The sequence below is a fragment of the Tachyglossus aculeatus genome, chromosome 6 (assembly GCF_015852505.1).
Source record: "Tachyglossus aculeatus isolate mTacAcu1 chromosome 6, mTacAcu1.pri, whole genome shotgun sequence".
Taxonomy (NCBI): Eukaryota; Metazoa; Chordata; class Mammalia; order Monotremata; family Tachyglossidae; genus Tachyglossus; species Tachyglossus aculeatus.
Window position 1 is genome coordinate 37,099,833 of NC_052071.1, and position 144,179 is coordinate 37,244,011.

General features: G+C 44.6%; 3 protein-coding genes across 4 annotated transcripts in view; 1 reads left to right on the plus strand and 2 right to left on the minus strand.

The window, feature by feature from the left end:
* Nucleotides 1–4,514: 4,514 nt before the first annotated feature.
* Nucleotides 4,515–103,824, minus strand: WNK3 (WNK lysine deficient protein kinase 3). Its single transcript, XM_038748279.1, has 24 exons — nt 103,751–103,824; nt 91,417–92,073; nt 71,519–71,691; nt 67,957–68,177; nt 67,339–67,496; nt 64,819–64,907; nt 63,172–63,391; nt 62,039–62,333; nt 58,331–58,524; nt 53,580–55,853; nt 46,146–46,219; nt 44,626–44,773; nt 43,587–43,703; nt 42,605–42,760; nt 42,472–42,523; nt 41,192–41,326; nt 36,462–37,414; nt 32,153–32,384; nt 31,617–31,747; nt 28,370–28,995; nt 26,898–27,109; nt 23,105–23,206; nt 20,970–21,172; nt 4,515–10,068 (listed from the first exon to the last, which is right to left on the minus strand). The coding sequence occupies exons 2-24, from the start codon at nt 91,951–91,953 to the stop codon at nt 9,748–9,750; spliced, it is 7,623 nt and encodes a 2,540-aa protein (XP_038604207.1). The 5' UTR covers nt 91,954–92,073; nt 103,751–103,824; the 3' UTR covers nt 4,515–9,747.
* Nucleotides 103,825–124,644: 20,820 nt separating this feature from the next.
* On the plus strand, nt 124,645–136,872 carry TSR2 (TSR2 ribosome maturation factor). The gene is made up of 5 exons (XM_038747834.1): nt 124,645–124,725; nt 127,750–127,840; nt 132,201–132,292; nt 135,007–135,180; nt 136,166–136,872. Exons 1-5 carry the CDS (start codon nt 124,645–124,647, stop codon nt 136,301–136,303), a joined length of 576 nt encoding a protein of 191 aa, XP_038603762.1. The 3' UTR covers nt 136,304–136,872.
* A 104-nt stretch (nt 136,873–136,976) lies between these two features.
* Nucleotides 136,977–144,179, minus strand: part of FGD1 (FYVE, RhoGEF and PH domain containing 1) — a 126,494-nt gene continuing 119,291 nt past the window's right edge. For both annotated transcript variants that reach the window (XM_038747832.1, XM_038747833.1), the window contains exons 9-18: nt 142,454–142,512; nt 142,173–142,319; nt 141,994–142,086; nt 141,710–141,789; nt 141,478–141,508; nt 141,177–141,278; nt 138,957–139,082; nt 138,000–138,158; nt 137,734–137,877; nt 136,977–137,638 (exon numbers count right to left, since the gene is read on the minus strand). In XM_038747832.1, coding sequence (XP_038603760.1) covers nt 137,363–137,638; nt 137,734–137,877; nt 138,000–138,158; nt 138,957–139,082; nt 141,177–141,278; nt 141,478–141,508; nt 141,710–141,789; nt 141,994–142,086; nt 142,173–142,319; nt 142,454–142,512 — 1,217 coding nt within the window. In that variant the 3' untranslated portion in view covers nt 136,977–137,362. The remainder of the gene's footprint in view (nt 137,639–137,733; nt 137,878–137,999; nt 138,159–138,956; nt 139,083–141,176; nt 141,279–141,477; nt 141,509–141,709; nt 141,790–141,993; nt 142,087–142,172; nt 142,320–142,453; nt 142,513–144,179) is intronic.

Sequence of the window (144,179 nt, forward strand, 5' to 3'; positions counted from 1 at the left end):
ATTCCATTTGTTGCTTGTGCTTTTTTTTAACAATATATTTCTCATCTGAAGCATTCCATTTGTGGCATGTGCTTTTTTAAAATAATACGCTAGCAAATAAGCATAGGACTGTGTATATGGGCAGGGTGATTTTTCACTAATAAAATTTAGCCATGTGCTTAAATATTTTGAAACCACTGGAGCTGTGCTTATTCCATTGTCACTGTCCCAATTTTCAGGTACTTGGTGACCCAAGCAGCAGTGAAGAGCTTGTGGGCAAGAAATATATCTATCAACTCTGCTGAATAGTACTCTCCAAAGCACTTGGTTCAGTGCTCTGCACACAGTAAGCACTCAACAAATGATTATAGTCAATGGTCCATCTTACTCTGAACAAAGTGGAAGGCTTATATAGTGTTTGACTGGACAATAATCTAATTTGTATAAAATTTTTATTTTTCCCCCAACTGCTTTACACATTAATCATCTTAATAATATAATAGTCAATATAGTCATCTTACTCTGAACAAAGTGGAAGGCTTATATAGTGTTTGACTGGACAATAATCTCTTTAATTTGTATAAAATTTTTATTTTTCCCCCAACTGCTTTACACATTACTTAACTCATTTAGTCCCCACAACGTCCTTATGAGGAAGGGAAAAGTAATGCCTTCATTTTGCAGATAGCAAATTGAAGCAACTTGCCCAAAGTCATTCAGCAAGCCAGTGCAACACCTTTTTGTTGCTACTGATCGGGCACACGTCTTGGCCGTTAACCCTGCCTCTTCCTTGAAAGCAGAAGTTAAGATCCATTGGAGAGATTAATTTTCTTGAGAGGATGAATGCACTTTGAAAAGTTTTAGGTTCTCCAAAATGTAGATGGATTTGTAAATGGAGAAGCAGCGTGGCTCGGTGGAAGGAGCCCGGGCTTTAGAGTCAGAGGTCATGGGTTCAAACCCCGGCTCTGCCAATTGTCAGCTGTGTGACTTTGGGCAAGTCACTTCACTTCTCCGGGCCTCAGTTCCCTTATCTGTAAAATGGGGATTAAGACTGTGAGTCCCACGTGGGACAACCTGATTACCTAGTACCCCCTCCAGTGCGTAGAACAGTGCTTGGCACATAGTGCTTAACAAATGCCATCAATCAATCAATCAATCGTATTTATTGAGCGCTTACTGTGTGCAGAGCACTGGACTAAGCGCTTGGGAAGTACAAAGTTGGCAACATATAGAGACAGTCCCTACCCAACAGTGGGCTCACAGTCTAAAAGGGGGAGACAGAGAACAAAACCAAGGATACTAACAAAATAAAATAAATAGAATAGATATGTACAAGTAAAATAAAGAGTAATAAATACGTACAAACATATATCCATATATACAGGTGCATCATTATTACTATTATTAGGTTAGGTGTTAAGCTTTTTGTAAGCCTTTCCAAGGCCAAAGCCTTTGAGAAGCACCATGGCTTAGTGGAAAGAGCTTGGGCCTGAGTGTCACAGGACCTAGGTTTTAATCCTGCTTTGTGACCTCAACTTCACGTCACTTCACTGGACCTCAGTTACCGCATCTGTAACATGGAGATATAAGACTGTGAGCCCCAAGTGGGTCAGGGCCTGTGTCCAGTCTCATTATCTTATCTTGTATCTACCCCAGTACTTAATATAGTGCCTGGCACACACACAGTGCTTAATACCATTTTTTTTTTTTCCTGTCTCTCAGTTCCCTCATCTATACAGGGGGCTTAAGATTGTGAGCCCACTGTAGACTGTAAGCCCACTGTTGGGTAGGGACCGTCTCTATATGTTGCCAACTTGTACTTCCCAAGTGTTTAGTACAGTGCTCTGCACACAGTAAGCGCTCAATAAATATGATTGATTGATTGATTGAGCCCCCCCACCCCCATGTGGGGCAGGGACTGTAACCAAACTGACTACAGTGCTCTGCACACAGTAAGCGTTCAATACGATTGAATGAATATCTTCTATCTACCCCAGTGCTTAGTACAGTGCCTGGCACATAGTAAGCACTTAAATTCCAAGAAAAAAAAACCCTGAAAAATATATTATTGGCAGTTCTACTGTACACAAATTTTAATAAAATGCATTACCATGTGAAGTGATTCAATTAAAAAAAAACCCAACAAAACTCAGAGACTGACCCAGAGAGTTTGAGTGGCAGTTTCCATGTTTTAAGGTAGGGTGGCTAGAGAGGGAGACTTTTTGGGAGAGATGAAAGTAAGTCTCAGAAGAAAGATTTAAAGGAGGTAAGATTATTTCATCCACAAGGCTAAGGGATGCTTTATTCAAGTCTACGGGAGCCACTATCCAGAGGCTTGAGATCACCTATTTTTCATTCAGTCCTGGGGCTGAACTTGCAATGGATGGAATTGTAGTTAGTAATCATTTAGGGTGGGCACAGAATATTGATTCCAAAATTATTATTATTATTATTATTATATTATATATTATTCTTTTATTAGGGTAAAAGAATATTGATTCCAAAATTCTTACTGCTCAGATGCCTTCTGGAGAGGCAGGAGAGAGCGGCAACAAAAAAAAGTGTCCGTGAGGATTTTCTAGGGTCCCTTTTTTCGTTGTGGTCCGATAGCTTGTTTATCAACTCTTATATTGTACTCTCCCAAATGCTTAGTTCAATGTTCTGCACACAGTACGTGCTGAATACAACTGATTGACTGATTCAGCTCCCAGTTTGACCTACTGGCTGCACAGCTAGTTCATTCAATCGTGTTTATTGAGCACTTACTGGGTGCAGATCACTGTACTAAGCGCTTGGAAAGTACAATTTGGTAACAGACAGAGCTAGTGATGCACTATGTGACGCTGACCAAAAGGATGCTTGTCTTTACCTACTATGGGGGGGGAAAAATTAAAAAGCAAGAGTTGGAACACTGGGCTAAGGAGATCCAATGGTACACATACTAAATTAACCAAACACTTCTACGCATCCCTGAGGAGTCCATGTGAGCACATACACATCATTAAAACTGTACTGAAGAGAGTAGATGGTTCCACCCACGTTATCTGCAAACAGGAACTGTTACAGCCATAGCAATAACTCTTCATTGACCTTTTTCACACTTTCCACCATTAAGGATGAAGTAATCAGCCAATGTGTGAAGACATGCCTTTACAGCATAGGTTTTTAAACGTCTGCTGTAGATCAGGACAGATGCCATACTGGGAACATTCAATTCAAAATTCTGTTTCTAACAATGATAACACAGGATGAATATATGAAGCATGTGATGGTTTCTACTGAGAGCTCACCTCCTCCAGGAGGCCTTCCCCAGACTGAGCCCCCTCCTTCCTCTCCCCCTCGTCCCCCTCTCCATTCCCCCGTCTTACCTCCTTCCCTTCCCCACAGCACCTGTATATATGTATATATGTTTGTATATATTTATTACTCTATTCATTTTACATGTACATATATATTCTATTTTATTTTGTTAATATGTTTGGTTTTGTTCTCTGTTTCCCCCCTTCAAGACTGTGAGCCCACTGTTGGGTAGGGACTGTCTCTATATGTTGCCAACTTGTACTTCCCAAGCGCTTAGTACAGTGCTCTGCACACAGTAAGCGCTCAATAAATACGATTGATGATGATGATGTCTCTAGATGTTGCCAACTTGTACTTCCCAAGCGCTTAGTACAGTGCTCTGCACACAGTAAGCGCTCAGTAAATATGATTGATTGATTCTTTGATATCCAGCTTCTAGAAACCCATTACGGACTTCGCATCCATGAATTTACCCCAACCTCTTCTGGAAAAAAACTATACCTTCTGCCAGCACGTCGTCCTGTGGAAATAAATCTCCTTTGTTTTTTTCTCCTGTTTGGATTCTTCTATATTTAAACTTCTTATAGACCCTCCTCCCAGGGTTGAGGGATTTGGTGGAAAACAATTTCAGGTTCACATTCTTTCACGATTCAGTAAACTTCAATAACGTCCTCTCAGCCTTTGTCTTTCCCAGGCACCTTAACTGAAAACTGTTCCATTAGTATGACAGTCGTCCAGCTCTAAATCTTCTTCAGTTTTATTATGTCCTTCCCACAATGGACTGGCACACAGTATTCAAAGTATTCTACCACAATTCTATAAGAACGCACTACTATGCTTTTGTTCTGTTAAAAAATGACTACTGGGATTTAAAGTAAATCAGTGGTTATAAATTTCAAGGAAACCATGAAGTGCTGAAAAAGAGGAATTCTTCCCCTTACTACAGAATGTTTAGATCTGCATGCACAAAATAGGGTTTTTTGTTGGTTTGTTTTTTGGGTTTTTTTTTTAAATGAATCTGGCATGGCCCTGAACTTGCTAATACTTGATTAAGTACCGGGGCTTTGGATGGATAAAGCTAAGAATCAGTGGGCTGGCTTTTTAACTCACTCCAGGAAAAACTATAAGGCCGCATTTCAAAGCTGCTTAAATTTGATTTTTTTTTAACTTATAAAGCCCACTAATAAGTCACCCAGTTCCAGTAATTATAAAAGCCCAAGTAATAAGACAACATACTCATTTAACACAGCTTTTATTATCCTTTTCAAAAACAAAACAAAAAAACCCTGTAATGGCTGAATACAAATGAAATAAAAATCACAGTTTCAAAAAAACCAAAAATCAACCGACTGTCGAAAGGCAGACCAAACTGGTTTACCAAACAGGTTAATGTCAAAAGTTTTAAAAAATAAGCGTAACGACATTCTACGATGCTACATTCCCCAGTCAAGAAAAGGAGAGTTCACATATACAACTAACCGTTAAATGGGGAGAAGTGGCTGAACTTCTGCATACTTCAGAGTAAATTATGCGTGAAAGTTTATTAACTGCATAAACTTCCTGAGTGGCTCCCATGCTGCACTAGGTCTACATGCTTAATAGCATACCAAATACAATAGAGCTTAAAGTAATTTAGCATGGCAGACCTCAAACAATTGCACTTTCAGAATGGCCATTATGTCTGATGGGGGTAAACTCTGGACCACAGGCCTCAATCTCTGTATACTGGTTTTTGCTGAAAAGAGGAATCCATTCGGCTCTTACCAGGTCAAACTGGACGGATGACCAACAATGTACTCGTGGGAGATTGGTTTCGACCCTGGCTCAAAGGCAAGCACCGGTTCTTTTCTGGGCCATTCTACCCCCGCGCTTGCCTGACTGTTCGGTTCGGCCAGAAACCTTCTACGATGGGGGCCGCCGACTCCCTCGGTCTTCTAGCCATCTCATCTCCGTAGAACTTCAGAGTTGCCCGACTCCTCTTCCTAACCCATTCCCAAAGTCCACCAACTAATGGCATTTATCATCCTTCACATACACAGTAGATTTATTTCCGCGTAACTTGGGTTCGAATCCGGGGATTTAGCTAAGATCTGGATTCAAGACCAAGAGGAGTCGGCTGTAAAAGACTCCTATTAACACCACCCGCTGATAAATCCCTTGCAAAACTAAATGTTCCATCTGAAACATCTGTTTTCCTTTCCAAAAGTTTTAAAACTGGGCCTTACATTTACCAATCAATAGCCTGCTTTTCTCTGCGACTCATTTACTAGGGGGAAAGGGGAGACGTTTCCAATAAAGTAAAACAGCAAAAAATGGCAGAAACCTTTCCTGGAAATGACCTGCACATTTCTTTTGAACCAAATGGAAAATTTAACCACCACATCTTAGATAGATGGCAAATGTACTTCAGGAATGTATTTATGGTGATAGCTGAAATACAGTATTTTTTACCAACATCAACACACTACAGTGTTACTGAGAAAACATGTGACATACGATCTACAAACCTATTGCTGGGTTTTCAAAAACATGGAATGCATCATTTTAATCACCCGGAAAGAGAGAGCAAAGAGTAATTACAACAGCACTGCAAGTCTGGGGATTGGATGAACAATCAGTTATGTGGAACCGCTGCCACCAATTCCGATTCTACTTCCAAAATGACGACACGTGGGGAAATTGGTACGGTGACCCAAAATCATTCCAAACACCTAACGGGGGGCAATGTGACAATGCCATTTTTAATGGTTTGATGGTGGTACTGACAGCGTTTCAATCCATAGTTCAATGTGCATGCAGAAAACAACCACATCTCTTCTAAAATTCTGGGAGACAGCAGTGGATTGTCCAATTAGGTAACGCACCTAACATTTATTAGGCAAGTAAATGCCATATGGTTATTTGCCCACCAGTCCTGGATTGCAAACTTCCCTTCTCCCACCTCCCCATCCTCCCACCCCGTCCCACCCCATCACAAAAACCCCACAGCTTATTTCAACAGAGGTGCGCAAATTCGACCTCTTCATTTAAAGAGGCTGGTGGAGGGTTGAGTCCCTTTATTCCATAATGGGACATGGAAACGTGTCAGGTTTAAGACCTGAAAGAATACTGAAAATCAAGGCAAAAAAAAAGAAAAAAAGAAAAAAAAGAAGCACAAGTTCCACAGACAACGGGGTAGACTTGTGCACCCCAAAACAGCACTAAAAACGAGGTAGATAAACAAAAGTAACTGAACTGGACCTAAAGCTGGAGATACTAAAATGATACATTCCATCAGACTGTACAAACCAATCCACACTCAATCCAAAAAAAAAAAAAAATCACAGCAGAAAAGTGCCTTTTAAACTTTCACAGATATTTTGCTGTCAAATTAGTGGGATTCATGCTTGATATAAAATTGGCAAAGGAGGGATGAAAAACAAAACAGCTCGTTGTTATATTACAGTAAATTACCTTAAATACAGATTCAAGACTGCTACAAACATACAAAGTGTTATTTTCAACAGATTTACACTAAATACCTGTTTCATATTCTTAAATGGGATGTCACCTGACTTCACAGACACAGCGGCAGGAACTTCATGGTAAAAAGCTCACAGATACACATGAAGGTACAGTACTAATCATTGGACTTGCACTTTGAGAAGTAAACATGGCATTAAGACAATAGATTATTCTCGCCCAAAATTAACTCTTTTTCCCCCCAATAGGATGGCTCAGGATAACGTCTCACCTCCATTAGTCACAAAATAATCCTAAAAGAAAAGAGAGACATGTGTGTGCATAAATGAAGTAGAAGGCTCATCAGGAAAAAGTGAAAAGCAATTCCTTCATGGACCCTAAGAACTGACTTTAAGAAGCGAGTCACTTGGATATAATAGACTCTTTCCTTTTTTTGGAGAGAGGAATTTTTTTACAAGCTATATTTTTAAGAGTCCTAACGTTTTTGGGGAAAAAAAGTTTCTTGTACCTTAAGAATGAAAACGGCACTGGTATTTCTTTTTAGCAAAATTACGAAATAATGAAAAATCCCTAAGTAGAAAACTATCCAGTATTTACAGTCAAAGTGCCTATAATCTGAAGAAAATTTTTAAAGAATGAAAAAATGATTTAAATAAAAACAACAGTGGTGTGAATAACACTGTTTTCTTCATTTCTGCACAAACTCACTGCTTTTTTAATGTGCGTTTTGTTTTATTCTATATATATATAAAAGTTAACCCACTGCTGTTATCACCATGGAGACAGCAGGACACTATTCAACATCTTCAAACTTCAGAAGACTAAAACTAATTTCCTTTCCAGTAAAAACCTGAAAAGCTTCTAAATATCACAAGGCACTGCAAAAGTCTGCAGGCAAACAAAAATGATGAATTATACGTGAAACAGAGGTGGTAGAGAATGCAGGATGTATGTAAAACAGCCACAAATACTGTAATTGTGCAGGTCTTCCATAGACTTTTTTAGGCTTTAGAACAGTTCTGAAATACTGGAATTGGAAAGGGGGGGGATCTTCAACACGACATGCAGTTATTTTTACTTAGAGATTGCATATCGCAATACAATTACAAAAAAGCCAATTCTTAAACTAAAACCTGGGTCGTTATTTTAAAGAAGCATTCAGGATTCTCGAAAGAGCATTAATGTTGCACATTTGGAAAACATTTCAGCTTTGGCATTCACCATTATAAGGCCCCAATATTACAGCAACTTTTAAATCAATATTTTAGAAGATATTGTTAAGAATCTGTACATAAGCAAGACACTGTAAGAGTTCAATCAAATTCCACATCGGCAAAAAAGAAGAGCAGAGATTGCTACTCATATCCAATGCAGTGCCCAGAATGCAACAAAACCCCCAAACACGATGCTTGTGTACAAAACACAAACAATATTAAGAATGCTTAGAAAGGAGCGGACCCCGCGAAAGGAAACCAGTGGAATTTCTTGGTTACGCAATGAGGCACAATTCCCAGAGGTGCGATTCAGATAAAACCGGAAAAATTGGGGTTACCAAAGTGACTGGTGATCAGCTACCGAAAAGGGAAACACGGGTTTTTAGTGACAAAACTGCACGGGTTCATGAGTATTGAAAACATTTTTATAAGATTTGAAACACCCGGAATGGGAGGTAAATAAGCTGTCTGGTGATCAGTGAAGGCTTACTTTAAAAAAAAGAAAAAAACCAAAAAAACCCCACTCGGATAAAAACTCAGTAAAGTGCAACTTGACAGTGAACTCTCTCAGATTCCAGAGAGGTTGTCGATTCTAAAACAAATCCTTCCTGAAACATAGGACTCTAAGTCATCTACGACGTGACTATATAGTTACAGTGGCACAAACATAAAAGGAAATTATAACCAACAAAAGTAAAATGTAACAATAAAAAGTTGACAACCATTTAAATTAAGACCTCCTGAGGGGACTCTATCTGGATTCAGGACAGAGCGGTCAATCCCACAGCTTTTAGAACCTTGTAAAGCCAGTGTTTCACGTATAAGTCTCACAACCCACAGATGTGTGCCAAGTACATTTTGTGTCGGGCGAATGGATCGATGGAACTCACACTACCAACTGGGGCCGAAAACCTCTCTTTGAGAACACAAGAATCCACAAAATGTGACTCAGACTAGCTGCGGTACATCCCTTGCAAAGACTGCAAGCCAAACACCCTTCAGCTGCTTCAAAAGAATGCCATATGTGTAAGAGAAAACAAGGATAGCTGCCAGCTTTGTGCTGAGCCGCTTCGAATTACGAGAAAATTCTTTTAGCAGCTTCAGCAATTTCAAATTCAAGGAACTGGTACAGTTCTTTGCGATTCCCGCCCACCTACTCACCCTGACTTCGGCTCGGGTCGCACACCCATGGCGATGGGAAGAAAACCGCGATATAAAGTTGGTCCAAACGAAGGCACCGAACGGTGCCTAGGGCAAGTCGGTCGGTCTGCTTTGAAAGCTGAGCTTCAACCCAAGCTCCAGGTCACAACGCGATATATGAAGTCCTGTGTGGCTTGACTGGTTGGAAGGGCTCGTTTGTTCTTGTTTCAGATTCACGAATCGAATAACCGATGAGAAATTTAGAGAAAAGGTATTATCCTGCTGCAAGAGGCAGCAACAGGAGATAAGGGGGGGCTTTAGCAACGCACAGAAAATATCCTGGGGGTTGGGATGCACGAGCCAAGCTTATCAAAGCATTCCGACCAGCATTGAAAAAAATTAAAATCAAGTGTCAAAGGGGATTGGACTCGGAGTGAAAAATCATTCTCAAGTGCAGTGATCTATGTACAAACTGCACATCTCTACAGGTTGATGAGGTGTATCAAATACCACCACACTGGAACAGGGAAAAAAAAAATAAATCAAAGAGTCTAAGCATATCCAGGTGAAGGGAAAATCCCGCAGAACTCAGAAAGGAACATTTACTACCACAGATGACCCTGTAAGAAGATTTGCTATCACCCAATCCAACTCATTTGGGACCAGGGGTAGGATTCTGCACCGGAGCTGCTGGAAATGCCTGAATATTCATCCCAGGCTGGAATGATCCCACAGGTTGAGCAGGAATAACAACGGACTGTTGTGCGGTTCCTGAAATTCCTACCCACTGAACTGGATAACCTGTCCCCCCCATTGCATTGTACTGACACGCATGTGGCACTCCGTAAGACGATAACGCGCCAGGAAATGACGGAAGTGGTAATCCTTGAGGCAACGCAGCTGGGACCGTTCCACGGATCTGGGAAAGAGATGAAATCCACGTCGAGGTGTAGCCCACTGTCGATGAAGTACTCTAACAAGAAAACCCACAGAGAGGCCGGTTACTTTACTTTCATCATATTTAGACTAACATTCGTTTTTTTAAAAAAATGGCATTGATTAAGCGCTTACTATGTGCACTGTTCTAAGTGCTGGGGAGGCTACAAAGTGATCAGGTTGTCCCATGGGGGGCTCACAGTCAATCCCCATTTTGCAGATGAGGTAACAGGCACAGAGAAGTGACTCGCCCAAAGTCACACAGCTGACAACTGGCGGAGCCGGGATTTGAACCCATGACCACTGACTCCAAAGCCTTTGCTCTTTCCACTGAGCCACGCTGCTTTTTCCTACCTTGCTTTCATTCTCTTCCTCCTTCACCCCAGTATAACTCTAGTTGCGTCTTCCCTTCTCCTTCCCCTACTTGTCGCTTCGTGCCCTACTACTGTCCCTTCATATACCACCTAAAACTCACATCTCCCCAGGTGAGGCATAATATTTAGCCACTACGGTATTTATTTGTTAAGCAACAGTTACTAAGAGCAATGCACAGTGCTAAGCTTTATAAGGTTCACACAAGATGATCACGTCAGAGAGACCCTGACCCATACAGGGCACACAGAGGGCAGGTTTTTACCGATGAAGAAACTCTGGCACATATAATAATAATAATAATGGCATTTATTAAGCGCTTACTATGTACAAAGCACTGTTCTAAGTGCTGGGGAGATTACAAGGTGATCAGGTTGCCCACGGGGGGCTCACAATAATAATAATAATAATTTTGGTATTTGTTAAGTGCTTACTATGTGCAAAGCACTGTTCTAAGCGCTGGGGAGGATACAAGGTGATCAGGTTGCCCCATGTGGGGCTCACAATCTTAATCCCCATTTTACAGATGAGGTAACGGAGGCAGCCAAGTTGTGACTTGCCCAAAGTCACACAAGTGCTCAAGAAATACGACTGAATGAATGAGTGGGAGGCCCCTCATCTGTCTCCCCGCCCAAAGGGCCAAGATAAAACCCATCCTTCAATCTTAATCCCCATTTTACAGATGAGGTAACTGAGGCACAGAGAAGTGACTTGCCCGAGGTCACACAGTAGGTAGAACAATGGGTGAGCTTCTGGACAGGTGCAGTCTTCACCCACATTAGCCAGCTGCAGACAGAACCTGGGTCCCTCAATTCCCAGGCCCCAGCTCTTTCCACTTCCCCTGGACAGGAGAAGAGTCACAACAGTAGGGATTGGGAATACTTAACCATGCCTCTAGAACAGGTCAAGGAAGTCCCGATAAGGGAAAGATGAACGGAAATATCCTCGTGCTGGCCTTTGTTGCTTTTGAGGATCTAGTAAGCTCTTCATTCATTCATTCAATCGTATTTATTGAGCGCTTACTGTGTGTAGAGCACTGTACTAAGCACTTGGGAAGTACAAGTTGGCAACATATAGAGACGGTCCCTACTCAACAGGGGGCTCACAGTCTAGAAGATAATACGGGCATTTATTAAACACTATGTGCAAAGCCCTGTTCTAAGTGCTGGGGAGGTTACAAGGTGATCAGGTGGTCCCACAGGGGGCTCACAGTCTTAATCCCCATTTTCCAGATGAGGGAACTGAGGCACAGAGAAGTTAACTGACTTGTCCAAAGTCACACGGCTGACAAGTGGAGCTGGGACTTGAACCCATGACCTGTGACTCCAAAGCCCGGGCTCTTGCCACTGAGCCGTGCTGCTTCTCTGCTTCTCCACAGGACAGGTGGGGAATTAGACCAGTAGGAGCTCACAATCTAAAAACTGGGGTAGACATAATCAAAATTGCACATGATCCCTGTCCTAAACGAGGTGCAATAACTAAGTTGGTTGCCTTTCAATTTTTCTGATCTGTGAGAATTCTGCTATTTGAAGCACTGGAATATCAGGAGAAATAGTAGAAACAGTAGACAATGTAGAAACAACAGCCAAAAATCCCTACTCTTAACAGGGGGACACCTGTTCATCCCAGTAAGCACTAGTTCAAGTGGTCTGCTTGATGAGAAGCAATTAATTAGTACACAAAGAAAAAATGGCCCCAGACTAATGAAAAAATAAGACAGCCTCAAATCCATTCACTGCAAGAAATGTTTTCCTTCCAATTAGTGTTCAGCAAAATACTTCTTCACATGATTTGAAGGGTTCCGCTTCAGGTGTTATGGACATATTATCACTCCAAAATGGCCAACTTTAATGAATTTTTCAATCAGAAATTTTGAGGCTGCCTGGGCAGACCACAGTGCCTATCTCAGAAAGACACTATTTTGCACTGTGCCCAGGGCTACCATCTGACAATAAATGGCAAGTAAACTGGGATAATGCACCAGCCTGCATCAGGGAAACCCTCCACTCAACGACCTTCAGTGGTAACAAGTAACTAAATACTGTCATGGATTTATGCTACATACGCTACGTATCACACTGTCTGATGTTGGGCCAAAAGACAAGGAAATAGAAAATGAAATAAGGTTACCAAGGCCTTTGGGGAAACCATCAAGATTGTGGCAACAACTTTCGCACAAAATTAGGGGTCTACAGATCTGTGGTGCTCTCCAATCTTCTACAGGGGTTCTCTAATGCCACACTCTTTTTTTTTTTTTCCAATTTTTCATGATAATAAATGGCACATGGCCTAATGGAAAAAGCCTGGGCCTGTGAATCGGGACAGCTGGGTTCAAATCCCAGCTCTGCCCCCGGCCGGCTGGATGACCTTGGACAAGTCATATCCTCTCTGGGTCTGCTTCCTCTTCTGTAAAATGGACGCAAGATACCTGCTCCTACTTCTGATATAATGAGCCCCCGGTGGGAGATATAAACTCTCTCAGATCTGATCATGCGTTGTACTTTCCCAAGCACTTAGTACAGTGTTCTGCACATAAGCGCTCAATACCACTGATCCATCATCTTGTATCTACCTCAGGACTCGATACAGTGCTTGACAACCAGTAAGTGCATAATCATTTCCACAATAACAATGATAATCTTTTTCAGTACTTTCTGATTTTAAGATACTATTGTTGTTTTGTTTATGTAAGCTTACGCACCTCTTTGTGTACACCTTCCTCTCTACCTTTGAAGTACAGCCCCTGATTCGAATGAAGACACTGAAAACATTTAACAGCTCTCTTCCTCTGGACTTTCTTTGGACTCTGAGCTGCAAGGAGTCTGAAGCTCTTCCTCTAGCCACCCTAATGTTCTTTTTGTTTTTATCCTTGTCCCTGCCTTTTACATTGTTTTTTCCCTTTATCTTTCTTCACTTTCTGTCAACAATTCCCTCTCCCCACTTCCTTAGACTGTGAGCCCCTTGGGGCCAGGGGCCGTATCTAATTCTCAAACTTGTAAGTCTTCCTGGTGCTTACTACAGTGCTATGCCCACAATAATAACAATGGTAATATAATAGTCTGAGTAAGAAATAATAATATACCTTTTACTACGTGTCAAGCACTGTTCCAAGAGCTGGGGCAGAGACATGTCCATGTCCCGCAAGGGGCTTACCATCTAAGAGGTGTGGACAACAGGCACCGAATCCCTATTTTACAGCTGAAGGAACCGAGGCACAGAGAAGTTAAGTGACTTGCCCAAGGTCACACAGCAGGCAACTGGCAAAGACAGGATTAGAACCAGGTCCTCGGGCTCCGAGGCCCATACTCTTTCCGTGAAGCCTCGCTGCTTCTCAGTAGGCACTTACTACTATAGCTGCTACTGCCATGCTTACAATTAAATGAGAACTATCTAGTGTTAACACAAGATGCCTTATAATTGGTGTACACCTACATTGCTACTTGATCATATAACTAGATTGTGTTTTGTAATCATTGCTTTAACAGATTCAGATTACCACTGCTCCAGTAGAAAAAGCATGGCTGGGAGATCAATCTAGATCTTCTAGACTGTGAGCCCACTGTTGGGTAGGGACTGTCTCTATATGTTGCCAACTTGTACTTCCCAAGCACTTAGTACAGTGCTCTGCACACAGTAACTGCTCAATAAATACGATTGATTGATTGATTGATCAATCACTGGTATTTATTGAGTACCTACTGTGTCTACAGCACCGTATTAAGTACTTTGGAGAGTAAAACTGAGCCCAGACTGAGCCCCTTCCTTCCTCTCCCCCTCGTCCCCCTCTCCATCCCCCCCATCTTACCTCCTTACCTTCCCCACAGCACCTGTATACATGGATATATGTTTGTACATTTTTTTTACTCTATTTATTTATTTATTTTATTTGTACATATCTATTCTATTTATTTTATTTTATTAGTATGTTTGGTTTTGTTCTCTGTCTCCCCCTTTTAGACTGTGAGCCCACTGTTGGGTAGGGACTGTCTCTCTATGTTGCCAATTTGTACTTCCCAAGCGCTTAGTACAGTGCTCTGCACATAGTAAGCGCTCAATAAATACGATTGATGATGATGATGATGATAAAACAAAACAGAGTTCCCTGCCCAAAGGGAATCTCACTGGTATTTACTGAGTACCTACTGTGTCTACAGCACCATATTAAGTACTTTGGAGAGTAAAACAAAACAGAGTTAGTTCCCTGCCCAAAGGGAATCAGGAGAACTGCCTCCCCAGTAATGATCGTTTCTGACCAAAGAACCACCCATGGCATTCTAGGAGATGGATAGGTCCAGTAGGAATCCCCCGCAACCCAAATAGCTGGCTGATTTGCTGGTTTGCGGTGTTATGGAACCGCAATGGCACTGTGTTACAGGTCACTTGGGCTCTAAATGGTAATGCACACAAAAGACCGGTGTGCGCACTTCACAGTGTGTCCTACCCCTGCCCATCTACCTGCTTGTTGCACTCCATGCCCAAGTAAGAACACGAGTGGCAGGCGGTACCACACACAGCTTCGACAATGCAATTCTTTACATAGGATCTCGACCCTGAAGTCCCAGGAATGAGGACTGTTCGTTTTAGGCAAGAGATTCTATCCTGAGAATGTTTCGGGGGTATACATTCATGCACTTTACATTTATTTCTGTGACCAGGGGTCACTGGCATCCCTTAGACCAGCTACATAATACAAAAAAAGAAAAAAGGGCCTCTCTAAAGATTAAACAGCAAGATAGCCAAGGCTAAGGACAATTCTGTCACTCATTACAGAGTGAATTCTGGCTGAAATGCTGTCATTGCTAGGAGGGGAGTCTGATCACAAGAGCCTCTGGAAGCCGGCCTAATCACCAGCAGAACTTGCCGAGTTCATACATTCCAAAGGCGGGTGCAATCTAAGTAAATGCAGGCAACTTGGAACTGGGTCAGAGGGAGGAGGGATTTGAGGGCAGGAAGAAGGCATTGTTTGAGAAAGTAGACAGGAAAGGAAAATACATATATATGGGAGCAATGGAAGTCTGGTGCAGCCTCTCTGTGAGAACTAACCTATCCTGGTATGTGGGCTATTGTGCTTTCAAGTTCAGTTGTGCGTCTGGGGGATGGCGGCGGCGTCGCTCGGCCTGGTGATCGGCGTGATGTTGTTACAACGTACTGACTGGTGGCAATTGCCATCTGGGAAATGGTGGTGGTAATTTCCTATAGAAAAATGATACTCTGTTGGCCCTCTTTCACTTAACGCTATTTTCATGGAACCAATTAAGAGGGTTAATCAGGGGGTGTCAGTATATAATTTTCCAAATTATGCTCAAGTAAGCATAGCTTTGCTGAATGGCATGTGGGCAAAGATTAAAGGCCGCAGAATACCTAAACAGCACTATTAACAAGGGCTAAAATTGGGTGACTCAAAGTAGGGTTTACAGAGAAAACACTTGAAAGATTCAGGGAAGCTTAACCTCAGGCGGGGTGGCACATCAGTTCAATGCAGGGAGGCAACTGAGGTAGAAGAAAAGCCTAGAGGGCTTCAAGTAAGAAAGGGGTGGTTCCTTTTGGGGAAAAAGCGTGACAGGGTTGCAACACCTGACCCTGTTTTCCATTACTCTTAGACAGCTAATGTGTCTGCACAATGGAGGGCAATCATAATGGGTAAATAGTGGGTGTTGGGGGGCGGGAATAATCGAAAGCATTTACAGAGAGGAGGAAGTAATACAAACATAAAAGATATGCACAAAAGCACTCACACAACCCCATGTTTAGGTGAAGTGAAAGGGCCTGTGGGCCTTTTCACCCACACCTGGATAAAATTCAGAGCCAACTGCCCTACCTTCAAATAGGAAAACAATTAGATTCATGGCAGGTGGCATGGAACAAGTCTCTCGAGCATATATTCATCAATCGTATTTATTGAGCGCTTACTGCGTGCAGAGCACTGTACTAAGCGCTTGGGAAGTACAACTTGGCAACATGTAGAGACGGTCCCTACCCAACAGTGGGCTCACAGTCTAGAAATAATAATGATGGCATTTATTAAGCGCCTACTATGTGCCCAGCACTGTTTTAAGCGCTGGGGTGGATACAAGGTAATCAGGTCATCCCACACGGGGCTTACAGTCTTAATCCCCATTTTACAGATGAGGGAACTGAGGCACAGAGAAGTGAAGTGACTTGCCCACAGTCACACAACTGACAAGTGGCGGAGCCGGGATTAGAACCCATGACCTCTGACTTCCAAGGCCGTGCTCTTTTCCTCTGAGCCACGCTGCTTCTAAGTATGCTATATCCTATATATTTGGCAGGATACTCTCTGATGGCCATTCCAACCTGTTTAGAATAGGTATTATCGGTAGTTTTCAACTGCTGTGCCAATCCAAGCAGTACTGGAAGTGGGGACGATCTACGTCAGGTTCACTGTGCATGAGCCCACGGTTGGGTAGGGACTGTCTCTATATGTTGCCAATTTGTACTTCCCAAGCGCTTAGTACAGTGCTCTGCACATAGTAAGCGCTCAATAAATACGATTGATGATGATGTCACAGTCCCTTTACGGTCTGGGTCAGTGCTCCCGTCACCCAAGTGAAGGCAGAGTGCGAGATCAGTGTTTGGGCTCAAAAACTCTGGCCCCAATCAGAGCCGACGCAAGGATCTGAAGTAACCAAGTATGCCTGGGTCATCTCCTTGTACATATCCCTTTTATACTGTGAGCCCACTGTTGGGTAGGGACTGTCTCTATGTGTTGCCAATTTGTATTTCCCAAGCGCTTAGTACAGTGCTCTGCACATAGTAAGCGCTCAATAAATACGATTGATGATGATGATGATGATCTCAGGAGCGTGTTACTTTCTGCGGGAGAAAAAAAATAGAGTGGCCCGCCAAGCATTTGCACTGTAGGGCTATTGAGACTTAAAGTTCCAGTAATCAGTAGATGCTAGTACGTCACAAATGTGCCATACTATCATCATCATCATCATCAATCGTATATATTGAGCGCTTACTGTGCATACTACTACTACTACTACTAATAATGATAGTATAATAATAAGTGGTAGTTGTTACGTGCTTACTACGTGCAAGGACTGTACTAAGTGCTGGGGTAGCTATGAGATCATCAGGTCAGACACAGTCCCTGTCCCATGGGGGGCTCAAGGTTTAAATACGAGGGAGACTACTTTAGACTCTAGACTGTGAGCCCACTGTTGGGTAGGGACCGTCTCTATATGTTGCCAACTTGTACTTCCCAAGCGCTTAGTACAGTGCTCTGCACACAGTAAGCGCTCAATAAATACGATTGAATGAATGAATGAAGGGGCAAGGGGTGGCCTAATCTGGCCTGGTTACTGGGGCAGTCTTTGGTCTGCTCTCACCTAACTCACCAACATAAGACCTGCCAGTTCCACGCCATGTTCTACAAGAAGCAGTATGGCTCAGTGGAAAGAGCCCGGGCTTTGGAGTCAGAGGTCATGGGTTCAAATCCTGGCTCCGCCAATTGTCAGCTGTGTGACTTTGGGCAAGTCACAGCACCTGTATGTTTGTACATATTTATTACTCTATTTATTTATTTATTTTATGTGTACATATCTATTCTACTCATTTTATTTTGTTAGTATGTTTGGTTTTGTTCTCTGTCTCCCCCTTCTACACTGTGAGCCCACTGTTGGGTAGGGACTGTCTCTCTATGTTGCCAACTTGGACTTCCCAAGCGCTTAGTACACTGCTCTGCACACAGTAAGCGCTCAATAAATACGATTGATTGGTTGATTCTCTGTGCCTCAGTTACCTCATCTGTAAAATGGGGATTAAAATTATGAACCCCCCTCCCCCCGTGGGACAACCTGATCACCTTGTAACCGCCCCAGTGCTTAGAACAGTGCTTTGCACATGGTAAGCGCTTAATAAATGCCATCATTAGTATTAAGGATAGACTAAAGAGAGTAGTACAAAGCTGCAGTGGCAGCGACAGAACACACAATTGCCGCCAGGCAAGTCGCAAGGCCAATTTAGGTGCCCAAGCCGTAGCCAGAGGTTGATATGTTGAGCCAAGTGGGCTGGAGTGACACTCTGGCCTAACATGAAAGGGGTTGCCCATTCCTGATTTACAATTCACTCAATCGTATTTATTGAGCGCTTACTGTGCGCAGAGTACCGTACTAAGCGCTTGCATGATGATATTGTCTCAAATGAAATATATAGAGGATTTAACACACTACCTGTGCCAGTCATAAAAATGACTGTGTATTTTAATGCACTAGCAATTTGACACAAAGGACTAGACCCATAATTAGCTACAGAGTGGGTACACTTAACTATGTCTGTCTCCCTTTTTAGACTGGAAGTTCCTCATGAGCAAGTCACATCTACCAATTCTGTTGTATTTGCCCAAATGCTTAGTTCAGTGCTCTGTACATAATAAGTACTCAATCAATACCACTGATTTTTGTGATCTACAAAACAGGGGCTCTTTTCAAAGTCTTGGTCTAAGAAGAATTTCAGGAAGTACTTTTTATACTAAACACAGGCAAAATAATCCATTGCAACAAAATATGAATATGATGTGAAACTGCTTTTCTTCTCTCAACTTCTTTCACTGTTTTCTCTCCATGGAACCTACTTAACACAGGCAAAAATAATCCATTGCAACAAAATATGAATATGATGTGAAACTGCTTTTCTTCTCTCACTAACTACCTTCTTTCACTGTTTTCTCTCCATGGAACCTACTTTACACAGGCAAAATAATCCATTGCAACAAAATATGAATATGATGTGAAACTGCTTTTCTTCTCTCACTAACTCCTTTCACTGTTTTCTCTCCATGGAACCTACTAAACACAGGAAAATAATCCATTGCAACAAATATGAATATGATGTGAAACTGCTTTTCTTCTCTCACTACCTTCTTTCACTGTTTTCTCTCCATGGAACCTACTGAACACAGGCAAAATAATCCATTGCAACAAAATATGAATATGATGTGAAACTGCTTTTCTTCTCTCACTACCTTCTTTCACTGTTTTCTCTCCATGGAACCTACTAAACACAGGCAAAATAATCCATTGCAGCAAAATATGAATATGATGTGAAACTGCTTTTCTTCTCTCACTACCTTCTTTCACTGTTTTCTCTCCATGGAACCTACTGAACACAGGCAAAATAATCCATTGCAACAAAATATGAATATGATGTGAAACTGCTTTTCTTCTCTCACTACCTCCTTTCACTGTTTTCTCTCCATGGAACCTACTAAACACAGGCAAAATAATCCATTGCAACAAAATATGAATATGATGTGAAACTGCTTTTCTTCTCTCACTAACTTCTTTCACTGTTTTCTCTCCATGGAACCTACTTAACACAGGCAAAATAATCCATTGCAACAAAATATGAATATGATGTGAAACTGCTTTTCTTCTCTCACTAACTACCTTCTTTCACTGTTTTCTCTCCATGGAACCTACTTTACACAGGCAAAATAATCCATTGCAACAAAATATGAATATGATGTGAAACTGCTTTTCTTCTCTCACTAACTCCTTTCACTGTTTTCTCTCCATGGAACCTACTAAACACAGGAAAATAATCCATTGCAACAAATATGAATATGATGTGAAACTGCTTTTCTTCTCTCACTACCTTCTTTCACTGTTTTCTCTCCATGGAACCTACTGAACACAGGCAAAATAATCCATTGCAACAAAATATGAATATGATGTGAAACTGCTTTTCTTCTCTCACTACCTTCTTTCACTGTTTTCTCTCCATGGAACCTACTAAACACAGGCAAAATAATCCATTGCAACAAAATATGAATATGATGTGAAACTGCTTTTCTTCTCTCACTAACTTCTTTCACTGTTTTCTCTCCATGGAACCTACTGAACACAGGCAAAATAATCCATTGCAACAAAATATGAATATGATGTGAAACTGCTTTTCTTCTCTCACTAACTTCTTTCACTCTTTCCTCTCCACGGAACCTACTTAACACAGGCAAAACAATCCATTGCAACAAAATATGAATATGATGTGAAACTGCTTTTCTTCTCTCACTAACTTCTTTCACTGTTTTCTCTCCATGGAACCTACTGAACACAGGCAAAATAATCCATTGCAACAAATATGAATATGATGTGAAACTGCTTTTCTTCTCTCATTAACTCCTTTCACTGTTTTCTCTCCATGGAACCTATTAAACACAAGCAAAATAATCCATTGCAACTAAATATGAATATGATGTGAAACTGCTTTTCTTCTCTCACTAACTCCTTTCACTGTTTTCTCTCCATGGAACCTACTGAACAAAGGCAAAATAATCCATTGCAACAAAATATGAATATGATGTGAAACTGCTTTTCTTCTCTCACCAACTAACTTCTTTCACTGTTTTCTCTCCATGGAACCTACTAAGAGGTAAATGGCCCAAAGTCTTGGGGAAGATCCAGGCTAAGGTAGATGGGTGATCTTTAGATGACTGGGCTATGCCTATTTCCCTTAATCAAGACTACAGAACAGAACTGGATCCATATATCATGTCTCTAGAAATTCCAAAGTTCACTGGTTCAGAGAAGGGCACCTTACCTCGGAGACTTTGTTCCAGTTGTCCGTCTCTAGCTTCTGTTGGTTCTGTTTAAGCTGATTTAGACTTGGCTTGATAAGGGAATTTCCTACAGTCTCTTTTGTCCAATCATCCACCAGTTTGTGCAAATCATCCGTGAACATCCCTTTCTTGCTAGCTGGAGACTGCTGACAAGAAGCTGCATTGCTCATGATGCACAGTGGATCTGTGACCGAAGTCAGGGGAAAAAGAAAAGAATTTTGTTAATGATCTGCATCTAGCTTTATTTCTATTTCTTCTGATGACTTGACACCTGACCACATGTTTTGTTTTGTCGTCCGTCTCCCCGTTCCAGACTGTGAGCCCGTTGTTGGGTAGGGACCGTCTCTATACGTTGCCAACTTGTACTTCCCAAGCGCTTAGTGCTCTGCACACAGTAAGTGCTCAATAAATACGACTGAATCAATGAATGAATAAATGGGTACAAATTAAGAGTACATATTATAGCTTTTCAAGGGCAAGTAGTAGTGAAAGAGTCCAAAGAAAAGTTAAACAAAGCCAGAGGACCCTTTAAATTAGCTCCTCCCTGGCCCACCCTCATCTTTCCCTGACTCGACTATGGCTGCTTCCAGTCAGCATCCCTGGGACTCCAGGTAGCCTCTCCCCTGGGAATCAGAGGATCTGGGTTCTAATCCTGACTCCACCACTTGTCTGCCCTGTGATCTCGGGCAAGTCACAACTTCTCTGGGCCTCAGACTAGAAAATGGGGATTAAATCCCCCTCCCTCCTACTTAGTCTATGAGACCCATGTGAGACAGGGACCGTATCCAACCTGATTTCTTGTATCTACCCTGGTGCTTAGACCAGGGCTTGGCACATAGTAAGCAGCGTGGCTCAGTGGAAAGAGCCCGGGCTTTGGAGTCAGAGGTCATGGGTTCAAAACCCGGCTCCGCCAGCTGTCAGCTGTGTGACTTTGGGAAGGTCACTTAACTTCTCTTCTAGACTGTGAGCCCACTGTTGGGTAGGGACCGTCTCTATATGTTGCCAACTTGTACTTCCCAAGTGCTTAGTACAGTGCTCTGCACACAGTAAGCGCTCAATAAATACGATTGATTGATTGATTCTCTGTGCCTCAGTTACCTCATCTGCAAAATGGGGATTAAAACTGTGAGCCCCCCCCCATGGGACAACCCGATCACCTTGTAGCCTCCCCAGCGCTTAGAACAGTGCTTCGCCCATAGTAAGCGCTTAACAAATATTATTGAGAAGCAGCGTGGCTCAGTGGAAAGAGCACAGTCTTTGGAGTCAGAGGTCATGGGTTCAAGTTCCGGCTCCACCAATTGTCAGCTGTGGGACTTTGGGCAAGTCACTTCACTTCTCTGTGCCTCCGTTACCTCATCTGTAAAATGGGGATGAAGACTGTGAGCCCCCCGTGGGACAACCTGATCACCTTGTAACCTCCCCAGCGCTTAGAACAGTGCTTTGCACATAGTAAGTGCTTAATAAATGCCATTATTATTATTATTATTAAGCCCTGAACAGGTTCCAGTCAATAAATAAAACAAAAACAGCCAAGGGCCCGAGAGACTGGACCTAACAGGACATCTGGGGGAAAGAGGAGCGACAGGACCTGGAGAAACAGTCCAGCTATTGGAGGGAGAAGGAACAAGGGTAGGGATCTGGAGCAATATCAGGAATACTGACAGGGAGAGAAGCGGAAGTGGGGACTAGAGAAAGGGACTCCTGGGCCCAGACCAGGTATTTTGAATAGAATTTTTAAAGGAAAGCTCAAGTTAAAAGTAGGAGAGAGAAAACATTTCTGCATACTACCTCACAAAGCTCATTCACCCAACTCTCTCTACTCCAAGTAGAGACCAGGGAAAGAAAGCTGGGTAGCCTGAAGGATTCAGGGTTTCTCCTCTTTAGGACTGTAACAGTATCACAGAGAGAGGGGAAAGAGGGCAGGAGCCTAGGGGGAAAGGTATCTGCTGATGAGAAGCACCTTGACAGGAGTGTGCTGATGCCGTCGGTTTTCCCTAAAGTCGTGTTGCGTCAAATCCAGTCATTTCATCGTCAATAAGTGAAGATTTTTTAGCGGGGGGGGGGGGGTTCGGAAAGCTATTCATGTAGACCATTCTGTGTGACAAAGGAAACATACCTTGGCTGGACTCCTCCTGGGTACAGCTCTGGTGCAGAAGGTGAGCTTGAATACTCAGCTGGTAGTCAATCACGGATGCTGCGGTGGTGGTACAACAACACTCTGAAGAGTAAGGGTCAAAAGGAAGAGGGTGGAAAGAGTGAGAAAAGTCAAAAAAATGATTAAAACTTTTTGGAGATGGGTGAAATGATCCAAAAACCAAAAGGAAACATGATCTTAAAAAAAAAATCTGAAAGGTAATAAATATACGCATGAGGTAAAGGGAAAATCCTGTTGAGGCTTCTGACCCACATTTAATAGCACATAAATCCACCCACACTGGAATTTTGCAACCAGCCAGACAACTGAATCCGTGTACAGTACACTGAACCCAATTGTTCAAGGACGAGTCTATGCTTGCAATCACGTTCTTTAATAGGTTTACGTGGGAGTGGGAGAATGCCTTCCTCTCTATCCCTCTCCAATCCCTACATGAAAATAGAGAAGAGCAAGCCTACAATGTCAAGCACTATGGTATTTACTGAATGCTTACTGTGTGCAGGGCACTGTACTAAGTGCTTGGGAGAGTGCAGTATAACAGAGTTGGTAGACATTCGCTGAGATGCATGATTTGGGAAGGAGGTTAAGAGTAAAGGAGTGGGGTTGCACTCCTACCGCTTTGGAGAAGGAAATAGGAGTCTCTACTCTTCTATGTAGCCTCACAGCTTGCCTCAGTGGGGAACTTGGGGCTGGGGGGCATCATAGGTGCTTATGCTTATAGTGATCACCTAGAAAGTGAACCTCGGTTGAACTACTGCAGTTCTAGTTATTGGCACTCCCCGAAGTCAGAAGAAAGAGGATTCACCTCACTGAATGAAGCACTACCTAGTGTCTAGAGAGAGTTCAACTCGTTACTACAGCTTTCATTCAGATCGGAATTTTGCATTTCTGAAGAAAAATACACCTTTCCCCTGAAAACAGGATTTTGACCTAAACAGTATATATTGTACTAGCACAATTCTCCAAGGGGATAGTGGAATTTTTCATAGCCATCAATTTTATAGAATTGTACATTCAGTTTTCCTGTAGTGGAAGGGTTAGCATTCTTGTAGAACCTCACATATGATGACGATAACAGTAATAATAATAATAATAATAATAGTATTAAGCACTTACTATGTGCCAGGCACTGTACTAAGTGCCGGGATGGATATGAACATATCGGGTTGGACACAGTCCCTGTCCCACATGGGGCTCACAGTCTCAATCCCCATTCTACAGATGAGGGAACTGAGGCCCAGAGAAGTGAAATGACTTGCCCAAGGTCACATAGCAGACAAGTGGTGGAGCCAGGATTAGAACCCATGACCTCCTGACCCCCAGGCTTGGGGTCTATCCACTACACCATGCTGCTTTTCTAAGAAAACCTGTGATGCCATATTGACCCTGTAGCCATCACACTTTCTTTTATTGTTATTATTATTATTATTATTATTAATAATAATAATAATAATAATATTGGTATTTGTTAAGCACTAGAAAGATGTGTGAGCCCACTGTTGGGTAGGGACCATCTCTATATGTTGCCAACTTGTACTTCCCAAGCGCTTAGTACAGTGTTCTGCACACACTAAGCACTCAATAAATATGATTGAATGAATGAATGAATGGTGTCAGAAGAATATTCCCTAATTTTGCCATCATTTTCTATCCAAAAAGGCAGAATGGAAACACTGACAGAACTAGTATATTGCCTTGGTTTTGCAATGGAATACTGACTACTAGCAACAAGGGCTACCCACTAGTAGCCACAGATCTCTAAAAGTATGTGCCCACCCAAGTTTAATCACAGATTTTCTCTGTAAATATCCAAAGGACTGTGAGCTACAAAAGCTTCCAGGCTGTTTTTCGGATAAATATGTGTGTCCAGATGGCTAAGTGAGCCAGGGAGCACAGCCCTCTCTACTAGCAGTGTCCTGGAAATTCAGCCCTCTCCTCTCCAGTTTATGCTTCTGGTAAAGTAAGAGTTTTACTGAGGGAAAGAGAGCACAGTTTAATATAGATTAAAAGCCCGCTATTGGGTAGGGACTGTCTCTATATAATAATGGCATTTATTAAGCGCTTACTATGTGCAAAGCACTGTTCTAAGCGCTGGCACTGTTCTATATGTTACCAACTTGTACTTCCCAAGTGCTTAGAACAGTGCCCTGCACACAGTAAGCGCTCAGTAAATACGAATGAATGAATGAATGAATAAAAACCAACAGTGGTTAACTTCCTGGAAGCTAAATAATAATAATAATGGCATTTGTTAAGCACTTACTATGTGCCAAGCACTGTTCTAAGCGCTGGGGTAGATACAAGATAATCAGGTTGTCCCACGTGGGACTCCCAGTCAATCTCCATTTTACAGATGAGGGAACTGAGGCCCAGAGAAGTGAAGTGACCTGCCCAAGGTCAACAAATGGCCAAGCCGGAATTAGAACCCACGACCTCCGACTCCGAAGCCCGTGCTCTTTCCACTAAGCCACGCTGCTTCTTGTCAGAGAGGTCAGAGGGTAAGACATAAAGCTTACTTTTATATAATGTGTTATTTATATATTTATTTCTGCATTCCCAATTATTTGTTCAATTGTTTCATCCTTGATGTTTTAAAATTTGGTATTGCTTCCAACCTTATCCCTATTTTCCTCAAGCTGTAAATAACCTTTGTCTAGCCCTGCAATCCTGGGATTGCCAATGGATTTTTAATGCATCCCCTCTGCACCACCCGGACCCTCCATGCAATATGTGCTCATTCCCCTCATCCACCACCCCCTCTACTCCCCACTCAATGACCGCTCACCCCGGCAACAGCAGTAGCGACCGCTTTAAATGTCTGGCCGTTCTGGTAAGAAAATATTTGACTTTCCCCCCAGCTCATCACAAAGAAACAATACAGGAATTAAGAAAGGCATGACTATTTAAAACTGACATCTCAGCCATTTGCAGCTACTACTACTCGGCCGATCCAAACTGACAATCTTTTGGTAGCTGATTTTCTACTCTGAAAAAGAAAAATCAGGTCAAATTAGAGGCACAAGCTTTTTGCCTATTTTAATTTAGTCTAATTGCAAAATGGCATGACTGCCATTAATTGAAGACTAACTTGTATCCTTGAAGCTATCAACTGAAATACCATGCCGCTAGGAAACTGTAGCTACAAATTTATATTGGCTACATACACCATTTTATAATATATTTAATACATACTAATTTTCTTCAAGATAATATACTTTTCTTCCCTTTTTCTCAATTCTCTGCCCTCCCAAGTTCATAATGTCTCTAATGGCTGAGTTTGGACTGCTAGCTCCTTACAAAGCCCCTGAATATCTTCCTTATGCAGTAGGTTGTTAGAAAGTATGTAGTCAATTCCTAGCCTCTACACCTATGTAAAAGTATTTATATAGTCAAATGATTTATTCAGCTATTTCTTCCTGATTACATTTGTATTACTGTTCTATCCCTGCTCTTCTTGTTCCCATAGTCTGCCCATCCTATTAGATATTTCAGATTCTGGAGAGCATTGACTTTGGGACTTAGTTTCTGTTGTTTTCTAAGGACCATCTTAGTACAGTTCTTCACATTCAGTAGGCACTAAAATATCACTGACGATGATTGTTTTTTTAGCTTACATGTATTTTTTTAAAATAAAAATATGTGCTAAATCCAGGTACCTAAAGACGTCATTCATGTGTACTACCTTGCTAAAGAGAGAGGTCAATTTGCAAAAATGTAACCAAAAAACTCCATCCCGCCACCACCCATTTTCTACCTGTAGCAACTAGGCCATTGTCCACATGGGAGAGAGACTGAGGTCGGCTGCGCAGTTTGTTTTTAAAAGACCTTGGACGTCGCGGTGATGCAGGTTGCAGAGAAAGTTCGGATGATTCCATTTTGCCATCTTTAACGGATCGAAGGCGTTCATAAAGGTCATGCAGTTCTTTGTTTTGTTGAGCTTGAAGATTCATTACCTCTTTAATATGTCTGAACAAAAGATAGGTGGGAATCACTGTCTTAGCAATGGAATACTACGGGCAAGGAAAAATAGGAATGTGCAATGAAACTCAAATGGAACATTTCGGTCATTAACATCAAATTTGGCTCGACTTCTTTGCTTCTGGCTCGGTTGAAAAGCTTTGATGTCCAAAGCCTGGTACCCTTAAAGGTTAACACACACAAAAAATGAGCAGAGTGTGTTTGCGATTTTTCTTCCTTAAAAGAACTCATTTCCAAGGTTAAAAATAACATATCCATGCCTTCACATACCCCCATAAAATCACAAGTCTCAAGGCTAAGTACAAGGACATTTTATCTGTTAGTAAAAACTATGGAGTGCTGAGGTTGCAAATATAAACTATAATCTTATGATTCAAGACCTCACTAAGAGGAAATAATTGAAAAAAAGAGAAAGTTCCTATGAAAGCTTTAACTTCCATTTTCTAAATACTGTAGATTTATACTCATAGACTTCTCACCAACAGGCTCTGGATGTCCTATTTTTTCTTTAAAGGAAAAAATGAAACAGGTCAATATTTTAGTGCGATAAAGGGTTTAGGTTAAATCCTCTTTTCCTGATGCTAATATTTTGTAAAAGACCTTACGGGATTTCAGATAAAGTGAAGTCAATAAACACCAAAAGCTATTCTAGTTCTGTAAATTACAAATTGTCTGTCGATCTAAAAGAGAAAGTTGCAGCGAAATGGTTGCACTATGACTCCTCGGGAAACCAGTAGTTCTTAATTGACAATGACGTCAGTCAATGGGGCGGTGGGGGAAAGTCATTCTCTGAGACCATAGTTTTTATAGCACATCAGTCTCTGAGACTGTCTGACATGAAATATGCCCCAGGATGCTCTAGCCTGGGCTCTAGGTAATCAAACAGAAATCCAAGGAGGGAAATCTTGCAATAGAAAGGGCTATAAATACAATAAAAACCTTACAGGGTAAGAATTGAAAACTAAGATGAGCGAGAGGTGAGAAAGAGCTGATGGTTAAATAACAGGTGCTACAATTACATCCCCACCCATCCTATTCAACTGTTAAAGCATTTTTTCACAGGGGGCAACAGAATCACACACACAATTTCAACTGAACCTTCCTTAATACTTGAATAAACTCTAGATGATGATTTTATAGCTATCAGCACCCCTCCGCACCAATATCCTGAAGGCATTATTTCACGCCTATCAAATGCTGAGTTCTGCTATGCCAAGCAAAACGTAATTTTGACTAAACATTTCTTACTTTTCACGTAGTCGCTGAAGCTCCACTTTCAAATCCTCATCCTCGATCTCGGACTCATCATCACTACTCATCGGAGATGAGGGTGAGTAGAACAGGGAGCTCTGTGCTTGAACGTAGCCTGCATCTTCATGGGGCGATATGCCTTGTTCTTGCTCTTGAACAGCATTCTCTACGGATTCATCACAGTCACCGAGGGGAGCAGACAATTCACTATCGGAGCTTGGCTGTTTCCGAACTGATGCTCCCTTCCCTTCCGCAGGCCACGGCTCCTCTGCCAACCGTGTGACACTTTCTGTCGTCGAGGTTTCTTCCAGCTCCTTTTCAGGGGTAACTGAGGATGTGTCTGTCTCACATGCCACGCTGGCAGATATCAGTGTTTCGCCTTGTTTAGGAGTTCCTCCGCCTTCCTTTTGAGATTCTGAAAGGGACCTTAACATTTGAGAAGAACCAACCACTTGCGGATTGTTAACCACCGGCTCCATTTCCGCCATCGACTGAGGCTTTTCCATTCCAGTTATCCCTACGACGTCTTCACTGGAACTGCCTGTACTCTGTTCAACCGTTGGTGTATTTTCGATTGCACAGGAAGTCACTTTTTCTGACTGCTGCTGAGGCACTGTAATCACCTGGGACACAAAACAGAGGTAGGACTAGCTGGAGATGGCTCTCAAGCTGATAAAGAATTTCAACGTGAATCTACCAGACACCCTGATTTTCTGCTGTGACGGGCTAAAATGTGCAACAAATTACAACTGATGTCCTTGCTAAATTGTGGAAGTGAAAAAAGAGGCTATCACCCTGCTGACTCAGATTAAGTTTAGTGGAACTATTCTGGGCTCTACATCTTTAGTGGGCTGGATAAAAGACCCTCCCCGGACCGCCAACCCCTGCAAAAACGTTGATATTTATGGAGAAACTGAAGTGATTTTAATAAAGTATTGAAGGGGGGGAAGAGTCTATATGAATGAGTAGGGATTTCCAGGCCAGAGGACATAGGTAAGGGGGTGTAAATAAGTATATAAATGCTAGTGGTGGCTGATGGAACTCTAGGAAGGCATGTTGAAGGAGGTGAAGTTTCCAGAGAACTTTGAATGGTGGAAGGGCTATGGTCTGTCAGATTTGGTGGGGAATTGGGGGGGAGGAAGGGAGTTCAAAGCTGGGGAAGAGTGTGAGTGAGGGGACAGAGGTGTGATTGTTGAGAGTGAGGTACAGCTAAGAGGCTGGCTTGGGAAGAACAAGAAAGTGGGTTGGGGAGAAGTGGGTGAAATGAGCAGATATGGAAGGTGGGATGAGTTGGTAGAGAGCCTACAAGTCAATTGTGAGGATGTTTTATTTGATGCAGAGGGACACAGGGAACCAGCGGAGGGTTTTCAGGAGAGGAGAAGCAGCATAGACTAGTGGAAAGAGCACAGCCCTGGGTCAGAGGACCTGGGTTCTACTCCTGGCTCTGCCAATTGTTTGCTGAGTGTCCCTGGGCAGGTCACTTGACTTCCCTGTGCTTCAGTTTCAACTGTAAAATGGGGATTCAATACCTGTTCTCCCTCCTACTTAGATCAGATCTCTTAGATCTCCTTAGATCTTTTCCGGGCATCACTCTTTAGCAGCGATGCGTAAAAACATGAAATTCAACTTGTCCGACTGTCTCTTTAACCGAACTGACCTGTTTTTGGTTTCCCCTTCAGCCAGACGGTGAGGGTGCCCCTCCACCCCCTCTCCATCCCCCCCGCCCCCCGCCTTACCTCCTTCCCTTCCCCACAGCACCTGTATATATGTATACATGTTTGTACGTATTTATTACTCTATTTATTTTACTTGTACATATCTATTCTATTTATTTTATTTTGTTAATATGTTTTGTTCTCTGTCTCCCCCTTCTAGACTGTGAGCCCACTGTTGGGTAGGGACCGTCTATGTTGCCAACCTGTACTTCCCAAGCGCTTGGTACAGTGCTCTGCACACAGTAAGCGCTCAATAAATACGACTGATTGATTGATTTTATTTTGTTAATATGTTTTGTTTTGTTCTCTGTCTCCCCCTTCTAGACTGTGAGCCCACTGTTGGGTAGGGACCGTCTCTATATGTTGCCAACCTGTACTTCCCAAGCGCTTAGTACAGTGCTCTGCACACAGTAAGCGCTCAATAAATACGACTGATTGATTGATCAGGGTTTCATTGTAAGTGCTTAACAAATACCATAAAAAAAGCAGTCAAAACATGTACAGTTGTGACAATCCGGGTGAGCTGGTGCTTGTGAGCATTCTGCTGGCCTGAGTGTCTCATGGGAATTCCTTTCTTACCCTAGGAGTTCTGAGCCTTGTTGCTGCTTGAAGCTAGAGACAGGAGATCAGTGAGGCAGAAACAAAGGAATTTCCACTCTTCAAACAATTCTCATTCACCCCAGCTCTCAATTCTCTTACTAGAACTTCTTAAGAACAATTTCAAGTTAGTCCACCTCTAAGGAACCACCCAAATGAACTGTTCTGGGCCCCTGGCACCATTAATATAGACCTCACTCTGCCTAATCAAAACCTGTCTGATAAAGGCAGGCACTGGAGTTTTGATGGGTTTTGGGGTTAAGGGGAATGTTTCTCAAGGAGAGTTAGATCCTGTCCTCACAGTTTTGAAAGTGTTTTGAGGAGATTATGGCAGAGTGACAAAGCTCTGAACAGCTCTTTGTGTTTGATGGTGGAGGCAGAGAGGCTATTTTAGGCACAAGCTTCATCCCAAACTTCATTTTCCCTCTGCCCAACTCTCTCTTTTTACCCCATTTTCAACTCCCATTATCACCATCCCAAACCTCTCTAACTTTTCTCCTGCATAAAATAAAGATATTACTTTCCCTTCTCAAGCAGAGATCAGGCAACTTTTTCTCCTTTCTGTTGGTGAAGCAATGGAAGGCATGGGAGGTGTTCAAAGGGTTTATTTTTAAAAATAATAATAATAACCTCAGCGTTAGGGAAGAAAGGGATGCCAGCTGTACCTAGTCTCCCTCTCATTCAATCGATAGTATTTACTGAGTGCCCATGTGCCAAGCACAAACTAAGCACAATAGTTACGAGATACCTTCTGCCACTATTGTCCAGACTGCCCCGACCAGCAACTCCTTTATCTTTGCTAAGGTGCCAAGTTGTAAAATCCATTTAAATGGGAAAAACAACCAGCCTTGAAGAATTACTTGAAGATCCAAATCATGAAAACTGTTCTCTTTTATACACTCGTTTAAGCGTGTGCTGCCTAAAATACAAACCTGAAATCGGCCCCGCTGAAACGATCCAGTCATTGTTTTACATCTATTCATAATCCTATTCTCAGCTGCTGATTGCCCTGCTGGAGGAATTGGTTCGGGAGCAATTTCTGACCTCATGTCTTCTGTCTCGCCTGCAAGTTTTGTCCAAATTATAAAACACAAAAACAATGTGCTGGTCAAAATTAAATCTTAAAAAAAAAGCTTTTTTAAAGTAGAAAAAGAAAAAAAAAAAAAGCTTAACTCCTGCTACAGTTTAAAAGCATTAGCGTAATAAGCAACATTGCATTAGGCCCTAATTCTGTAATAGACATTTCAAGATTTAACCCACAGCCTAGCTTCTACATGAAATGAAAGAACTGGAAAAGAAATCAGTTACAAAAGATAAAAATAAAATGGCAATGGCATTAATGGGATATTTCACATACATGGGCTAAGTGTAAAAAAGTGGTAAGATTTGTGTATGAAAGAAATCAAATATACATAAATAAATTAAAAGGATGTTACCTATTCTATGTCCCTGACTGTAAGCACACTACCTTGACGGACTTTTGATCTCTTGAAAAAGCTGGTTGACTGCCGTAGCCTGTATGCCCAGCTTTTTAATTTGCGAGTCCAGGATTTCTTGCTAATAGGATTTTTGAGACTAGGACAAGTAAAGCTTAGGCCAAAATATCCACCTCCTGTCTGCAGATGAACGGCTCCACCGCTCGACACTGTGGCAGGATAAGCCTCAGGATCCCCTGGAAGTGAAGCAGCTGGGCACGTCTCCTGATGGAGACAAGAAAAACAGAAGGGGTAAAACTTATGTAGAATGGAAGCTAACTTAAAAATAGCAACACTCCATATGCAGACAACTTTCTTTAACCACTATAGTTGGTGGCCTGCAACGTCCACTCGACCGTCAGCTCTAATAAAAGGCTGCCTTTAGTGAAGATGAGGGCCCAATCTCGTACTAGGGGCTTAACTTCAAAATGATGCTCTTCGTGGCATTACCTCATGTAGACTTCAAGTGTCACAAAAACAATCCTAAAGACAAAACACGAATATAACTATGTTTTTTCTTAACCACCTTTCTACCTCTGAAAAGAAAACATTAGCCCTTAGGAGGGATAAGTGACAAACAACCTAATTCAATGAGCACATATAAAGCTCTTTTTTCAGTCACTAAGCTATTACTTCATTGACAAAAATCACGGAAATACCAAAAAAAAAAAAAAAGGAAATAAGTAGAAATGGATAGGAGTTTTTTGAGAGACATTACCTGGAAAAGTTTGAATTGTTCAACAATTCATTTCTGTTTTTCAATTTTAAAATAAAAACAAACCAAGCACCAGCTTAGGTAAAATCCCAGAAGAGTCAGCAATTTTCACTCTCTTTTACTTCGGAAAATGCGCTCAAACTTGTACACCATATGTAGAGAGATTTTAGTATGCATCTTAAAACATGAAGTGCCTCAAAAATTGGTTACACAACACCACTATATTTAAGAGCCCCCTCCCTCCGACCCCAGAACAAGGGGTAGGACACTCAGGTTTGTATGAGAAAAGCAAAGCAACCCAAATATAGTCAGGCTCTTAAATTTGGACTGATTTGATTCTTCGACCGTGCACCCTACTCGGGATAGAGATTTAATCAGGTCTGCTTCTCTTGCTATCTACACCAATGCTTGGCATATAATATGTGCCTGTTTGTTGTTATATTGTATGCTCCCAAGCATTTAGTACAGGGCTTTACATACAGTAAGCACTCAATAAATACTATTGAATGAATGTGCTTAAATACCACAATTACCATTATTATTACTGAAGCAGATTTAGACTTTGTATATATGAACTAGTAACTAGTACTGATTCACACAAGATATTGTCATCTATGTCTCCATCTCTGCTTAGCTTGGAGATGGTTCCCGGGAATCCCTGGCTCAGGCACTGAGAGGGCGGAGTGGAGGAAGAGGGGGAATGAAGAGAGGAAAGGAAGAGGAAGAGGCCTATATACCGCTTAAGTGACTGTTCACTCTTACACCTATGGAAGCAGTGGGCAAGGAGCAGAGAGGAAGAAGAGGTAACTGAGGCGAAAAGAGGACTCCAACATGAAGAGAAAAGTGGCAGGGCAGGCGGGGCTAGGGACAGGAACTGTTTCTCCAGCCGTGAAAGGAAGAGGAAGTATTACAAGGATACGACTGGGGAATCAATCCTATTTATTGAGCACTTACTGTGTTCAGGGCACTGAACTAAGCACTTGGGAGAGTACAACACAACAACAGAACAGAGACATTCCCTGCCCACAACAAGCATACAGTCGAGAGGGGGAGACAGACATTTATATAAATATATTACAGATATGTACATAAGTGCAGTGGGGCGTGGGTGTTGAATAAAAGGAGCAAGTCAGGGTGGCACAGAAGGGAGTGGGAAGAGAGGAAATGAAGGATTAATCAGGAAAGGGCTCTTGGGAGAGATGTGTCTTCAATAAGGCTTTGGCTCAGCGGGGCATGTAACTAGAGGAAGCAGGCAGAGTGTCAAGTGTGCGACTCAAATGGTCCTGATGGGTGACCATCACCGGCATCCCCTTTCCCAATCCATGCTCCTGTTTCCACTACAATCATTACTTTCACACTTGCTTCTGCTCCTTCTTCGCAAATACAACCCCTCTCCAGGGGCCAACTCCTCCCGAGCTATTCTCCAGCATTCAATCTTTCAAGCCCTAGCCCTTCTGAATCCTTCCACCTTGTTCTGGCAGGAGTAGAAAGTATGGCCCCCTGTCTTGCCCTGGGAGGAGTGAGAGGGGACGTGACGAAAATGAGGCTAGCTCTCCCCTATTCTTACCCTGAAATGCCAGCCCACCTACTGGAATATTTCGGTCTTCAGGCATCATCACCCGACCACCCCCCTTTCTACGGGGAGTTGCAGGTGCTCAATAAATGGAACAACTTGATGGTGGGAGAGTGAGTTCCTCTCCCTCAGTCTGTGTCAGCTTGAATGAGCAATTCTGGATCCAGCATGCTCCAGTATGTGTAAATGCAGAAAAGGCAGGAGATTTTTATTTTTGAAAAAGGAAAACAGTACTTAAAGAAAAGTATGAGGAGTGTAAAACCTGGGAGAAGACTGGTATTTCACTTAGTAGAGGAAATAACTAAAAGAAACATTTTATGTAGCTTCAAGTGTGACCTCTACTAACAGTCCTGGGCCCCCTTTCTCACCCCTGTAACCAACTGAGCCTCTGCTTGGGTAACTAAGCATAATATACTGGGGCAGTAAATTAGACAAGGCAGAGTAGAGTGGGCAGCCGCATAAATGCCACCGAAGCAGGCAGCCACGGGAGCTGAGACAGCTTCTAAGTGGTAGTCAAAAGCTACTGCTCAAAAAGGAGCAACAACTCTTCCTACTTAATCCATGGCGTTCCCACTGAGACGATCAATTAACCGATCAACACTATTTACAGAGAGCTGACTGTGTGCTGGGTGCTGTATTCAGCACTTGGGAATATACAATAGAGTTGGAAGACATGATCCCTGCCCACAAGGAGCTTACAGTCTACAGGGAGAGACAGACATAAAAATAAAGACAGGGGAAAGAGCAGAGTATAAGGATATGTACTTACATGCTGTGGGGCACACAGCCCAATGCATAGGTGATGCAGAGGAAACGAGGGCTAAGTCTGGGAAGGCCTCTTGGAAGAAAAGTGATTTTAGGAGGTTCTGGAAGGTGGGAAGAGTGGTGGATTGTTGGATAGGAAAGGGGAGGGAATTCCAGGCCAGAGGGAGGAGGTGTCAGCGGCGGGATAGACGAAATTGAGGTAAAGAGGGTAGGGGGTGTTACAGAAGCAAATCTGAGGACTGGCTGGTTGTAGGAGGTCAGAGAAGTAAGGTAGGAGGGACAGAGCTGAATTAAACAAAATGACTAAGGAAGTTGCTATTCCCAAAGCTATTCTGTCTGAGTCACAAACACGAAGAGGAGAAAGAGGGTGGGCCAGCAAATACTAACCCTAAGAGGGTTCTGAATTTTGAAATATTGCCTTACATCTGAGGTAGTGGTCCTATAACCTTTTCATTTTGGGACCCCATCCCCCACAAGAGCTCCCACATTTTTTCAGGCCCCACACCATCCCTCCAAACCAAAAACTGGGAATAAAGAGAAGTCCACAATCTGTCTCCTTTTTGATATCAAGTAGAACTTAATGCCTGAACGGAAGGGAGTGTCCATAATTTTCTGATACCTAGAAATAAGTTTTGGGCTCAGTGACCCCCTTGAAACAGCCCTATGCCATCTTTAGGGACACAACCCAAAGCTAGAGAATAATGCTGTAGAGTGTCCGAGCAGAAGACAGCAATTACTTTATCTAAAAATGATCAAGAGAAGGTACTTGGACTTGTTTAACCTTTTGTTAAGTCCCAAAGTAGGTCAGCTTTTGAAAAGTCAGTGTTACTTTTAAGTTTCTTATTTTATAAAATATTTTCCAATTTTGACCACCTGATTAATACTCTTAAAATATAAAAGTAGGGAAGTTAGTATATCAAGTAAACTTATAATCTACACATCCATCTTCCTTCCCACTAAAAAAACGCAAGCCTCATGTCTTTCCCAATCGTTGTACACTATTCCTTAACTGATCAAGAGAGGGATCTCTTAAAATAGCTGAGCATTTTCCTACTTCACAGGACCTGCGACCTTTCGCCCCAGTTGCCACACTCATGACTTGAACCTACGACCTCAGTGTCACCTGTGGTTTCCACATTTGCACCACCAGATACAAAGGTAAGCAAAGATTAAACTGATACCCAGGAGAGCACTGCCTTAAAATGGAATTAGCAGGGAACAAGGAACTGGGGGGAAAACCGATACTTACATGTAAACACAATTCGCTGGGTGCAGAAGTGATAACATCCGGATCCCCTTGGAGCATGGGTATATTAACAGGCGGACTCGCAGCCAGGTTAGGCGGAATTTCGCAGTCGGTCCGCGGAAACTCTGGGGATTCTACAGGACTCCCTTGAAATCCACAGTGACTGATGGCCACGACCTCGGGTGCTGGACAGGAGAGAGTATCCTCAGCAGAGGAGGAAAATGGAGACTCGATGCTCTGGGTGTCCTTTTGACTCTCCGGATAACCACCGGGTGTACTGTGCTCCTGGTATAGCAAGTTTCGCAATTTTTCGTCCAATGTTTTAATTCGGTTGTCTACAAATTCAATTTTTGGCGGTCTTTCACCATCCGACTCCAGAACAGAGGAGTGGTGAAGAGGGTTTGGGTCAAGGCCCGGGGTCTGGGCGGGGATGACCGTCTGTGACACGGAACTTGCTTCGCTGCTCGCTACGGCTTCTCCTTCTTGAGAAATAGACTCGGCATCCGCGGTGGGCACCTGCCCTGAAAAGGACTGAGCGCTTTGATCACAAACAAAAGCCGGTATATTAAGAGACTTATCTGTCATCTGTGGTGAATCTCCAGCATGTGCTGCAACCAAATCAACATGGCCTCCAGCTTGATGAGGTGGGCAAGAAGACATGACTGCATCGTTGGCATGGACAGTTGACTCTCCACACTCAATCTGAGCAGTATGAACTGAAGCAGCAGTATCATCTGAACTACTAGCCGCAGGTGCCAATGTCTCATTCTCATCTTCCGCTTGAGGAGGAAAAGCTGGCTTCTCGGTTTCTGCGCTAATACCTTCAGAATTCTTACCATCAACTAAATCCTTTGGGTCCGTTTTAGAAGTCAAGAGCCCACCCTGAGGGGGTTTGTTTTCTACAGTGAGGAGTATTTCCTGTGAGAAGATTTCCTTATTGCTTGTGTTTTCAGGATCTGCAACAACAAGAGCTGAACAAGTGAAGCTATCCTCAGACAAGCAAAACAAGGATGTGGGTTGATTCTGAGTTGAACCAGTCAAAACATCCCCTTTACAACTTCAGATTTTCCCTAAAGAAGCACACAGCCACAAAAGATGCAATTGTTTTCACTTCATCCATCATTAACCAAACATAAAGACTTTCTTGATGATCAGGGGCTCTAGTTCAACAATAATTCATTCGTTCAATCATATATATTGGGTGCTTACTGTGTGCAGAGCACTGTACGAAGCGCTTGGGAGAGTACAATACAATAAACAGATACGTTCCCTGCCCACAAGAGGGGGAGACAGACATTAATATAAATTAATACATTACGGATATGTACGTAAGTGCTGTGGGACTGGGAAGGGGATAACAATATTAATAATAATGTAACTTGCACTTCCCAAGCGCTTAGTACAGTGCTCTGCACACAGTAAGCGCTCAATACGATTGATGATGATGATATATGTATATACGTTTGTACATATTTATTACTCTATTTATTTTACTTGTACATATCTATTCTATTTATTTTATTTTGTTAGTATGTTTGGTTTTGTGCTCTGTCTCCCCCTTTTAGACTGTGAGCCCACTGTTGGGTAGGGACTGTCTCTATATGTTGCCAACTTGAACTTCCCAAGCGCTTAGTACAGTGCTCTGCACACAGTAAGCGCTCAATAAATACGATTGATGATGATGATTGATGATAATAATGCATTATATTACACAATTTGTTGTATCGTGTAATATTAGATATAAACCTAATTGTATCACATAAAAATTGTTTTTAAAAATGTTGTGGTATTTGTTAAATACTTACTACACGAGAGGCACTGTACTAAGCGCTATGGTAGATTCAAGGTAATCATGTCAGGCACAGTTCCTGTCCCACATGGGGCTCACAGTCTAAATGGAGGGCAAATAGGTATTGAAGCCCCATTATACAGATAAGAAAACCGAAGCACAGAAAGTGACTTGCCCAGGCAAGTGGCAGAGCTGGAATTGGAACTTAGGTCCTCTGACACCCAGACGCCTGCTCTTTCCCCTAGGCCTCACTGCTTCTCCAAGGGTGAGGGAGGCTACTGTCCCCATGGAATTGGCACTGTTGACTTTTTTGGGCAGGGTGAGCAGCCATAACTGATCCACCCTGCTGTCTGGAGCAGGAACGGGGCAGGAAATGGAGTTAAGAAGATGTCTTTTGCTGGCAGGCCACGTCTCTTCAGTCTGCCTCTGGCACTGTACATTTTTCCTCTTGCTCCGATCCCCAAAACCCATTGGAATTGAGCCAGGGCCTGTATACTGCCAGCCTGCCCTGAGAGCCGCTGGGTGCTCCAGAAACAACAGCTCCCTGGACTGATGAACTATTGCAATAAATATGTAAAGGCACAGCTGACATCTCTCTTAAAGGCCACACCTGCTTCCATCACCTAAGCCTCAGTGGCTCCAGTTCAGGCCTGACCAGAGCAAAGTTTCCACAGCCGTACCGCTTTGCAGCTCAAAGTGATGAGGATTCTCTCACCATTCTTTGCCTTTTGACTTTACCCTTCTCTCCTTCCCTTTGTTTCACCTTTTCTCCCTAGGCTTCAAAGCTGACTAGGAGTCTTTTAGACTGTGAGCCCACTGTTGGGTAGGGACTGTCTCTATATGTTGCCAATTTGTACTTCCCAAGCGCTTAGTACAGTGCTCTGCACATAGTAAGCGCTCAATAAATACGATTGATGATGATGATGATGACCCTTTTTGGTCCCTTTTGAGTCCCTGAACTAAGGTATGGGACTTTTTTCCTTCCCATCAGGACCCACTAGAAGTGTAGAAAGGAGGGGTTTCTGCCCCTGGAAGTCCTACCCCTTCCAAGCTTCACTCCAACTTCAATTAAGCGATGGTAATTAGCGAGTGCTCATTCTGCATGACACTGCAGACTCAAAGTTAAAAGCTGGCATTGTTGCATAAGTCGCATAATAAGCAGGAGTGAAGAGTTTGCAGAACCAGTTTTATAGAGCCTTTCCGTTCTTCAATAACCATGAAATAATAACTCAGTCATATTACTCTGAAGAGGTTATCTGTTCATTACCATTGCACTTTCAGAGCTAATCTTATAGCACTTCATTTTTAATTAGGAGACTGCTTCATACCTGAAAGGTGAAACTTATCTCAATGTCCCACAGATATTTTTGCCATTTAACTGACGGAGAAACTGAGGAAAATGGTTAAATGAACTCTCAATGGTTACAGAATCATTTTTAGAGCTGGAATAAGAAACTGGGGCACCAGAATGATTCCAGTATTACATCAACTTTTAGAATACGTGAACTTAAGACTCTACATCTATACACTACCAAAATGAACCAAACCAAAACGAAACATAGCAACAAATACGAATCTAGCAAAAACTCCTCCCTTTCGGCTTCAAGGCTGTCCATCACCTCGCCCCCTCCTACCTCACCTCCCTTCTCTCCTTCTCCAGCCCAGCCCGCACCCTCCGCTCCTCTGCCGCTAACCTCCTCACTGTGCCTCGTTCTCACCTGTCCCACCGTCGACCCCCGGCCCATGTCCTTCCCCTGGCCTGGAATGTCCTCCCTCGGCACATCCGCCAAGCTAACTCTCTTCCTCCCTTCAAAGCCCTACTGAGAGCTCACCTCCTCCAGGAGGCCTTCCCACACTGAGCCCCCTTTTTCCTCTCCTCCTCCCCAACCCCTCCGCCCTACCTCCTTCCCCTCCCCACAGCACTTGTATATATTTGTACAGATTTACTACTCTATTTTACTTGTACATATTTACTATTCTATTTATTTTGTTAATGATGTGCATATAGCCTTAATTCTATTTGTTTTGACGATGCTGACACCTGCTTACATGTTTTGTTTCGTTGTCTGTCTCCCCCTTCTAGACTTCTAGACTAGGGACCGTCTCTATATGTTGCCGATTTGTACTTTCCAAGAGCTTAGTAGAGTGCTCTGCATCATCATCATCAATTGTATTTATTGAGCACTTACTGTGTGCAGAGCACTGTACTAAGCGCTTAGCACTGCACACAGTAAGCGCTCAATAAATACGACTGACAATGAATGAATAACCAATTGGGAGTGATCTTTAACTTTGAAAGATCTCTCCTGACAGGAGGAACTAGGATTTAGAGGTAATGGGTAAGTTTAGAGCATATACCCAAACTCCACACTAAACTGCAATGAATCCTTGATAGCATAGTAATTTTGAGGTTCATTTAATCAAAGGTATTTATTGGATGCTTACTGGGTGCAGAGCACCGTACTAAGTATTTGTGAGAGTAAAATACAACAGAGTTGGAGGGTGACTCATACAAGTTGCTGAACCTTAACCTTCCCCTTCAAAATCATCTTTCACCCTAGTCGTGTTGTTTGAGTCACAGAAACTTCTTAAACTCCTAAATAAATGTAAAAAAAAATTGCGTTTGCATAGGAATTATCTAAACACACTTCCACCTCTAATTTCTGATTATTCATACGAATGCCTTCATTCATATCATTGCCTGTCTCCCTCCAATAGACTGTAAGCTCATTATGGGCAGGGAATGTGTCTGCTAATTCTATTGTACTGAACTCTCCCAAACACCCAGTACGGTGCTCTGCGTATAGTAATCGCTCAATAAATACCACTGATTTTCTGGAAGCACCACTTTTTGTGGACTCCTACAAAGATGGGAACAAAAATCTGCCTAACCATGAAAATGTAAGGATTTTCTAAAGAATGTCACCCAGAAAATTTGGCTTACCAGTAACTTGTGGCAGCCCAGACTCGGTCAGGGGCTGCTGAAGAGTAGACGGAGATTGTGCCTCTCGATTCCTTATTGTCTGATTGATACAGAATCTCCAGCGACCAACTGGGGAGGACTGGGGAGCAGATTCATCTGCAGAAAGAATACATCATTACTGGTTTGTTTTTTTTTTTAACAGGTAGTTTAGTTTATTGACCTTGTTGATTAGGAAACCAGCTCAAAAATCAGGTAACTAATTGCAGTGCCATTTTGGATCGCACTAGGATATAATCTGTCCACAAGGCCTCCATGACTGAGGACGTCATCTGAAGCACCAGTTTCTTCTTCCGTCAAGTAGTGAAAGGTTCATTTCTACAGAGAGAAAGGACTAGAAAATCAGCCCCAGAAACTACCAGAAATAGAACTAGCCATATGTTAAGTATCATTTTTCTCCTGTTTTGCCTTTATACAAAATACTTTCTTAAGTCTTACTTCCCCATTCTCAGAAACTAATACTTCCAAGTCCCTCCTAACCTGCAAAGTAAGAGATAGAAACTGAAATATGGGTGGCCTCCACAGAAAACAGAATTGCAATAAACCATAAGTTTGTTCAATAACCTCTGCTTTTTCCACATTTCATTTGTTCTTTGTTCGTTCATCTTCCTGTTCCTTGAACCTTGTTACTGCATTAGTTCAAAGTTCACGGCTCGTCTACAACAGTTTTTCCCCTTTCTGCTTTGCCTTTCCCTCAAACAGCACAGGCATGTATGGTGGCATGAAGAAGTCAGGGTCCCAAACCCAGCTGCTCCACATTGTGATGCCCCAAATTGAGAGAAATAACTTTTATAATCTCAAAATACTTGTTAACAGAGTTCCAAGTAGGGCAAACCCCAGCAGCTTGTGGAGGAACAGAAAACAGGAAGTTACCTGAAACATGAATCATTTATGGAGATCAACAGATTCACTTTACCAGATTCTGAAGATTAAACTCACCAGGTTAATAGACAGAAAAGTTTAGAGTACAATTGAAAGATAATATAATCAACATCACAATTTATTTGCTGGTAGCATATCATGTCTTAAGAACACATACAAATGAGTCCAACAAATACACAGCTAACGTGAGGAAAAGAAGAGAATTTTTCTTATTCTTCTGCTACAGAATCCATCGGAAATGTATGGAACCTGCATTAATACTTTTTTTGGCAAACACCTTTCCCAGTGAAGGTGTGGGAAATTTAAAGTTGTCCAAATGTCTTGCTTCAAGCCAAATGTTAAATTTTATTAAATGTACTTACTGCTGGTTTGAGTGGATGCAGGATTTATCTGTACTTGTTCGGATGATCCTGTCTGAATTAAAAATGAATAGATAAATAAAGAAGTTCCTGACACACATCCCAGAAGACCTATATGCTACATAGTGGCCCTTACTTGACTACTGATGGATTCGGAATGAGCAGAATCAATTCCAGATACTCTTTCTTCTATAGGGAGAGTGCGAAGGATCTCCTGGGCCTGGCACACAACAGCCCTCAATTCCTCCACAAACTTCTCCTTTTCACTTTCCAGGACAAAATTATCTTCAACCTGCCAAAAAGTACGTTTAGAGTGAAGGAAATTTAGAGTGTCCTTTCAAAAAATTGTAACAGTTATATCTGCAGAGGGAAAGTGCATGCACAAAGTATACAGCATTTTACGGTCAAACAAAAGCTTCATACCATTAATGAACAAAAACTCAGGCTTGTACAATGAAAGACCTGTACATTAAATGTTCACAAAAAACACAACGGAAAAAACAAATGCAGCTCTTATTTCCCCCTGTTCAAACAACACGAAACTCGAAACTAGGTTACGTAAATTAGAAGTTCTGACTGGTGATGAATTTATCAGAAAGCACTGAATTCAAAGCGAAATGAACAAAAACCAAAGCAGGGGAACTTTGGCTCTTCAGTCAATCAATAGCATTTCTTTAGCGCTGATTGTGGGGTAGAGCACATCAGCACATGATCCCTGCCCTCAAGGAGTTTACAATCTAGAGGGGGAGGCAGTCATTAGTTTACAGATAGAGAAAGCAGCAAAGTAAAAGGATATGGACAGAAGTGCTGTGGGGCTAGGGGCAGGATGATAATTAAAGTGCTTGTGGGGTAGAGACTCAAGTGCATAGGCATGCAGAAGAGAGGGTAAGGAAGTGAGCAGTTGGGGAAGGCGATCATGTACATATTGGTTAATTCCTACCAAACAGTCCAATAAAATATGAAAACTAAATGTGACAGTTAGCAGTATTATGGTAAATACTTATAATGATGACAGCCGATATACTCTTTTCCCTGGGCCAAAAGTCTCATGCGGAGGGAGGGACGCAGAGTATGGTACTGGAAAGATTTTAAGAGGAAATGATTGCCACTGCACTTACCATATAGTCAGCAATATCTTCTGGAGCATCTCCATCAGCATCAAACTTGAAAGTAACCATTTTGTTGTTATGTGTCTCTAATTGACATTCCACCATATTGTCTCCAGACGTTGACACCTGAGTGCACAAAGAGATAACTACTTTCACTCTTGCCTTGAAAGAGTTTTCCCCTTTGTGAAAGAAGCCACAGACAGAGCCTGACACTGCAAATAAATGCTATGAGACAAATCTATTATTCTCAGACCGCCTGAGAGGGGTCCCGTAGGAAAAAGAGCAGACAAAACCAAATATATTTATGCAATAGTCACCAAGGCTATTTCCTATGTTGGGATCATAACATGACCCAAATTCAAGGTTAACTGCTGAAACTGAATACTTAACAGGGGGAAAATATATGAAAGTTCAGATTAATTCGACTCGTTATCAGTATCCAGGGTCCTCCTAGGTTCCAGAGAATTATTTCCCCATTGCATGCATAACCCCTCATGGGTGTGGGAGCGGAAGGGACCCTCCAGTGGTAACTAGTTACTGCCAAACAAGAAAGCAAAGAGAAGAAACAGGAAGATGGGCTGGGTTGTAGGTGAAATTAGACACAATCACACAACTCCTCACTCCCACAAAAACATCAAAAAAACCCTCTAGGCCTGAGGCCACTTGTTTCTCCTTCCTCTATTTTTTTCCCCAAAGTACAAGACTTCTAAAATGATTGCTCTCAGGCCTCCTATAACCAAGAGTTTTCTTAAATCTGAAGTGCAAGTATAGGAGTCCGAAAAGGACTTTGAAGTCCCTAGGGTCTTAGAGTCAAAGTTTGTCCCAAGTGTCATGTCTTTGTTTTCCGATTCCAAAACTTTGTAGTTGTCAAAAAATGAAGCTGTCTGCAATTAGTGGTGATGAAGGAAATGATCTCAAACTGTGAGATTTTTTCAAGTATCATACCTGACTCTTACCTTCCCTCCCCCACTTCATAAAAAAGGACCAAAAAAAAAACTTCAACCAATCTTCCCTCAGTAAAAAGAAAATCCAGATTGCATATATTAACCTGAAGGACTGTGAGTTGAAATTTGGTCCCTTTATCAGATCTCGGACAGGAAGCTCGCCTCTGCTTAATCCTATCCTGTTTACCATTCCCACTTGGACTATCCATTCCGTTGGTGCTTTCCTTCAGAGCTGCTACATCAGGGTTTATGCTGAGAAAATAAAAAGAGAAATGGCTACAATTCGGTACCACAAGACAAAGTTAACAGTATGTAAGGCTGGAAAACATGAATATCAATGAAATTCTACAGTTAAGTGCCAGAGAAAATTTCTCATGAAACGGTAAACGCACCTGCAGTTTTAAGAAAATGGTTAAGAAGCGAAAAGACACCCACTGTCAAAATGCATCTGAAAGCTGTTCCTGAAAATTCATTTTGCTGGTAGGCATCCCTTCAGTTATTATGCAGTAACTTGCTGCTATATACTATTCCTAAAAAAATCCTAATCTCAGTTGATACTCAACTTGAATATTCTTGAACCAGTTTAACTCTGGATTCAGTTATTACATGGAAAAAATTTCTGCACACCACCCAAAGGAAGTCAATGTATCCTTCATGAACAGAAGGAAGTCAGTGTATCTTTCATGAACAGAGGGAAGTCATTAAGGTTCAGGTTTATGGACATTGGGGAAAACAGAAACAAAAATGATATTAACAACCAAGTGTTTATATGGGCATGCTACACATTCGATGAGAAATAGAATACTCAAATACTCACAGATGACGAGACTTAAAACCCTGGGTTTTCTCTGGAAAACTTTTTTCCATTTTATACTGATAGCTTGGCTTTCACTCTGTAAACTGCTACATAACACCTTGACAAATACCCTTCCTCAAAATACAAGTTGATGGAATTAAAGTACAGAAGTTTTATAAAGATGGCCAATCAACTGAATAATTAAAAAAAAAAGTTAAAGCATCAGAGACCACCACCAGCTAACTTTGGGAAGAGCAAATACATGTTGGCCAAAATGGGATTTCAGCATGATTTGAAAAATTGCAGCCTCAGTCTTAACATAGGACTGCTTTAAAACATACGCATTAGATACAAGCAGCACATATTTGGAATGATACTGACATCTGAAAGATTTCAAAATACCTTCTTTTTGATTAAATTATACAAAACAAATCTTCCCCAGAAAACAAACTAATAGCCAGTATTTAAATAATTGTGAAACAATTTCAGATCGTGTAAGTTAGAGAAGAAGGTCGATAAGAAAATAGATGAGTGTAAGATTGCAGGGAACGAATAAATCCAGCTACAGCAATGAGGTGATTAGTTACGCTTCTACTGGGTTTTTTGGGGAAGTTATAAAAACTTAATTGTAAAGATACACTAATCTCTCCTTCAAGTTCCCTAAAAAGATTCCGAGCTTACAACTATAGAAGAAAAAGATGATTTTTGAATTGTGGGTATAAGAATTTCAGTACTTTAGCCCCATGCATGCATAACATATTTTACTTAAGGCGCTCTCAGCAAATTCTTAATCAGCTTTTTTGCTTACCAGAGAATTAGCAGACTTACCCTTGGATTAATTCTGGTTTGGGAAGAGCTGTTTGTTGTTCGAGTATCACTGGCTGAGATGCAGGCTGTGAACTCTATAGGAAATAAAATATATTTATATACACAAAGGATTCCAAAGATAAAAACATTTCTTTTATTTGCTATAATGTGAAACCCTACTGCATATTTCAATTCACCATTAGAGGACAGAATATTTACAGTCCAGTTCAACTACTGTTTATCTACTAACTGGGGAGAAAAATCAGCTTACCCTATATTCTGAGTGGCACAGAAAGGAAACTCTGTTTTATGAAAAGCACTTGGTAAATTATGTTGTTTAACCCAGACTAAAGCTAGTTTTGGAAATGGTCTCGTAGGGAATGAGTTAAAAGACTGTTAGAAGGGACATTTGACATATGACTGTGAGCCCACTGTTGGATCGGGACCATCTCTATATGTTGCCAACATGTACTTTCCAAGCGCTTAGTACAGTGCTCTGCACACAGTAAGCGCTCAATAAATATGATTGATTGATATGACATATTTGATATAGAAGGTGCAATGGAGTCTTAACTGCCACAACCAGTTCTTGGAGGATGGGTTGTCCAGCAGTTGCAGCAGGGGTTACTGAAAGATATACAGTTCACTGAAGCAGACACCTTATACTTTCTATACGATGTGAACTACCCACTGCACCACACAGCCAGAGGTGTTCAAATATTTGTTGACAAAGGACCCTTCATTCCCCTCAACACGAATTACAGTTTGCCGGTTTGTGATATACACTCACTGAAACACTGAAAGTATGTATACTAAAATCTTTCTGGCAGACAAACTCCCTTCATTTCGATTAAAACCGCCATGAGAGTTTTTTGATTCCTGTGATGCATCTGTAGAATGAATCTTTTCCTACTCCAGGAATTCAGTTTTAAAGCACTACTGAGATCCTCAAATTCCCACTGATGTATTTTTTCTCAGCATTTAGTACAGTGCTCTGCACACATTAAGAGCTTATAAATGACTACAAAAGTACTTTGCCATCACCGTTAACAAATAATAACAAAGAAAAGAATTATATGTGATATAAATAGATCCAGTACCAAAAAGAAGTCTTACAAGCTGATCATCATGGGAGATAATAATAATAATAATGGCATTTATTAAGCGCTTACTATGTGCAAAGCACTGTTCTAAGCACTGGACATCTAAGTGAGATGTCAATGAAAGGCTGGGCAGTGGTGGCAAAGTAGGGACAAAAATTTTGGAGAGCTAAAGGGCTACTTTGGCTCAACAAATGTACTAATCAGGAGCTCATAGTTGCCAATGTTACCATCCATTTCCTAAAGACAGACATCACAAATGCACCCAGGACTCAACAATGACACTCCACTGATTAAATCATCATCTGACAACAGATCTTGAAAGATGAACCATTCACCGCCAAGTATACTTCATGCTGCTGCCCGGATTATCTTTGTCCAGAAACGCTCTGGACATATCACTCCCCTCCTCAAAAACCTCCAATGGCTACCGATCAATCTGCGCATCAGGCAGAAACTCCTCACCCTGGGCTTCAAGGCTCTCCATCACCTCGCCCCCTCCTACCTCACCTCCCTTCTCTCCTTCTACTGCCCAGCCCGCACCCTCCGCTCCTCCACCACTAATCTCCTCACTGTACCTCGCTCTCGCCTGTCCCGCCATCGACCCCCGGCCCACGTCATCCCCCGGGCCTGGAATGCCCTCCCTCTGCCCATCCGCCAAGCTAGCTCTCTTCCTCCCTTCAAGGCCCTGCTGAGAGCTCACCTCCTCCAGGAGGCCTTCCCAGACTGAGCCCCTTCTTTCCTCTCCCCCTCGTCCCCCTCTCCATCCCCGTCTTACCTCCTTCCCTTCCCCACAGCACCTGTATATATGTATATATGGTTGTACATATTTATTACTCTGTTTATTTATTTATTTATTTTACTTGTACATTTCTATCCTACTTATTTTATTTTGTTGGTATGTTTGGTTCTGTTCTCTGTCTCCCCCTTTTAGACTGTGAGCCCACTGTTGGGTAGGGACTGTCTCTATGTGATGCCAATTTGTACTTCCCAAGCGCTTAGTACAGTGCTCTGCACATAGTAAGCGCTCAATAAATACGATTGATTGATTGATTGATTGATCTGAGGTATCACACGCTGGACTATTAGCTTTCAAGCCCCAAATTTGTATTAGAAATATAACGGATATAACAGATCTTTGAAAGATGAACAATTCACCGCCAAGTATCTGAGGTATCACATGCTGGACTATTAGCTTTCAAGCCCCAAATTTGTATTAGAAATATAACGGATATAACAGAGAGGAGCATTCCAACCACCAAGTCAGCTAAATATTCAGCTACTGGAAAAGGAAAAACCCGGAAGACATTCCAGGACACCACAACAGTCCTACTGGAACAAGGAACCTAAGGCTCTCCCCCTCCTACCTAACCTTTCTCATGTCCCACAACAACCCAGCCAGCACACTTCACTCCTCTTACACCCACCTACTCTGGATACCTCCATCTCCTCCGTCTCTCCGTCAACCCCTTGCTCACATCCCCCCTCCTGCCTGGATCTCCCGCCTCCTCCATATCTGACAGACCAACTCTCTCCCCATCTTCAAAGCCCTACTAAAATCATCTCTCCTGCAAGGGGCCTTCTCCAGCTAAGTCCTCACTTTCCTGCTTAAGTCCTCCCCAAGACTTTTCCATTACTATAGACAACACTAAAGTTTTCCCTGTCTCACAAGCGCGTAACCTTGGTGTTATGGCAATGTCCTCAGCATCTCTTATTCAAAGTGGATATCCAGTCTACCACTAAATCCTGTCGGTTCTACCTTCACAACATCCTGGAAACGCCCCTTTCCATCCAAACTGTCACCGTGCTAGTCCAAGTATTTTTATCACATCCCACCTCAACTACTGCATCATTGTTCTCCCTGCCTCCTGTCTCTCCACTCACCAAACCACTCGCCACTCTGCTGCATGGATCATAAAAAAAAAGCTCAATCCACATCTCCCCATCATACACCTACTAAGGTTGCCCATTGATCTGCTCAAACAAACTCCTTACCACTGGCTTTAAAGCACTTGGCTCCCCCCTTCTTGCGGTATCTCGCTGATCTCCTATTACACCTCAGTCTTCAGGAAGAAAAAGGCTATACTTCACTGAGGAAGCGACAAGCTAAAATGATCAGTGATCCCTTGAGAACAAGTCATGCAATAATAGTAAGACAGGAAATGATATTAGCAACTATAACTAGCAAGGCATTTTTTTTTAAATTGGCTGTACAATGCTAATAAGTGTAGTCGCTACTTACAACTGGGTAAGGAAGTTCTGTATGCTTCCGTACCTCAAAATAGCTGAACACTGGATCATCCTGTGTTCTTATGCCTCACTCAAAACATGTAATAAAAACTGCCCAAATGTTTGCTCCTCTAGACCACCCTCCATAAGCAATGCCACCCTCCCAAAAAATATCACTCAAGTCCCCTTCCTATAATCCTAGTATGCTCAATAATGAATTTCTAGTGACTCATCCATCTCAGAAAACATTTCTCAAACACAAGCTATGGCAATTCCAGCGGCCAAATCCCCACAATAGCTTTTCCAACATGCTCACTGCAACCAAATGGTAGTACAACTGAATTGAACTGAAACTTAGAGCTCATTCTGCCTTAACCTAGCCACTGTCACACTGCCACAAGTGCCCAAGGGTCTAGGTGCATGGAGAAATTGGTACTAAGTGGGCAGGAAGATTAATTGTATTTGGTAAGCACTACGTGCCAAGCTCTGTACTAAGCACTGGTGAAAGAAACAAGATTAATCAGGTTGAGGCTGTTTGGGAAGTAGCAGGTGCTGTGAAGGAGGGGTGAGATGGCACCAAATGCAGTGGCTGTGGACAGCAGAAGGGCCATACTATATCTCTTTTATGTCCTACCACCCTTGATGTTGAGCCCCGCAAGAGTTACATGAAAACCAATCAGGACAATTGCTCAGGTGATAAGTATCAATTTTTGCATGCTTATTGCCTGTTCTCTCTGTCTCATCACATCTTCCCCTCTTCACCTCTCCACATCAAACAAAAACTCCTCACCAATTACATTATGGGTAAATTTTAATTAAAATGAAAATATAACCCATTCATATTCACTTAGATCAGCTAGAGAATGTTTGTGATATTGGTAAGGGAAAGTAATAAAATTTAATGGGGAGTGAAACTTCAGCAGGTCCTGGAGTTTTGTTTTTTTTTTTTTGTCTCTACCTACAAAGCTGCTTCAAAACAACAAACAAAAAAACTACAATAAAAGGGTCAAAGGAAATGTTCCAAAGTGTTTAATGCTGTTGATTTTGGGGGGAGAAAATATTCTGAAAAGGCAGGCACTTCAATTTCTTTTTGTAGATTTTGACCCATGCTACAATTATGATCAAAGCAGTCCCAAACAAAAACACCTGCACCCATTTACACACATTACACAGACCAGTTCACCAAAGACAAAGCTTAGATCTTAGGAGCCAAAGGTTTCTAGATATATTTTTGAGGTCTAAAGAGACAATGAAACTAGAAAAATATGAACAGAGGTTGGATTAGACCACAATTTGAAAAGCAACAACTTCTATCAACCACAGGAAGTGCTGATATAATGGCAATTCATGGAGTTCAGGAGATGAGAAATGCTGACCACAGCAGTAAATGAAGAGCAACACCCATGGCTTCCTAAATTTTATGGTTTTAAAAATAACAACAAAAAAAATCCATAGCAACTGGCAAGACAAACCTGTGTTTCACTTTCTATCGCTTTTTCACCCCTTCACACTCCCTCCTAAACAAAAATGGGTAGGATTGAATGCCTCACAAAACAAGTGGCTGAAACAGCCAGAAATCTTTTGAAAACACAAATCCATAATTAAGCAAGTATAACAATCACATTTCTGTACTCGAAAGCCTCCATTTAATTCACCCCATCCTCACCCTAGTACCACGCTGGTGATGTACGAACCGTACCTACCCCACACCTATGGGGACAAAAATTGGAATTAACCCATTCAGCCTGGTTTCCTCGGGTCACTCCAGGACCTCTCTCCAATCATGGCCACAAAGAGATATGCTATATTTGTTCCATGTGATTTGTCCTATGTGATAATCATCAGCTTTTCAGTTTATCTTTTGGAATTACAGTTTTGTTTTGTTTTTTTTTTTAAATGTTTTCCCTTTCATGCCATGGTGAAAGTAAAAAAAATAGCAGAGGTAAAGAAATATAGTTCAGCAGCTTAAAATCTGCTCATTAAGCGCTCAATAAATCAATAAGCGCTCAATAAATACGATTGATTGATTGATTGATCACTGAAAACTACATTCTTTCTGGCAATCTCTTAGGAAGGGAGAAATTCAAGGAGAGAGAAATGCTCACACTACATGGATTAATGGATTAATACATGGATCCTGTATATATGTATATATGGTTGTACATATTTATTACTCTATTTATTTATTTATTTATTTTACTTGTACATATCTATCCTATTTATTTTATTTTGTTGGTATGTTTGGTTTTGTTCTCTGTCTCCCCCTTTTAGACTGTGAGCCCACTGTTGGGTAGGGACTGTCTCTATGTGTTGCCAATTTGTACTTCCCAAGCGCTTAGTACAGTGCTCTGCACATAGTAAGCGCTCAATAAATACGATTGATGATGATGATGATGATGATTAATAAGGCTCTAACTTGGTATACAAACACTAGGAATAGGACAGCTTGCACACTAACAAACAAGAATCCATTACAATTTGTGCCTTTGAGAAGGGCCAGTAGTTTCAACAAATTTGATATTTGAAGCATTGCTCACAACGGAATTAATCGGAAGTTTTACAATACAGTTCACAACACCTTTAAGGTGAAGATTTCCAAGTATTTCAACAGTAATTACTCTCTCTTCACATGCCGAAGAGACTATATCTCTCACAGGTAATTAAAGGAGAGAAAGTGGTCTGCCCAATGTTACCAAGACGCCTAGGGTTAGGGCAAGAAAAGTGCTTAGTACAGTTCTCTGCACACAGTAAGCACTCAAAAAAGGTGACAGTCCCATTTTTGTTCTCAACAGTACTCTCTATTCCCTACAACTTCTTGGGAGTATACCAAACTGATGACGAATCAAGTGTATTTATTGAATGCTTACTGTTAAAGAGCACTGTACTAAGCACTTAAAGTACAATTTAAGAGTTGGGAGACATGTTTCCTGCATTTAAGCAACCAATCAGTGGCATTCATTGAGCACTTACTACGTACTGAGCACTCTGGAGAGAACACGTTCCCTGTCCACAAGAAGCTTACAGTCTAGAGGTGAAGACAGACTTTAAAATAAACTATGGATAGGTACATAAGTGTGTGGGGCAAATACCAAGTGTTTAAAGGGTACAAACTCAAGTGAAAGGGTGACAGCAAGGAGAGAGAGTAGGGGGAATGTGGGCTCAGTCGGGGAAGGCTTCTTGGAGATACTTATTTTAATAAGGTTTGGAAGACAGGGAGAATGGTGGTCTGTTGAATATGAAGGCGGAGGGAATTCCAGGGCAGAGGGAGGATGTGGGCAAGGTGTCGTCAGCCAGATAGATGAGATCGAGGTACAGTAAGCTGACGATAGAAGAGAAGGGAGCAGGATGGGTCATAGCAGGAAATCAGCAAGGAAAAGGTAAGATGGGATGAGCTGAATGAGTGCATTAGAGCCGATGGTAAGGAGTTTGTTTCAGGTGGAGGTGTACTGGCAACTACTGGAAGTTCTTGAGGAGTAGGAAGACATGGACTCAACGCTGTTCAGGAAAATGATCTGGGTAGCAGAGTAAAGTATGGACTACAGCGGGGACAGAAAGGAGACAGGGAGGTCAGCGAGGGTAGCATAGTAACAGTTTATGTGGAGAGGAAAGGGCAGATTTTATCGATATTATGAAGGTAGAACTGACAGGATTTGATGACAGATTTAATACGCGGGTAGAATGAGGGAGGTGAGTTGAGGAGAAGGCCAAATTATGGTCTTGTGAGACAGGAAATATAGTGGTGTTTTCTACAGTGATGGGAAAGTCAAGGGGAGAACAGAGATGGGGTGGAAAGATGAGGAGTTCCGGCAGTTTACTAGAGCGGCCCAACATTTGGGTATCCTCACACAGAAGAACTGTGCTCTGATGGCAGAAATGTTTTTCCTTCCTACAAAGATCAAGCAGTCGCGGTTTCTTACCAGTTGTCTCTCACTACTGACAATCGTAAGGTCTGATTTCATCAATCGTATTTATTGAGCGCTTACTGTGTGCAGAGCACTGTACTAAGCGCTTGGGAAGTACAAGTTGGCAACATATAGAGACAGTCCCTACCCAACAGTGGGCTCACAGTCTAAAAGGGGGAGACAAAGGGGGATCTGTCTAACCCCCACCCGCCCGGCTCACTTACTTTGGCAATTTCTTGGCTTTGAAAATGCTGCGGGTGAGGTGGGCCCTGCAGGCTGGCAGAGGGCTGCCCCGGAATGTGAAGTGTCGCTAGCTGCACGGATGAAGAAGGTTGATTTGGAGGGGCTGCCCCAGTGGTCTGGTAATGGATCTGTTGGGGCAACAGTGGCTCTGCTGGCAGGGAGACGGGGGCTTGGGTCAAAGGCGGCTGCCACTGTGGTTGGAGAGCCGCTTGCTGAACATATACTGGCTGGTGCTGCCCCGGGTTTTGCTGCTGGGGAAATGGTTGACTGTTGTCTGCAGCGTGAAGCGCTTGGGCCTGCTGCGGGAGGAGAGCGGAGGCGGGCTGGCTCGCCACTTGTCCTGGGTGCTGCAGGACATATTGCTGGTCTAACGCCACGGGCTGCAACTGATCCGGCAAAGGAGGTATCATCTGTAACAAGTTGGGAACAGCCTGTGTATTGGCAATTATGGCTGCTGGTTGCTGGATTTGGTTGGGCGCCTGGGCACGAGGCACCTGCTGCTGGAGAGGGGCAGGCTGGCCATACAAAGGCTGCTGCTGGTTTAGAGGGGCCTCTTGAGGGGGCATCTGATGAGTGGGTTGTGACGGTAGATGGGCTGGGTGAGGGATCTGCTGATGCTGAATGAACGGGGGTTGAGATACCTGGCTCTGTGCCAGGTGTTGCTGGGGAAGCTGGGGCGGGAAGGCGGACGGCTGCGGCGGACACTGGGAAGAGGGCTGCTGGACGAAAGGCATCTGCACGGACAACGGGGCCTGTCCTTCCACTGTCCTTTGAGACGCGATGCTAACCGACTGAGGCGGAACTGTCAACTGCTGGTGTCCGATACTGGAATCCGGTTGGGGCTGAGGGGCTGCCGGCTGAATATTGAATACTGGGTCGGTAGAATACGGTTGCGGGTCTGCCGCAGCTGCCGGATTGCTGTCTCGTGGCGGGGTGAACAGGGTTTGTGGTTCAGAGGGCTGCACTACCAAACGTTGGGCGGAATACAGCTGCTGGTCGGCAGGCTGGGTCAAATGGGCCTGCTGGCCGTCCGGATGATTCGGCGGGTACATCTGCTGCGGCAGAAATGCCGTCTGCTCAGGAGCCGGCAGGGCGTAGGCTGGTTGCCCCGGATAAGGGGCATGCTCCGAGGGATGCCCCTGGTAAGGGGGCTGTTCCAATGGGTGCCCAGGGTAAGCCGCTTGGACCGCAAAGGCCATCTGCTCCGGTGGCTGTGCTGAGTAAGGTGGCTGCACCGAGGATTGCCCTGGGAAAGCAGGCTGCCCCGACGGCGGCGGGACCAAATAAGAGGCAGGCACCGGGGGTGGTGCCGGATAAGACGGCTGGATCGGAGGTGGCACTGGGTAGGACGGCTGCCCTGGGTAAACAGGCTGCACCGAGGGTTGTCCGGGGTAAGACGGCTGCTCCGGGACTTGGACCGGATAAGAACTCTGCACCGAGAAAACCGGTTGCGCGGCGTAAGGCGGCTGCTCCATGGCCGGCACTCCGTAAGCCAAGTGCTCGGGAGGCTGAGCTGGGAAAGCCGTCGGCTCTGAGGGTGGTCCGGGGAATGTAGGCTGCACAGAATAGGAGACCTGTTCTGGGGGATGAACTAAACTTCCCTGGTCACCTTTCGGCTGTTGCAGACCGACCTGAGCCTGCGATTCTTGCGAAAGAGGGTCCTGCGTTTGCTCTGCTGGGTTGGTTTGCAAAACGAGAGGCTGCTGATGTACAGAAGACGGGTAACTTGGCGGCTGTGGCACTATTCGAGGCAGATGCTCCACCGGCGGCTTCGCCGGCGCGGCCTGGCCCGGTTGCACCATCGAAGACGACGTTAAGGAATCCTGATGCACCATCGGGTACGGAGGCTGCGGTGGTGGCTGCTGCCCTGATGGGATCGGTTGGGAGGCCTGCTGGATCCCGGGAAGCCCAGCTAAAGAAGTCGGTGCCGTCTGCACTGGCCCGGGCACCCCTTGTACACTGCTCATGAACTGAGCGTTCGACTGACATGGCAGAACCGGAGGGTGATTAACAGGTAAGAAATTGGAAGCCGGATCCACATCCTGCACTGTGGCTGTAGTTTGACTTCCAGTCCTAGAATCTAACTGAACACCCATTATTGGATGCTGGGATTTCATCTGTGAAACGGAAACCGTCTTCGGAGAAACGCCGGCAGCCAGAATCGGTTGGGAAACTCCAATGACCGACAAGTCTAAAGCCACAGACTGAGCAGGGGTCTGTCCATCAGCTCCAAAGGCCAACTGGGGTTCCTGGTGCTGGCACAGAGAAAAATAGCGTTACGATTTAATGGTACTTGTATATAATCAAGTTTAAAACTGTTTCCTGAAAAATGTATATTTTCCCCTTAACCTGAAATAGTGCTATAATTGCCTATTAGGAGCTTTAAAAATATCTGTTTCCGGGGGAAGCCTAGCTCTGTCTAAAATGAGTGCGGGTCTGCAGACAGGTAATAAAAAATTCAGGTCACTAGATTCGTGGTTCAGAAACAGGACTCAGTAAAACCACTTTACGATGAAAATCTAAAGGATTTATTCTTGGGGCTTTGTTATATGGAGGTTTTCTGTCTTTTACAATATACTGAATTTTCAGCGGCCTGCCAAAACTCATGAAAAACTTCAGTACTTGGATTTTTTTAATTACAAAAAGATTTATTATAAGGAGTTTAATTTCAACTTTCTAGAAGGGAAGCAGACCCAATTTTCTGGGGTATGTGCTGGAATGCCATAGCTGCATAATAATAATAATAATGGCATTTGTTAAGCGCTTACTATGTGCAAAGCACTGTTCTAAGCGCTGAAAATAATGATGGTATTTGTTAAGCGTTTACTATGTGCATAGCACTGTTCTAAGCTCTGGTGAGGTTACAAGGTGATCAGGTTGTCCCACAGAGGGGCTCACAGTCTTAATCCTCATTTTCCAGATGAGGTCACTGAGACACAGAGAAGATAAGTGACTTGCCCAAAGTCACCCAGCTGACAAGTGGTGGAGGTGGGATTTGAACCCATGACCTCTGACTCCCAAGCCCGGGCTCTTTCCACTGAGCCACGCCGTGAGCTGCATCTTTTCAATGTGTTGTCCTTCACCTCAGGAATGTACTGCCTAGAAGCAGCGTGGCTTAGTGGGAAGAGTCCGTTCCTGGAAGTTAGAAGACCTGGGTTCTAATCCCAGCTCTGCCACTTTGGGCAAGTCACTTCCCTGCTGTGTCTCAGTTCCCTTATCTGCAAGATGGGGATTCATTACCTGTCCTCCTTCCTCAGGCTGTGAATCCTGTGTCCAACCTGATTAACTTGTACCTACCCCTATGCTTAATACAGTGCTTGACACATAACAAGTACTACACATTATTATTACTACTTATGTCAGTGGTCGACAAGCTGAACGCACAAACACACCCTACTACAGGCCTCTATCTCCTAATTGCCCCATGAGCAATGAGCCTGAGGATGGGCTGAGAAGGGTTTTACTGGGGCTAGTCCCTAGTACTGACAGAGGAGCCTCTCGGCCTTGTTCAGGAGAAACAGTAGCTAGGATTTTTGATGAAACGCTATTAACTGACAAGTCTAATGCCAAAAACCCTGAGGAAGTTTGTTAGCCATATAGGTCCCTGGGACCCAGTTTAGGTTCCCCCTATTTATACAGAGCAGGTCCACATATAGAATAGACAGGATGACTGGAAGCTTCATTTTCCCCAACCCAAAGGTTCCTCCAGCCCCTTGAGACCATATTTCCTCACCCCTGAGTTGGGTTCTCTCCCTAAAGGACTCTGCAGATAAGAGCAGAAGCAATACAATAGAAAATAGAGAATAAAGAATACAACTGAAAAGTAGCTTGGCCTAGTGGATAGGCCTAGTGGATAGCGTGGCCTCTGTCACTTGTCTGCTGTGTGACCTGAACCGAGTCACCAAACTTCTCTCTGCCTCAGTTACCTCACCTGTAAAATGGTGATTAGGACTGTGAGCCCTATGTGGGGCAGGGACTGTGCCCAATCTGATTAGCCTGTATCTACTCCAGCACTTAGTACAGTAGCTGGCACACAGTAAGCACTTAACATTATGATTATAATTTACGATTGACAGCCCCAGAGTTTGGCCCCTCTGCCCCAAATGTTTAAGGCCTTTGAAGGGTCAAATATTCTATATAGATGGAACTTAAAAGCCAATTCCATTCAACTCATCTTAGATTCAAGCCTTGAAGGGCAAAGAAACAAAATTATATCATTCAAAATAGACCTCAATCATTCTAAAACTGTTGTGCAACACTAGTGCTAGCCAAGATTGCAGGTACTTATTAGTAGTGAAGCTTCACTAGAGCCAACTTTCATAGACCATTACCAGAACTAGGTTTATGAAAAAGCCTGACCTTACATCAGTTGGACGCTATAATAAATGTTAAACCTGTTTAAAGTATAGAACCTCTGACCAACCTTACCATTACCTGGGAGAACTGTTGGATTGGTGAAACCTGAGATTGTGACACAACCGGTGGTGCAAAACCAGGTACAGGCACATTTTTGTCCTGACTCTGCACCAGTGGCAAAGTCTGAATATGAGCAAGATTGGGTTGTTGTGGTACCTGATTTAAAGCAACAGCAAAAAAAAAAAAAAAAAAAAAAGAAAACCAACAAAAAATACCCCACAAAACAGAAAACACAAAAACGAAAGACTTTACCATTCATGATTAATACACAGATCAGTATCTAGATTTAAGTGCCACAAGCTGGAATTCACCTTACCCCAGAAACTTGTTGGTAATGTCCTACTAGTTGCTGGGAGGAGTAAAGATGTCCCGGAAGGCTGGTTTCAGCCTGTACCACGTTAGATGCTTGTTGAGGGCCTTTAGTCTGTTCTGAGGAATAGGTTACGTTGTGTTGACTTGAAACATCAGAAACAACAGCTGATCCAGGTCCCAACTCAGACAAGTTGTCAGCTATTAGGAAATAAGTCAAAAGGAATATGGAAAGGCAATAAATACAATATTAAATGGTTCTCCAATAATTGAAAATGGTTTTACTCAAAGTAAAAATATGTTTATATCTGGAGATAGCAAAAGCTATATTATAATCTGAAAATGTCCTTCAGTCTCCAAAACGAGAGCATTGTGATGGGACAAAAACCTGAAGAGGGCAAACCTGAAAATAAACAATCACGCAAGTCAGTTTCTTTGCCACCCATTTTATTTCTACCCAATATACTGCAGCACTAAAAGTCCCTAAGATACCCTTAAACTTGAAATCTTGTTCTCATCTTTGATCCTTCAATGAAACATTGTAATAGTCTCTTGTTTACAGAGCATCATATAACTCCTGTGAAAGAAATTACGATTTTCCTGCAGTGAAGAAATAATAGGAGGGTTGAGAAAAAAAAAGGAAAGTTACCTTCATTTCAGGCTTAGATAATCACGTCTAGTAGAGTGATTTTCAACTTAAATCTTGTATTCTGATCCTTTAAGGTTTCACTCAGATCTTTACAGAATCACTATGCTGTTTTTGGTTATCTTCATTTTTATAAACTAAAGTCGGATAATTTAAAAAGCTATTTTGTTGTTCAGGGCAGAAATTTTCATCCCTTTTAGAAACCACCACTGCAGTCTGAAGGCTTCACCTGAAGCGTGCCCTTCCCCCTCTGGCCCACCCACTAGTCACCGGCTTTCTCCTCATAACCCAAACACAGAGGAAATGATTGAAGGAAGGAAACTTTCTGGTGAGAAAACAGCAGCTCCAATGCAGCAGGCTTGTGCACAAGCCTAGTTTCAGACAGCCAGCGAGATGAGGTAGCAAGTAATTAAAAAGTAAAAAACACCTGACCTTCGGTAGTGGTACTTAGGTCAACAGGAACCTAGGAGAGGATGCAATAGGTCTAGAGTAATGAGAGTGCATCAGGCCTCCCCTGTCACCCCAAGACACTTCCAAAATGACATATGGATCAGGGGGAGAGGGGAAGTCGCTCATTTTTCCCCCCATTTCAGGGCAGCCACAGATGTCTCCAGTCAGTCCTGCCTTCATGCTGTTCACAGGTGACAGCAGGGAAGGAAAATAGGATGGGGGAGATGAACAAATAGAACAAATAAACAAGTCCTGCTGCTGCTGCCGCTCACTGTTCCTTGCTGCTTCCCCACCAGTTCTTACTATCTGTCCATCTTTTACAACAATGGCTGTACAGCTTACAGTGCTTTCCAGTACCTGGGGTGTCATAAACCCTGCCTTTCCCAACCTCTGATTTTACAGCATCATTTTGCTCTTCATAATACCAAATGAAAACAAATTGTTGTGTTTTTTTTATGGGCAGTCAGTTATGTTGGTATTTTTTCTGTTAGACAAATTTTGCTTACTGGAATTGTCCTAGTACATCAACGCCATTTCAGAAAACACAAAGTTATGTAGATGCTGAAATCCACCAAATAAACAATGAGCACTCAAATTTTTATTCTTCTAAAAGGCATTGTCGGTGCTTATTTCAGAGGAAAAGGTAGCAGGCTTCTGTTTAGAATTAAGATAAAATTCTAGCAGGTAACTGACAGGGAACCATCTTACCTTCCCAAATAATTAAAAAAAACTCTACATATTCTGAATTTTAAATATTATTAAGGCATTCACTAAGCACTCATGATGTGCAATGTGCTAGCTATTCACTGTGCCTTGGTTTCATCTTTCTTGCTGTCCACCCTTGAGTCCCATCCTCCTTTCTGCCTGGAACCTTCCCACTTCACATCTGACAAACTACAGCTATTTTCAATGCCCTCTAAAATTACATCTCCACCAGGAAGCCTTCCCTGTCTATTTGTTCATCTCCCCCATCCTATTTTCCTTCCCTGCTGTCACCTGTGAACTCTTATCCCCACAGCTTTTATAGACAAATCGTTAAATGTGGTTGCTTCCTCAACCTGTAATTTATTTTACTGTACGTCTCCCCTGCTGTACTTAAGTACCTTTGAAGACAGGAATATCTACTTTCTCTCACACTTCAAATACAGTTCTCTGCATTCAGTAAGTACTAAATTCCATTCCACTGATGGAGTGGATGCAACATTATAAATTCAGACAGTCCCAGAGATGGAACTAATCACCTAGCAGTATTTTATGTTGCCAACTTGTACTTCCCAAGCGCTTAGTACGGTGCTCTGCACACAGTAAGCGCTCAATAAATATGATTGATGATGATGATTTTACTAAAGGGATACAGTCCAAAAAGAAAATGGCAATTGGAGCTCATTTCACTGAAAAGATGTTAGTTATAAGAAACCCATTTTAAATGCCTGAATATTGGAATTGTTGCCCTTTTACAGAAACTATCTCTGAGGTCTCAAAATTTCACCCAAAGTAGTAGTTCCTTCCCTTTTTCCCAGCCTCCTTCCAAGCTCCTTGTGGGCAAGCACTAGCTCCCATTTTGACAGATAACATGTGTCTAAACATCTCAGCATCCAGATTTTCTAGACTCTAAGCTCATTGTAGGCAGAGAATACGCTTACCAACTCTGTTTTACCATGCCCTCCCAAGCACTTAGTACAGTGCTTTGCACACAGTAAGTACTCAATAAATAGGATTGATCATAAGCTTTTCAACATATACCTTCCCTCTATCGCACATATACATTCCTTTCACTCATTCGATACACTGAAATACTCAAGTGCTAAAGCTATTCTTCTGGTGAAGCTGACAGCCAGCGCCGATAAGAATAGAAAACTCCTTTTTCTAAATTTTTGTACATTAAGCAAAGCAATCTCTTCTCCCCTGCTCCTACTTTTCCACAGGTTCTCACTGTTTGTCCCTATTATTAGCTAACCTACAAGACCCAATTTGGTTCTCATCCGATTGACACTTTCGCTTTAGAAGCTGAGAACATAAACAGTAACATAGTAGGTGAAATCAGTGGTCCATTCAACACAATACTATACCTCCAATATAATGGCAACCAAGAATGCTGGGAGAAGTTCTCTTCGGATTAGACTCTTACCTTCCGACAGCCCTCATTTTTTTCCTCTAATAAAATATTATGGTGCTCTAATCCATGGACCTTTAATTTTATCTGGACTCTCTTGAAGCAATTTGTATTTCCTGCTTGCAAATTTCCCATAGTAATGAATTATATATGCTTTCTGCCAGCCTGGCAAAAAATGTTTGCATTTTTCCAGTGCTTGTAACATTCTCTTTAATCTCTATTAAATCTCCCCCTAAGGTTCACTTGTTACTATGAATAAGTTTCTGGTAATTTCAAGAAGATTGAATATTAATATCCCACTTATAAATGTGTCAGAGCAGGAACATTTATTTTTATTTATTCCAGTTTCTTCAATTTACCTTTTTTTTTCCCCATTTCAAAGGAGACCAACCCCTTTGATGGTCTAATTTCCAAGTAAATAGCTGTTTACAGGCTGGATGCAGCACAGAATCTTAAATAGTACCCTTAAACCGTCCTTTGATCGGAAGAGATGACGTTTCATTTACCTGTGACAGACGAACAGTGCTGCAGTGGCTGCTGTTTCTGTTGCAGAAGCTGTTGTCGTACATGCTGATCAACTTCAGTCTCTTCGCACTCAGTAACCCCATGTTGGGAGGGTGCAGGAAGGGACGTATTTGGTTGTTGAAGGACAGTCCCCACAAGTTTACACTGAGAATCCCTCCGCTCTTCCAAATACCCTGCTTGCTTCCTCTCCCTTGTCTTCTTTATCAGGGCAACTCGATCCCTGATGGACTTGGCAACCCCTTTGGAATCACTTTCATGGAAAAAGCCGGACTTTACCTGAGGGGGAGCAAAAGAAAAAAAAGCAGTTCATCTCAAACATTAGATATTTTGTCTGGAAGAATTAAAAACCATTAGGTGCATTCAACATTAATCCCTCTAACATAGAAGGAAATAAACAAAAGGCTTTTCTGTAGAGCAAAATAGAACAGTTTAAGGAAATTTAGCTAAATCCAGCAATCCTACCTCCACTCAAATCATCAAGTGAAACCCTAGATTAAAACTGTTCAGCAATTATCCCTTCTGACAGGAATCAAAATCAACTTTGCTTTTGGTAATTCTAAATTATGACAAAGTGATTCCAGTCTGGTGGAACAGATATAAAGAAATACCCATGTTAGAAAAAATAACCTACAGTTTACTTATGAAAGAGAACAGATCTTTAAAGAAAGATATGCCCTTTTCCTCAGTTTGGTCCTTCAGGAAAGTCTCTCTATTCCCTGCAATAATGAAAGAGACCATGCAAAATAATAGTTGTTAAAAATAGGGGAAGCAGCTTGAGCCTCATTTAGGCACAAGAGGAGACCAGTAGTGGAAAAAACAATCCAAACAAGTGAACTTGGAGAAACTTGTAGTTTTGAGCTAATTGAGGTTGAAACATAGGACAATGTCAGCAATAAGGCAGGCTCAAGTCTGGTGAATGCTTAAAAATATGCCATGGAAAACATTCAAAAAAAAAAAAAATCAAGGGTTTAATTTTATTCTGCTAAATCTATTTGTACTGAAAAGGGTGACTTTTCAGTTTTAATTTTCAAACTAAAAAACTAACCACTAAAACTTCACTTTTAATCTGCTGCCTAGAATTAACTCCATAATGAAACAATAGGAATTAGCTTACCATTTCATAGGCTACCTCTTCAGGAACATCAGTTTCTAAATTAAAACTGAATTCAATTGCTTCATTGTCTTTGTGCTTGCCTTTGAGCTTTTTAGGGTCTTCCACCCAGAGCCTCAAAGCTAAGGAAGAATTGAGACAATCATCTTCCTCTGCTAATTCCACTCTCAGTCCTGTATCTTCAGCAAAAAATGCGTGATTTAATAGATCTTTGATGGATAACCTAATAAATATAAGAGGTGATATGTTACAACGCCTCAAAACAAGGAGAATTATCTACTTTGATTAGTGTTTATCATAGAGTAACAAGTCCTTGTTTTCATTTTTTAATAGAACCGTGAATCCCCTTGGCTCAAATGAAAGAAATTCTGTTGGAACACAGAAGAGACTCAAACGGACCTTTTGCAAATAAACTCAACTTCTTGAACATAAATTGAAAAGTACGTTAGCAGATTTGAGAAACAGTAAAGGTGGTGATAAAAATAATGCACATAATAAATAGTTAAATTAGATTGGCTTAGACTATTAGGAACTGGAGCTTAGACAACAAATTCTTGATCAACTAATCACTCTAAGAGAACAAGTTCTATTCAGATCTCTCATAGGAGAGGGAGAATACAATTTTGGAATTTATGAGAGTCACTGAAACTCTAGAAGTATGTATGGGCAAACTTGTTCAGGGTCACTCGTATTAAGACTCAAATGGAAAGAATTTGGTAGGTATGACAAGATCTAGATCTGTTTATTTTATCTGCTTAAGCAGCTTTTCTAGTGTTCAAAATATAGAAACACTTCAGGATCAATCATATTTATTGAGAGCTGACTGTGCACGACACTGTACTAAGTGCTTGGGAGAGTACAATATAACAAGTTGGCTAGATATGTTCCTTGCCCACAAGGAGCTTACAGTCTAGAAGATCTGGATCCTCAAATGTTCTTAAATACAAACACATGCTAACCATCAAAATGGGAGCTAATGATGGAAATATTTCTATCAACCATTCTTAGGAAGAAAAAATACCAGAAAGGGGTTGGCATTATCAAAAGACTGTCATGGAAGTGGCAGTAGTTCACACACCTTGGGTTTGGGTTTGGAAAATGTAAATTCATTTATTCCCTTAAGGAATAAATTTCCTTAAGGGAATCAAGGCAAAAAACCATTTTAATAAAAATAAAAAATATGAATTAAAATAAAAATGCTCACTGCTCTTGAATGAATCCTCACTATTCATTCATTCAATCATATTTACTGAGTGCTTACTGTGTGCAGGGCATTGTACTAAGCGCTTGGGAAGTACAAGTTGGCAACATATAAAGACGGTCCCTACCCAACAGTGGGCTCACAGTCTAGAATGAAAGGCATTTCTGGTAAGATGCTTTTATGTACTGCCTTTAAAAAAAAAAATGTTATCACCTAGAGAGATGGTCAAAGAGTTCCAACTGCTGCATCACATTCAAAAGTTTCCTAATTTCAGTTAGAAACTGAACACATAAGAGAAAATCTGAGATTACATAACATTCTATATAAATACACTTTTTATTACCAAAATCTCACAGTGCTTCACAGTACAAAAAGGATTGCTAAATGTGGATTAGGGGCTACTGAGTCTATTATACAAAGTATATTAGACAGAGAACATTTACAGTTACCTTTCAGATTTATTTTGACGAATACATCCTTCAATGATTTCTTTCACTTCAGGATCAGTTACCTTGTTGAAACTTGCTGGTTTAATTCCCTGGATGGAAAACAGAGGAGTTGGTTGTGCTCAGTAATTAATCAAAAATCCAGATCAATGGGAGATTACTTTAATATGAAAAATAAGTAAAAGCAAAATAGAAATTCTTGAAAAATAAACAGATTCACACTCCACAGAATCCTTCAGAATATTCTATTCTATATCTACACATCCCTTGGGGTGGCTACAAGCATCCATTTAGTGAATATTTGGCACAGCTATCAACTTTAGAACATTTACACTATCATTATCACCAAACTATACTTCAATTTACACAGAATAAAAGAGACTATAATGTGAACTTCATGAGGGTCAGGGTCTATGTCAGGTCTGATTGTTTCTTCCCTACCCCAGCACAGTGTTTGATACCAAGTAAATGCTTGACAAATATCATGAATAATTAAAATAAAAATTGAGTAAAATCATTCTAATATAAGAAGTAATCCTACATTTACACCTTTGCTTTCATTCTCTGATCCTACTGCTTTGAGGATTTGGCATTTTTCCCTCTTATAGACATTTTGTCTTCTGTAGGGTAAAACATAAGTAAACTTTAGAACCTGAGTTCTAATTCTGGCTCCACCACTTAAGTCAAATCACTTAACTTCTCCATGCCTCAATTACTTCACCTGTAAAATAGGGTTTAAGATTGTGAGCCCACTGTTGGGTAGGGACTGTCTCTATATGTTGCCGATTTGTACTTCCCAAGCGCTTAGTACAGTGCTCTGCACATAGTAAGCGCTCAATAAATATGATTGATGATGATGATGTGGGAAATGGACTGTGTCTGATCTGATCAGCTTGAATCTACTTAAATGCTCATAATAATAATTATGGCATTTGTTAAGCGCTTACTCTGTGGCAGCACTATATTAAACGCTGGGATGGAGGACAGTGCTATTGTTTTCAGTAGACTTTCCTAAACACCCTGCTCTCAGTAAGCCTGATCAATTGATGATCCCAATTACCCAGTCCACAAAACTCCAATTTATGGTTGCTGCAGCAACCATGAGTGGTGATAGAAGCAACAATAATGGAGTACCCATTTGGTGTAGTGCACTGTACTAAGGTGTTTGGGAAGCTCCCTGCCCAAAAGGAGCTTACACACTATTGGAGAAGACAAACATACAAATATTTACAATATTTACAACTAGAGCAGTCAAAATTTAAAAAAAAAATGAGTACATATATTCATGAATGCTATAGAGGCTATAAACAAATGCATAATTGTGAGAGTTGGCTTAAGGGATGATATGCCTCAGGGTGCTGGGAAATTAACTGGGAAAGGCTTACTGGAGGTACGATTTTTGGAGAACACTGAATCCATCAACTGTATTTATTAGTAATAATGATGGTGTTTGTTAGGCGCTTACTATGTGCCAAGCACTGTTTGAATGTTTACTATGTGCAGATTGAATGTGGGGATAGCTGTGGTCTGATGAGGGGCAGGAAGGGAAGCTCAAATATGGGGGAACAATGTGAGCGAGGGAATGGAAATGGAGGAATCAAGAGCAAGGTACAATCAAAATGTTGGTTTAGGAGGAACAAAAATAACCAAGTTAAGGAGTAGCATTCACCAGATGGCATAAAGAAGATAAAATCTGCTTAATAATCAGTCTAACTCTCCCAAATTCAGGGTATAATACAGAAGGCCTTTGTATGTCAGTGCCATCCTATGATTTAGAGTCTGGAGTGCTTCCAGTTATATCCCTGGGCTTAGGAAATTTGGGTTTTTCCAAAGTCCTCTGGGTGCTCATCTTGCTTTTGACATTGTATGCTTGCAGCAACAAATCAAGTCATTCTGAAATGATCACAAACTTAAAAAGTAGAACTGTTTCTACAATGAAACTTTCCAAGCTGTTCATGTTTATAAAGTTTCCAAATAATCTAATGAAAGCAATATCCATCTGTCTTTAAAACTGTCTGCAATTGGGGTGATCTTCACAGGCAGTAGCGAGACATTTCTATAGGCATTCACAATATTTTTCACCCCCACAATGCACAGTGAATTTTATCAGAACACAATTTACTATATAGATCTGAGCTACTTCGCAATTTACGGATCTTCATAATAAATAATAGTAATTTACGTTACGCACTTACTATGTGCCGAGTGTTGTGCTAAGGGCTGAGGTAGATACAATCAGTATCTATGGAGCTCACAGTCCAAGGAGGAGGGAGAATATGTACTTCATTTCACAGATGAGGAAAGAGGCACAGAGACTTGCCTAAGGTCGCACAGCAGGCAAGTGACAGAGCTGGGAACAGAAATCAGGTCTCGACTCCCAGTTCTGCGCTCTTTCCGCCGTGCTGCTTCTCTTCGGAAGAAATGGCCAGGCTCTGTGCATTATAGTTTAGGGAGCAACTAAATAAAGATGACTTTTCCCTAATGTGAGGTTTCCACTAATGAAAAAATTCAATTTATACTTACACTAGTTACTTTGCGGTAGATTTGAGCAGCATTCTGGCACTCAGAGTAAGGGTATTCAGAAGTAGCCATTTCTAGCATGCACATTCCAAAAGCATAAACATCTACCGACTCATCATAATGTTCTTCATACATTTCAGGAGCCATAAATTCTGGGGTTCCTTCAAAGATATCCAATAAGACCATTAAGAAAACCAAACAAAAACAAACTGCAATTTTTCCTTCAACAAACTTACTCTAGTTATACTTCTGCTAAAGGCAAATTCCCTTACTTTAGAATTGCTTCCTAGTTACTTCTTGCTTTATGAAACACAGAATTCTCTTAAATGTTTCTGATATTACAAGTGACAGAATTGATTTTTAGTGCTCAAAATTTTGGTTGCTAAAAGCTGTTTCAATTGCCTTTCCCTTTCTTTATCAATGCATTTCAGAAGTTAAATGGTAAATTCTTTTCACTAAATAGTCCTTTTAAATGTATAAATGCGTCCAAGACAGAATACAATGGGAATCCAACAGGAAAAACTGCAACCAGTTGCGGCTTTTTAAAAACCAATTAAGCACATTACCACTACCTCCAAAAAAACCCTTTCCCCATGACAGAGATTATTAAAACTTAATCACCAATAACACTCTTAGCAAATGATGTGCGCATTAAGGTGGCTAGTCCAAGGTCTCCAATCTTCACTGATCCAGTGGGCCCAGTAATGAAAATGTTGTCACACTTCAAGTCCCGATGAATAATGGGTGGTGTTCTTGTGTGCAAAAATTGCAGTCCTTTTAAAATTTGTCTGCACCAACTCCTTAAAACCTTTGGTTTCATGACTTTAAATCGCTTTAAGTACCTATACAGAGAAGCAAAATCGCCATGATTTGAACAACATACACCAAAGAGCTCTGAAAATATATTAAATAACAAACTGGCTAGTTATCCATTAACTACAATTTATGTAATGGTTTATATCTTTTAGCTTTCATTGCCTGATGGGTCACTTTCACCCATATTTTTGTAGATGCTCTTTCACTCCTACTTGGACTATTCCCAACATTTTCCACTGGCAAAGTGAACCATTTTCCACCAATTGCAATGGCATTTTCTGGAACAGTAATTCATGCTTTTGAAAGCAGGAAAACTTTATCTCCCAATCTAATGCTTACCATATTTATCAGACCAAAAACTGCACCCGTTTTTTTAGATAACATTAATCACTGATCTTCATCATCTTCTCTCCTCAATGCTCAAAAAGTTTCTCTTCAAAAATTTTAAATGCTCACTGAAAATCCTCATGAGAAAGGGGAGAATGTGATATCAGGGAAAGGAAGGAAAGAGAAAGCTATGGATCAATATGAGGGTATCTGGAGAAGAAACGATATTACAAAAAGGAAAAGAGGAAATCAATCAATCAATCAATCAATCAATCGTATTTATTGAGCGCTTACTATGTGCAGAGCACTGTACTAAGCGCTTGGGGAGTACAAATTGGCATCACATAGAGACAGTCCCTACCCAACAGTGGGCTCACAGTCTAAAAGGGGGAGACAGAGAACAGAACCAAACATACCAACAAAATAAAATAAGTAGGATAGAAATGTACAAGTAAAATAAATAAATAAATAAATAAATAAATAGAGTAATAAATATGTACAACCATATATACATATATACAGGTGCCGTGGGGAAGGGAAGGAGGTAAGACGGGGGGATGGAGAGGGGGACGAGGGGGAGAGGAAAGAAGGGGCTCAGTCTGGGAAGGCCTCCTGGAGGAGGTGAGCTCTCAGCAGGGCCTTGAAGGGAGGAAGAGAGCTAGCTTGGCGGATGGGCAGAGGGAGGGCATTCCAGGCCCGGGGGATGACGTGGGCCGGGGGTCGATGGCGGGACAGGCGAGAGCGAGGTACAGTGAGGAGATTAGCGGTGGAGGAGCGGAGGGTGCGGGCTGGGCAGTAGAAGGAGAGAAGGGAGGTGAGGTAGGAGGGGGCGAGGTGATGGAGAGCCTTGAAGCCCAGGGTGAGGAGTTTCTGCCTGATGCGCAGATTGATCGGTAGCCATTGGAGGTTTTTGAGGAGGGGAGTAATATGTCCAGAGCGTTTCTGGACAAAGATAATCCGGGCAGCAGCATGAAGTATGGATTGAAGTGGAGAGAGACACGAGGATGGGAGATCAGAGAGAAGGCTAGTGCAGTAGTCCAGACGGGATAGGATGAGAGCTTGAATGAGCAGGGTAGCAGTTTGGATGGAGAGGAAAGGGCGGATCTTGGCAATGTTGCGGAGCTGAGACCGGCAGGTTTTGGTGACGGCTTGGATGTGAGGGGTGAATGAGAGAGCAGAGTCGAGGATGACACCAAGGTTGCGGGCTTGTGAGACGGGAAGGATGGTAGTGCCGTCAACAGAGATGGGAAAGTCAGGGAGAGGACAAGGTTTGGGAGGGAAGACAAGGAGCTCAGTCTTCGACATGTTGAGCTTTAGGTGGCGGGCGGACATCCAGATGGAGATGTCCTGAAGGCAGGAGGAGATGCGAGCCTGGAGGGAGGGGGAGAGAGCGGGGGCAGAGATGTAGATCTGGGTGTCATCAGCGTAGAGATGATAGTTGAAGCCATGGGAGCGAATGAGGTCACCAAGGGAGTGAGTGTATATTGAGAACAGAAGGGGACCAAGTACTGAACCTTGGGGAACCCCCACCGTAAGAGGATGGGAGGGGGAGGAGGAGCCTGCAAAAGAGACTGAGAAAGAGACTGAGAAATAAACAGAAGGACCATTTTCTTCCAGATACAAAGTAATTATGACCTGCAGGTAGATCAGCAACAGTTTTTGAAGGTTTTTTTCCCCCTCACTTCTAATACTGTGGTTTTACAGGAATCAGAAAAAATATGAAGTGATAGAAGGAAAAAGGAAAGAAAACAGGTAACCTAATGGTTGGAGGGAAAATGGATGTCCAAGAACACATTTGGAGGCCCAGGATGAGATTAGGCAAGTTTTGTTGCAGGGTGACAAAGTGGGGAGAAACTAGGACAAGTTCTTATCCTTTTTTGCTCTTTCTTACAAGGTTAAAGCTGCTGTTAAACTTAAGTCCCTGGTACCTTAACCCCTAGTCCTGGATAAAAATTCCTTAGGTACCACCAATTCAAAAAATCCTCCTTTTTTTCCTCCCCCCAAGACAGATATATATCTACATATAGATACTTATCAAAGGGAAAAATTTGTAGGTTTTCCTGTGTAGATGCTAATTCTGGTAACTCTGATAGCAACCTTTCCTTATATGAGAGGAGAGAAGGAAGAAGGAACCAAGAGTCCCTAAGATGAAGGGAATGAATTTACTGGTAATAAATATATCAGACCACAAGGAGCAAGATAATTATTAGACTTCCCTACAATGTTCTCTGCTTAAATATGCATATTGAAGACAATTTTAACACTTTCTAATCCCACTTTTATTCCCAATTCTGCCTTAAGTATCATTGTACCCCCTAAGCATTTAAATACTTACAAACTCCCACATCAATTTTGTACATAATTCACACCCTATTACTTAAGCACTAAGTTAAGAAAATACCGCTTTTTACCTCATCTTTGGATCTGTAATTTACTTTAGTGTCTGTCACCACTAAAATGTAAAATACTTAAGAGAATGGATCATACACAGTGCTCAGCGCTTAGAACAGTGCTTTGCACATAGTAAGTGATTAATAAATGCCATCATTATTATTATTATTATATCTAAGTCTACTGAACACTTCCAAATATTTAGCTTGGTGCACCAAATACAACAGGCATTCAATAAATGCTATTGGGTAATTAACATTTGTATTCAAAACTCTCATTTGATTCATAATGCAAAGGTGCAAATGGGAATATTAAATTTCTACTTTCAAATCCTTTTGGTGATCTAATAAACCATATACAGTAAAGATTCATTTCAGAAGCATATAGAAAAGCAGCTCAGTTTTTAAAGAGTGACACCCATCTAACATGTCTTACAATTAGTCTAATATCATAATTGAACAGCCTGCTTATTCAAAATTGTCAACTTTCAAAGAAACTTCCTGAACATTATGTTTTCTAGTCAGCTTGAAATATGACCACACAACACAAACGTTCACAAAATACTACTTAACAGGACTCTCTCACGGTCCCAAAATAAACATAAAAATTCAGCAAAAGAACTTGGCACATCCAAATACAATAAACTTACGTCTTCAGTGTGCCTGATGTCATCAGCTCGGTTACTAAAACAATGCATTTTTTCCCTTTCACTGTGGATTCCCAGGAGTCATAAAAACGGACAATATTGGGATGCTGGAGACCCTTTAACATCTCTGCTTCTTCTTTAAATCTTTGCTGCTCAGCTTTAGTTAGTTTCCTGTCCTGAAATGGGGAAAGAGAGAACAGAACTTCATGCATGCTTCACCAAGAACATTCAAAGGAGTGATTTTTCTGCCAACTCTTTTTCTCAGAGACTGTATATGCAGTAATCCAAATCTTCTGCACCAACACTATTAAACATGGGAGTAACTCAGGTTATCAGTCATCTTAAATTCAGCAAGCTGGTGGCTGTTTCACTGTTAGACTGATTTCTTCCAAAAGAACAAAATACACTGACAAATTCCTTCATTTTCCTTCTGCTGGGCAAAAATTTAATTGGCAAACCATCACTTCAAATACCTCTGGTGGTTTAATGGCCAGTAGGCCACAAAAAGTAGTATGGCCTAATGGAAAGAACATGAAACTGGGAGACAGAGGACCTGGGTTCTAATCCTAGCTCTGCCACTTGTCTGCTGTGACTTTGGGTAAGTCACTTGACTTTTCTGTGCCTTAGTTCCTTCAACTGCAAAATGAGGATTCAATACCTGTTCTCCCTTCTTATTTAGATTGCGAGCCCTATGTGGGACATGATTATCTTGTATCTACTTTAGCAGTTAGTACAGTGCTTGGCACAGAGTAAGGTCTTAAATACCACAATTATTAGTGCAATCAGCCTGACAAATGTATAGCCTGGGTCAAGACATCATTTTTAAGTTTTTCCTTCCAGAGGCTATTTCTTTACACAACAAAATGATGGATGTAGTTATGGTTGCTATCAATGATACTGACTGACCCCCTACTGAGTGCACAGGACTGAAGGCTTGGAAGAGTAAACCAGAAGCAAAATGAACGTTCCCTCCCTCAGAGGGCTCACAATGTAATAGGGGAGACGGGGATGACAGAGCATTTACAAATAGTGGGAACAAGAGGAAGAACAAGGAAATAACAGCTAAAATCACAAATATGTCAGGATGAAATTTATGACTAAATAATTGGCAATAAAACTGACTATACATATACAGTCATTCCTACTATTAGCCAGTAGTTGTGTTCCTGAAAAACGTGCTTTGGAAAAATTAAGTAGGAGTGACCTTTGATACCATCTAAGCTGACTGTGCTAGAGGTTCTATTACTATGAAAGCCACTGCTATTAAAATGCTTTACATCCTTACTACTTGTTATTTTGCTCCGTCAATCTATGGTATTTATTGAGTGCTTACTGTGTGCAGATCATTGCACTAAGTGCTTGGGAGAGTATGATACAAAAGTGTTCGTAGACATTCTCCGCAGGAGCTGTTTAGAAGAGACATTAAGATATTAAAATCATTTACTCTATTAAATCCTGTAAAGTTACATAAATACAAAGAAACCCAAGGAACTGAATGGTACACTACATTTTTTCTAAAACAAAGCCTGGGCAGGAAGTTGCATCACACCCTGACTAACACCAGACAAATGCTGACAATTCTCATCCTACACCAAATTAACTTGCACCAACTTGAGAATCACATACAAAGACAGTCGCATGTTGTGGGAAGAATTGTTTCCTAATTTTCTATCGTGTTGAATCTAAATTGTGTAAAGAAAACCCATCTTGTAGCCTAACTGACATAATTGAAAAGCCCAATATATACAATGAGGAGAGCTAGTGGAGAACCTTGTGACCAGTGGTAAGATGCTTTTGCTTTACTTGGTTAGAGATGGGTATTTACATACAGTTCATATTACTAATAGTTTTAGGATAAGATGGAGTGTGAATTCATTTTAAGATGTTAAATATTTCTTTGTCTACCCTAGGGCACAGAAACCTGAAGTTCCCCATGATAGCCAATAAGGTGAGAATTGCCAATAGGAATGATAATGCAAACATTTTCTATGGTCAAGACAATTATGTACTACTGAAAGAAGATGAGCAGCAACACTGTGTCTACAATCAACAGTGTACAAAAGGAGCAAACTGGGAACAAGGAGAATGGCAATATTTTTCTATCCAAACTACGATGACTAATAAGCTGTAGTTAGCTGCTTCTATAATTAAGCTGGGAAGAAACCACCCACTCATGACATCATGAGCTGACCTGCTTTGAAAAATAATAAACAAATTTTAGTATCTCCCGATCAATCTAGTAAGAAAAATATGCCCAGTTAAATTCACTTATCCTAACTGTGGCAAATCACAGATTAAACAAGACAGGTACAGTCAGCCTTTAGAGAAAGATAGTAGTCCAATAATCTGACCTCGGTGTTTCAAAAAGAATGAGGCACCCTGAAGAAAGTAGTTGAAAATATATTAGGATACTTTGAACCATTTTTGACTACTTGCTGATTAATTTTATTTTTTTCATTTCTGTGGATGTGAAATAAAAGTATCATACATGTAACAACAGAACCTAGAGGGAGATGCTTAGAAAAATGGTCTCGCAAGAGAGAACTCCTCTGGGCTATAGGAAACATGTCTACTAATATGTTAATAATACTAACTACTAGTTACTAACTACTTACAATACACTCTCCCAGGCACTAAGCACAATGCTCCGTACACAGTAAGTGCTCAATAAATATGATACTCTTGGGGTGGGAGTAACAAACGCACAGCAAAAACAACAAAGAGCACTAGGAAGTCAGCAAAGGCTGTATGACTAGATGGGAGGAGTGGACAGAAGGGGTAAAAGTGCTCTCATTAATCCCAGAAAACTGTTTGGAGAGGTAGACTCTCATGATGGAAGGGGTGTCCTTTCCTTTCTGTTGCAGAGTTGGGCTGGGAACCATCCCAGTAGGTTGATTCCCCTCCACATTTCAGAGCAGGAAGGCTATTTAATAATAATAATAATAATAATAATAATTTGGTATTTGTTAAGCGCTTACTATGTGCAAAGCACTTATTTGGAAAGTGCGATAAAGATTTTGGAAAGTGACCCACCCTTACGTGGAAATCCATTTGTTTTTCCACATCTTAAGTCCCAAAAGACATTACCAGAGGATTTGCCACCAATTCGGTTTTCGTTAGATTAGGATAGGAAGAGGAAGAATTCCTCTGTCCCCCTCCATACAGCCCTAGGGAAGTGAAGCATGGGATGATCAATTTTGAAACTTGAGGTTTCTGAAGACATTCTTTGGAGAAGATCTTTAAAAAAAATCACTAAATGCAAAAAAAATAGTAAAGCAAAAAATAGAGCCTATCACATTATCTGCCACCATTTTCATGAGGTGCACTATAAAACCCCTCTCAGGGTCGCAGCTGGAGAGTTGCCAGTACCCTACCAGTCTCGGCTACGGGACGGAGAGTCAAGCAGAGGCCTTACCCATTCCATTCCTAGCTTGGGCAGTGGTTAAGGAGTGGAAGGCAATCTGGTACAAGTCAATATTCACCCATGCTGGGCAGCAGTGGTGTGGGAGAGAGTCGAGGGAGGAGACTCTAGTTTACTGCGCTGATGGCGGCAATGATAAACCACTTCTGTATTTTTAAAGAAAACTCTATGGATCCACTGCCAGAACAATTGCAAATAGAGAGCTGGGCGCTCTGGGAGAGATGTGCCTGTGGTGTCGCTACGGGTCGGAAACGACTCGATGGCATAAGACAAGACAAGCACTATAAAAGGAATGGGGAGTCTACCCTAAGGACACACTTTACACAATGTATTAGTAATGTACCCAAGAGGAAGTCAATGAGAAATAGAACAAATGAGCAAGGAAGTATGATGCGTATGATGACTATAAAACAGAAATCAAAATATATCAATGAAAATTATGGCTCGTGGATCCGATCCCTGGGTCCCATTTTGTCACGTTAATTATGGGAAAAGAAAGAAAAAAAAGATAACAATGAATACCCTGCATATGGAACTACCGCATTTTCCCAAAATGCTATAAAGTTTGGAGTGTAGCCTGGTGGAAGAACACAGGTGTGAAAGCCAGGAGACCAGGGTATGAGTCCTAATTCACTCACTGGCCTGCTATATGACCTTGGACAAGTCACAACCTCTCAATATCTCAGTTTTCTGAGGCACTGAGACTGTGAGCCAGTATGGCACAGGGACTGTGACCCACTTGATATTCTTCTATCTACCCCAGGGTGTAACACATAGTAAATGCATAATAAAAACATGCAACTGAATTTGCATAGTACAATAAAACCTATACATTGAGGCAGGGCTGGTGATAATATTTTCTCTCTGATTTTGGACAACAAAAGTCTGAAGAAGAAAAATCTGTCAACTTCTTCAGCCTGCTTTTCAGGACCCACCTCCTCTATACCCTCCTAGCTAGCAGTGGTAGTGAAGGCTGAGGCAGAAATCCTAGGCCAAAGTGAGGACAGAGTGTGTAAACCATTTGAGATCTAAACACTCTCAAAAACGGCCATTTTCTTCATTTTCCCTCTTTCCCTGCAATCAGATTAGGAGTGTGGCTGCCTAACCCCCAAGTGACAAAGACCCAGGTTCATGCATTACTACATTTCAAAAGAGGCCTGCCTTCATATCTACTATTGCCCAGTACAGTGCTCTGCACACAGTAAGCGCTCAATAAATACAATCGATTGAATGAATGTTCACTGGCCTCTTCACTCCCAAGGCCCCAAAGACAATTCAACCACCTCCTCAGGGTTCCCTAAACACTGGACTCTTCACTCTCAAGGCCCCAAGGTCAATTCAACCATCTCTCCTAGTCACTGGCCTTTTCACTCTCATTAATTCATTCAATCATTTATTGAGTGCTTACTACGTGCAGAGCACTGTACGAAGTGCTTGGAAAGTGCAATTTGGCAACAGATAGAGACGGTCCCTACCCAACAATGGGCTCACAGTCTAGAAGGGGGAGACAGACAACAAAACAAGTAGACAGGTGTCAATACCATCAGAATAGGTAAATAGAATTATAGCTATATTCACATCCTTAATAAAATAGAATAATATGTCCAAATATACACAAGTGCTATGGGGAGGGGAAGAGGGTAGGGCAGAGGGAGGGAGGGGGGGCGATGGGGAGGGAAGGAAGAGGAGAGGAAAAGGGGGGGCCCAGTCTGGGAAGGCCTCATGGAGGAGGTGAGCTCTCAGTAGGGCTTGGAAGGGAGGAAGAGAGCTAGTTTGGCGGATGTGTGGAGGGAGGGCATTCCAGGACAGGCACTCCAGGACAGGGGTAGGAATGTGGGCCAGGGATCAATGGCGGGACAGGCGAGAAAAAGGCACAGTGAGGAGGTTAGCGGGAGAGGAATGGAGTGTGTGGGCTGAGCTGTAGAAGGAGAAAGGGGAGGTGAGGTAGGAGTGGGCAGGTGATGGAGAGCTCTGAAGCACATAGTGAGGAGTTTTTGCTTCATGCGAAGGTTGATAGGCAACCACTGAAGATTTTTGAGGAGGGGAGTGACATGCCCAGAGCATTTCTGTAGAAAAATAATCCGGGCAGCAGAGTGAAGTACAGACTGAAGCGGCGACCCAAGGACTCAATGACTCAAGGACAATTCAACCATCTCCACTGGGCATCACTGAATTAAGCTATTATTGCTGTTATTTACCTCACTGACCCCATGACCCTTCAATGCCCTGACTCCTGTCGGCCCACTCCCGTCCTCCCCTCCCACCACACCTCCCCCGCCCCCTCTGCCTCCCAATTCCTTCCCTCCCCTTCTGCCGCCCCCACCCTAAACCTATAATCCTGCCCTGGAGCCACACCTGCAGGGGTCCCCACCCTTCTTCCTCCTTCCCCCCTGCACATTCCCCAGTCAACTGACTCCCAACCAAACCCTCCCCACCCTTTGACTGTCCCTCTTCCCACTACTCCCACCACGACTTCAGCCAAGTGTGGAACCCCCGCTCCATCTTGGGAAGCTTCCCTTTATCCTGGTCCTGACTCAGTCACTCCTCCTCTTTGTCATCACTGAAAACTGGATCTCCTCAGATGACAGTCTCCCCTGCTGCTCTCTCCAGAAGGAGTCTCATCTTCTCCCATTCCCCAAGACTCACTGGGAAAGGAGGTGATATTGGCTTCCTTCTCACGACCCAGTGCTTTCGCACCATTCCTCCTCCCCCATCCCTCTTCCCCCACTCGCTTTCAAGCCCATATCATCCGCCTCTACCACCACCTCCAGATTCTAATAACTGTCACCTACCGCCCCATAGGTCCCACCTCCAACTTCTTTAACCATTTTGATTCCTCTCTCACATTCCTTCTCTCTTTCTCCATGCCCACGTTGAGCCACGTGGATGTTCCTGATGACCCTTCTGCTGACTGCCTTTTTTCACTCCTCAACTCTGCTGACCTCCTGCTCCACCCCACCTCTCCCAATCACCAACTTGGACACAACACTCGATCTCATCATCTCTAACCACTGCACAATCTCTACCCTCACCAACTCCGAAATCTCTCTATCTGACCACAGCCTCCTCACTTGCCTCCTCTTCCACACAAACCTGCTCCCCATAAATCTGTACTATTCCCCCCCCAGATGCCTCCAATCGTTTGACCCCATTCAATTTTCTCAACTCATCACACCCCACTTAGCCTCCAGACCCAAACTACCTTTTCTTGATGACCAAATAGATACTCTAAACACCACCTTCTCTACTGAACTCAACTCACTCGGTCCCCATCCCTTCATCCCTAACTTACAGCCCTGGATCTCCTCCTTCACTCTTGTGCTTGAGTCACAGAGCGTTGCTGAAGGAAATCCAAGTATCAGGTCGACTTCGTCCACTTCAAGTTTATCCTTGCATGCTTTACCTCTGCCGGGCAAAATTATTTCTCTGCTCTTATTAATTGTGGTATTTGTTAAGTGCTTAGTACAGGGTCCTGCACATAGTAAGTGTTCAATAAATGAGTGAATGAATGAATGCCAGAACTTAGTACAAGCGCTGGGGTGGAAACAAGCAAATTGTGTTGACACAGTCCTTGTCCCACATGGGGCTCACAGTCTCGATCCCCATTTTACAGATGAGGTATCTGAAGCCCAGAGAAGTGAAGTAACTCGCCCAAGGTCACACTGCAGACTTGGCACCCATGCCCATCGCCCTTACCAGTTGTTCCAGACATTGAACTCCCTCCTCAGGTCCCCTTCTCCCTATACCCCCCCCCCCCCATCCTTTGCCCCCAGTGACCTGGTCACCTACTTTATTAGGAAAACTGACTATCAGGAGTGACCTAACATCACCCCTGCTCCTCCTCAGTCCCTCCCCCTTCCAGCCCCCTTTTCAAATCTCCCATCCTTCCCAGCAGTATCTCTAGAGGAGATCGCCTGCCTCCTTTCAAAAGCCACCCCTTCCACCTCTACATCCTACCCCATTCCTTCGCACCTTATCAGAAGAACTGTTGTCCCCAACCTTTTTCATTCCACAATAGCCATGTTCAACCGCTTGCTTTCCAATGGCTTCCTCCCCACTGCTTTCAAACATGCCCATGTCTCCCCTAACCTAAAACAACCCTCCGTTGGCCCCACGGCTCCCTCCTGTTATTGCCCCATCTCCCTCCTACCATTCCTCTCCAAACTCCTGGAATGAGTTGGCTAAAGCCACTGCCTCAAGTTCCTCCCCTCAAATTTTCTCCTTGACCCCCTCCAATCTGGCTTCCATTTCCTTCTCTCCACAGAAACCACCCTTTCAAAGGTCACCAATTATCTCCTCCATCTTAATCCTCCTTGACCGCTCAGCTGCAGTCGACACTGTCAATCACCCACTTCTCCTGGAAGCATTATCCAACCCTGGCTTCACTGACTCTGTCCTCTCATGGTTCTCCTCATCTCTTTGGCCATTCACTCTCAGTCTCCCTTGCGGACTCCTCTTCTGCCTCCAACCCCCTAACTGTGGGGTTCCTATTCTCCCCTTCTGTTCTCCATCCATACCTACTCCCTTGGAAAACTCATTCACTCCTATGGCCTCAACTACCACCTCGAGGTAGAGGATACCCAAACCTACAACTCCAGTCTTATCTCTCGCCTTCTCTGTAGTCTCACATTTCCTCTTGCCTTCAGGACAGCTCTACTTGGATGTTCTCTCATCACCTCAAGCTTAACACGTCCAAAACAGAACTCCTTATCTCCCCACCCAATCCCTGTCCTCCCCCGAATTTCCCATCACTGTAGATGGCACCACTATCCTTCCTGTCTCACAAACCCATAACCTTGGTGTTATCCTTGACTCTTCTCTCTCATTCAACCCAAGTATTCAATCCATCACTAAATCCTGTTGGTCGCATGTTCACAGCATCGCTAAAATCTGCCCTATCCTCTCCATCCAAATCGCTACCAAGTTAATACAATTATTCATCCTATCCTACTTGGACTACTGCATCAGCCTCCTTGCTGACCTCCAAGCCTCCTGTCTCTCCCCACTCCAGCCCCTACTTCACTCTGCAGCTCGGATCATTTTTCTACAAAAATGTTCAGGCCATGTTCCCTCACTTCTCAAGAACCTCCAGGGATTGCCTATCCATCTCCATATTTAACAAAAACTCCTCAGCATTGGCTTTAAGACACTCAATCACCTTATCCTCTCCTAGTACAACCCAGCCTGCACACTTTGCCCTTCTAATGCTAACCTTCTCACCGTGCCTCGATCTCGACCGTCTCGCCGCCGACCCCTAGCCCACATCCTGTCTCTGGCCTGGAACGCCCGCCCGCCCTCCCTCAAATCCGACAGACAATTACCCTCTTGCCTTCAAGGTCTTACTGAAGGCACATCTTCTCCAGGAGGCCTGTCTTAAGCCCCCCCCCACCCCCTTTCCTCTTCTCCCACTTCCTTCTGCATCGCTCTGACTTGTTCCCTTTATTCATCCCCCCCCTCCAGGCCCCATTTCACTTATGTACATATCTGTAATTTATTTATATTAATGTCTGTCTCTTCCCCCCAGCCCAGATGGCACGCTTGTTGTGGGCAGAGAATGTGTCTGTTTGTTGTATTGTACTCACCCAAGCGCTTAGTACAGTGTTCTGCATGCAGTAAGTGCTCAGTAAATACGATTGAATGAAATAGTTAAAATATCCTCCTCTCTTTGCCTTTCAAAGAAAAGTAAATCCTAGTGTAGATTTGGGGATTCAGTATGTAGTAATGTTACCTAATGAGTTCTAACCAGCCCATGATAGTTAAAGCTTGTATTTTTATGAATGTAGTAGCTTATAAAAGACCCCATTATGTGGAATGCTTCAAGTGTACACAAAACCTTTTCTGGGACAAACAGTAAAATCAGCAGGGCTATCCTGCACTTATTTGCTCAAGATAGCAGGCATTCAGTTCCAGCAATAAATTGTTACTTTATCAGCTATCTTCAGTAACACAAACAATGAACTGCAGAAAAATCAGGCCAGTTATTCTGTAATACAAAGACTATGAGTTTCAGCCAGGTTTGGTTATAAGTTATCAAAACAAACAAAAGATCATAAATTTCTTCAGAAAAATAGTAAGTGGCAATGATTGCTAAATATTGGCTTAAATTGTGAAGTATCCCCAAACTGAATCTTCCTTTAAAAGTGCAAAATTTTCATTATTAGAGCCCTCTCAATAGAGAAATTTAAGCTGCCAGATTTCTTCTCTTCAAACCCACACCTCCATCTTTACTTAATTTTTGAGAAGTTGAGCTTCTGAGGTATTCTTTACCTCAGTACAAGAAGCAATTTAATATGATCTTTCTATTTTTTTCCTCCTTGAATATTTCAGAAAAAAACGCTTTAAATGGGTTTATAGTTTTACCTACTCTAGAAGTCCTCTGTTTCCCATGTAAACCTGCAAGAGTAATTGATCTAAAGTAAAACGAGTGCAACTGCCAATGCTTTCCCCCATAATAACGGTATTTAAGCATTGATTATGGGCCAAGTACTGTACTAAAGAGCTGGGATACATGTGATACAACTAGATCAGATTATAGTCCCTGTCCTACAGGGACTCACAGTCTAAGGGGTGAGAGAGAGCAAAAGGGAACTATTCCTTCACTGAAGCCCACACCCTCAGCAGGCAGTGAGACATTAGTAATTGGGCGCTTACTTTGTATAGAACACTCACGTAAATGACAAGAACCTTTTCTGCAAAGAAATGACAAAGGAGGGAGACAAGCAGATAAAAGTGATTAAATGTACAACAGTTACAGTAATATAAATATTTTTAAAATCCCTCCTACCACTGACTCCGCCCCTATATATGCAGCAAGCTATGCTGAAGAAGGGCTCAGGTCACCATCAGAACCTCAACCCTACCCTCGGCTTCTGCGTTCGGTGGCTGGAGTTTGAAATCTTACCTGCATCTGTCACTGCTGGTCCACTTCTGGCTAGGCTTGCTGGAATTCTACTGGTAGCCCAGCAAGAAGTAGATTAGCAGGTGCAGAAACTGGTAAAAGTGCAAAATCTAATCACTACTAGTGCCATCTCCATTATGGTGGTTACCACCTGGGTGCTCTTCCCAGGGACAAAGCTACCAAGATACAATAGTTAGCAAGTGCTTTTTATTTTCAAATTCCACAATATTAGGATTCTTGAGAAAATGTATTTTGTTTCCTTACATCAGAGTTAAAGCATAATCAGATCCAGCTATCTATAACACTAAGTGGTGTTCTTTTCATTTCTGTAAAAATCCAGTTTGTAATACTGAAAATATATGGGAACATGGTTTATTGAAAACCAAACAATTCTGGAACATTCTTGCTCAGGTTCTGCTGTTGGCAGTGTTATAGATATACCATTTTTTGTGTCTCAGTCTCCCAGCCATAACTTGAACAGATTGTTACTTGTCTCTAAACTGTGAAGTTGAAGAATAATTAGCTGTAGAACACTTAACAGGTACAAAAAAACTATGACCACCCTAAATAGTAGTTAGGTTCTCAGCTTCCAAGATTTCCTGCCTGAATCCAGAATCTACCCTTCTACCTGGGTCTTTGACTCCATCACCTTTCACTTGCTCCTATTCTTCTCTCCTCCCTAACTGCCATCTTCAACCACTCACTTTGATGACTCCATCTCCATCCCCTCTGTCTTCAAACTTAAGTCTCCCCAACCCTAAAAAAGTTCTCACCTTCCCACTGCCCTCTCCGGCTTTCGCTTCATCTCCCTCTATTCCTGTTCAAAAGTAATAATTACAATAATAATAATGATGGTATTTGCTAAGCGCTTACTATGTGCCAAGCACTGTTCTAAGCACTGGGGTAGATTCAAGGTAATCAGGTTGTCCCACGAGGGCCTCACGGTCTTAATAACCCCATTTTACAGATGAGGGAACTGAGGCACAGAAAAGTTAAGTGACTTGCCCAAAGTCACCCAGCTGACAAGTGGCAGAGCCGGAATTAGAACCCATGACCTCTGGCTCCTTAGCCCATGCTCTGTCCACTAAGCCATACTGCTTCTCAAAAGTACTCAAACTGGTTCTGCACCATCTATGCACTTGGACATTTGATAGTAGCCCTGCCCCCACCCCACAACACTTATGAACATCTTTAAATCATATATTACAAATTACTTATATTAGTGTCCACCTGCCTCTCTAGGCTACACGTTCCCTGCCCAAAATGAGCATTTCTGCTAATCCTGTTGTACTGTACTCTCCCCAAGTGCTTAGTACAGTGCTCTGCACACAGTAAGCACTCAGTAAAAGCAACTGATAAACCAGCTGCCTTCACTTTCACTCCTCCAGCTAACACGATTCCGGGATCTGTCCCTTCCTCTCCATTTGAACAGCCACCATGTTGCCTAAATCACCACAGCTAGACTACTGTTATCAGCCTCCTCACTGATCTCCTGACTCCAGATTCTTATTTTTCCAGCCCAACTTCACTTTGCTGCCGGGATCATTTTTCTAAAACATTATTCTTACTCATCTCCCCTCACCTCAAAAGTCTCCAGTGGAAACCCCTTGCTCTCCTCCCATGCTAACCTTCTAATTGTGCCTCATTCGAAGGCTCCTCCCCAGAATCCCTTGACCTCATGTCCATCCACTTGCTTAAAACACTCTCCCTTTTAAAATCTACCCAGACCATAACTCTACCAATTCAAGGTGCTCCTTGAATCCCACCCCCTCTCCTCCAGGATGCTTTCCTAGGTTAATTCTCTCCTCCCTAGGCCACACCCAGGGCAGTGTGGCCCAGTGGGAAGAGCCCGGGCTTGGGAATCAGAGGTCATGGGTTCTAATCCCGGCTCCGCCACTTGTCATTTGTGTGACTTTGGGCAAGTCACTTCACTTCTCTGAGCCTCAGTTACCTCATTTGTAAAATGGGGATTAAGACTGTGAGCCCCATGCAGGACAACCTGATCACCTTGTATCCCCTCCAAGCGCTTAGAACGGTGCTTCACACATAGTAAGTGCTTCACAAATGCCATCATTATTATTATTACCACCTCAGCCGAAATAAACTCACAACATAGATTACATACTATACATTTAAGCACTTATTCATTCACATACCCATCTTTCCATTCTTTTTCCTTCTACTGGTAATTTATTCTGTTTCTCTCTCCCAGAGGGAAACAGCCACAAGTATGAATGTTAACTGGGGCTATGGCATTGGTGGAAGGTTTCTGACCAGTGAACCACTTAGGGTATTTTACGTGGTGGAGAGACCAGTGCTCTTTCCGCGAAGCCATGAGACTATAATATCCAGTTGAGGCTTCCAAAATTTATGTAGATGTCAAGGGGGCTAGATGAAAATGGTAAGAGTCATCACCTTAGGAGATCTAATTAATTTGTTAGAGTCATAGTGAGCAAGCACAGCTCAAGGGCCATAGCTGGTCTGTCAATTTTTAATCTAGGCTTTGTACTCCATTGTGGGAGTGGTTGGTAGATTAAGGAGGAATGCAATCCAATATCCTAGGTACCAACACTAAACTGCACAGACTCTACAAGGCCTTGGGCCCACCTCAAAAATACTGGAGGGTGAAGCCAAAGTCCCCTAACAGAAATGCCCTCAGGGCCAAAAAACTTGCCCAGTCCATCAGATTCCCTAGGAAATTCAGTAACTGGATGGAAAACTCAACCTGGATTTATACATTTGAGACCTGGAACAGGCACATTATTGGTGTAGTTCCCCCATGAATAAAATGAGGGATGGTCAAAATATAGCCCAAACTCTACCTGCTCCCCAATTTAGTCCAGCCTCTTGGATGGATTCAGGTTGCAAATATAGGCACAAAATTCAGCCACTTGTGCAACAAGTCTTGTCTGCTCTGGATTCTGTGAGTACAATCACCAGGTGCTGTTGATCTCCGGGACCGCTAAATGATCTCTGGGACCGCTACATGCATCTGTAGCTGGCTCAAAGGCAAACAAGCTGGAGAAGGTAGAAGTGGTTGCACTTCCATAGTTTAACAAGCCACTTGCCCTAATCTCACCTGACCAGGGGAGTGGGTTTGGCTCTCAGCACCACTCGGCTCTCCAAAATCTGCATGTGTCCCATTGACTAAACTTATTGCCCAGCCCTGCTGTAAAGCCTGTATATACATTTCTCTCTGAGAGCTTTGGTCTTGGCACCATTTCAGCCCTCATTCCATTTGGTAGAATCACCCTAAAACAATGACATAGCAGAACTAATTCATCCATTGGCTAAAGAGCAGTTACAAAACAAGTAAAGAGCTAGAAAATAGGCCTTTTGAGGAAAGGTTTAAGGACTAAGGAATATACCAACTAGAAATTCCATACTCTAAGTTTTACCTTGTTAGAAAATAAAGCCAAAATATAGTTTTTCTGCTCATCTGGGATTCAAAGTTAGGGTTATTAATACTTATATATGTGTACTTTTCCTCTTCGAGTGAACTACCTTCACTTTTCCTGGCTATATCAATCCAATTGATTTGACCATTTTTCCAACATGCCACAGTCATTTTGGTTGCTGCCTTTCAACTTTGAAGAAGTGAAACGAGAAATATCTACACAGATGGATTATACCAGAAGAGGACCATATATAAATATAAAACCCGAGTTTACCCTTTCATAAACAAGACTCAAAAATCCCATCGGAAAGGTACAGCTAAGATTGTTGTATCTTCAGATATCCAATACATTCCCCTATTGTTTGAAAACCCACCATTTTCACGGAGAGACGTCTCCATCTTTTCTCAATCACTTATGTTGTGGGTTTCAAATAATGCTTTATATCAAAGCATGGAATAATGAAATGATCTCAAGAAACTTTAAACCAAATCTTTACTCATTTACTTATGCAATTACCAGCACCTCTCAACCCAGTTAGTGGAAGGAAACCAGAGCAAGCTTTTATGGCTAATTCTTGAAGGATTAGCAAAGAGGCTTCTTTAAATAGCATATGACCTGATGTTTCGACATCATAAACCAAAATAAACAGTCTTCCAGGCTGCACTTAGATCAGTAGCCTTCATTCATAGTAATATCCTATGTTTAAACAAAGAGCAGTGGGCCAAAGTCTCTCCATGAGTATTCAAATATCAAGAAATAGAAGCCACAAAAATGAATAACAGTAATGATGAAAAGCAGGTGGTGTATATGAACAATCTCTAAATCTAATACACATCCTCCACATTATGGTTTAAAAGGCTTTTTTAAAAAAATTCCCAATGGCCAAATATCACTTGAGGAGTAGTAAGAACTATTAATCTTTCATGGCCATTTACACTGCTACTACCAAGACATTCTTTACAAATTGATCTAGGGCTTTAGGGAATTATTACATGTGGGTTAAATACTCAGAAGAGAAAAATAGTCTCCAAAGAATAAGGTGTAAATATCTTCTGGAGTCCAAATATACTAAAATGAAATTCTAAACACTTGGTTGGTGGGGGAGGGGTGAGCAGAGGTAAGAATAAGTGGGAGATGAGGGCACCACTAACAGAAATTGCCAACAGTGTAATTGTTCAGTAATGTGTGCTAAGTGATTCCTTTGCTCTTGTGCTGAATATGTGGTGTGTCTCTGGCCCAACTCCAAAGAGTAGGCTAACCTCTGCCCCTGCATTTATCCCTCAAGGCCATTTGCTCTTTCATTTGCACAGCAATCCTACTCTACTTTCTTCATTAACTGCCTCACTCAAAGCCTCCACCCTCTCTTGCTGAATTCTAACTCCCTTCTGAAGTGTCCACTACCCCCACCTCCCTCAATGCCCAATGCCTTCGCCATTTGGTTGACTTTACAGAAGTCATAAGATGCAAACGTCTCCCAGGGCCACCTCTGCCTCCTCAATATTCTCCTGCTCTCACATTTACATTCTCCTCTTCCCCAGTTGACCCTAGTAAAGCCTGTATATAAATTTCTCTCTCAGAGAGCTTTGGTCTTTGCAACATTTCAGCCCTCATTCCATTTGGTAGAATAACCCTAAAACAATGACATAGTAGGACTAATTCATCCATTGGCTAAAGAGCAGTTACAAAACAAGTAAAGAGCTAGAAAATAGGCCTTTTGAGGAAAGGTTTAAGGACTCAGGAATATACCAACTGGAAATTCCATACTCTAAGTTTTACCTTGTTAGAAAATAAAGCCAAAATATAGTTTTTCTGTTCATTTGGGATTCAAAGTTAGAGTTATTAATACTTACATATGTGTACTTTTCCTCTTCGAGTGAACTACCTGCACTTTTCCTGGCTATACCAATCCAATTGATTAGTAAGGGCTAGGTGAGTGGTTTCTTTCAACCCTGAAGCCCCATGAGAAGGAGCTGTCTACCTGCTCACCTTGCCCTGCTGACTCCTCGATGCCACCAAGAAGTGCCAAAGCTTTGACCTGACCCCCTGGCTGCCCTGGTGGGTTGGGGGGAAGGCCGGTGGGTCAGGACATGGAGAAGACAGTGAGACTAGAGGTAGTGAAGGCTCAATCAGGGAAGACCTTGGAGGAGGTGTGCCTTCGACCAGTTTGGAACAGCCCATGTCCCACGTGGGGCTCACAATATTACTCCCCATTTTACAAATGACGTAACAGGCACAGGGCAGACATGTGGAGGAGCTGGGATGAGGATCCAAGTCCTCTGACACCCAAGGCCATGCTTATTCCACTAGGCCACGCTGCTTCCCCTATAGCTTCACAAACCGTAAACTCTATATTTCTGTATTTATAATCTAAGTATTATACCCCTGGTACTTGTATTTTTTACATAATGGTATAATTATGTTTGTGGTTTCCCCCGTCTCCCTCATTAAAGTTCCATAATAATAATAATAGCATTTATTAAGCGCTTACTATGTGCAAAGCACCGTTCTAAGCGCTGGGGAGGTTACAAGGTGATCAGGTTGTCCCACGGGGGCCTCACAATCTTAATCCCCATTTTACAGATGAGGTAACTGAGGCCCAGAGAAGTTAAGTGACTTGCCCAAAATCACACAGCTGACAATTGGCAGAGCCAGGATTTGAACCCATGACCTGTGACTCCAAAGCCCATGCTCTTTTCCACTGAGCCACGCTGCTTCTCTGTAGGCAAGGACCATGTTATTCTTTATAATTGGTCACAGTGCTCTTCACAAAGTACACGTGCAAAAAAAAAATACTATTAGTGATCTTAAATTATTCCATTTTTTCCAGAATTCAGCTTGAATTGGTGATTTGTTTTATCAATTCAACTGGACTTCCTGTAATCAACTTCACTCAGGTATTCTTTTAGAACTAGTTCCTTCTCTGACCCTTCCCGAAATGTCAGCACTGCTGAATGGCAGCTTCCTGTTCTGCCGCCGAAATCCGGATCAACTTGTTTTCAGTTATAACAAATTTTTTGCACATAGGCAATGCTCCACTGCAACATGCTCCAAAAAAAGGTCACACTGTAATTCACCAGTACTTTACGGTGGATAATTGATAATTATTTTTCCTCACTTTTCAGATTGAGGAAACACTTCAAAGAAGCTAAAAATCTGATTGACTTTAACCAGCATAAGACGAACTGGACATGGCTTGGGATTATCCATTACCACTGGGAATAGTAAATTCCAGACCTTTCCGCAGCTTGGTTTGATCACATGATCACAATGCCACCAGGGTCCAGATCACTCTACTGCTGAAGATATGATAGGCTCAACCACGTTCACAGGACAAAGCTTAACACTAAAATTAATCATCTTCTGACTTCTAGTCCTGCCCAGGTCTAGAAAAATGTAACAAGGTTATGACAACAGCTGGATCAATGGTTATGAGTCATAGCAAAAATATTTGCATAAGCAGAGTGAACAATAATCCCATTATCCGAACAGAATGAACTAGATCAACCAATTAAATGTCATCCTAAATAGGATTTTTAAATCAGTAGCATTAAAATAAATTTTTATAGGATTATGTAACACTAAAAGAGACTACATTGCATCTGGCCCTTGGAATCAAGCCTTGACTATTCCAAATCTACAGGTTAGTACCATAAAATGGATGTGGATTATGAGAAATGTGTAGGAGTTTCTAACTAGACAACATCCAAAGCGGAGGAGAAACAGGCAAAAGAAGTTTTAGGGGTGAGAGCCAGAAGTCCTCAGGGATGAGGCAGGAGTCCAGAAGATACTTGGTTCCTCTGCCTATCCTTCCCCAAGCTTGTCAGGATTGTGCTGTCCATTACCCCAGCCCTTCCCCACTCACCTTCAAATGTAATCCCCGCTCATCACGAGACAAAACTTTTTATCTAGTGTAGACTTTTGCCCTATTTAACTTTAGACTTTCACTGCTTTCCCAATCTAACAGTTGTCAGGAAATTTCTCTATTTAGCATGTCTTCCTTCGTGTATAAACCCTTTCTTAAAAGCTGAATTAAAAACATAAGCAATGTTATATTGGAGCAGACCAATGGTTCACGTTGTCCTCAACAGTGGCACCAAAAGATTCCCGGAAAGCAGAGTGGGTCCACCCTCAACCCCCTAAGGTTTGTCACATGAGAAGGAAGTTGTCCTCCTATCCTCCATGCCTTTGGGACTCCTATTAGCCCCTGGCCCAGCCTCAGAAGGACTCAGAGATCGGCAGCACAAGGTCTTCTCAACCTTTAGAATGATGGAAAGACCATTAGATTATAAACTCTTCAAGGGCAGGAATAATATCTACCAGCTCATTTGTATTCTCCCAAGCACTTAATACAGTGCTCTGCATAAAGTAAAATACCACTGATTGACTGAATGAACACAGCTGTGGCTTTTATGCTTGTTGGTCTAAGCAGCAAGGAGCCCAAAACCCTGCTGCCCTAGCCTAAATGCCCTATTCATTATCTTCCTTATTGCTCACATTTTTTTGTTGTTGTTTTCTTCTGCCTATATGTGTATCACCAACATCCTCCCCACTCCCTTACTTTTAAATTGTGAGACCCTTGGGGGGCATGGAGTAGTTAGGGACTGTGTCCTTAACTCATCTGTGCACTTTTTTCCCCCACTGTCTGGCTCAGAGTTCAGCACACAGTAGGCACTTACCACCACCCTCATTAATTCATTCAATCAAATTTACTGACTGCTTACTGTGGGATGTACTTTATAACATTTGTAATTTTTCCCTCTAACAGGTTCATGGCCACAAAATGGGTTTAACCTCTTCCTAATAAATTTATGGATTAAACATCTATAATAAATTATCTAAAACTTTCCAGAACCTATTGCTATTCTTAACCCCCAATTAATCATTATAATTATGGTATATTGTAAAGTGCTGGGTAGATAAGATTATCAAATTGGACACAATCCCTGTCCCACAGAGGGTTCACAGTCTATTTTATCCCCACTTTACCGATGAGGAAACTGCAGTCCAGAGTGGCAGAAAAGGGACAAGGACTGGACTAGAGAAGCAGTACGGCTCAGTGGAAAGAGCATGGGCTTTGGAGTCAGAGGTCATGGGTTTGAATCCCAGCTCCGCCACAGGTCTGCTTTGTGACCTTGGGCAAGTCACTTAACTTCTCTGAGCCTCAGTTCCCTCATCTGTAAAATGGGGATTAAGACTGTGAGCCCCCTGTGGGACAACCTGATCACCTTGTATTCCCCTCAGCGCTTAGAACAGTGCTATGCATATAGCAAGCGCTTAACAAATACCATTACTATTATCTCCAACTCAGTCTTTTGCTCTTTCCATTACACTGCACTCACTTCTATCACATCTGACAAGATTTTTTTTTAATTTTAATAGTGTTTGTAAGTTTGGCACTTACTATGTGCCAGGCACTGTACTAGGCACTGGGGAAGACACAGGTTAATCAGGTTAGAGGTCATCCCTGTCCCACATAAGGCTCACAATCTTAATCCCCACTTTACTAATGTGGTAACTGAGGCATGGAGAAATAAAGTGACTTGTCCACGGTCACACGGCAGACAAGGTTAGAACCCAGGTCCTCTGATTTCCAGGCCCATGCTCTTCCCACTAGGCCATGCTGTTTCTTTAGGGTTTTGCCCACTATAATGACTTTATTTCCATTGCACTCTATAGCTAGAGCTCTACAGACCAAGTTGAGAGAGACTCAAAAGTTTGGGAGCAACTAGGGGATCAAAGAAGTCACAGATAACACAAAGTCCTACAATCCAGTTTTCAAAATGCCTAACTGCCAGAGACATAACCAGAGTGCAGAATTCCTATGTACTTAATGTTAAAACTAGGTTACAATTCCAACATTTAAGTTTTTTACACCATCAATATTACCTGCTAAAATAGGGGTTTATTTCAGACCTGTAAATGAAAACAGTATTATTCTGAGGGAAAGAACTGAAAATGAAGATGTATGTCAGAAGGTGGAGGAATGGAAAAGGATAGTAAAAAAAATCTTCGAAGGTGACAAAAAACTAAAGTTCTGCACAGATAGAAAATATGTTCGGTTTCAACAGTTTAGATCTACATATTTCAGTTTAGATCTACGTTACATTCTAGTTCCAGACCAGTGCTTTGACTGTAACCTATGCTGAAATTTGATAGCTTAATGAGACCAAAATGCCACACTGACCTGCAGTTCACACCAGGCAACTTCCACCCAAGTTTCCGTATCCAAACCTTTAAACACTGTTTTGAATGCTCCTCTCCCCAGCTCGATGTCAAACTTCAGGAACCTGCCACTTGGAGAGGTGGCTACGGCCTTCATTTCCGCTTCCTCTTCTATCTCCTTATCGCTTTTCTCCTTGAGACAGTCTTTGGAAACTTCTGAAATAGTCTTTGAACACTGTTCGTGTTTAACCTCTTGTCCACCTTTCAGCGCATTAGCAGAGATTCTGTCTATCCTCTGGCTATTTGTGGTAGCCTGCTCTCTCTCATCTTTTGGAGCGGACTCGGAGACTTTGTCGTCTTCTGTGATCTCCACGCTCTTTCTGAAGAATCTTTTCTTCTCGGTAATTTCGCCAGAAGCAGAAGAGAAAGTGGCAATCTCTTTCAGTTTACCTTCCATTGTCAAAGGAGCATCACCCGGGGGAATGCTATTTTCCAAAGAAACTCCATCAGATTTCTCCGAATCCTCAGTGCTAGCTGGCTCACCCGAATCTGTAGCCATTGTAAAGATGACGCTAGAAGCGTTATTGTTTTCTTCTCCACTCAGTCGAGTCACATCATAGGTTTCAATACTACTTGAACTTACTTCCTTTCAGGGTATTATACACATCTCCTCCGCAACCTGAAGGGAGAGGGGAGGGGAAATGATTATTTTTTAAAAAAACTTATTCCACAGCAGAAATCAAAGTTTTAGCTCTGAGTGTACAAAACTAAAATTTTACTCTCAAATTTAAAAGGACTGCTGGCTAGAAACACATTTTAATGCATACTGAAAACGGAGTGTGGTCTTCATAAAATTTAGATTGTGATTCAGTTTTCCGTTTGTAGGATGAGGGGCAGATGACAGAAAGGATCCTGACACCAGCCTAAGCAATTCTGTCCTATCCCCTAAATTGTGAGCACAATGTGGGCAGGAACATTCGCCATCCATAAGGAACTTTCACTTTAGGGAATTTGTGCTGAGTTTCTGGTGTACCCTCCTAAGTGCTTAGTTCAGTGTTCTGCACTCAGGCATTCAATACATATCAATGATTCAAGTGCTTTCCTGAGTCTCCCTCCTTCCACTTTGGGGATTTTAGGTAACTGGCCACAGCACAGGGACACAGCAGCTCAGCAGCTGCCTCAACATGTCAGAACATTTCTGTGTGTTTCCTCATCTGTAAAGTGATTTAAAAAAAATGATGCTGATCTAACTCCTATGATAACTGAATGTCTGGATCACTTCTGATGTCTGTACTTTCCGTGCACCCAATACAGTGCACCGCACCACGTAGGAGCTCAATGAATAGTATTTCTAAAAAAAAAAAAACAGCCCCAGAGAGCCAAAGCCACCATATAAATGCTTATTTAAACATTGTTATAGATTTCACAATTAATATGAAGTACCATATTAGTAAAATGATACCATAATAAAGTGTTATTACCAATTTAGCATGAAGTGAAATCTTTTCATTCCTTTTTCTACACCTGCAAACTTCGATAGCCTGTAGTACACTAGTCCAAAATAAGTAAAGCTATACAAAATAACTAGCAATGCAAATTTTTTTTTTAACCCAGGGGATGAGTATTTTAATATTTCACACGGGAGAAAAAAAATTTACACAAAAGCGGAGTCACTTGTCAATTCCAGTGCTACAAGAAGCTACTATGAAATATAATACATACAATTTGTATCTACAACACATGCTTATCAATGTGGCCTTGAAAGCAAAATCATGTAACTAAAATTTGAGTTACACAAACACATTGCCCCACTGAACTTGAGGTTTGCTAAGAGCAAAACTATTTTTCTTCTACCTTTCCCTCTCCCAACCTTGGATTTAATGATGCATTTTTTTTTTAAAACTTCCTTTGTTTTAGGGTCTACCTCAATAGATATTAGAAATGGCAAGAAAATTTATGGGCATGCAACTATTTTTCAATCAATTAGCATACATTCTGTCAAGACCTGGGAAAGCTTCAGTGAGGAATGAAATAAGCAGCGAGGAGTGAGCTGGCAAGTTCATTGTGGGCATGGAACATATCTACCAACTCTGTTATATGGAACTCTCCCATGTGCTTAGTACAGTGCTCCGCACACAGTAAGTCCTCAATAAATGATTGATTGGAGTCAATCAGTGGAGCTGCTGTTACCATTAGTTTTCATTTAATGTGAAGCAACTGAACAGCTTGCTTAGTCTATCTGATCCAGGGCTGATAATGATTTGTCAACCCTACCAGCAAACACCTGACAGCATAAGACAAGACTGGTAAAATGCCCCTCTCTCTTTCACTATTAAAATGAAATTATTGTTAACAGAACCCAAACATCCTCTTGCACAAGTAGCCCATATTCCCATAGAAGGGGAATGAATTCCCTCTATGGCCTCCAAATGATTACTGGAGACAACTCAAGTCTGAACCAGAATTAGAAATGGGCTCTAAGCATCCTTTCTTTATCTTTCCAGACAGCCCTACTACGTTCAGATGGAAGGTGCTAACTTCAGCTCCTGGGTCTCATTTAATACTGAGTAGGGCCAAAGGCCCTGGCATCCTCAATCCAGGGCCAAAAATTGGAGCCAGGTGAGCCCTGGCTTCCCTCCAGAATATGTGCTTGCTGCAGGAAAGAAGGACTTCCGTTTTCTACCCTGGCCTCTTTAAGCCCCTAGGAGTTTGTTTTGTTTTTATGGCATCTGTTAAGCGCTTCCTATGCATCAAACACTGTTCTAAGCGCTGGGGTAGATTCACGTTAATCCCTGTTCCTTATGCGGCTCACAGTCTAAATAACAGGGAGGACAGGTAATGAATCCCCATTTTGCAGTTGAGGAAACTGAAGCACAGAGAAGCGACCTGCCCAAGTTCACAGAGCAGGCAAGTGGCAGAACATGAATTTGAACCCAGGTATTCTGGCTCCCAGGACAATGCTTTGTCCTCTAGGCCATGCGCAGACATGATACTTTCCAGATGAAGGGGAGTTCAAAGGAACATCCACTACAGTCCAGAAGCCAGACTTACAGGGGACCACTTTCAGTTTCCCTGAAGGTAGCTGTATGAAGCAGCAACAGGTGAGTCTAATGGTGTGGTGGGAGGTTACTTATGTGAGAAGACCTAGAAGCAAACAATGGGACACTCTGAAAGGATGTGTGAAGGAGGAGGCAGTACACAGAACAGCTGAGAAGGGGGTCAATAAGATTAGGAGAGGGTGAAGAGGGCTACCCATTTCCCTCCACATCAAGCCAAATCACATTAACCATGGGCTTCTAGGCTCTTTCCAGGTCTCTCCTTTTAACCCTTCTTACTTCTCTGCCCTTTTCTCCTGCTACTCCCCAGCCAGCACTCTACAGCCTCCTCCCCAAAGGAAACAATCTCACTGCCCCTTGCTCACACCTCTACCACTTCCATCCCCTTGCCATTTTCTCTGTTCAGAATGCCCTCCTTCTTCAAGTCTGCCAGATTATAGTTCTGCCCCATCTTCAAAGCACTCCTGAATCCCTCTTTTTCCAGGAGGCAATTCACTCAATTGTTTTTTAGCCCCAAGTTGTATCTTCTTAACTAACATCTCAGTATTTCTGGATATATCAATATATGTACTCTAAGCACTTATTTATTCACATTATGCATATTTCCCTGTGTTCCTACTATCTGTAAATTATTTTGTTTCCCCCCATTACAATGTAAGCTACTTTACCACTTCTACCTCTATTGCATTCTCCCAAGTGCTTATTATAGTGTTCTACAACAGGTGTTCATATAACTGCAGGTGGTCAATAGCTGATTGAAGAGGTCCAAGTCAGTACAGAGAGGAAAAGGGAAAGATTAAGAAAAGGACGGAAGACTGAATAAAAGAAACAGGAGGGAAGGAGTCCAAAAACTGCTAAAAATATACTCAGTTCTGCCGTGTTTTAATTACACGTTTTGGTTATAACGTTGATAGGGAATGTTTGTCCAACAACACAAGCCTGTTTGAAGACACCAAGCCCCAATGTTGGAAGAAATGGCCTGTGTGCATAATCCCAACATCACAATGGGTGACTGCCACAGCATAGTCTTTAACCCAGTTTTACAAAAATGCATCCTTCATCATATAGGAGCATTGGACGTACAAAAATATTCACACAGTTTTTACTAGACTGACAGAAATGGGAGTTGAAAACATCCCCATAGATTCAAACATTTACAAGCAAGCCTCCTTCTTTAAGTTGTAAATTTATGTAACCTTGACAGACTCCCGATACCAACTAAAGCACATCCTAGAACAATATTTTCTAGCTCACTTGTTTAAGTTAAGACTAAGCCTAATTAAACCTGCAAAAATGAGATTAAACACTAAATTTCAAGTTTCTACAAGATATACATTGATACGCGCTTGTGGTAAAGGAATAGCTCAATTTTTGGATGGCTAAAATAACTGTGGTATGTTAGGCACCAAGAACCGTACTAAGCACTGGGGGAGAGAATGTTTCTCCTGAAGTATTAAAAACACACCCAATCACAAAAGCTAGTGATTTTTCAAAGTAAAAAAAAACACACAATTCCTCTTTTGTTAAATTATTTGATTAGCAATAAGAATAATGTGACAATCCTAGCAGAAATAAAGCAAAGTAGAATTACCTTATTTAATTCAACACTGTCTGTGTGCTGACCTGGTGACCAATTAGAGAAAAGACTAAGTTCCAGTACTATTTTAGTTAATGGTATTGAATGGGCAGCGCTTGGGAAAGACAAGACTTAATAGATATGCTCCCTGTCTTTATGGTGCTTACAATATAGCAGGAGAAACAGACATTCTCCTACCTTTACTCCTCACCTAACAAAATGCCACTAGGAAAAATCACGGAAGGGGACAGAGTAAACTGTAATAGGATTCAATTATAACAACATTAATATTAATTGTAGCCATGCCTACCAAGCCAAGACCGGAGCAGTCAAAAACCATGTTTGCCTTTCCCTTTAAAGAAAAAAGTCTATTTAGCAGTGCAGGATTGTAACTCATCACAACAGTATTTCCAGTTTCTGACCTTGTGCAGATCTGAAACAAGTCAATATGATTTCTGTGAAACAAGTAATACTTTTCCCATGTGTGCTTAGATTATTTTTTTGAAATCAAAATGTTTTCCTTCCATGCCAAGTCTTTCTTTTCTCAGTATAGATTTCATTTGAACAACTTCAGCCCTCAACTGAGGGAAGTCAAAATTCAAATCTTTGTTGTCCAACTAAATACACAGATTTGAAACTTTTGCTGAATTTTCTATGTTATGTAATTCCAAACAACCAAAATGCTAAACCACATGAGACCTCATCTCCATTAATATAACTTAGGCACCAATATCTGCAACTAAATAATCTGCAATCTAAAGTCCTATCCTCACTATAGGGAAGAATAAGGGCATTAGAGTCTTAAATGGCCAAAGTTTAAACATTCTGTAGCCAGCAATATAATTTAACAGGCTAGCTACAGGGCAGAAAAGGAAAAGCACATGCACAATTTGGAATTATTATTCTCTTTCTTCAGAGAAAGGACCTTTACCAGTGAATATCTGGTTTGGAGGAGGAGGGAACAGGAGATAAGGAAGAAAGGGAAGCACCATACTTCATCTTCAATCAGACCTATCACAATCAGAATTCTCCTCCATAAATTTTCTAAAGCTAGCAAAGAGTATATTGCTAGTCATCTTATCCTAAAACAAACAAATAAACCCCAACAGGGGTCAACTTCAAAACAAATTCTAAAGTGGAAAAAAAAAATTCTATTGTAGATCTGATTCACTGAGCCTAAAATTGCTATTTATTCATAAATAATAATACATAATCATCAAAAGAGTTTCAATGCATATGCACATTTAAATTCAAAAATACACACAAAAAAAAGACAGGCCACACAGATGATCAAAGTATAGTCCACTCCACAGGGAAGGTAAAAGGATATGTTCCCTTTCAGGAAAAACACCTGACACTTTCTGTTATCTTGTACTACTCTTCTTCACAAGTTCTCAATTCATTTATTCAGTTCTTCTGGAACGTGTATTTACATAACATTTTGACAGAACACTGTTGGGGGAATATTCCAACAACATTTATCTTATACGGATAAAATGCAATACAGTGTAAGCAGAATGGTTGTGCATATGCCCAGAACTTAGAACATTTCTTGGCACATAGTAAGCGCTGAACAAATACCATAATTATTATTATGTCACACAAACTATGACATTTGCCTTAGTGTGGGGTTTGTCAGAAACATGACCCTAAATTATCAAAGAACTGAGCGTATCCTTAAGAGTTTCTTATAAAGAGGGGTAGCATAGGAATACCCAGAAATGAAAGAAACAGGTTTCATGATGCAGAGGACTACCTACATCATCTTCAACAAAAGAAAGGGCCACATTGGGTACAGGAACTACTCCTTTAATGTAGAAATGGTGTGATAATGGTGTTTGTTAAGGGCCTACTAAGTGTCAAGCATTGTTCCAAGCCCTGGGTTAGATTGACATTAATCACATCAACGTAGTCCCTTAGAGAAGCAGTGAAAAGAGCCCGGGCTTGGGAGTCAGGGGTCATGGGTTCTAACCCCGGCCTCCACCACTGTTAGCTGTGTGACTTTGGGCAAGTCACTTAACTTCTCTGGGCCTCAGTTACCTATCTGTAAAATGGGGATTAAGACCGAGCCCCACGTGGGACAATCTGATCACCTTGTATCCCCCCCCAGAGTTTAGAACAGTGCTTCGCACATACTAAGCAGTTAAATACCATCATCATTCTCACCATTCTGTCAATGAGAATTAATTGATTCTTTGGGCCATAAGAAACCTATCAGAGTAAATTCCTACATCACTATACCCATGGTACTCATTGCTAGTTTATTAAATTCACTCAAGTTGCAGAAGCATAAAAAGTACTGTTTAGTACAATGACTGAGAAAACAGGAGCACCATGCCTTGACCAAAGCTCCCATGTACACAGAACCATTTCTTCCTACACCCAATCTACCTGTACTAATCTGTGAACTGTGTTTTTAACAGAAGCTAGTGTTTTCGCTAGAGAAGCAGTGTAGCTCAGTGGAAGGAGCCCGGGCTTAGTATCAGAGGATGTGGGTTCTAATCCCGGCTCTGCCACCTGTCAGCTGGCTGACTGTGGGCAAGTCACTTAACTTCTCTGTGCCTCAGTTACCTCATCTGTAAAATGGGGATTAAGACTGTGAGCCCCACGTGGGACAACCTGAGTACCTTGTATCTCCCTCAGTGCTTAAAACAGTGCTTGGCAAACAGTAAGTGCTTAACAAATACCATTATCGTTGTTGTGGGAAGATCGTTCCTTAATCCTTCCATCGTGTGACTCCCAAATCACAAAATGTTAACATGTGTTGTAGAAGAACTGGGGGGCCCTTAACAGCAATCCACTGGTCGTGCCTGACATTGATAATTTATTAGCACAATTATTCTCCACCATGACCAAGAAAAACCCCAATTCACAGCAAAGCATACCTAAAACATTTACTCACACAAAGCAGTGTTCCTAAATAAGATCACCAATGTTTCCTAACCCCAAATATGGGGGAATAAACACACATATAAGAACACACTTAGAGAAGCAGCGTGGCTCAATGGAAAGAGCCCGGGCTTGGGAGTCAGAGGTCGTGGGTTCTAATCCTGGCTTTGCCACTTGTCAGCTAGGTGACTTTGGGCGAGTCACTTCTCTGGGCCTCAGTTCCCTCATCTGCAAAATGGGGATGAAGACTGCGAGCCCCACATGGGACAATCTGATTACCTTGTATCCCCCCACAACGCTTAGGAACAGTGCTTTGCATATAATAAGCACGTAACAAATACCATTCTTATTAACTCCACTTCTGGGAATTCACATTTCCTCACGGTTAGATCAGACGCCAACAAAAGTATTTGACCACGTGCCTCTTCAGCCTTCTTCACCACTTCCCCTCCGATTGCATGATCCCCCCTCTCACCCCTCAGTGATGTCAGTCAATAAATTCTCCAATTCTCCCCCATCTTCACCATCTCATTCATCCATTCATTCCATCGTATTTATTGAGCGTTGACTGTGAGCAGAGGACTGTCCTAAGCACTTGGGAAGTACAACTCGGCAACAGATGATGATGATGATGGCATTTAAGCGCTTACTATGAGCCAAGCACTGTTCGAAGCACTGGGAAGGTTACAAGGTGATCAGTTTGTCCCACTGGGGAGTCTTAATCCCCATTTTCCAGATGAGGTAACCGAGGCCCAGAGAAGTGACTTACCAAAAGTCACACAGCTGACTATTGGAGGAGCCAGAATTAGAACTCATGACCTCTGACTCCAAAGCCCATGCTCCTTCCACTGAGCCATGCTGCTTCTCTATAGAGACGGTCCGGTCCCTACCCACCAACGGGCTCCCAGTCTAGAAGGGGGAGACAGACCGCAAAACAATCGTAATTATTGAGCGCCGACTATGTGCACAGCACTGTGCTAAGCGCTTGGGAAGTACAAATCAGCAACAGATAGGGACTGCCCCTACCCAAAAATGGGCTCCCAGTCTTGAAGGGGGACAGACCACAAAAAAAATCGAATTTATTGAGCGCTGACTGTGTACAGAGCACTGTCCTAGGCGCTTGGGAAGTACAAATTGGCAACAGATGATGATGATGGCATTTATTAAGTGCTTACTATGTGCCAAGCATTGTTCATTCATTCATTCAGCGTGGCTCAGTGGAAAGAGCACGGGCTTTGGAGTCGGAGGTCACAGGTTCAAATCCCAGCTCCGCCACTTGTCAGCTGTGTGACTTGGGCAAATCACTTCACTTCTCTGGGCCTCAGTTACCTCATCTGTAAAAGGGGGATTGAGACTGTGAGCCCCACGTGGGACAACCTGATCACCTTGTATCCCCCCAGCGCTTAGAACAGTGCTTTGCACATAGTAAGCGCTTAATAAATGCCATCATTATTATTCAATCGCATTTATTGAGCGCTTACTGTGTGCAGAGCACTGTCCTAAGCGCTTGGGAAGGACAAATCGGCGGCAGATAGACTGCCCCTACCCAACAGCGGGCTGCCAGTCTAGAAGGGGGACAGACCACAAAACAACCGCATTTATTGAGCGCTGTGTGCTGAGCACTGCACTAAGCGCTTGGGAAGTACAAATCGGCAGCACAGAGAGATGGCCCCGACGCACCACGGAAAGGGCACGGACTTGGGAGTCAGAGGTCATGGGTTCAAATCCCAGCTCCACTGCTTGTCAGCTGTGTGACTTGGGGCAAATCACTTCTCCGGGCCTCAGTTCCCTCATCTGTAAAATGGGGATTAAGGCTGTGAGCGCCACATGGGACAACCGGATCACCTTGTATCCTCCCCAGTGCTTAGAACAGTGCTTTGCACATAGTAAGCACTTAACAAGTGCCATTATTGTTATTATTACTGCTTATTACACAATTTATGTCTACCTTATTGATCTCAGTCAATAAATTCTCCAATTCTCCCCCATCCTCACCATCTCATTCATCCATTCATTCCATCGTATTTATTGGGCGCTGTGTGCAGAGGACTGTCCTAAGTGCTTGCGAAGTACAAATCGTCAGCAGATGATGATGGCATTTATTAAGTGCTTACTATGTGCCAAGCACTGTTCTAAGCGCTGGGGAGGTTACAAGCCCGCTATTCTGGACTGGGAGCCCGCCGTTTTTTTTTTAATGGCATTTATTAAGGACTTAAGTGCAAAGCACTGTTCTAAGCGCTGGGGAGGTTACAAGGTGATCAGGTTGTCCCACGTGGGGCTCACAAGCTTCATCCCCATTTTACAGATGAGGGAAATGAGGCCCAGAGCAGTGAAGTGACTTGCCCAAAGTCACACAGCCGACAACTGGTGGAGCCAGGATTCAAACCCATGAACTCTGACTCCAAAGCCCGGGCTCTTTCCACTGAGCCACGCTGCGCTGTTGGGTAGGGACCGACCATCTATGTTGCCAACTTTTACTTCCCAAGCGCTTAGTCCAGTGCTCTGCACACAGTCAGCGCTCAATAAGGTGGAGAAGCAGCGTGACTCAGTGGAAAGAGCACAGGTTTTGGAGTCAGAGGTCATGGGTTCAAATCCCGGCTCTGCCAATTGTCAGCTGTGTAACTTTGGGCAAGTCACTTCACTTCTCTGGGGCTCAGTTCCCTCATCTGGAAAATGGGGATTGACTGTGAGCCCCCCACAGGACCACCTGATCACCTTGTAATCTCCCCAGCACTTAGAACAGTGCTGGGCACATAGTAAGCGCTTAACAAATACCAAAATTATTACTATTACTCCTTCTTTTACACATTTAATGACTACCTTCTTATGGTGAGCCTGCTCTTCTAGACTGTGGGCCCGCTGTTAGGTAGGGATCTATCATCTCTAAATGTTGCCGACTTGTCCTTCCCACACGCTTAGTCCAGTGCTCTGCACACAGTCAGCGCTCAATAAATACAATTAAATGAATGAATACGATTGAATGAATGGGCTCCCAGTCTCGCCACCTCACACCGCGGCCGGTCCCTCTCCCCAAGCACGCTTTGCTTCTGAAGCAGCGTGGCTCAGTGGGAAAGAGCCCGGGTTTCGGAGTCAGTGGTCATGGGTTCAAATCCCGGCTCTGCCAACTGTCAGCTGGGTGACTTTGGGCGAGTCACTTCACTTCTCTGGGCCTCAGTTCCCTCATCTGGAAAATGGGGATGAAGACTGGGTGCCCCCTCCCGGGGGACCAGCTGATCACCTTGTAACTTCCCCAGCGCTTAGAACAGTGCTTTGCACATAGTAAGCACTTAATAAATGCCATCATTATTATTATTACTATTACCCTGGCTCTTCCAATTGTCAGCTGGGTGACTTCGGGCGAGTCACTTCACTTCTCTGGGCCTCAGTTCCCTCGTCTGGAAAATGGGGATGAAGACTGTGAGCCCCCGTGGGACCACCTGATCACCTTGTATCCCCCCCAGCGCGGTGCTTTGCACACAGTAAGCGCTTAATAAATGCCATCATCATTATTATTACTATTACCCCGGCTCTGCCAATTGTCAGCTGGGTGACTTCGGGCGAGTCACTTCATCACCATCAATCGTATTTATTGAGCGCTTACTGTGTGCAGAGCACTGTACTAAGCGCTTGGGAAGTACAAATTGGCAACACATAGAGACAGTCCCTACCCAACAGTGGGCTCACAGTCTAAAAGGGGGAGACAGAGAACAAAACGTACTTCACTTCCCTGGGCTTCAGTTCCCTCATCTGGAAAACGGGGATGAAGACTGGGAGGCCCCCGTGGGCCCACCTGGTCACCTTATATCCCCCCAGCGCGGTGCTTTGCACATAGTAAGCACTTAATAAAATGCCATTATTATTATTATTCGCTCAAACAAAACCAAACATACTTCACTTCCCTGGGCCTCGGTTCCCTCATCTGGAAAACGGGGACGAAGACTGGGAGCCCCCGTGGGACCACCTGGTCACCTTGTATCCCCCCAGCGCGGTGCTTCGCACATAGCAAACGCTTAATAAAATGCCATTATTATTATTATTCGCTCAAACAAAACCAAACATACTTCACTTCCCTGGGCCTCGGTTCCCTCATCTGGGAAACGGGGATGAAGACTGGGAGCCCCCGGGGGACCACCTGGTCACCTTGTAACCCCCCAGCGCGGTGCTTTGCACATAGTAAACGCTTAATAAAATGTCATTATTATTATTATTCGCTCAAACCACTGCGCCCCGAGGCCGTCCCTCATTTTCGCTCAAGTTGTCATCCCCCCTCGCCCCCCTCTCCACCCCCCCATCTTACCTCCTTCCCTTCCCCACAGCCCCTGTATATATGCAGATACGTTTGTACATATTTATTACTCTATTTATTTTACTTGTACCTATCTATCCCATTTATTTTATTTTGTTAGTATGTTTGGTTTTGTTCTCTGTCTCCCCCTTTTAGACTGCGAGCCCGCTGTTGGGTAGGGACCGTCTCTAGATGTTGCCAATTTGGACCTCCCAAGCGCTTAGGACAGTGCTCTGCACATAGTAAGCGCTCAATACATACGATTGATGATGATGATGATCCCCTCAGCCGTCCTTTGTTACTCCTCAATTGGTCCCCCATCAGGCGGGGCCTGCCCGCCTCCATGTCAGGGCCGCCCCCCCCCCCCATTCTCCTCACAAAAAGCCCCTTCAGGGGCAGGCCCCCTCACCCCCACCCTGCCTCAGTTTACCCACCTGAGAGGCACGAAATCCTCCCCCCTCCACCTCCCCCTCCCTCACCCCCTCATAACCGACCCTCCTTCATCCCCCTCCTCCCCCTCGCCCCGCCATAACCGCCCCTCTCCCCTCACCTGGAGGCGGAGACGCGGCCCGCCTCCCCCTCGTCCTCCTTCCCCTCAGCCTCTTCAGGGGCTCGCGCGGGCGGCCGTGCGTGCGTGCGTGCGTGCGCGCGCCCGCGGAACGGCGACGCGTGCGCGCGCCCGGCGGGAGGCGGGGCGGCGAAGCCGTTACCACCGCCACGCTCTAGCGGCCCCCCCCACCCCGCCCTCAAAACCAGCGTCAGGGGCGGGGGAAAGAAACCACCAAAGGCAACTGCGCATGCGCGCGAGGAGGGGGCGAAAGAAACCACCAAAACCAGCTGCGCACGCGCGCGAATGGGGGGGGCGAAAGAAACCACCCAAACCAGCTGCGGGGGGGGGGGGGGGGGGGGGGGGACGAAAGAAACCACCCAAACCGGCTGCGCAGGCGCGCGAGGGTGGGGGGGCGAAACCACCCAAACCAACTGCGCACGCGCGCGAGGGGGGGGGGGCGAGAGAAACCAGCTGCGCGCGCACGCGGGGGGGGGGGCGAAAGAAACCACCTAAACCAGCTGCGCGCGTGCGAGGGGGGGCGAAAGAAACCCCCCAAACCAGCTGCGCGCGCACGCGAGGGGGGTGAACGAAAGAAAACACCCAAACCAGCTGCGCACGCGCGCGAGGGGGGGTGAACGAAAGAAACCCCCCAAACCAGCTGCGCGCGCACGCGGGGGGGGGGGCGAAAGAACCCACCCAAACCAGCTGCGCGCGTGCGAGGGGGGCGAAAGAAACCCCCCCAAACCAGCTGCGCGCGTGCGAGGGGGGCGAAACCGCCCAAACCAGCTGCGCACGCGCGCGAGGGTGGGGGACGAAAGCTGCGCACGCGCGCGAGGGCGGGAGGGGGCTAAAGAACCCACCAAAACCAGCTGCGCACGCGCGCGAGGGTGGGGGGGGCGAAAGAAACCACCTAAACCAGCTGCGCGCACGCGGGGGGGGCGAAAGAAACCCCCCAAACCAGCTGCGGGGGGGGCGAAAGAAACCACCCAAACTAGCTGCGCACGCGCTCGAGGGTGGGGGCGAAAGAACCCACCCAAACCAGCTGCGCACGCGCGCGGGGGTGGGAGGGGGCGAAAGGACCCACCAAAACCAGCTGCGCACGCGCGCGGGGGGGGTGAACCCACCAAAACCAGTTGCGCACGCGCGCGAGGGTGGGGGGGGCGAAAGAAACCAAAACCAGCTGCGCACGCGCGCGAGGGTGGGAAGGGGCTAAAGAAACCACCCAAACCAGCTGCGCACGCGTGCGAGGGGAGCAAAGGAAACCGCCCAAACCAGCTGCGCGCGCGGGGGGGGCGAAAGAAACCACCCAAACCAGCTGCGCGTGCGAGGGGGGCGACAGAAACCACCCAAATCAGCTGCGCGCGCGCGCGCGGGGGGACGAAATAAATCACCAAACCCAGCTGCGCACGCGCGGGAGGGGGGGGGGGCGAAAGAAACCACCAAAGCCAGTTGCGCACGCGCGCGAGGGGCCGAAAGAAACCCCTCAAACCAGCTGCGTGCGCGCGAGGGGGGAGAAAGAAACCACCCAAATCAGCTGCGCGCGCGCGCGCGGGGGGGGGCGAAATAAATCACCAAACCCAGCTGCGCACGCGCGGGAGGGGGGGGCGAAAGAAACCACCAAAACCAGTTGCGCACGCGCGCGAGGGGCCGAAAGAAACCCCTCACACCAGCTGCTCGCGCGCCAAGAGGGGGAAAGAAACCACCCAAACCAGCGGCGCGCGTGCGCGCCAGGGGGCGAAAAAACCCACCCAAACCAGCGGCGCGCGTGCGCGCGGGAGGTCGTTCAGAGAGAATGGCGCGTGACAGACACACGGGAGCGCGCCCCTAGAGGAGAGCGGCGCGCACGCGCTCCAACAAAAATTCCCTCCCCTTGATCTTCCACGCGCTTCAAAATGCGGCAGCGCGGGCGCGCGCGCGAGGGGGGGGGGAAATGCCCCCTCCCACCGCTCTTCTCGCGAGATCGCACCTGCCGGCCGACTTCATTCATTCATTCATTCCATCGTATTTATTGAGCGCCTCTTGGGGGCAGAGCACTGGACTAAGCGCTTGGGAAAGCTCGCCTCCTCCAGGACGCCTCCCCAGACTGAGCCCCCTTTTTAGAGGAGCAGCGTGGCTCAGTGGAAAGATCCCGGGCTTTGGAGTCAGAGGTCATGGGTTCAAATCCCGCGCTGCCCCCCGTCAGCTGGGTGACTTTGGGCAAGTCACTTCACTTCTCTGGGCCTCAGTTACCTCATCTGGAAAATGGGGATGAAGACTGTGAGCCCCACGTGGGACAACCTGATCACCTTGTATGCTCCCCAGCGCTTAGAACAGTGCTTCGCACATAGTAAGCACTTAATAACACATAGTAAGCACTTAATAAATGCCGTTATTATTATTAATAAAGAGAAGCATAATGGCTCAGTGGAAAGAGCCCAGGCATTGGAGTCAGAGGTCGTGGGTTCAAATCCCGGCTCTGCCCCCTGTCAGCTGGGTGACTTTGGGCAAGTCACTTCACTTCTCTGGGCCTCAGTTCCCTCATCTGGAAAATGGGGATGAAGACTGTGAGCCCCACGTGGGACAACCTGATCACCTTGTATGCTCCCCAGCGCTTAGAACAGTGCTTTGCACATAGTAAGCGCTTAACAAATGCCGTTGTTATTATTAATAATGAGAAGCATAGTGGCTCAGTGAAAAGATCACGGGCTTTGGAGTCAGAGGTCATGGGTTCAAATCCCGCCATGCCCCCTGTCAGCTGGGTGACTTTGGGCAAGTCACTTCACTTCTCTGGGCCTCAGTTCCCTCATCTGGAAAATGGGGATGAAGACTGTGAGCCCCACGTGGGACAACCTGATCATCTTGTATGCTCCCCAGCGCTTAGAACAGTGCTTTGCACATAGTAAGCGCTTAACAAATGCCGTTGTTATTATTAATAATGAGAAGCATAGTGGCTCAAGTGGAAAGATCACGGGCTTGGGAGTCGGAGGTCATGGGTTCAAATCCCGCTCTGCCCCCTGTCAGCTGGGTGGCTTTGGGCAAGTCACTTCACTTCTCTGTGCCTCAGTTACCTCATCTGGAAAATGGGGATGAAGACTGTGAGCCCCACATGGGACAACCTGATCATCTTGTATGCTCCCCAGCGCTTAGAACCGTGCTTCGCACATAGTAAGCGCTTAACAAATGCCGTTGTTATTATTAATAATGAGAAGCATAGTGGCTCAGTGGAAAGATCACGGGCTTGGGTCAGAGGTCATGGGTTCAAATCCCGGCTCTGCCAACTGTCAGCTGTGTGAATTTGGGCGAGTCACTTCACTTCTCTGGGCCTCAGTTACCTCATCTGTGAAATGGGGATGAAGACTGTGAACCCCGTGTGGGACAACCTGATCACCTTGTAACCTCCCCAGCGCTTAGAACAGTGCTTCGCACATAGTAAGCGCTTAACATATGCCGTTATTATTATTAATAATGAGAAACATAGTGGCTCAGTGGAAAGAGCCCAGGCTTTGGAGTCAGAGGTCATGGGTTCAAATCCCACTCTGCCCCCTTCAGCTGGGTGACTTTGGGCGAGTCACTTCACTTCTCTGGGCCTCAGTTCCCTCATCTGGAAAATGGGGATGAAGACTGTGAGCCCCACGTGGGACAACCTGATCACCTTGTACGCTCCCCAGCGCTTAGAACAGTGCTTTGCACATAGTAAGCGCTTAACAAATGCCGTTGTTATTAATAATGAGAAGCATAGTGGCTCAGTGAAAAGGTCACGGGCTTTGGAGTCAGAGGTCATGGGTTCAAATCCCGCATGCCCCCTGTCAGCTGGGTGACTTTGGGCAAGTCACTTCACTTCTCTGGGCCTCAGTTCCCTCATCTGTAAAATGGGGATGAAGATTGTGAGCCCCCCGTGGGACCACCTGATCACCTTGTAACCTCCCCAGCGCTTAGAACAGTGCTTTGCACATAGTAAGTGCTTAATAAATGCCATTATTATTATTATTCAATCGTAATTTATTGTAATCGTATTTATTGGATCGTAATCACATTTATTGAGCGCTTACTGTGTGCAGAGCACTGTACTAAACGCTTGGGAAGTACAAGTTGGCAACATACAGAAACGGTCCCTACCCAACAACGGGCTCACAGTCTAGAAGGGGGAGACAGACAACAAAACAAAACATATTAACAAAATAAATAGAATAGTAAATATATACAAGTAAAATAGAGTAATAAATCTGTACAAACATATATACAGGTGCTCTGGGGAGGAGAAGGAGGTAGGGCAGGGGGAAGGGGAGGGTGACTTCAGGCAAGTCACTTCACTTCTCTGTGCCTCAGTTCCCTCATCTGTAAAATGGGGATGAAGACTGTGAGCCCCACGTGGGACAACCTGATCACCTTGTATCCACCCCAGCGTTTAGAACAGTGCTTTGCACATAGTAAGCACTTAACAAATACCATTATTATTATTATTCACTTCTCTGTGACTCAGTTCTCTCATCTGTAAAATGGGGATGAAGACTGTGAGCCCCCCGTGGGACAACCTGATCACCTTGTAACCTCCCCAGCGCTTAGAACAATGCTTTGCACGTAGTAAGCGCTTAATAAATGCCATTATTATTATTATTACCTCTCCTCCTCCCCATTCCCCCAACCTTACCCCCTTCCCCTCCCCACAGCACTTGTATATATATATTTGTACTGACTCAAGCGCTTAGTACAGTGCTCTGCACACAGTAAGCGCTCAATAAATACGATTGATTGATTGATTAGTTTCTTTGTACGTTCTATTATTTTGTACATTCTATTACATTGTAAAATGTGTACATTTTGTACTTGTACATTCTATTATCTGCCTTTACTATTCTATTTATTTTGTTAATGATGTGCATCTAGCTCTAATTCTGTTCTGCCGATTTTGACACCTGTCTACGTGTTTTGTTTTGTCGTCTGTCTCCCCCTCTAGACTGTGAGCCCGTTGGTGGGTAGGGACTGTCTCTCTAGGTTGCTGACTTGGACTTTCCAAGCGCTTAGTACAGTGCTCCGCACACAGTCAGCGCTCAATAAATACGACAATGAATGAATGAATAAATATGATTCCCTCCTCCCCCTCCCCACAGCACCTGTATATATGTATATATGTTTGTACGGATTTATTACTCTATTTATATACTTGTATATATCTATTCTATTTATTTTATTTGGTTAATATGTTTTGTTTTGATGTCTGTCTCCCCCTTCTAGAGTGTGAGCCCACTGTTGGGTAGGGACCGTACAGTAAGCGCTCAATAAATACAATTGAATGAATGAATGAAGATGTTGCCAACTTGGACTTCCCAAGTGCTTAGTACACAGTCAGTGCTCAAAGCAGCGTGGCTCAGTGGAAAGAGCCCAGGCTTTGGAGTCAGAGGTCATGGGTTCAAATTCCGCCTCCGCCACTTGTCAGCTGTGTGACTTTGGAAAAGTCACTTCACTTCTCTGGGCCTCAATTCCCTCATCTGTAAAAATGGGGATTCAGACTGTGAGCCCCCCCGTGGGACAACCTGATCACCTTGTAATCTCCCCAGCGCTGTCAGCTGTGTGACCTTGGGCAAGTCACATTACTTCTCTGGGCCTCAGTTCCCTCATCTGTAAAAATGGGTATTAATAATAATAATAATAATGATATTTGTTAAGCGCTTACTATGTGCAAAGCACTGTTCTAAGTGCTGGGGAGATTACAAGGTGATCAGATTGTCCCGCAGGGGGCTCACAGTTTTAATCCTCATTTTCCAGATGAGGTAACTGAGGCCCGGAGAAGTGAAGTGACTTGTCCAAAGTCACACAGCTGACAGTTGGCGGAGCCGGGATTTGAACCCACGACCTGTGACTCCAAAGCCCGGGCCCTTTCCACTGAGCCAAGCTACTTCTACTGTGAGCCCCCCGTGGGACAACCTGATCACCTTGTGATCTCCCCAGCGCTTAGAACAGTGCTTTACACATAGTAAGCGCTTAATAACTGCCATCCTCATTATTATTATTATTTAATAAATACAATTGAATGAATGAGTGAATGAGTGAATGAATGAATGAGTGAATGAGTGAATGAATGAAGAGGGAGCGGTGGAGTCGTTCGTTCGCCGTCACCCGGCACGTGCGGGCACGTTGTCGCGGTGCTTCATGGGAATTGTAGTTTCCCGCCTTCCTAAACTGAGGGAGCGCGTGACACCTGAAGAAGAAGGACGGCCTCCATTTTGAAAAAAGGTGGCGAACGACGAGACGCCCAAGGCCTGTCAGCCTGAGGGGGTGTGATGGCCCAGCTGGCCAGCCCCAATCAGAATCAGTCCCTCTGTGGTATTTAAGGAGCGATTACTATGTGCAGAACACTGGACTAATAATAATAATAATAATAATGGCATTTGTTAAGCGCTTATTATGTGCAAAGCACTGTTCTAAGCGCTGGGGGGATACAGTGTGATCAAGTTGTCCCATGTGGGGCTCACAGTCGTAATCCCCATTTTTGCAGAAGAGGTAACTGAGGTTCAGAGAAGTTAAGTGATTTGCCCAAGGTCACACAGCAGACTTGTGGTGGAGCCGGGATTCGAACCCATGACCTCTGACTCCGAAGCCCGGGCTCTTTCCACTGAGCCATGCTGCTTCTCTAAGCGACTAAGCCCCTGAGGGCGTCCATTGCAACAGAGTTAGCAGACACGTTCCCTGTCCAAAGTGTGCTTACAGAGGAGGAAACTCCAGGGATTTCTAGAGCAGGGGATCAGCTCCCTCCTCTGAACCCAAGCCTTTTAATAATAAGAGTAATAACGACATTTGTTAAGTGCTTACTATGCGCTAAGCACTGCACGGATGTCAGTCGCTGGTGATAGCCCCAGGGGCACAGCCAGTTACAGGGGAATAATAATAATAATAATGGTATTTAAGCGCTTACTATATGCAAAGCACTGTTCTAAAAGCTGGGGGGGATACAAGGTGATCAGGCTGTCCCACGTGAGCTCACAGTCTTCATCCCCATTTTACAGATGAGGTGACAGGCACAGAGAATAAAAATAATAATAATAATAATAATAATAATGGCATTTCTTAAGTGCTTACTACATGCAAAGCACTGTTCTAAGCGCTGGGGAGGTTACAAGGCGATCAGGTTGTCCCACGTGCGGCTCACAGTCTTCACCCCCATTTTACAGATGAGGTAACTGAGGCCCAAAGTCACCCAGCTGACATGTGGCAGAGCCAGAATTTGAACCCATGACCTCTGACTCCAAAGCCCATGCTCTTTCCACTGAACCACACTAGTGAAGTGACTTGCCCAAAGTCACCCAGCTGACAAGTGGCAGAGCCGCGATTAGAACCCACGACCTCCGACTCCAAAGCCCGGGCTCTTTCCACTGAGCCACGCTGCTTCACTGTGGTATTTATCAAGTGCCTACAATGTGCCAGGAACTGTACTAAGCGCAGGGGTGAATACAAGCAAATTGGGGTAGACACCGCCCCTGTCTCACCTGGGGCTCACAGTCTTAATCCCCATTTTATAGATGCGGTAACTGAGGCACAGAGAAGTGAAGTGACTTGCCCAAGGTCACACAGCAGACAGGTGCCCGAGTCGGGACTGGAACCCGTGACCTTTTGATTCCCAGACCCGTGCTCTATCCACCACGCCATGCTGCTTCTTGGGCAAGGCAAAAAGAGCCAGAAAAGTGGAGAGGAATTCCCGAATCATGAGGGGATATAGAATCAATCAATCATATTTATTGAGCGCTTACTGTGTGCAGAGCACTGTACTAAGCGCTTGGGAAGTACAAGTTGGCAACATATAGAGACGGTCCCTACCCAACAGTGGGCTCACAGTCTAGAAGAATCTGTGCTAGGTCTACGGTGGCTAAGCCGTATTTCCCGGACTTCCAGAGGATAGTCTGGTTTTCGGCTGGCTGTCCAGTCTGATATAGTATCGGATGATTTTATTTGCTTTTTTTTATGTTTTCAGGACTCAGTCTCCCACTCCAGCTGCCAAGTTCCGTGTCTCAGACGTGGTGTCAGAATTCGTACATACAGAGCTGGGAGGGAAACACAAAGAAAGACTTCCAACAAGGGGGGAGTTAAGGGATTCCCTCCCGAGAAGCACTCTAGTATCACCTGAAATCAGCATTTTTTTTTAATTGGCATTTGTTAAGCGCTTACTATGTGCAAAGCACTGTTCTAAGCGCTTATTACTGTATTTATTTATTTATTTATTTATTTTACTTGTACATTTCTATCCTATTTATTTTATTTTGTTGGTATGTTTGGTTCTGTTCTCTGTCTCCCCCTTTTAGACTGTGAGCCCACTGTTGGGTAGGGACTGTCTCTATGTGTTGCCAATTTGTACTTCCCAAGCGCTTAGTACAGTGCTCTGCACATAGTAAGCGCTCAATAAATACGATTGATTGATTGATTGATTGGGGAGGATACAGGGTGATCAGGTTGTCCCACGTGGGGCTCACAGTCTTAATCCCCATTTTACAGATGAGGTGACTGAGGCCCAGAGAAGTGAAGTGACTTGCCCAAGATCACACAGCCGACATGCGGCGGAGTGGGGATTCGAACCCATGACCTCTGACTCCAAAGCCCGGGCTCTTTCCACCGAGCCACGCTGCTTCTCAAAATCAGGTTGCCCCACAGTCTTAATCCCCGTTTCACAGGTGAGGTAACTGAGGCGCAGCGAAGTGAAGCGACTTGGCCAAAGTCACACAGCCGACAAGTGGCGGTGGCGGGAGTTGAACCCATGACCTCTGGACTCCAAAGTCCGGGCTCTTTCCACTGAGCCACGCTGTCACTCGTTAAATGGCGACCAGTACAGCATCACTTCAGGCCCACTGTCATGCGGGTGACTTCAAAGCCATCTCCTTTATCTTGTAGAAGGGCTGCCATCGGCCATCCTTGTTAGCCATCCAAAAGGGAATGGATGTGAGAAGCAGAGGCTGTATTAGGCATCTGAAGGGCACAGACATGGAAAGCAGCACGGTCCTGGGAGTCAGAAGGACTTGGGTTCTAATCCCGCCACTGCCACTTGTCTGCTGTGTGGCCTTGGGCACGTCACTTAACTTCTCTGTGCCTCAGTTCCCTCATCTGTAAAATGGGGATGAAGACCGTGAGCCCCATGTGGGCCAGGGACTGTGTCCAACCTGATTACCTTGTATCCACCACAGTCCTTAGTACAGTGCTTGACATTCATTCATTCAATCGTATTTATTGAGCACTTACTGTGTGCAGAGCACTGTACTAAGTGCTTGGGAAAGTACAAGTTGGCAACATATAGAGACACATAGTAAGCACTTAACAAATACCTTTGTTAAGAACAGAGAAGCAGCGTGGCTCAGTGCAAAGGAGCATGAGCTTCGGAGTCAGAGGTCATGGGTTCAAATCCCGGCTCCACCAATTGTCAGCTGTGTGACTTTGGGCAAGTCACTTAACTTCTCTATTTATTTATTTATTTTACTTGTACCTATCTATTCTATTTATTTTATTTTGTTAGTATGTTTGGTTTTGTTCTCTGTCTCCCCCTTCTAGACTGTGAGCCCACTGCTGGGTAGGGACTGTCTCTATATGTTGCCAGCTTGTACTTCCCAAGCGCTTAGTCCAGTGCTCTGCACACAGTAAGCGCTCAATAAATACGATTGACTGATTGATTGATTCTCTGTGCCCCAGTTACCTCATCTGTAAAATGGGGATTAATCCTGTGAGCCCCCTTTGGGACAACCTGATCACCTTGTAACCTCCCCAGTGCTTAGAACAGTGATTTGCGCATAGTAAGCGCTTAATAAGTGCCATCATTATCATTATTATTATTAACAAGGGCCAGAACACTGAGAGCCTGGGTCTAGGTTCAGATTCTGTTGAACAACAAATGCTGCTTTTAAAAATCTGAAAGCTTTACCGTCAATCAACAGTATTTATTGAATGCCTACTACTATGAGCCCAGTGTGGGACAACTGATTACCTTGTATCTCCCCCAGTGCTTAGAACGGTGCTTGGCACAGAGTAAGCACTTAACAAATGCCATTATTATTATTATTATTATTATTATTATTATTTTATAGTATGTGAAGAGCACCATACGAATGGGTAGGGAATGTGTCTGTTGAACGTGGGGAGACTAGCAGTCTATCAGCTAGGAAGTCCCAGGCCAGAAGGAGGATGTGGGCAAGAGGTTGGTGGTAAAATGGAAGAGATTGAGGTACAGTGAGTAGGGTGGCATTAGAAGAATAAAACATGCAGGTTGGGTTATAATAGAAGATCAGCAAGGTAAGGTAGGGGGTGTAAATTAGGAAGTTATTAATTCATTCAGTCATATTTATTGAGCACTTGCTGTGTGTAGAGCACTGTACTAAGTGCTTGGGAGAGTACAGTGCAACAATAAACAGACACGTTCCCTACCCACAGTGAGCTTACAGCCTAGAGCAGGGGAGACAGACATTAATATAAAAAATTAATAATAACAATAATGGTGGTATTTGTTAAGCGCTTACTATGTGCAAAGCACTGTTCTAAGTTCTAGGGGGGATACAAGGTGATCAGGTTGTCTCACTTGGGGCTCACAGTCTTAATCCCCATTTTACAGATGAGGTAACTGAGGCCCCAGAAAGTTAAGTGGCTTGCCCAAGGTCACACAGCTGATAAGTGGCGGCGCCAGGATTCAAACCCATGACCTCTGACTCCCAAGCCCTGGCTCTTTCCACTGAGCCACGCTGCAGTGCTGTGGGGCCGGGAGGGGGAATGACAAAGGGAGTCAGTCAGGGGGAGTGGAAAAAGAAGAAAGGGGGGGGTTAGTCAGGGAAGGCTTCTTGGAGGAGATGTGTCTTCAATAAGGCTTTGAAGTGGGAGAGAGTGATTGTCTGTCAGACTTGAGGAGGGAGGGCGTTTCAGGCCAGAAGCAGGATGTGGGAGAGGGGTCGGTGGTGAGATAGTCGAGATTAATTTGATTTTAAGAGATTTTAAGAGATTTTATTTTATTTTTGAGAGATTTTATTTTGTTAGTATGTTTGGTTTTGTTCTCTGTCTCCCCTTTTAGACTGTGAGCCCACTGTTGGGTAGGGACCGTCTCTATATGTTGCCAATTTGTACTTCCCAAGCGCTTGGTACAGTGCTCTACACATAGTAAAGTGCTCAATAAATACGATTGATGGTGATTAAGGCGAAGTGGGAAAGTTAGCATTAGAGGGCCAAAGTCTGCAGGCTGGATTATACTAGGAGAGTAGCAAAGTGAGGCAGGAGGGGGTAAGGTGATTTGAGTGTTTTAAAGCCAATGGTGAGGAGTTTTTGTTTGATGCGGAGGTGGATAGATAACCCTTGGAGGTTCTTGAGGAGTAGGGAAACAGGGCCTGAACATTTTTGTAGAATCATCATCATCATCAATCGTATTTATTGAGTGCTTACTATGTGCAGACTGTACTAAGCGCTTGGGAAGTACAAATTGGCAACATATAGAGACAGTCCCTACCCAACAGTGGGCTCACAGTCTAAAAGGGGGAATAAATCAATAAATAGAGTAAGCACCGTTCTAAGCGCTGGGGAGGTTACAAGGTGATCAGGTTGTCCCACGGGGGGTGCTCACAGTCTTCATCCCCATTTTCCAGATGAGGGAACTGAGGCCCAGAGAAGTGAAGTGACTTGCCCAAAGTCACACAGCTGACACTTGGCGGAGTCGGGCTTCGAACCCATGACCTCCGACTCCAAAGCCCGGCCTCTTTCCACCGAGCCGCGCTGCTTCTCTAGTACAGCGCTCTGCTGTAGAATAATGATCTGAGCAGCAGAGTGAAGTTTGGGCTTGAGCGGGGAGAGACAGGAGGTTGGGAGATCAGCAAGGAGACTGATGCAGTAAACCAGGCAGGATAAGATGAGTGATTATATTAACATGGTAGCAGTTTGGATGGAGAGAAAAGGGCAGATTTTGGCGATACTGTGAAGGTGGAACTGACAGGATTTAGTGATGGATTGAATATGTGGGTTGAATGAGAGAGAGAAGTCAAGGATAACGCCAAGGTTATGGGTTTGTGAGACACTTCCCTTCCCCACAGCGCCTGTATATATGTATATATGTTTGTACATATTTATTACTCTATTTATTTATTTATTTTACTTGTACATATCTATTCTATTTATTTTATTTTGTTCTCTATCTCCCCCTTCTAGACTGTGAGCCCACTGTTGGGTAGGGACTGTCTCTATATGTTGCCAACTTGTACTTCCCAAACACTTAGTACAGTGCTCTGCACACAGTAAGCGCTCAATAAATATGATTGATTGATTGATAGTGGTGCAATGTACAGTGATGGGGGGCAGGGTTTGGGTGGGGAGATAAGGAGTTCTGCTCTGGACATGTTAAGCTCGAGATGTCTTGAGGGCAAGACTGCAGAGAGGGGGAGAGATGAGGGCTGGAGATGTAGATTTGGGTATCATCTGCATAGAGGTGGTAACTGAAGTCATGGGAGCGAATGGGTTTTCCAAGGGGGTGGGAGTAGATGGAGAATAGAAGGGAAGAATAGAAAGGAAACACGAGGGATCCCCACAGTTAGGAGGTTGGAGGCAGAGGAGGAACCTGCGAAGGAGGCTGAAAATAAGTGGCCCGAGAGATGAGAACCAAGAGCGGACAGTGTCAGTGAAACCAGGGTTGGATAGTGTTTCCAGGAGAAGGAGGTGGTCGACAGCGTCGAAATAGGTGGTAATTGGAGCCATGGGACCAGATGAGGGGCCTCAGAGAGTGAGTGTAAAGTGAAAAAAGTAGATCCAAAACAGAGCCTTGAAGTGACATCCACAGGAAAGGGATAGGAGGCAATGGAAGCGCTGGCAAAAGAAGCTGAAGCATTAGAGGTTAGAAGAGAACCAGGAGAGAACTGTGTCGATAAAATCAATCAATCAATGCTATCGATTGAGTGTTTACTGTGTGCAGAACACTGTACTGCATATCTGCTGTTTGATCTTGGGTAAGTTAGTTGACTTCTTTGTGCCTCAGTAGCCTCATCTGTAAAATGGGATAATGATAATAATAATGGCATTTTTTAAGTGCTTACTATGTGCAGGGCACTGTTCTAAGCGCTGAGGGGGGATACAAGGTGATCAAGTTGTCCCATGTGGGGTTCACAGTCTTAATCCCCATTTTACAGATGGGGTAACTGAGGCTCAGAGAAGTGAAGTGACTTGCCCAAGGCCCCACAGCAGACATGTGGCGGAGCCGGGCCTTGAACTCATGACCTCTGACTCGAAAGCCGGTGCTCTTTCCCCTGAGCCACGCTGCTATTAAGCACTTACTATGTGCAAAGCATTGTTCTAAGCGCTGGGGAGGTTACAAGGTGATCAGGTTGTCCCAGAGGGGGCTCACAGTCTTCATCCCCATTTTACAGATGAGGTCACTGAGGCCCAGAGAAGTCAAGTGACTTGCCCAAAGTCACACAGCTGACAATTGGCAGAGCCGGGATTTGAACCCGTGACTTCTGACTCCAAAGCCCAGGCTCTTTCCACTGCTTCTCTGATATGAGTGGGATATGAGTGTGAGCCCAATCTGCGTCCAACCTGATTGACCTGTATTTACCCCAGTGCTTAGAACAGTGGTTGGCACGTGGTAAGCGCTTAACAAGTACCATAATTATTATTATTATGCATTTGGGAAATTACAATACAGCAGAGTTGGTAGGTGTGATCCTGGCTCATAAGGAGCTTACAGTCTACCGACGGAGACAGACATTAAAATACATCATGGATAGAGGGAATAGTAGAGAATGATATTTACAATAGTGCTGTTGGGTTAGGGTGAGTATCGAAGTGCTCAAGGGATACACGGCCAAGTACGTAGTTGACATAAATGGGAGGGCAGGTAGGGGAAATGAGAGCCCGCTGTTGGGTAGGGGCCGTCTCTATATGTTGCCAACTTGTACTTCCCAAGTGCTTAGTACAGTGCTCTGCACACAGTAAGCGCTCAATAAATACGATTGAATGAATGAATGAATGAGGGCTTGGTCTGGGAAGACCTCTTGGAGGAGGTGTGATTTTAGGAGGGTTTGGAAAGTGGGGCAGGATGGCGGGCTGTCGGATATGAAGGAGGAGGGAGTTCCAGGCCCAAAGGAGGCTGTGAGCAAGGGGTTAGTGGCAGGATAGATGAGATTGAGGTACAGAGAGTAGGTTGGTGTTACAGCAATGGAGCGTGTGAGTTGCGTTGAAGTCGATCAGCAAGGTAAGGTAGGAGCGGGAGAGCTGATTGAGTGCCATAATAATAATAATAATAATAATAATGGCATTTATTAAGCGCTTACTATGTGCAAAGCACTGTTCTAAGCGCTGGGGGAGATACAAGGTGATCAGATTGTCCCACGGGGGGCTCACAGTCTTCATCCCCATTTTACAGGTGAGGGAACTGAGGCCCAGAGAAGTGACAGCACCCTTCCCCACAGCACCTGTATATATGTTTGTACATATTTTTTACTCTATTTATTTATTTATTTATTTATTTTATTTGTACATATCTATTCTATTTTATTTTGGTAGTATGTTTGGTTTCGTTCTCCGTCTCCCCCTTTTAGACTGTGAGCCCACTGTTGGGTAGGGACTGTCTCTATCTGTTGCCAATTTGTACTTCCCAAGCGCTTAGTACAGTGCTCTGCACATAGTAAGCGCTCAATAAATACGATTGATGATGATGATGATGAAGTGAGCCCACTGTTGGGTAGGGACTGTCTCTATATGTTGCCAATTTGTACTTCCCAAGCGCTTAGTACAGTGCTCTGCACATAGTAAGCGCTCAATAAATACGATTGATGATGATGATGATGATGAAGTGACTTGTCCAAAGTCACCCAGCTGACAAGTGGCGGAGCTGGGATTTGAACCCACGACCTCCGACTCCAAAGCCCGGGCTCTCTTCCACTGAGCCCCGCTGCTTCTCATAAAGCTGAAGGTGGGGGTTCCTGTTTGTTGCGGAGGTGGATGGTCAATCACTGGAGATTTCTGAGGAGTGGGGAGATGGACGCTGAATTTTTTGTTTCTTCAGAAAATTGATCTGGGCTGTGGAGTGAACTGTAGACTGGAGAGGGGAGAAACCTGGAGACAGAGACCAGTGAAGTGATAAATCAGTTGTAGTTTAGCCAGCTGACGTGGTGGTCTAGCATTGGGTCGTGGGGGCGGCCTTTTGGATGGAGAAAAATGGCAGGATTTAGAAACAAAGTAGCAGCAGTGTTTACTAATTCCCCACTCCCAGAAACTAGTTCTGTTCCTGATCTGGACGGGCAGAGCTGAATTGGGCCAAGTCCAAGGCATCCCCCACCTGATGGATTTATGGGAATTGGGTCGGTTCCAATCTAGACCTGCCTCAGGAATTGATTTCAGCACTGGCAGGGCTCGGTTTGACCCGGGCCTGTGGCAGGATGGTCCTGGGCTCCTCGTGTTCCAACTGAAATCCAGCAGATTGACATAGGGGATGGAGTAGCGGCATGGCTCAGTGGAAAGAGCACGGGCTTTGGAGTCAGAGGTCATGGGTTCGAATCCCGACTCCACCACATGTCTGCTGTGTGATCTTGGGCAAGTCACTTAACTTTTCTGGGCCTCAGTTACCTCATCTGTAAAATGGAGATTAAGACTGTGAGCCCCACATGGGACAACCTGATCACCCTGTATCCTCCCCAGCGCTCAGAACAGTGCTTTGCACATAGTAAGCGCTTAACAAATGCCAATTATTATTATTATTATTATAGTATTTCTCTCATGAGTTCAGACTTGTTCCCCAGCGCTTAGAACAGTGCTTTGCACACAGTAAGCGCTTAACAAATGCCAATTATTATTATTATTATTATTATAGTATTTCTCTCATGAGTTCAGACTTGTTCCATGCACCCAGGAGGGGAGAGAAGAGATTGCTGGCAATTTCATTCTAAAACGCTGTGAATGTTTCACGGGTATGATAGTTTTCCATCATGAATTCATTCATTCATTCAGTCGTATTTACTGTGTGCAGAGCATGTACTAAGCGCTTGGAAAGTACAATTGGGCAACAGATAGAGACAGTCCCTACCCAATAACGGGCTCACAGTCTAGCCACACTCTTTCTCAGAATCAATTCCGGTATTTATCTCACCAAAATCCCCCTTGCTGACCATAAACCTTTTTTCATTTTGCCAGCCCTATGGGCAGGTGGAGAACAGTTTAGAGACCACAGAAGGGAAAAGACATTTTTTTTTTTCTTCCCGGCCCTGGATTATTCATTGGCCTTCCGGCTCATTATCAGGTTACACTTTGGTATCTACGTAGTGTCTCTAACATGAACACCTCCCTAAAATTTGCCCTACCAGTGTGCCACATCACTCCCAGGAATTCCTTTATCCTGGTGTCTGGAGTGGAGGCAGGGGAAGGACGTTTTGAGAGGCAGTGACATCAAGAATGTCTAATTTCAGTTGTTCAAAAGGCTCAATGGTTGGAGTCGGTTTAAATGCTGAGGAGCCAATACACTTAGGCCTGAAAGACAGGTGGGAATTCAATCTACTCTATTGGGAAGGTGGGATGGTGGAGGGCAAGTTGATTGAGAAATCAATCAATCAATAGTATTTATTGAGCGCTTACTGTGTGCAGAGCACTGGACTAAGCGCTCGGGAAGTACAAGTTGACAACATATAGAGACAGTCCCTACCCAACAGTGGGCTCACAGTTTAGAAGCGGCATGGCTTAGTGAATAGAGGACAGCCCTGGGAGTCAGAAGGACCTGGGTTCTAATCCGGCTCTGCCACTTGTCTGCTGTGTGACCTTAGGCAAGTCACTTCACTTCTCTGTGCCTCAGTTACCTCATCTATAGAGGGGGATTGAGACACAGCCCCAGGTGGGACAGGGACTGTGTCCAACCCAATTTGCTTGTTAGCACCCCAGCGCTTAGTACAGTGTCTGCCTGGCACATAGTAAGCACCTAACAGATGCCACAGCTGGATTATTTCAAATGCCAGCCCTGGATTATTCATTGGCCTTCTGGCTCATTATCAGGTTACACATTGATATCTATACGCGGTGTCTCTAGGATGAATACCTCCCTAAAATTTTCCCTACCAGTGCCACACATCACTCCCAGGAATACCTGTATCCTGGTGTCTGGGATGGAGGCGGGGGAAGGACGTTTTGATGTAGGGAGAGGCAGTGACATCAGGAATGTCTAATTTCAGCTGTTCAAAAGGCTCAATGATTCCTAAATCACTTTGTACTCCTCCTTTAGGAAAGGGGCCAGTCGCATCCTGTCGCATAGAGAAGCAGCATGGCTCAGTGGAAAGAGCCCAGGCTTGGGAGTCAGAGGTCATGGGTTCTAATCCCTACTCCGCCGCTTGTCAGCTGTGTGACTTTGGGCAAGCCACTTCACTTCTCTGTGCCTCAGTTACCTCACCTGTCAAATGGGGATGAAGACTGTGAGCCCCACATGGGACAACCAGATCACTTTGTATCCCCCCAGCGCTTAGAACAGTGCTTCGCACATAGGATGCTACTCTATTTTATTAATGATGTGTACATAGCTATAATTATATTTATTCTGATGGTATTGACACCTGTCTCCATGTTTTGTTTTATGGTTTGTCTCCCCCTTCTAGACTGTGAGCCCGCTGATGGGTAGGGACCATCTCTAGATGTTGCCAACTTGTACTTCCCAAGCGCTTAGTCCAATGCTCTGCACACAGTCAGTGCTCAATCAATACGATTAAATGAATGAATGTAGCTTTAATTCTATTTATTTTGACGGTTTTGACACCTGTCTCCATGTTTTATTTTGGGTCTGTCTCCCCCTTCTAGACTGTAATCCTGTTGTTGGGTAGGGACCGTCTCTAGATGTTGCCAACTTGTACTTCCCAAGCGCTTAGTCCAATGCTCTGCACACAGTCAGCGCTCAATCAATACGATTAAATGAATGAATGTAGCTTTAATTCTATTTATTTTGACGGTTTTGACACCTGTCTCCATGTTTTATTTTGGGTCTGTCTCCCCCTTCTAGACTGTGAGCCCGCTGTTGGGTAGGGACCGTCTCTAGATGTTGCCAACTTGGACTTCCCAAGTGCTTAGTCCAGTGCTCTCCGCACAGTCAGCGCTCAATCAATACGATTAAATGAATGAATGTAGCTTTAATCCTATTTGATGGTTTTGACACCTGTCTACATGTTTTGTTTTGTGTCTGTCTCCCCCTTCTAGACTGTGAGCCCGCTGTTGGGTAGGGACCGTCTCTACATTCACTCATTCATTCAATGGTATTTATTGAGCACCTACCGTGTGCAGAGCAGCGTGGCTCAGTGGAAAGAGCTCGGGCTTTGGAGTCAGAGGTCATGGGTTCAAATCCCAGCTCTGCCACTTGTCAGCTGTGCGACTTTGGACAAGTCACTTAACTTCTCTGGGCCTCAGTTCCCTCATCTGTAAAATGGGGATGAAGACTGTGCGCCCCCGTGTGGGACAACTGGATCACTTTGTAACCTCCCCAGCGCTTAGAACAGTGCTTTGAACATAGTAAGTGCTTAATAAATGCCATCATTATTATTATAAAATGGGGGTGAAGACTGTGTGTCCCGTGTGGGACAACCTGATTACCTTGTATCTACCCCAGTGCTTAGAACAGTGCTTTGCACATAGTAAGTGCTTAACAAATACCATTATTATTATTATTATTATTGTTACTGAGCGCTTGGGAAGTACAAGTTGGCAACATCTAGAGACGGTCCCTACCCTATAGCGGGCTCACAGTCTAGATCAGTGCTTGGCTCATATTAAGCGCTTAACAAATACCATCATCATTATTATTAATAACACTACCAATCAATCGTATTTATTGAGCGCTTACTGTGTGCAGAGCACTGTACTAAGCGCTTGGGAAGTACAAGTTGGCAACATCTAGAGACGGTCCTTACCCTACAGCGGGCTCACAGTCTAGATCAGTGCTTGGCTCATAGTAAGCGCTTAGCAAATACCATCATCATCATTATTAATACCACTATCAGTCAATCAATCAATCGTATTTATTGAGCGCTTACTGTGTGCAGAGCACTGTACTAAGCGCTTGGGAAGTCCAAGTTGGCAACAGATAGAGACGGTCCCTACCCAACAGCGGGCTCACAGTCTAGAAGGGGGAGACAGAGAACAAAACCAAACATACTAACAAAATAAAATAAATAGATATGTACAAGTAAAATAAATAGAGTAATAAATATGTACAAACATATATACCACTAATGGGGAAAGGGCTGGTTATTAATTTATTCAATGGTATTTTTTGAGCGTTTATCACTAGACGGCCCAAGGCGGGGGACGACGTGAGGAAAGAAGTAGTTCCGGCTCCCAGGACGATGTGGCTCCGCCAACCGCTTCACCTTTTTCTCACCTCACACAAGACCGAGTAAGGAGCGCGAGGAAAAAGAGTCCCCCGGGAATGCGGCCTCCTTGTTCATTCATTCAGTCGTATTTATTGAGCGCTTACTGTGTGCAGAGCAGCCGGATCACTTTGTAACCTCCCCAGAGCTTAGAACAGTGCTTTGCACATAGTAAGCGCTTAATAAATGCCATCATTATTATTATAATATGGGGATGAATACTGTGTGTCCCACGTGGGACAACCTCATTACCTTGTATCTACCCCAGCGCTTAGAACAGTGCTTTGCACATAGTAAGCGCTTAACAAATACCAACATTATTATTATTATTATTACAAAGCGCTTGGGAAGTCCAAGTTGGCAACATCTAGAGACGGTCCTTACCCTACAGCGGGCTCACAGTCTAGATCAGTGCTTGGCTCATAGTAAGCGCTCAGCAAATACCATCATCATTATTATTAATACCACTATCAATCAATCAATCATATTTATTGAGCGCTTACTGTGTGCAGAGCACTGTACTAGGCGCTTGGGAAGTCCAAGTTGGCAACATATAGAGAAGCAGCGTGGCTCAGTGGAAAAAGCCCGGGCTTTGGAGTCAGAGGCCATGGGTTCGAATCCCGCCTCCACCACAAGTCTGCTGTGTGACCTTGGGCAAGTCACTTAACTTCTCTGAGCTTCAGTTACCTCATCTGTAAAAATGGGGAATAAGACTGTAAGACCTACGTTGGACAACTTGATCACACTGTATCCCCCCCAGCGCTTAGAGCAGTGCTTTGCACGTAGTAAGCGCTTAACAAATGCCATTATTAATTATTATATAGAGACAGTCCCTACCCAACAGTGGGCTCACAGTCTAGAAGGGGGAGACAGAGAACAAAACCAAACATACTAACAAAATAAAATAAATAGAATAGATAGGTACAAGTAAAATAAATAAATAGAGTAATAAATATGTACAAACATATATACCACTAATGGGGAAAGGGGGGTTATTAATTTATTCAATGGTATTTTTTGAGCGTTTATCACTAGACGGCCCAAGGCGAGGGGCGACGTGAGGAAAGAAGTAGTTCCGGCTCCCAGGACGGTGTGCCTCCGCCGACCGCTTCTCCCTTCGTTCTCACACATGACCGAAAAAGGAGCGCGAGGAAAAAGAGTCCCCCGGGAATGCGGCCTCCTTGTTCATTCATTCAATCGTATTTATTGAGCGCTTACCGTGTGCAGAGCACTGTACTAAGCGCTTGGGAAGTACAAGTCGGCAACAGGTACAGTCCCTACCCCACAGCGGGCTCACAGTCTAGAAGGGGGGAGACACACATCTGCACACAGCCAATCGGTATGACGGAATGAAGGAATGAATGAATGAATGAATGAATGAGAGTAAGCGCTTACCACGAGCCATGACGATGACTGGGATCCGTTCGCCGGGGCTCGATTACCGCGGCCTGCCCGGGCTCGGCCGTGGATTCGCTCCGCCTGGCGGTGGGGAGCCGGGCCGGGATTGGCTGGGAGGGTCACGTGCAGGGGGCGGGTCACGTGCGGGGGGCGGGTCACGTGCAGGGGGACAGATCGCGTGCGCGCGCGCGTGCCAAGATGGCGGGGCCCAAGGAAGACCCACGTGGCCTGTTCAGGTGCGGCCTGCGGGCCGTCCTCGAAGCCTGGCCTGTCTTACAGGTAACATGGCCCGGGGGGGGCGGGGGTCGGGACCCCCAGATAGTGGTACGGCCCACGGGGATTCGGTCAATCAGCCATCAATCAATCAATCAATCGTATTTATTGAGCGCTGACTGTGTGCAGAGCACTGGACTAAGCGCTTGGCAAGTCCGAGTTGGCAACATCTAGAGACGGTCCCTACCCAACAGCGGGCTCACAGTCTGGAAGGGGGAGACAGAGAACGAAACCAAACATACTAACAAAATAAGATAAATAGAATAGCTATGTACAAGTAAAATAAGTAAATAAATAGAGTAATAAATATGTACAAACATATGTACAGGTGCTGTGGGGAAGGGAAGGAGGTATCAATCGATCGTATTTATTGAGCGCTTACTGTGTGCAGAGCACTGTACTAAGCGCTTGGGAAGCACAAGTTGGCAACATATAGTTGGCAATTATTACTCTATTTATTTTACTTGTACATAGCTATTCTATTTATTTTATTTATGAAATAAACTGTCTCTATATGTATAAAATAAACTGTCTCTCTCTATATATGTATATATACATCGCATATGTATATATACGATGGAATGACTGACTGTATATATATGTATATATATATACATATCGATATGTATATATATATACATATCGATATGTATATATATATATGTATATATGGTCAGTCATTCCATCGTATTCATTCTTTCAAAAGTATTTATTGTGTGCAGAGCACCGGACTAAGCGCTTGGGAAGCCCAAGTTGGCAACATCTAGAGCCGGCCCCTGTCCACCAGCGGGCTCCCAGTCTAGATTACACTCTCCTAATGTCATTCATTCATTCATATTTATGCATTCATTCATCCACTCAATCGTATTTATTGAGCGCTTACTGCGTGCAGAGCACCGGACTAAGCACTTGGGAAGCCCAAGTTGGCAACATCGAGAGCCGGTCCCTGCCCAACAGCGGGCTCACAGTCTAGATTACACTCTCCTAACGTCATGCATTCATTCAATCGTATTTATTGAGCGCTTACTGCGTGCAGAGCACTGGACTAAGCACTTGGGAAGCCCAAGTTGGCAACATGGAGAGACGGGCCCTACCCAACAGCGGGTTTACAGTCTAGAAGGGGGAGACAGGTGTCAAAACCGTCAAAATAAATAGAATTAAAGCTACATTCATTCATTTAATCGTATTGACTGAGCGCTGACTGTGTGCAGAGCACTGGACTAAGCGCTTGGGAAGCCCAAGTCGGCAACATGGAGAGACGGTCCCTACCCAACAGCGGGCTCTCGGTCTAGAAGGGAAGACAATCTAGCAGCAGCGTGGCTCAGGGGAAGGAGCCCGGGCTTTGGAGTCATTCATTCAATCGTCTTTATTGAGCGCTTACTGTGTGCAGAGCACTGGACTAAGCGCTTGGAAAGTACAAGTTGGCAACATCTAGAGACGGTACCTACCCAACAGTGGGCTCACAGTCTAGAAGGGGGAGTCAGAGGTCATGGGTTCAAGTCCCAGCTCTGCCACTTATAATAATAATAATAATGATAGCACTTATTAAGCGCTTACTATGTGCAAAGCACCGTTCTAAGCGCTGGGGAGGTTACATGGTGATCAGGTTGTCCCACGGGGGGCTCACAGTCTTCATCCCCATTTTACAGATGAGGGAACAGAGGCCTAGAGAAGTGCCCAAAGTCACATAGCTGGCAGTGGGCAGAGCCGGGATTTGAACCCACGACCTCTCACTCCAAAGCCTATGCTCTTTCCACTGAGCCACGCTGCACTTGTCAGCTGTGTGACTTTGGGCAAGTCACTTCATTGCAATCCTTGGGGGCCCTGGGATCCATTTCACTTCCACCGATGGACATCATCATCAATCATCAATTGTATTTATTGAGCGCTTACTATGTGCAGAGCACTGTACTAAGCGCTTGGGAAGTACAAATTGGCAACATAGAGAGACAGTCCCTACCCAACAGTGGGCCCACAGTCTAAAAGGGGGAGACAGAGAACAAAACCAAACATACTAACAAAATAAAATAAATAGAATAGATATGTACAAACCCCGTGCCCCACAGCTCTGCATGGCGGGTGCTTATACTTTACTGGCCCGCTCCCTCCTTCCCACCTGCTTTTGGGAGAGTTTTTACCAGGATTACCATCTAAAATTCAGAGGAAACTAGGGGTCGGACGCATAAACTGGAGAAAGCGCTTAGTACAGTGCTCTGCACACAGTAAGCGCTCAATAAATACGATTGAATGAATGATTGAACTGCGCCGCTGACAGCCCGGTGCCGGGATTTGCTGGGCACCAAATGGGCGGCCAGGAGTCAGAAGGGCATGGGTTCTAATCCTACCTCCGTCACTTGTCTGTTCCGTGACCCTGGCCAAGTCACTTCACTTCCCTGGGCCTCAGTTACCTTCATCTAAAATGGGGAAAGCACTTCAAGCAGTCCTTAGTAAATACTTTTAACAAATACCATTATTAGAGGGTGACAGGGTTTGAGAGGGAAGATAAGGACTGTTTCGGGTATAATTTTGTACGTATTTCCCCTATTAGATTGCTATTAGATTATACACGCCTTGAAACCAGGGATCAGTGTCTTCTGCTTACACAGAAGTGTCTTCTACTTACTTTGGCTTCTAGAGAAGCAGCGTGGCTCCGTGGCAAGAGCCCGGGCTTTGGAGTCAGAGGTCACGGGTTCGAATCCCGCCTCCGCCGCATGTCTGCTGTGTGACCTTGGGCAGGTCGCTTCACATCTCCGGGCCTCGGTTCCCTCATCTGGAAAATGGGGGGGGAAGACTGTGAGCCCCCCGTGGGACAACCTGGTCACCCTGTATCCTCCCCAGCGCTTAGAACGGTGCTTTGCACATAGTGAGCGCTTAACAAATGCCAATTATTATTATTATTCTAGTGCTACTATACTTTCCCAAGCGCTCTGCACATACGAGGCGTTCAGTAAATAAGATTGATTCATCGATAGCATGACCCACGGTCATGGCGAAACCATCTGTGCTAACGGATTTCCTGGTTCTTCTCAGATTGCCGTGGAGAACGGCTTCGGGGGCGTCCACAGCCAGGAGAAGGCCGAATGGCTGATGGGGGTTGTGGAGGAGTATTTCTTCAATAATGGTAAGTAGAAATTACGGACTTTTGAGATGGGGCAGAGTGAGAGAGGCTGGCAGCCCAGCGACAGCATTTCTATCCTATTTACATTTGCATCCATTTACATCCTATGTACATCCTATGTACATTTCTATCCTATTTATTTTATTTTGTTGGTATGTTTGGTTCTGTTCTCTGTCTCCCCCTTTTAGACTGTGAGCCCACTGTTGGGTAGGGACTGTCTCTATGTGTTGCCAATTTGTACTTCCCAAGCGCTTAGTACAGTGCTCTGCACATAGTAAGCGCTCAATAAATACGATTGATTGATTGATTGATTGATTGACAGTAAATGGAGCTTATTAACTGCAGACTGGTTTGTCTGGACAAGGGACTGGTGACCAGACCCAATATAAAAGAAAACAGATGGTCACTGAAGAATTAGCCAACACTGAATATTCACTGTTGACAGATTTTCAAACTAGGTATTAGCCTTCTTTCCCTCCAATCTTCCCTGACTCTCTGCACCTCCCGCAACATGTTGCCATAATAATAATAATAATGGCATTTATTAAGCGCTTACTATGTGCAAAGCACTGTTCTAAGCTGCTGGGGAGGTGACAAGGTGATCAGGTTGTCCCACGGGGGGCTCACAGTCGTCACCCCCATTTGACAGATGAGGTCACTGAGGCCCAGAGAAGTGACTTGCCCAAAGTCACACAGCTGACAATTGGCAGAGCCGGGATTTGAACCCATGACCTCGGACTCCAGAGCCCGGGCTCTTTCCTATTGAGCCACGCTGCTTCTCTACACTCATCTCTGTTTTTACCCTTCAAGCTTCGGAGTCGGTCCTCTCATCCCGGTTTGGGGATTATGGACAATAATTCCGCGTTTTTTCTGTCCCACCCCGTCTTGGTTTTGTAAACGTCAGTCATGTCATCTGTCAGTCTCGGTGAGCTTATGGTGTGCTGTTACTACAGGAAATTGGGGGGGTCAAAAATATCAGTGGTTTAAAGACTTTTAGACTGTGAGCCCACTGTTGGGTAGGGACTGTCTCTATATGTTGCCAACTTGTACTTCCCAAGCGCTTAGTACAGTGCTCTGCACACAGTAAGCGCTCAATAAATACGATTGATTTAAAGAAAGTTTGGATAAATTCATAGATGGGTGGTTCAGTTAATCAATCAATCGTATTTATTGAGCGCTTACTGTGTGCAGAGCACTGTACTAAGTGCTTAGCACTGTACTAAGCGCTTATAATAATGGCATTTATTAAGCGCTTACTATGGGCAAAGCACTGTTCTAAGCGCTGTGGAGGTTACAAGGTGATCAGGTTGTCCCACGTGGGACTCTGTCTTCACCCCCATTTTATAGATGAGGTAACTGAGGCCCAGAGAAGTGAAGTGACTTGCCCAAAGTCACACAGCCGACAAGTGGCGGAGCTGGGATTTGAACCCACGACCTCTGACGCCAAAGCTCGTGCTCTTTCCACTGAGCCACGCTGCTTCTCTAGGATATTACGGGGAAAGCAAAAGACGATGGGTGGTGAGTTCATTGTGGGCAGGGAATGTGTCTGTTGTTGTACTCTCCCAAGCGCTTAGTACAGTGCTTCGCACACAGCGCTCAATAAATGTGATTGAATGGATGAATGGTGTATCACTATCCCCTAGGATGGGAATCAGGAAGGCCAATCAAACTTCTGTTGCCACTCTTTGGAGGCAGAATTTGAGCTGAACGGCCTCAACATGGCATTTGTTCTTTTTTTGTGTTTCCAGAAGGAAGACTATTTAAGGTTCTCAGTCCATCCCCATCTATTTTATTTATTTTATTTTGTTAGTATGTTTGGTTTTGTTCTCTGTCTCCCCCTTTTAGACTGTGAGCCCACTGTTGGGTAGGGACTGTCTCTAGATGTTGCCAATCTGTACTTCCCAAGCGCTTAGGACAGTGCTCTGCACACAGTAAGCGCTCAGTAAATACGATTGATGATGATGATGATGAAACTCCCCCGTGCCTCCGGTCATCAGCTTGGCCCTTCCTCCTGTCGTCCTTCTCCAGCTCCGTTTTGTCCCTTGGGATGGCCGGACCAGAGCTGCACATGAGGCGGTTTTGTGTTATCGTTGTGAAGCAAGTCATTGTGTCAGTCCATTTGTGTAGATAATTGGAGAAGCAGAGTGGCTTGCCATCGTTATTATTATTATTAGCGGAAAGAGCATGGGCCCGAGCTCGGAGACTTGCTTACTAAGTGACCTTGGGCAAGTCAACTTCACTTCTCTGGGCCACAGTTACCTTATCTGAAAATGGAGATTAAGACTCTGAGCACCCTGTGGGTCATTGTGTCATCATCATCATCATCAATTGTATTTATTGAGCGCTTACTATGTGCAGAGCACTGGACTAAGCGCTTGGGAAGTACAAATTGGCAACATCTAGAGACAGTCCCTACCCAACAGTGGGCTCACAGTCTAAAAGGGGGAGACAGAGAACAAAACCAAACATACTAACAAAATAAAAGAAACAGAATAGATATGTACAAGTAAAATAAATAAATGAGTAATAAATATGTACAGACATATATACAGGTGCTGTGGGGAAGGGAAGGAGGTAAGATTGGGGGGATGGAGAGGGGGACGAGGGGGAGAGGAAGGAAGGGGCTCAGTCTGGGAAGGCCTCCTGGAGGAGGTGAGCTCTCAGCAGGGCCTAACTGCAGTGTCCAACCTGATTAGCATGTATCTATCCCAGCGCTTAATACAAGGCCTGGCACAGAGGAAGCACTCAGCAGATACCGTAAAAAAAGATTAAAGATTGATGAAATGCTCACATACACAGGGTACTATGCAAGATATGCATAAATAGGATCACGGCACAGAGGAAGCACTCAGCAGGTACCGTAAAAAAAAGATTAAAAATTGACGAAATGCTCACATACACAGGGTACTGTGCAAGATATCATCATCAATCGTATTTATTGAGCGCTTACTATATGTGCAGAGCACTGTACTAAGATATGCGTAAATAGAATGAGTCCCTGCACTCTCGGAGCTTTTGATTGCAGTGTTCACCATGATATTTGCGTATTCGATCGTATTTATTGAGCGCTTACTGTGTGCAGAGCTGTACTAAGCGCTCGGGAAGTCCAAGTTGGCACCCTATAGAGACGGCCCCTACCCAACAGCGGGCTCACAGCCTGTCTTTGAACACTGCAATTTAGAGAGCTCAGCAAACCCACCTGTCAGTGTTTCCAACAAACCCAGCAGCAGAAGGCCGCGGATGATGGTCTGAAGTGCTTCGTTTGGACATCCGGGTTTTAATTAGAGAATATAAATAAGCTCCTTGGCTTTTCTCTCTCTGCGCTTTCCCAGGGCGGTCTGCACCCACCCGTGTTGAGCGGCGGCATTTGAATGCTTGCGCGGGCCGAGTCCGGGATATGAGAACCCCGGTCATCATCATCATCAATCGTATTTATTGAGCGCTTACTATGTGCAGAGCACTTGGGAAGTACAAATTGGCAACATATAGAGACAGTCCCTACCCAACAGTGGGCTCACGGTCAGTGTTGCTTGATGACGGGGGTAATGAGAAGCAATCAGGCCGTCAGTCAGTGGTATTTATTGCGCACTTAACGGTGAGCAGAGCACTGTTGTAAGCACTCGGGAGAGTACGGTATAACAGAGGTGGTAGACACGGGGATCAGGGAGTTGGCCAAGGGCAGAGGCGGCAGCACCAGCCCTGAGCAAATGGAAGAGCAGAGGAAGTGTAGTACGCGGTGCGGTCTGTTCGGATTCCCGGGGCGAATCGTGTCCCTTGGCCTTGTAACATCAATCGTATTTATTGAGCGCTTACTGTGTGCAGAGCACTGTACTAAGCGCTTGGGAAGTACAAATTGGCAACATATAGGGACAGTCCCTACCCAACAGTGGGCTCACGGTCAATGTTGCTCGATGACGGGGGTAATGAGAAGCAATCAGGCCGTCAGTCAGTGGTATTTATTGAGCACTTAATGGTGCGCAGAGCACTGTTCTAAGCACTCGGGAGAGTACGGTATAACAGAGGTGGTAGACACGGGGATCAGGGAGTTGGCCAAGGGCAGAGGCGGCAGCACCAGCCCTGAGCAAATGGAAGAGCACAGGAAGTGTAGTACGCGGTGCGGTCATGCGAATCATGTCCCTTGGCCTTGTAACGTCAATCGTATTTATTGAGCGCTTACTGTGTGCAGAGCACTGGACTAAGCGCTGGGGAAGTACAAGTTGGCAACGTATAGGGACAGTCCCTACCCAACGGTGGGCTCAATTGTAGCCTAATCAGTTGGCCAGCCTCTGCCCCCGAGGCCCTCCTGCTTTGCCGGGCCTGGGGCTGAGGGGCCGCAGGTTGCCATGAGCACGTGTGTTCACAGCTGACCTCGAGCAGGATGAGGTGGAAGACTTCCTCTTCGAGCTCATGACCAATGAATTTGACACGGTGGTGGAGGATGGGAGTCTGCCCCAGGTAAGTCGATCATTCAGTCGTATTTATTGAGCACTGACCGTGTGCAGAGCACTGGACTAAGCGCTTGGGAAGCACAAGTTGGCAACTTAGAGAGGCGGTCCCTACCCAACCGTGGGCTCACAGTCTAGAAGGGGGAAGTCAATCAATCAATATCAATCGTATTTATTGAGCGCTGACTGTGTGCAGAGCACTGGGCTAAGCGCTTGGGAAGTCCAAGTTGGCAACGTAGAGAGGCGGTCCCTACCCAACAGTGGGCTCACAGTCTAGAAGGGGGAAGTCAATCAATCAATATCAATCGTATTTATTGAGCGCTGACTGTGTGCAGAGCACTGGGCTAAGCGCTTGGGAAGTCCAAGTTGGCAACATCTAGAGACGGTCCCTACCCAACCGTGGGCTCACAGTCTAGAAGGGGGAAGTCAATCAATCAATCAATCAATCAATCAATCATATTCATTGAGCGCTTACTGTGCTCAGAGCACTGTACTAAGCGCTTGGGAAGTACAAGTTGGCAGTACAAGTCCCTACTTGCCCCACTTTCCATAATTCACCCCCTACACATCAGTGGAATTTACTGAGCCCTAACTATGTACTTTCAATCAATCGTATTTGAGTGCTTACTGTGTGCAGAGCACTGTACTAAGCGCTTGTACTAGGCATTTGCACTGGACTAGGCATTTGGGAGTGGATAGGCACATTCCCTGCCCACAAGGAGCTTACAGTCTAAAGAGGAAGTTTGAAACCTTTAAAAATGCGCTGCTCCACCCAGCCCTGTCAGTTAGTCCTGCCTGTTAGAGGCTATGCTTATTGTGGTGTACTAATCAACGGTATTTATTAATAATGATAATAATAATGATGGCATTTGTTAAGCGCTTACTATGTGCAGAGCACTGTTCTAAGCGCTGGGGGGATACATGGTGATCAGGTTGTCCCACGTGGGGCTCCCAGTCTTAATCCCCATTTTACAGATGAGGTCACTGAGGCTCAGAGAAGTGAAGTGAGCGCTTCCTATGTGCAGAGCACTGTACTGAGCATTCATTCATCGATTCAATTGTATTGATTGAGCGCTTACTGTGTGCAGAGCACTGTCCTAAGCGCTTGGGAAGTACAAGGTGGTAACATGGCACTTGGGAGAGCAATACAACGGAGCCGTGTTATACTAAACACAACTCTTCCACCCCCAACCCAAAACTCCCAGGTTAATCTGGGGGCCTCCTTGGCGTAGGTTAGACTGGAGCCATAACCGCAATGTTTAGAAAAAAATAAACCCGTTACCGGCCTGATGGGTTGCGAGTAGCCGCTTGTCCGCGGGACGGGGTGTCTTAGCATTATAATGATAATAATAATAATAATGTTGGTGCTTACTATGTGCAAAGCACTGTTCTATGCGCTGGGGGGGATACAAAGGGATCAGGTTGTCCCACGTGGGGTTCACAGTCTTAATCCCCATTTTACAGATGAGGTAACTGAGGCGCAGAGAAGTGACTTGCCCAAGGTCACACAGCAGACATGTGGCAGAGTCGGGATTTGAACCCGTGACCTCTGACTCCAAAGCCCGGGCTCGTTCCACTGAGCCACGCTGCTTCTAGAGTGTGAGCCTCCTCTGTGGTATCACGTGGAGGACTACAAATCCCGCTGCGGCTGCTTGCAAATTCTGATCCAGCTAAATCGTTGCCATCCGGGATTTTTGCATCCGAATGTCAGCTAGGGCTGACGTCCAGGGGTTCGCCTTGCCCCCTCCTCAGTGCAGGCCCAAGGCTTTGCGTCCTCTGAGAAGCAGGTGGCTTAGTGGAAAAAGCGAGGGGCCTGGGAATCAAGGGCCCCGGGACCTAATCCCGCTGCTGCTGTAGGACCTTGGGCAAGCAGCGTGGCTCAGTGGAAAAAGCCCGGGCTTTGGAGTCAAAGGTCATGGGTTCAAATCCCGGCCCCACCAATTGTCAGCTGTGTGACCTTGGGCAAGTCATACCGTAAGCGCTCAATAAACACGATTGATTGATTGATTCTCCGGGCCTCAGTTCCCTCATCTGGAAAACGGGGATGAAGACTATGAACCCCCCGAGGGACAACCTGATCACCTTGTAACCTCCCCAGCGCTTAGAACAGTGCTTTGCACATAGTAAGCGCTTAATAAATGCCACCATTATTATTATTATAAGTCATGTAATGTCTCAGCGCTTTGGTTTCTTGATCTGCAAAATACCCGTCCTCCCTCCCACCTAGTCCGTGAGCCCCAACGAGGGACAGAAACGGCGTCTGACCTGCTTATTTTCCATCTACCCAGCACTTGCTACAGCGCTTGGCACAGAGTAAATGCTTAATAAATGCCATCATTATTATTATTATTAAGTCATGTAACGTCTCAGCGCTTTGGTTTCTTGATCCGCAAAATACCCGTCCTCCCTCCCACCTAGTCCGTGAGAGCCCCAACGAGGGACAGAAACGGCGTCTGACCTGCTTATTTTCCATCTACCCAGCACTTGCTACAGTGCTTGGCACAGAGTAGATGCTGAACCCCCGTCCACTATTATTATTATTATTCCTCTTTGCCTTTCAGGCTAGCCCTTTCCCACCTTCATTGCTATGCTCATTTCCCAGCCCCAAGTGGGGAAGGTCCTGTTCAGGGATTAGCTTTCTCCGACTGCCTCTCCGTGTAACGGGTTGACGGTGCCCTCGGGATCGGCGCTGGGGGGCTAAAAAATCGCGTGTCTGTCCCCCAGGTGAGTCGGCAGCTGCAGATGGTATTTGGTCACTGGCAGAGGGGTGAGGGGGCCGCCTTGCAGGAGCTGATCGCCCAAATGGCCCAGAAGTCACAGGGCAAGGCCACAGCGGTCCGGGCAGCCAGGGAGAGTGAGGAGGAGGACGATGAAGATGAAGAGGAGGAGGAGATGGAGGTAAGGAGGAAGGGGGTGAGAAACTGTCCCTGGAGGCCAGTCCCCAAGCCCACTGCTGGGTAGGGACTGTCTCTCTATGTTGCCAACTTGTACTTCCCAAGCGCTTAGTCCAGTGCTCTGCACACAGTAAGCGCTCAATAAATACGATTGAGTGATTGATCGCTGGCTTTTAGACTGTGAGCCCACTGTTGGGTAGGGACTGTCTCTATATGTTGCCAACTTGTACTTCCCAAGCGCTTAGTCCAGTGCTCTGCACACAGTAGGCGCTCAATAAATACGATTGATTGATTGATCACTGGCCTTGTTTGGCCTCTTTAGGGGCAGGGTGAAGGACTGGACATTCTAAGCGGGTGGGAGAATTGAGGCGAAATTGGCCCCAGATTAGACTTCATTGAGAGCGGCGTGCGGTAGCAGCAGCGTGGCTCAGTGGAAAGAGCACGAGCTTTGGAGCCAGAGGTCATGGGTTCAAATCCCGGCCCCGCCACTTAGCTGTGTGACTTTGGGCAAGTCCCTTCACTTCTCTGGCCTTCCGTTCCCTCATCTGTAAAATGGGGGTTAAGATTGTGAGCCCCAGGTGGGACAACCTGATCACCTTGTAACCTCCCCACGCTTAGGACGGTGCTTTGCACATAGTAAGCGCTTAATAAATGCCGTTGTTATTATCTGCTCGTTGAAACGTTGCTGCCAACGGAGCTTTTGGCTGCTGGAGAGGTAAAGCGATGACCCTGTGCTGCAGGTATGGGAGGTGGGGATGCACATGTGCACACCCCCAGTCCCGTCTTGGCCTCGGCCAGCTGATGAAGCAGTGGCATCCTTGTCTGCTAAGTCCCGTGTCACAGGCTGAGGGTCCTGCAAGCAGGCCGAGCCCGTGTCCTGCTGCCCTCCCACCCGGCTTCTCTAGGGCAGCGATTCCCCCATCCCACCAGGGCCCCCAGTGCCTCGGCCTCACTCGGCTCCCAACTCCGCTCTCTTGGCTCTTCCCCAGGTCACGGACGACACGGCTTCGGCGGGCTCGGCCTGCCCGCCCCCGGGCCCCTCCGGACCCCCGCCCGGCCCGGACGCCGCTTCAGGCGGGGAGCGGACAGAGGACGGCTGGACTGTGGTGCGAAGGAAAAAGAAGTGAGCGGGTCTGGGGCGACGGTGGAAGGCTGGGGCCCGGAGCCGGCCCGTTGAGGGGGATTGAAGCAACTTGTCCAGTGTGGTGTGTGCGCTTTGCTGGGCCCTGAGGAGGGAGAGACAGCTGCTTCCCAAGGCCGAGAGTGGCAGCCCCATCCCCTCACCTTCTCCCCAATCTGTTGCGCTGTGCATCGGCTGCAGGAGCAACGGGCACGCTGTGGTCCTGACCCTTCCCTCTCCCCAGGCGACGATCAAATGCCCCGTCCCCCCAGCCCCGCTGCGCTACTGTTTCCCTCCTAAGGAGGTAAGTGCACTAAGGGCCCCCAAATTGGAGCAGGGTATGCTCTAAACCGCTTTTTCTCCTCTTTTCTGCTCATCCTGCTCCATGATGGACCCAAGCCAGTGCCCCGCAGGCTGGGTTTTCCTCAAAGCCCCACAAAAAAAGGCCCGATGATGTTTTTTAGCAAAGCACCCGCTCCTTTGCCGGCTAAGGAGAGGGTGGCCGTGATAAAAGCGCTTAGCGCAGCCTGGGTCCGCCTTTCCAAGAACACCCCACCTCAGGCCGCGGCTAGGGCAGGGAGCCGTAGGAACCGAGGGGGCAGGGCCTCTGTCCTGCTCCGGCCCTTCAAGGGCTGTGAAGGCCTCCCCCTCCGCCCCCTCAGCAGCACCAACCAAGGGGGGAGAGTCGATTCCATTTATTGAGCGGGGCACTCACGGAGGGAGAGAGGGGAGGCAGCATGGACCGGCACAGCCTCGCTAAAGTGACAAGAGGGGGAGAGGAGAGTGGGGATGTGGCCTCTTCCAGAGACGGATGCTTTTCCTCTATACACACACACACAAAATTAAACAAGAATGTAAAAAAAAAAAACCCAAACGTTTTGCTAAATATTAATAAAAAAAAAAAACCAAGACAAATAATAACAATACAGGAGAGGATCCAAAGTGCCCGATTGGAGTTCAAGTAATGCGTTGGAGAGAGGGGAGGTAGGTCCCCAGTCCTGGCAGGTTGTGAGTCCGACGTGAGCCCCGGGGGGGAAGAAGGGCTGCCCCTCCCCGAGCGCCAGCTCTAGGTGTCGTCTGGGGCCCCGGGGGCCGGTGGGTCCCCCCCGTCCTCCTCCTGGGCCTCCAGGATGGAGGGGCTGGGGCGGACCTCCTCGCCCCGCCCCGCCCGCCCCAGCACCTCCATCCAGCGATGCTGCAGCTCCTCCGTCTCGGGGCTGAAGTACCAGCTCAGGTGACTCTGACTGATCTTGAAGACGTGGCGCCGCTCCACCCGCTCCCCGGCCTCCGGGGGCCCCACCTCAAAGCCTATGAGGGGAAGGCTGCGCTGGGCCTTCACGTCCTGGGGACACCGGCGGAGGAAGCACGGTCAGGGGGGGCGGGCCGGGGGGGGGGGGGACCCCTCCGAGGACTGAGGCCCGGCGCCGCTGAGCTTACCTGTGGGGCCCCGTAGATGTACAGGACGAGGGGCTCGTTCTCGGGAACCACAAACCAGGCCTTGTGCCAGTTCTTGCCGCCCTTCTCCACGTAGTGCATGAAACTGCAGATGACGCTGTTTTCCGCCACCACGGAGGCCTGTTTCTGCAGCGAGAGGAAGGCGGCCGTTGGGGCCATTCTCCCCATCGCCACCTCCTCCTTCCCGGCGGAGGCGACCCCGGGGGACGGGGTGAGAAGCCCGCAAAGCCCGGGGTCCGGGTCCTCACCTCCAGAATGGATTTCCTCCTCTGGGGTGTGTGCTGGTTGTAGGCGGGGCTGGCGGGGACCCCGTGCAGGGCCGTGTAGCAGTCGAGGCAGACGCGGTTCGGGCGGTTGTTGTCGTAGAGGAGCCGCGCGCGGAACTCCGAGCATTTCCCGCACACCACCTGGCCGGGGAGAGGGGAACAGCTGGGCTCCTGGTTGGGCCGGGGGCCCAAGTCAGAAGCCCCGGGGCTCAGAGCCCAGAATCAATCAATCAGTCATATTTATTGAGCGCTTACTCTGTGCACAGCACCGTACTAAGCGCTTGGGAAGTACAAATTGGCAACATCTAGAGACAGTCCCTACCCAACAGTGGGCTCACAGTCTAAAACGGGGAGACAGAGAACAAAACCAAACATACTAACAAAATAAAATAAATAGAATAGATATGTACAAGTAAAATAAATAGAGTAATAAATATGTACAAACATATATATATATATACAGGTGCTGTGGGGAAGGGAAGGAGGCAAGATTGGGGGGATGGAGAGGGGGACTAGGGGAAGCAGCATGGCTCAGGGGAGACAGCTCGGGCTTTGGAGTCAGAGGTCATGAGTTTGAATTCCGGCTCCACCAATTGTCAGCTGACTGGGCAAGTCACTTCTCTGGGCCTCAGTTACCTCATCTGGAAAATGGGGATTAAGACTGTGAGCCCCGCCATGGGACAACCTTGTTACCTCCCCAGCGCTTAGTACAGTGCTTTGCACATAGCGCTTAATAAATACCATCATTATTATTATGATTATTCTCTCATTAGGGCCTTTCCTGGGACTCGCTCAAAACCAAGCCTGACCCCCTTGGTCCTGCAGAGTCGGGCGGGGTGCGGGCCACTGCCGAAGCCCAGTTACGCCTCCCTGTATCACGGACGCCGCCCTTGGGACGAGAGCCCCCGGGAGAGGAGGAGTGAGCGCGGTCCCACTCACGTGGCCGCAGGCCTTGCAGTGATGCCGTCTCTTGGTGATGGAGTTGAAGGGCTCTTGGCACCTCATGCACATGGTGACCTCCTTCTCCCGGATGGGCGTGGGTGCCCGTCGGCCCAGGTCTGTGTTCTGCAAGGGGGACGGAACGGGCCGGGGTTAGCGGAGGCAGGTTGGGTGGCAAAGAGTTGGCATCTCAAGGAACACAGGTGGGTCACCTGTTTGTTGTTGATTGAGGCCCGGAGCTTCTGTTTCCCCCCTCCTTTTTCTAAAAATGCTTGCCCCTTTTTCTCCCAACCGTCTCCTCTGATGGCTCTTCAATATGCTCAACTCTCCCCCTCTACTAAAAAGCCTCTCCATCCCATGTCCCCCACTCCCATTCCTCTCCAAACTGGTTGGATACATCCATGCCTCCACGACAGCTACAATCTGGTTTCCTCCCCCTTGACTCTCCCATGCCTCCTTCAGCCAATCTGAGTTGCCTGTTCCATTCTAATCCACCTTGGCCTGTCAGCCGCCTTTAACGCTGGGGACCACTCCTTTCTCTAATCTCTTTCACCAACCTCAAATTTGATATACTAAAGACGGAACTCTCCATCCCCCCTCCTGAATGCTCTCCTCCCCTAAACTTTCCCCCCCATCCCCATCTCCAGAGGCACAACCATGGCATTTTCAACTCTCATATCCAGTCTGCTGTATTTCCGGGCTCCATCCAAACAGTCACCAGCCTGGTCCAGGCTCTGATCTCACCCCAGTTTGACTCCTGTATCTGCCTCCTTACTGATCTCCCTACCCTCCACTATCCTCTCCCATCCGTACTACAGGCTGCCGGTGGTACCATGTTTCTAAAATGTTCTGATCATCTCTCCGTGCTCCTCAAAAACCTCAAATGGTCACCTATTACTCTTCATTTCAGGCAACCACCCCTGACCGTTGGCTCTAAGGCACTCCAGCACCTCTCTCCCTCTTACCTATCCACTCTCCTATTCCCAGTGGCTCACATAGTCCACTCCTCTCAAGATCACCTCACTGGGCTTCATCCTTGGCTCGTACCCTCCCTCCTGTCAAACTCCCTCACATTTCAAATCCACCAGACCCCAGCTCTCCCGTCTTCAAAACCTTTCTGAAATCCCACCTACTCCAACAGCTCCATTACAGATTTTTGTACACAGTAAGCAATCAATGCACAGGATTGATTTTGCATATTTTTCTGCTTCTTAGTAGACCCTCTGGAGTGGAAAGCCAGGGAAATGAAGGTGAAATTCAAACCTGTTTACACTTCTCACTATAAATTTTGGTGGGGAGGATAGTGTAACTACAGACCCTGTGTAGCCTGGGGCAAATCACTTAAATTATCTCTTCCTGTTTTCCCATCATTAAAATAGGATTAACTCCCTGTTCTCCTTTCCCCCTTTGAACCTGTTACCACAACCCCCCACAGCTCTTAAATACTTATATGCTGTTATCAAGTTCCCACCCTTCTGCTTCTCCTCTGGTACGCAACCATCACTGCTTACAGTTAAGTGGTAGAAAAAAAATCAATCTTATTTCTTCCTCAAAAACAGGTGGGGCAATTATGTGAGCAAACACAATACAACCGTCAATAGCTGTCTAAAGGCAGATCGCAAACTCTGCAAGCAGGGTTAACGTCGTTTTACCTATCGAGCCTAGTTCAATGCTAAGTATATCATCATCATCATCAGTCGTATTTATTGAGCGCTTACTATGTGCAGAGCACTGTACTAAGCACTTGGGAAGTACAAATTGGCAACATATAGAGACGGTCCCTACCCAACAGCGGGCTCACAGTCTAAGTACATAGTATATAGTACATGTTAGTTGACTGGCATTCCACTATTTGGATGTGTAAATCCATTATGGATATCAGGAGAGCTGTACTTCCCAAGCGCCTAGTACAGTGCTCTGCACACAGTAAGCGCTCAATAAATACAACGAATGAATGAATGAATTACTCCCCAAATTGTCACTTCAGCATCTATCTCCACCAGATTGTACGGTCCCAAATTGTAACTTCAGCATTCTAGACGGTGAGCCTGTTGTTGGGAAGGGACCCCCTCTCTGTTGCCAACTTGGACTTCCCAAGCGCTTAGTCCAGTGCTCTGCGCACAGTAGGCGTTCGATAAATACGATTGAATGAATGAATGAATGAATGACCCGCGACCCTTGGCCTGGGAGACGAGGAGCCCCGGCTCCTCCGCAGCTTACCGGGGAATTGGGGGGCGTTTCGTCGTCATCTCTATGCGATGAGTTCAACAGTTTGAAGGTCTCCAGCGTCTGTTCGTGCTTCAGGAGGGTGGCGTGGATGGCCTGGGGGTGGGCAGCGGCAGCAGCAGGGTCAGCTCCTGCTTGACCTATTGCCCCCCACTGCCCCTCGGCTCACTCCAGCTGGGCAGTTTTGAGAGCTCAAGACCAGACTCGGGCTGGTCGGTCACCTCTAAGGGGGCCCCCTCCTCCCGCTTAGAGCCTTGCTCCGCAGGCTGCCCAAACAAAAAATTTCTAGCATTACCTGGATCCAGTCTTTCTTCTCTTCCTCGGTCCTGAAACATCAGAGGGGAGAGTCCGGGTGATTCCTGGACTCTCATGACAACCCCTCTGTCATGCCTAGGGGACTCTGGGGGCCCAGGGGGACAGTGCTGACTCTAGCAGGTGTCCTGCTGGTGCTCCTGGGCCCGGCTTTCTCCCTTGGCCCCCGACTAAGACCCCCTGAGTAGCCCTGGGGCTTTAGACGTCAGACATACCTGGCCTGCAGCTCCAGAGAGCGTTGCTTCCCTGACACCAGGAAGGTCCGGGGCAGGTTCAGGTTGCTGCTTTCCTTAAGCTGGAAAGAGGCAGGAGGTCACCCCACCGGAGCCAGACCTTTCCAGGGTGCTGAGGTGCCCTGGGACACGCCATCCTATCCCTATCCATCCTGCTCTGCCAGCCCTGCCCAACTTGGGGCCACCCCCCACGCCTGGCATGGGCCAGCGACACTTGTGCAGGGGCATTCGTCCCCTGGCTGCTCAGTCGGAAGCCCGGCACGCACCTCCATGCCGTCCACGTCGATGCGGGCCCGCACGCTGAACTTCTGACCGAGGAGCCGCAGTTTGGGCACACAGTACAGCAGGCGGTCGTTAAACTAGGCGGGAAGCGGGAGACGCGTCAGGACCCGGCCCCTCGCCTCAGCCCTCTGCCCCCCATCCCGGGCACCCCGAGGAACCGCACCAGTATGAGGTATCGGTCCTGAGTGGTCCCATTCTTGGCAGAGAGCTTGAGGATGTGGCCTTCCTTGATGAGCTCGTTAGTGGGGCTGACGATGTCCTCCTCCCCACCCAGCAGCTCGTACACCTTGAGCAGTTTATGCATCCTCTCCTGGGGAGGGGAGAGGAAGAGGGACCTGGGGTTTCGGCATGAGACGAAACCAAGCTCACCCAGTCACAACTGGGCCTAAGGCCAAGCCTCAAGTCAGGGAGGCGTCACAAGGCCTCCGGCCCCACGGCACTTACCATCTTGCGGATGGCGGCGTTGGAGTGCTCGGCCGCTGTGGCGATCAGCTCCAGCGACTCTGAAAGAAAGAGGAAAAGAGGGGGGGATCAGGGCCGACGGCACGTCCCACCCCCCAGCCCTGCTCTCCCTTCCGGGCCTTTACTGGAATGAGGCTGGAAACTCCTTACGGGCAGGGAACGTGGCTGCTGATTCTGTTCTGTTCTCTCCCAAACGCTTAGTACGGTGCTCAGTCAGTACCACTGCTTGAAGACTGTGAGCCCGTTGGTGGGTAGGGGCCGTCTCTCTCTATATTGCCGATTTGTACTTTCCAAGCGCTCAGTACAGTGCTCTGCACACAGTAGGCCGTACCTCGTTCTCGCCTGTCCCGCCATCGACCCCCGGCCCACGTCACCCCCCGGGCCCGGAATGCCTTCCCTCTGCCCATCCGCCAAGCTAGCTCTCTTCCTCCCTTCAAAGCCCTGCTGAGAGCTCACCTCCTCCAGGAGGCCTTCCCACACTGAGCCCCTTCCTTCCTCTCCCCCTCGTTCCCCTCTCCATCCCCCTCATCTTACCTCCTTCCCTTCCCCACAGCACCTGTATATATGTTTGTACATATTTATTACTCGATTTATTTATTTTACTTGTACATATCTTTTCTATTTATTTTATTTTGTTAGTCTGTCTGGTTTTGTTCTCCGTCTCCCCCTTTTAGACTGTGAGCCCACTGTTGGGTAGGGACTGTCTCTATATGTTGCCAACTTGGACTTCCCAAGCGCTTAGTCCAGTGCTCTGCACACAGTAAGCGCTCAATAAATACGACTGGTTGATTGATTGATTGATAGTAGGCGCTCACTACATCTATGGTTTGGAGGTAATGGGAGTGGGACAGGTGTAAGGTAAAACGTTGGTCACTAGGGGGCAGCAGTACCATGGAGGAGGAGCAGCTGAATGGGAGAGCGCAAAACCAATTATTATTATTATTATTATTATTATTATTAATAATAATAATAATAAATAATGATGGCATTTGTTAAGCGCTTACTATGTGCGAAGCACTGTTCTAAGCGCTGGGGAGGTTCCAAGGTGATCAGGTTGTCCCACAGGGGGCTCAGCCTTAATCCCCATTTTACAGATGAGGGAACTGAGTCAATCAATCGTATTTATTGAGCGCTTACTGTGTGCAGAGCACTGTACTAAGCGCTTGGGAAGTACAAGTTGGCAGCATAGAGAGACAGTCCCTACCCAACAGTGGGCTCACAGTCTAGAAGGGGGAGACAGAGAACAAAACCAAACATACTAGCAAAATAAAATAAATAGAATAGATATGTACAAGTAAAATAAATAGAGTAATACATATGTACAAACATATATACAGGTCACAGAGTCACAGAGAAGTTAAGTGACTTGCCCAGTCACACAGCTGACAGTTGGTGGTTGGGATCTGAACCCATGACCTCCGACTCCAAAGCCCGGGCTCTTTCCACTGAGCCACGCTGCTTCTTGATAATAATGGTATTTGTTAAGCGCTATGTGCAAAGCACTGTTCTAAGCGCTGGGGCGATACAAGGTGATCAGGTTGTCCCATGTGGGGCTCACAGGCTTAATCCCCATTTTCCAGATGAGGGAACTGAGGCCCAGAGATGTGAAGTGACTTGCCCAAAGTCACACAGCTGACAATTGGCGGAGCCAGGATTTGAACCCATGACCTCTGACTCCAAAGCCCGGGCTCTTTCCACTGAGCCACGC

Bases quoted from the DNA above. Each gene is read 5' to 3' on its own strand.
- WNK3 (XM_038748279.1), bottom strand. From the start codon at position 91,953: ATGGCTACAGATTCGGGTGAGCCAGCTAGCACTGAGGATTCGGAGAAA. The intron at 67,497-67,956 runs GTGATTAAGTTT...ATATCTTTGAAG, and splicing joins ATTTGCTAAGAGTGTTATTG to GAACCCCAGAATTTATGGCT. The intron at 46,220-53,579 runs GTAAGTGAGCCG...TATTTCCTATAG, and splicing joins AAAGCCAAGAAATTGCCAAA to AGTTCACAGCCTGCATCTCA.
- TSR2 (XM_038747834.1), top strand. From the start codon at position 124,645: ATGGCGGGGCCCAAGGAAGACCCACGTGGCCTGTTCAGGTGCGGCCTG. The intron at 124,726-127,749 runs GTAACATGGCCC...GGTTCTTCTCAG, and splicing joins AAGCCTGGCCTGTCTTACAG to ATTGCCGTGGAGAACGGCTT. The intron at 127,841-132,200 runs GTAAGTAGAAAT...GTGTGTTCACAG, and splicing joins GGAGTATTTCTTCAATAATG to CTGACCTCGAGCAGGATGAG.